The sequence below is a fragment of the Megalops cyprinoides genome, chromosome 11 (assembly GCF_013368585.1).
Source record: "Megalops cyprinoides isolate fMegCyp1 chromosome 11, fMegCyp1.pri, whole genome shotgun sequence".
In the NCBI taxonomy this organism is placed as follows: domain Eukaryota; kingdom Metazoa; phylum Chordata; class Actinopteri; order Elopiformes; family Megalopidae; genus Megalops; species Megalops cyprinoides.
Window position 1 is genome coordinate 18,234,184 of NC_050593.1, and position 125,981 is coordinate 18,360,164.

The window sequence follows — 125,981 nt, forward strand, 5'->3', positions numbered from 1 at the left end:
GCTACACTGCTGCCCCCTTAAAAAAACCTTGAAAAAATGGAACAAGAAACCATCATTTTCCTGGCTCTAATTAATCTCATTTCTCTCCACAGATTAACCGGCCTGATGTCGGACCACCCAGGTGCCTGCCTTTAAAAATGCCACTGGTGTCCATAGAAGGGGGTCCACCGTGTGCCGGCTCACAGCTTGCCTGTCAGAATCACAGCCCCAGCAGCTGAGGTATGGCTGCCGAGGCTGGAGACCAGCGAGGACATGGGTCCGTTCATCATCATAGGAGCGGTTCGCTTCCAGAACAGTTTGAGGAGACGATGATGAAAAAACTAAACATTACGAAATGAGTTTTTTTTTAGTTTTGTACAGTTTTGATTTTTTTTCCCGAAACATTTATCTGAATCCTGTTTCTGAGAGCTGTAATGTGAATATGCGGAATAGAGAATGACACTGTAGACATGTAAAGAATGGGAGCTGAGGTGTTATAGTGCTGAGCTCATCTGCAGCAGATGTCAAAATCAATAGATAACATTGAGGGGAGGAGAAACTGCATGGTAATCTACACAGGCTGGGGCTGAACGGCCAAGAGCCGTAATACAGCCATCAAAATAGATAACCCTGCAGCTGTGTGAATGCAAATGATTCCAATATTTTCACCTAATTAAAAGAATTGCTCCACTGAAATACTATAACAGAAAATTTGTGCGTTGATCTTTTTTATAACAATGTTATAATGCCATTATAATTTGCAGTTACATAGTTGTAACATGTATTACCTTATACTGTGATAAAATCGTTAATCATAAAATTGAGGAGGAAAAAGCTGAAATTCTGTCATGCTGCAATCTATTAATCTCTACCTGGGGTGAGTCTTTCTGCATACAGCCCACTCTGATCCAGCCTTTCTTCAGTTCACACTGGATTAGAAGTCATTCAGTTTAATCTGATTTGTCTCATTTCCAGAATCTTGCAGACCTTGCACCATAAAACAGACTGTATATTCAGTGCCATTAGAATCTTTTTTCCTGTGAAGTATATATATATACATTTGAACATACACACAAAAAGGTTAAAGGATTTTATCATTCTCTGAAGGAGGAAAAATGTTTGTCTTTTCTGCTTGCTTTTTTTTTACGATAAGGCTGAATGCCGAGGACATTTGGCCATAAAAAAGTAACAGGGAAACAAAGTCATTCGTTTTTCTGTCTAATTGATCTCATTTCCCCCATAAACTAAAATGGCTGGAAAATGACAGAAATGACACAAATGCTGTTGTGGTGCGATAAAAAGGGATAAAAAACAGTCAGCGAGCAGTGGCCAGTTTGGCCGGAGGCCCCAGCCTCACTGTGACCTGCAGAGAGGGATCAGTCTGTGGCGCCTGTCTCCTTTCCTGCAGAGCGGAGTCAATTTCCCCTCTTCCTGTCTTTGAGCAACAAATCATGTCCCTGGTCCAGGTGTTGGGGGATGGGAGGGAAGGTGGGGCCAATACTCAGGCCCTTTGCACAAATGCTAATTTAATCAATCTGCTGTAAATCCAGCTGCATGCTGACTAATGCACTGCTGCCCATGGGACCTGGAACACAAGCTCACACACACCCAATAAACACACATGCACACACACGCACACACACACACACACACTGAAAGCACAACACACGCATGCACACACACACCCAATAAACACACATGCACACACACACACACACACACACACACACACACACACTGAAAGCACAACACACGCATGCACACACACATCCAATAAACACGCACGCAGACATATACACATACACACACACAAAATGCACACTTAAACACATGCTAAGGTGTACCTACACATGGACAAACACATAATAAACACACACTCATGCACTTACACATGTTCACACACACATACACACACTCACACACACTGTACAACTCAGTTCTTTCTATTGCTATGATACACAACACATGCTAAGTGTTCAAAACATTTAAACGGCCATTAAATGGAGGAATGGTAACCCCATAAGACATAAATACAATCAAAGCTACTACTAACCATTACAGTAAGAGAACATTTTGAGAAAAAAATAAAGGAGAAGAAACAAAAAATAAAATGCATTGCATTTATCTCTCTCTTCTGCTCTCTTCTCTTTCTTTTTCATCCTCTTTTTCTCTGTCCATTTCCCTCCTTTCCTCCCTTCCTCCCTCCCTCTCTCTCGCACTCTCTTGTTGTGTGGAGGTTCCTAAGTAGCCAAGGAGTCTCAAACTGCTCTCTCTTCACACCAACCTGTCAGCTCCCTCTGTTGCCGTGGCGACGGACCATTGTCATGGCAACCCTGGCAGATGGGGGAGGAAAGAAAACAAGACTGAAGAGAGAGGAAAAAAAACTAGAGGGAAAGAAAGTCAATGTCTTTCCTCATTAAGCGATAAAGGAACCACAGTGCTAATCTGTGTTCCACCACTACCTGTATCAGTACAAAAATCAGCCTATTTCCCTGTGGAGTAAACAGCAAAGAATCAGAGTCCGTTAGGCGTGATAATGATGGCTATTTATAAATAATGATGCCAGTTTATAATTTCTCCAGTTTCTAGAGCTTCAGTGACACTTACAAAAGGCTTTTAATTAATCACACGTTCTATGAGCCACTGTCCATGTTATTTTTACAGTAGGCTTTGGTTTGCTTTTTATTTCCAAAAATTTGGAAGTTTAAAACACCCCTAACAAGACAGCAGAAAGCAGGTCACTTAGGTAGCCTCATTTCCAGTGGTGTGAGCGTGATTATACCTGGTCTGATTTAATCAGTGCTCCCAGGTGGGGGGAGGGGAAGCCTGCTCTCGCACCCCAATAAACTGACAAAGAAGAAAAAAATGTATCTGAATAAATGAAACTTTATTGATACATATCTGATAGCATGGGCAGCATCTTCATTCAACCTTTCTGTTTTCAAAGCAGACGGTGTGAATTACCTTTAATAGGATACAATGAGTGTGCACTAAAATGAGAATTTGAAATCAAGAATTCAAAGAGCAGGACACCTGTTATGAAGAGTAAGAAGTACAGGGAATACTATAGCTGTTTTTACAATTTAGAAATCATTCCATCATGTCCTGAACATAGGATATACTCTCTCTTTTTCAGTTCCTTTTACTTTTTATTAAGGTCCATGACTGCTGCATGTATGTCCTGGTGTCACTCAGGTTTATTGTTTTGTGATTGTCATTCCACAAGTTCATAAACTCAACAGAGTCCCTAATGTGTTAACAAGGTCAAATGGGGGAGTCAGGAGGAGGCTCCACCTACTCCGTTTAATTAACATTAAGCTGATCATCATCAGGGTACCTGATTCTCTGATTGGACAGATTGGCATCTGATGGACAGCAGCCATTATTCCAGCCCGCCCACCATTTTAGTGGCTAAATTACATCCCCAGGCAGTGCATTAGGTTAGCAGACTCGCCTTTGATTTAATTTGTATAAAATACATATCCTTGTCATATATAGCCAAAATCTATATTGCTCATGAAAAGGTCAAGACTCTCAAGCTGAACTCTTGGTTTACATATGGCTACATATCATGGTGAGGCTGTTTTAGGAGAGAAGTGGAATATGGCAGAGTGGTTTTAAGACAGAGCCAGGCCAACAAAACAGTCTGGCAGGACAATCTGACTGTTGAACTGACTAAAAACTCATCCTCAGGGTTATTTTTATGGGGTTGTCTTACGCTGGCATGACTGTATTGGTACTGTTTGATGTTCCCTGCTTGAAAGGAGCCCTCTGTTCTCTGGCTGTCCTCAGAGGAAAGTAATTACATTAATATGAACAAAAGGCCCTTTTCAATAAAGTTAAAATGGGGTGAGGAGTACCCTTCTTCCTCTTTCTGCCTCAGTGCCAAGTTACTAAAGGAAACACAACTCACACATGCTATTCCGCTTTGAAAAACTGTTTACCTATTCAAATTATGTGTCTGCTCAGGTTAACATTTCAGCCTTTACGAGAGTCTTCATCAGCAGCCACAAAATCAGACTCAACGTGAAGACCTCACTGGGATAATTTGTTAATGTGTCTTTTTGGTAGCTGTGTGCTGCAATGAGTTGTACTGTATTCTTACTATTTCTCTTACTAATACTGATAATGCCTGTAATTTTGCATGTTGTTGTTGCTTTCTGAGGGTTGGAAAAAGGTAATGCCCCTCATCAGCTAATTAACACTGAGACACAACTCCACCCTGGTATTGTATCCTGCCTTCAGCTGTACTCAGTTAACTAATGTAATAATGTAAGTAATAATTTATATAGTCTGACTCAATAGAGCTCTTTATAATTTTTCATGGTGTGTACAGAGTCAGTTTTATACATCTGGGTGATACAAGCTCTGAAAGGACAGGACATCAGTTTGGCCAAGGAGGCGGGCCAGTCGAGGCTTTCAGTAGAGGATGATGGGAAACAGGTAAGGAAGGAAGCACATCCTGTGGCACTACCCTCTTCTGCTCTGATGGAAACATTTTATGCTCTGTTGGAAGTATTGATGGGTTAAAGGCTCTTGAATGTCTGAAATATTACTGGTGCGGGAGAGGTGAGATATTTCTCCTGTTTGTGCCTCTTTTTCTGCACATTTCTACACACCCAGGAAACTGACTCTACTTTTTTCCGCACCAGGAGAAACTGGTCAGGGAGTGCTTTGCCAGGAGCTATCCTCGCTTCCACGGTACTGTCATTAGAATGCTGTTACAGAGCACGTGTCTGTTTCGTTTGCCTTGGTGCCTGCTTTCCATTGGTCTTGTGGTGTGGAGTAGTTTTGTAATGGTTTTCACTTTGGAGTACCCCGTGACTTCACTTCTAAGCTGTTTCAGAAAGTTTAAACCAACAATAAAGAACATATTACATTCCTCAATTTGTCTGCAGTTTGCCGTATTTGTTGCTGTAACGAATGCAGTGATGAAAAAATAATGCTCAGTTCAGATGATTTGTTCCAATTACATCAATAGCGCAGATATCAGGTGATTGCTTTTTCTCTTTTGTCAGTCCATTACATGTGTGTTACACTGTTCCCTATCAGATATGCTGTGACAGAGACGGATTAGATCAGGAGGAGGGGGCGGGGTTTGGAGTGACATGGAGGTGCAGGCATTAGCATGTGCATTGAAGTGAAGTATTAGAAATCAGGACCATTCATACGGGGCAGCTGGGTAAAAAAAAGGTGTCTAATGGTTCTCATTGATCTGCAGACACTGCCCGGTGACTGATGGGAGAGTAAAAGCCCTTTAATTCCCTGCCCCCACCACCACGGACTCCCTCCACAGCCCAGGAAACTGGCCGTCCAAATGACTGCCCTGCTGAAATTTCATCACAGAACACTTCTGAAGCTGTCACTTCTGGCTCTAATTGCCGGGCAGAAAACTGAGTGAAATGGTGGCACTCCAGCCCTGTGTTTATTGCAGGTCCCAGAGGGAGACCATATGAGAGCAGTGGACTGGATGGAATTGTCCTACAAAGTGGCAAATTTAGAATCAGGGCTGGTATTCCAAAACACATGGAAAAAAAAAAAGAAGTAATTATTCGTGTCAAGTCTTCAAGTTAAGAGGGCCTTAGCCCATTTTAGGCCTTAGACATTTTAATGTCTATCTTCTAATTAATAAGACTTTTAACAAGCAGTCAACATTAAAATAATTTTGTTCAGACAAAGGGGCATGCATCAGTAACCTGGAAACCCTTTTGGTCAAACAGCAACCGATTTTTCACTGATTGGTAATCCAATAAGCAGGGTAACAGCAGCAGTAGCCAGGACTTATAATGGTATGAACTAGCACCCCTATATCTTTCCTGCTCAGACATGGGTAAGTTTTGCAGTATGCCTCAGTTGGGGTTATTAATCTGAAACGGGTGGATAAAAACTCAGTCTGAAGATTTACTCTACAAAGTTCATCACATCAGTAGTTCAATGAAAATTCAATGAAACTGGGTTTCTTTTAACAGCATGTGAGAGAAATGTTGACAGTTTGCTTTTAGATCCAGTAAACAGCATCTCTCTTTCCTAATGGTTTAACTTCAGATGATTTGATTCCATCTGTGGCTTATTTTGTGTTGAACAATTCTACAATTGTAGACGGTGCAAGTTTTAGTTTCAGTTTCAGCCAGGAATGATGTACTGATATGTGTTTCTTCATCGTATAAGTGAAAACTACATATATACCTCCTGATGACACTCCCCAATGGTAACATGTGCACTCTGAGCTGCATTGGGCCCAAAATGGACCCCTGAGGAACACCGAACTGAAGAGCTGTCTTCTAAGAATGTGAAATATAAATGAATGAAATGAAAGTCACAATTTAAACCAGTCCAGGGTCTTCCCAGACAAACCCACATGAGACAGCTATCACTGCAGCATGATCTCATAATCTTAAATGATAGTGATAAGATAATGATCCTTATCTGAAATAACTACCATGTTTTTTTTGGAAATCATCTTCCCATAATCCAGGAATAGCCAAAATCAGATTGCTAAAAATTAAAGGGAAAACTAGGATTAATTATTGAGCTGAAAGGAAAGATTTTCTCAGAACAAGAGCACACATAAGATGTTATGGTGGGTGCTGTTTTTTTTTTTTTTTGTTGTTTTTTGTTTTAGGCTTGATGCGATCAGATTAAGGAATCAGGCTGATTTTAAATGCCTCTCTCTCCCTCAGTCTCCCTCTTCCATTGACCGCTGATGGCTCTCTCTTCAAAATTAAATTAGCAAAGGTCAGCCGCCAGGGCAAGGCAGGCTCTCTTTCTCTTTCTCATTCTCCATCTCTCCGTCTGTCAAATTCAAATTCAAAATCAATTGTGCTTAACTGGCATGACTGTTGCCAAAGCAATGAACACCCAATACATTTACAGTATTCACCTTAATGCTAGAAGTAGCACATTACTTTTGTTGTCATTGATGAGGATAATAATAATAATAAGAATAATATTTTTTTGTCTCTTACTCTCTTTGTTTCTCATACAAAAATTACACAAACTCACACTTTTTCTGTCTCATTATCTCTTTTACCCTCTCTCTCTCTCGCATACATACATACGTACGCTCTTGGACACATTGATGCAAAAGTGCAAACACAGAGACATGAACACTCTCACACATAGTGCATGAACTTTATCTGGTTACATGTTAATCACACATCCTTTTCCCTTTAATAGCTGGTCACCTCCAAAATCAATGAGGAGCCTCGTTTCCACTGATGCTGGGTACAGCAGTGTCTCCTGAAAAAAAGCAGGACTTAGGCTGGTGGGGAAAATCCATTACGGCAAGGAGGGGAGGTCATAGAGGGGGAGAAAGTAGGAGAGAGGAGGGGATACTGATGGACAGCAGGAAGATGATAAAAAGATTGATCAATCTTACATCTGCCATCCAAGGTGGTAACACACATACCCCCTGCCCCCCTCCCCAGATACTTTCCTGGATTAAAAGAGAGGAGGAAATGACCAATACGTACAGTTTAAAGACACAAAACAACTAATATCTAGGTTTCTTTTTCTCTAATAACCATTAAGGGCTCATTTTCACAACATGGTGGTGTAGAGCATCACATTTTGGTGGCTGGTGATCACCTGTACCTTTTTTAGCCACAGGGTATGACAGAAAATCAACATTTAGTCTTCATCTCTGATATTTATTGCCACCAGCTCTTATGGAAAAGTAATTTATGTTCATATATTCCATAACACAAACTAAGGAATCTGTATCAGTTATTACCAACTTCGTAACTGTAATTTTATATGACCCTGTTTAGGAGTGTATTCCAGTTCATCTCAGTTATGACAACAAATAAAATTTGTAATAAATGATAGATTTTGTAGTTAACACACATTAAACAAGTACCCTAACGAACTGGGATTTTTGCTTTTTTGCCAGGGATCTGGGCATACTGTCCCAATGAACTGGTGTGGCAACTGGCCCAGTTTTCTCTAAACTGGAGTTTGTACAATAGCTATTTCATATCCTACCACAAAGAAAGCATCTCTGTGTAGCAATTTAATTTTTACTAAATTACTGTCATTTAGCAGACACTTATATAAACAGATTTATGTTTGTGTATATTTTATAAGTATCAGGAGACACTGATCAGTTCTTTGACTGACTGTTGAATGGGTTCTGCAATCATGGAAGTGCTCTTTTTGCAAGCCTATTGGGATATTCAGCAGTGATTATGATTCTGTTCATTTATTGTCTGCTCATTTTCATGATAGTCACAACTAGCCTTTGATTAACTACATTAATCGTTTCAATTAGAACAGACTCTCTTTCAGTAGCATGTTACTGGCCTTCAAATGATTAAGTCCAACTTAATTGAGCATTTGTATTGGCAAAGGGTAACATTTGTATTAGTAGAACCTCTCCAGCAGATCAATATAACAGTGTATGTTTTAGGGAGGTGCATCTCTCTCATCATATAAGGTATGTCTCTCTAGACTTTCAGGGTCTGAATGATTTGATTTTCTCATTGACCTCTAATATAAATCAAATGATGGGCAAATGGGCAAATTACTTGCAACTCTAATGCTATAAAATATTTTATGAGCAGTAGAATGGGCCAATTGATCTGATCTCAACATGTTTATATGTTGTAGGTCTCAATTCATTTATTAAGAATTACCACTAGATCCACACTGACCACATAGATGGCAATTGAATAGAACACTGATAAAAAAAAAAAAATCACGTAAGACGTGAGTATATAGTATGGTATAAAAACTCAAAATAAATAAGGTAAATTTATTTTGAAAACATATACAATATTTCAAAACCTCTAATTAATCCTCTCAAAAAGGATTAATTAGATTAATTTAGGATTAATTTGCAATGTACAGTATAGTATGAGTGTTAGTGTTACTGTGAGAGTCATGATTACTGGCCATATTTGAGTGTCAAGGTTACAGTGACACTGCACAGTGCTGGCCGTTTTCACCGGTCTGATAGCACATGGCTGGGAGGGATGCTGGCTAATGTGTGTGAGAGCACAAAGGAGATTCTGCTACACCACTAAAAATACCTAATCACTCACAGCAGTGCTGGAACCTCAGACACTCCATACAGGCTCACTCATTGACTCCATTGTTTCCTGATCCAGCTGCTAATAGCAAAGTGATGGAGATGGCTTTGTTAAGAAGTCAATGTGACAAGGCAGCTGGCCTTGAGTTATAAGACGGGTCATACCATTGCGGATGTAACACGGGAGGGTTAGGGAAAAAGAGTTGCAGTATGGATTCAGAGGCGTTAATACAGGTCTCTGTGGTAGGATTTCAGCAATACCGCTACCAGCAGGTAAGAAAAGACTGACCAATCAGGGTCGTCTGAATACAAGAGTAAAAGAGTCAAACTTACCAAACAATTACATACAGTGGGGTTGTGATGGAAATCGTCACTAGGGGGCACACTAGCATATGATCCATGGCCCACATAGAGAGAAATGCAATAGCATATTGAACACCCAAGGTTCAAACTAAGATGACTTTAGCCCCTGTACATTGCAATCAGTACAAATAAAAAAAATATGCTGCAGGTTTACAATGTCAGCCAGACTAAGCATTTTGTTTGCTATAATTCCCTTTTTCATTATAAGAGTGCTACTAATCTATATTGAAGATGGAAGATGATTCCAAATTATTCCAAAATTTCACAAAATCCAGATCCAACAGTGTTTCCCCAGAAAAAAATAGGGAGAGGGTGCTTGTGCGTGCGTGTGTGCGTGCATGCGTGCACGCGTGTGCATGTGCATGTGATGACCGAGGTAGTATCAATTGAATGCAAAGATGCAGGTGCATCTTGCCTGCATTGTTTGACAGAGGACAGCAGTCCACAATAGCTGCTGTGGCTGTGCAGCTGCTGTCGCTGGTCTCATGGTTGCCAGCTTCTCGACTGAGGAGGCCAGAGGAGTGCGAAGCAGACCATGTGTCGGCCTTGGCATTCTTTGCTTTTCAGCCTCCTCACTGCTCCTTTGAAATGCTTCCAGAGAGACTGATTTTTTAAGGAATGAGGACAAGCGTTTTGTTCTTTAGCCTGCTTTTCTGTAAGAAAAGTGCCACAAAGAATGCATCTCCCTAAGAATGCATCCATTTTGAAAGACCTTGGTGTCATACAATGGCTCCCGCATGCACTCGTGCGGTGCGCTCACACACACAGCTGTACACAAAGCAGGACAGACCTTGAGGATCTGAAAAGGACGATTCTACACATGTCAATCAATACAGACTCTCATAACAGCAGAAAAAGAAGGTGGAGCTGTATTTAACATTTTTCAGAAAATTCTGTTAGGATTTGGAATGCATTTTATAGTTGCTGTTCACAGCCAGGTCATATGGGACAACAGAAAGATAAGAGTTTCAAAGAAATGTATGGTACAATGCTGGTGCAGCTCAATGTTGCCACCTGCTGGTCACATAAAACAATCCCCAGCACGTGAGAAATTCGTTTGGCTTTAATTCATCATCACTGTTTCATAGTTTTTAGTTTAGCTTATTTTGAAATCAATAAATAAAATAAGAAAATAAATTATGAATACAATGAAAAAGATAGCAAACTGAATTAAAAAGTGCACATCCCAGATTCATAACTGGTTTGCTGCATGGAGTTTCATAGAAAAAAATACTTCTTATTTATACCTGGAAGCACTTATCTATTTAAAAGTAATGAAAGCCCCCAACAATAGGAAATAAGGCAGATTTGTTAAGTTTTTTCCCTATAAATGTTGTGTCTTTTATCCGGGTGGGGAACACTGTAGGTCTCATGTCACATTGAGGCTTGAATAGACCACTGTATCTGATTGTTGTTTCTGTAGAAGAAGAGAAACACACAACAGTAATAGTAACACACAACAGTAACAATATGTGCTTAAGCAGTGCTTCAGTTGAAACAGCTAAACCACCAATTTTATATCTTTTCCACTTTAAAGCTGAAACCAGGTTGACTCACTATACCTCTTTGACACTGTAGTGCTGGGAACAGTCTGTCAAACTGGAACCAGTCTGGCTATTTAGACTCTTTTTACAATGAGAGCCAACACCAGCCTGGCTCATTACACCTCATTTCTGCTGTAGAGATAGAACCTGGCTGACCTAGTATAGTGTTGTGAAGCTAAAGCCAAGGTTGGCTGACCTGATACAGCCATATGAACAGATACTAAAACTTATTTGACTGAATTATTTTTGTCTAAATTATTTTTGTACTGTTTTACTGTATATTACTTACAAGACACTCATTTGTAGAGTCAGGTCTGTAATTGTTCTGTTTCCTCACTGCACCTGTGAGGTTTAAACATCAGGAAAGAAATCAAACAAATACAAAATGAAACATTAGAAATGATTAAAAATGACTTCCTAGCAACTTGACAGAGTGAGAAAACTGCAGGCAGTTAGTTGTAATACAGTCCCACTTGTGCTGCTTTCAACACTAAAATTCAGCAAGACAGAAAACTGTGACTGACAAAGGACTGTGAATTTTTGTAGCTTAACTGTTGTAAACACGCCCTCTATTGATTGTAATTGCTTGACCTGTGTGTTGGTAATTTTTGTTGTAAAAAAGGTTACCTGTTGTTACAGTGCCTCATGATCATGCAATCATTCACCGACATCAAATTATGTGACCTGAAGATTCTGATTTTGCACCACTACATACTATGAATAGATAGCTTAGTAAACATGAGAGAAATTCACTAACCGTGAGAAGGTTAAAAGTAAGTATAGTAGGTTTAAACTGATGCCATTACCTGGACTTGTATTTCCCAGAGAAAATGATGAATAATGGATTTCATATTTGTCTTCTTCTGCTGGGGTCTCCAGGGCTTCTTCATGTGGGCAGAATAAAAATCATAGAGTTGGCAAATTTCTTAATCAAACCTGTAGTTCTGTCATGGCTATGCCTTTTAATTGCATAAATGAAAATTATTGTGCTGGGTATGATTTATCATATCTGTTATATATTCTTAAATCACAGTACAACTGTACTGCTTATATTTTGTAGTACATATTTGATTATAGTGAGATGCTAGGTTTTTTTTTTTTGAAATTGTCCACAAACTCCACACCCTGGATGCCGTCATTTTGCTTTGGAAAATAAATGTAACATGTAACGTAAAAAACGTGTTACCTATGTAAGTCGCTCTGGATAAGAGAGTCTGCTAAATGCCAATAATGTCATGTAATGTAATGTGCTCTCAGCCATTGTGATGATAGCACCCATTTGTAATACAATTAGCCTTCCACTAATAAAGTTAACATTTTCCCACAGGATCCGTACAGCTGTTCATCAGAGAGCAGGAGAAGGTACTCACTTTCGTCTTCACACGGTTGCATTATGTTACCGTAGATGACATCAGACTGCCCCTTCTTGTCATATCCTGTGCTTGGTGATGTAACTGGAGCTGTGGGAGACCAGGGGAACATGAGTTAACTCTCAAATCTACATTGGTAGCATTGTAGTGTGGCTTAGTCTTTTAGGAGCTGGCCTTGTGATCTGGAAGTTATGAATCAAATATGGGGGTTCCTTTGAGTACTTAACCTAAATTGCTTTACTAAATATTAATCTGCAATCTTTTAGCTGCATTTGCACTGCAGTAAGTATGTGTACGTTGCAACACCACTGTTTCCTGCTGTCGGCCTGGAGTCAAGTGTGATACACTATACCAGTGGTGTCGTTAGGTCTGATCATTCTGGGCTCTAGCCCTGAATATTTTAAGCCCAGCCCCGAATATTTTCACCCTGAAAAAGGAGGTGTTTATAGCAAAACAATAGATAGGCTATGTAACAGAGCGAAACTTGACTTGCAGCGTCCGAAGGTGTGATAATATTTATTTATACATATAACCTCCCTACATATAACCTCCCCAACCTACTGATGCTGATCTCCCTTCAAAAAAAAAAAAAAAAAAAAAAAAGACAAGCCCCAGGCAAACATCACTTAGCCCCTGATCTTTTTAATAGCTAGAAACGCCCCTGCACTACACCACATGCTAGGAACAGCTAGGCGGACTCAGTGTGGGTGTCCTTACCTGCTACTGGTCTCCTCTTGTAGTAAAAAACCATTCCCACCAGCATCAGCATGCCAACCAACACAACTGCCACACAGGGCATTATAATCAGTGTCAACTGCCTGTTTTCTGGGGGACACACAAAAAGAAAGAGAAATTTATGAGAAGGTTCAACTTACACTGTGTTCAGAGCTCTGATCCCATAGGCCAGAGCAGCCACGCACTTTGAGGATGTGAATCTGCTCTCCAGCATAACAAAATGAAGCATACCTCACTCTCTTCTATCATCAGCAATTTAAAGTTATTCAAGTCATGTCAGACATTTTGGTTTTCTGGAAAGACCAAATTCGACCAAACTTACCAAACTGCATGCGAAAGCAAATATTTCAGTGTTTAGTTGTGTATACCAAGCACATGTCTAGGCATTGGTCAAGAAGGGGGATAATGTCCTGCTTTGTCTCCAGTTTGGTCAAAACTCAAATTAGATAGTAAGCGTGTTGTGTCTTGCTACTGTTGGTTTAGCACTGTAGACCATGACAAGGCGAAACTCTTGGATTTCATTCTTAAATTTCTAATTACCCTCTATCCTAGAACTGGTCTCAGAATGGAACGCAGGAGAAACAGCTCACAGCCAATGAGAGGAACAAGGTTAGATGGCATTATTCAACAGTCTAGGCAGTGGTAGAGGATGAGGGATTAGACATGTGCCAGCTATGGAGGGTGGAGCCTAATTGTAACAGGAGCCTGTGTGTGGTTGTGATGGAGAGCTGGGGCTTATTGTAGAAAGTACCTGTGTGGTGGTGGTGACTGAGGGCAGGGCCTGTTTGTGAGGAGGCTGCCAGAATGTGGCCCTGGTGGAATGTCTGTGCGGACGGGACCGTGCAACTCTAGTGGAGCCAGTATCGGTGTTACCTGACGGAGTAGGTGGAGTGAGGTGCAAAGGGAGCCGAACTCTGAGCATGCTCTCTGTGAAGACCACACACTCCCACTGCAGCTGCTCTCTGCTGAGGCTGTGGAGGGTCAGATTCAGCTTCCTGTCGGGCTGACCCTCTGTCAGGACGGTCTGTTTGACAAAAAAACCCCTGCGCCCCTCCATCCTCATCCAGGCTAGGGTCAGTGAGCCAGTTACCTTAGACACCTCACAGGTCAGCACAACTGGCTCATTACTGGACACACTGCCAGGGGGCTCCACTGATACTGAGAATGGAAGAAAAGAAGCATCAGCTGCCAATGAATATAGTCATGGCCCTGTCGGGTGTAATAATATTTAACAATGTAATTAATCTGTGTTAGTTCTTAAGTGTCCTTTGTACTATATTCGGTGTGAGTATGTATCTGTTTACCTACTGGTGCACTTATATTTAAAAAGAACACCAAACTGTGTTTAAAAATAGCTGTTTATGTTATGAGTTTTGCATTCATGAAAATGATTATGTATGATTACCTTGAGGATTTAATTCTGAGAGAAATCTTACCCTGAACGTTTACCATGGTTATAGAGCCAAACGCGACCTTATCAAGGATGCACTCATACGTTCCGCTGTCCCCAAACTGGACTGGTGTGACGCGGAGGGGAAACTCTTTCCCATTGAAACCAGCAGCTGAAAATCTCTCTTTGTCTTTCTCTATCAGAATTTTATCAGGTCTCTCCGCTGAAGCCACTCTAATTTTCCTTGTCCCGGAGGCGGGTGTCCAGTGCCACGTGGCTGTCTTGTACCTCCCAGAACTACTTCTGCAGGTCAGTATCACCTCACTGCTGTTGGAGCTCTGTCTGTACACAGTGTGGGAGGCGCCATATGTAACTGAAGAAACAAAAGGAAGAAAGAACATTTCAGCTAGGGGAGTGACACAGGTTGAACACAACAGAATAAAGCAGAATAGAATAAGCTTTCCTTGCAGTTCTAAGAAAATTGGCTGTTTTCAAATCTGTCCTTCACAATGTGTACAGAAACAGAAACTGAATTGTATCAAATCTCAAAAGATTTATGAGTGAAATATCTGTTATTTCCATACTCCAATACATACTAAATATTGACAGCTATGTGCCAGTTATGTGCCAATAATGGAGATTACTGTAGCAGTGCTGATGCTCTGGTGGGTGTATCAGTGGTGTCAATGTGCTTTTGCCTGACATCCCTGCCGACAGGTCCCCAGCTCTGCCCACAAAGTCATGACTGACTCTTACCTTCAGCGACATTTACTTCATTGTAAACACGGAACAAGCGCTCTCCATTTTTTTTCCTTATGGCACAAAAGTATTTCCCCTGGTTGTTTGGACCCACGTTGTGGATGATGAGGTGAGCTGTGTTGTTGTATTGCAGTGTGGTGTTGTAGGTAGGTTCTCCTTCTTTTTCCCACTGTAGCATGGCAGACTCTGGCAGGTGGGACATCTCACAGGTCCTGCTCACATCAGAGCCCAGGGGGACCACAGGCCACCGGAAGGGTGTGACTGCAGTGATACAGAGCGACAGCCCAAAAAAAAAAAAAAAAACAGGAAATGCAACACTAAATTAAATCTATGGCATCCATGATTTGGAATCCTTGGCAAAATACAAACCCATTTTTACAACAATAGCTCCAAATTAAACATTTGCCTTTTGACTTTTCACTTAATCTCTGAAGTAATGCTTCTCACAATGGCAAATATGTGGCAACTGCTACAGGAAACTGAAAAAAACTCAGGAGGAAACATGATATAGTTATAAACATTCAGACTTTCAGGAATCACCAAGCAAAGTCTTGCTACTTGATGTGATTTGAAAATGTTTTTCTTTCATAAGAAAAAAATGTCAGTCTGAATAATTTGGAGTCATAAAAATGGATTACAGATAAACCAATACATTTATACAGGCTTACTTTAAAGCAAAACATGACTCAGGTAGGACATTCTTTTTGCAGGAAATGAGGGTTATACTTTTTTTCATTCTTACCCAGAGCGATTTACATGGGTTATACTTTTTTTTTTTTAACAATGTTATCCATTTATACGGCTGGATATTTACTGAGGCAATTGTGAGTTAAGTACCTTGCCCAAGAGTACAACAGCAGTGCCCCAGTGAGGAAGTTGAACCCGCAACCTTCCGGTCACGAGTCCTGTTCCTTAACCACTATGCTACATTGCTGCCTGCAGTGAAATATGCACATTTTTAAAAACTGTATTAAAATGGCACAAATAAATACTATCTCCTTATAAGGTAATTCTATGATACTTCTATGAAAGCATTATAGTTCACCTTGCAATATTCATCACATATTCATCACTTGATGCATGCAGTTTTACATCTATTAATAATAATAATAATTTCATAATTTCATAATAATAATAAAAATAATTTCATTTGTCTATAGATGTTACATTATTGCTATCAAGCAAACTAATGATAATTTATGCAGAGAATAGGCATACAGTAGATGTACTTTATTTTAACGGTTAACTTACGTTTAAAAGCAAAGACCTCAAACTGTGCAAGCAGGAGGGATACTGGCTTTATTTGTTTAAAAGAAAAAACTCCTGCATTCTCAAAATGTTGGTCCATGGAAATGTCAAAGTTGTTTTTTTTCCTAAAAGAAGGATTGGTGATAATCATTGAGAGCTGTCCATCAGACCACTCTAGAGCTGCTATTTGGGTCACGTTCCGGTTGCTGTCATGTGGTGTCCACTCCCAGATGAATTCCCTTCCGCTTCCAAGTGGGGGCGCTAGCAGGGTCAGTGTTTCTTGTTCCCCAGCGATAAAATATTTTTTTTTACTCCAAACTGTGGAGAGAAAAAAACAGAGCTTAAAAAGAGAGTCCTGCTCATGGTGTGTGACAGGCTGGATTTATATCAGATCCATCCATTCATAGTAACCTCTTCTCTCTCTCTCTCTCTACATATATATATATATATATATATATATATATATATATATATATATATATATATACTGTACATATATTGAAAAAGTATTCATCCCCCAACCCTTTTTTTTATTTGTGAATCACTCAGCTCTGCAGCACAAAAAGTACAGCACAAAAAAGAAATAAAATTATCATTACAGAATAAAAAACGAAAGAATGGAAATATCAAAAATTAATAAATATTCATCTCCCTTCTTTAGTAGTTGCAGTAATTTTCCACAATGTGAAGGAGCAATGTTAACCCATTCCTCCTTGCAAAATTGCTCAAGCTGTACCAGGTTAGTTGCGGCATGGTGGTGGACAGCAATTTTGAGGTCTTTCCACAGATGTTCGATGGGGTTAAGGTCAGGCCTCTGACTGGGCCATTCAAGGATGTCAATTTTCTTCATGTTCAGCCAATCCACTATTGTTCTGGCGGTGTGCTTTGGGTAATTGTCCTGCTGAACCTCCTCCCTAGTTTACACGTTCTGGCAGAGGGGAGTAGGAATTATCCAGAATCTCCATGTATTGTACAGCATACATCTTCCCATCAATCTTGACCAGATTGCCAGTCCCTGCTGCTGAAAAGCATCCTCATAGCACTATGTTACCACCAGCGTATTTCACTGTGGGGATGGTGTTTCACACATACTGCTTGGTGTTTGAGCTAAAATGTTCCACTTTAGTCGCTTCAGGCCACAAGACCTTCTGCCATATCTTTGTAGTATCTTCCAAGTGACATGTTGCAAAGTCTTTATGGGCAAGCATGGGTTTTTTTTCAGCAAGGGCTTCTTCCCTGCCACTCTTCCATCAAGGCCCTTTTTGTGCAATAGTTTGGAGACTGTTGACCCATGGACATCATTTTCAGTTGCAGGCACTGACTTCTGTAGCTAAGTTGGAGTGACAGTTGGCATCACAGTAGCCTCTCTGACAAGAACCATTCTTGTTTGGCAACTGTGTTTAGGGGGTGGCCCTAGTTTTAATTTTTTTCTAAATTTTTGAAAGGTTTTGCACATCTCTTTTGTCATGATGTACAATACTGTGTAGATCAGCTGGAAAAAAATCGTGAAAAAAATGTGAAAACAGTATTGGGGGCTGAATACTTTTTCAAGCCACTGTATATTTAAAATCTTATTTCCACACAGCAGTTCTACTATTCAAAAATAATTATTTTTATCCACTCCCCTGTAGTTAGTATTTTGTAAATGCTCTTACTTATAATTTATGTCTTTCAGATCTTTTGGCTTTTGTTTGTCAGCTGCTTTTAAAATTTTAAACCACAAATGTATGACTGGGGTTTTTGTTTATTACAAAATTCACCTTTTCTATGCCAAACATAAAGTTGATGTGTGTGTCCAAGAAGCACTATTTTTGAATTATCTGACAATAACGCATGCTGTTTTTTTGTGTGTAATGTAATGTAATGTGTAATAAAAAGGGTTTAAGTACTACAACTCAACCATAGCAGCCCCTCTGTGTTCTTGACTTGACTGCTAGCTCATGCCCTAGATTGGTATTTGCAGTCAACTGATTTACAGTTGCTTGCCTTGCATCTCAAACTAATGCTTGGACATCAGGGTCAAGGAGTATGCATCACAGTTGCTTCTAGCTGATTATGTCTTTCCCTCACACTTCCAGACCGACATCACCTTAGCCACCGTTCCCTATGAAACATCAGCAAGCTGAGCAGTCTTCATAACTGAAGCCGCTGCCAAACGTACCCCAACAGTGACGTACCCCAACACATCACTGGGATCTCTACCTCTGGCCATAGTAACCAATGTAGGGGGCTTGCCCAACATTTTTATACGTGACCCTAAGCATGATGGGATGATAATTGTTTAATTAACTGCGGAATCACACCTATGTGGAAGCATCTGCTCTCAATATTCTCACAAACACACACACACACACGCACACACACACACACACACACACACACACACACACACCCATACATATTACGTGACTTTCATATTTTCTGCAATAATAAAATTCATTATTTATGAAATATATGACTTAACATGAGATGCTCTTTGCCTTGGTATTACAACTGAAGTGTACCATACACTAACACACAGCACTTGAGCAACTAGTCAGTGGCCTATTAATTTAATTTGTCACCCCAATTACTAACTATTGCTCATTCCTTTTTTTGACTAACTTCAATGTATAAATGTATCAATGTAAACTTCCTTTTCTTGGATCTGATGCATAAAATGATGCACACTGTGTATTTCAAAATACCTGCAATTTAAATAGTTTTGTACCCTAAACTTGTCTCAGACTGAAAATACCCAAAAGAATTATCTGCATGTATAATTTGATATGAGGTAATGTTACCACTGCAGATAGCTCCTGCAACAACGACAATTACTGTTGGATATTTTAGTAGTAGCTTACTTCTGATTTACAGATTTATCATTCTGTTTGAGTCTAGCTGTATGATTTGCCACATGTTTAATAAAATGGAAACATTTCAAAACAATCCAGAGCATCTGAACCTCAGCTCAAAAGCCTCTCAGTGCACACAGAGCCTTGATGTAGAAATGTTTACGGACAGCACGATGTCAAAAGTTATTATAAGTTGTGTGGTGACGGATTGCCTACTGGAGAGCGAGACTCACCCTCAGCTGAGAGCCTGTGACATAACAGGAATATCCAGAGTAGGGTCTGCCACTGCAGCTTTCCCAGAGAGCTGTAGTTCTTCAGCATGGTGTCCAACACTGAACTGACTGCCTTACTACACTTTTACTAAGACCTGGCATACAGGAAATGGCACAACAGAGCAGAAGTGAGCGGACACTGCCTGTGTGACGTGACGTCTGATGTAAGACAACGGGGGCATGCACGTGGCTCTATTGCAGCGGTCTGAAGAGTAACAAGTACAGAATGTTGAACACGTGAAACAAATGTTGAGGTGACATTGACATTGTAACTGGTTTTGAGGACCTCGGCCTTCCATTCATCTTCTTCTTTTTTTTTACGTTTGTCAAATTGTTTGGTGCTCTCTGTGTCACCATTTATACTGTACACGTACGTGTATCGATGATTTACAATATACAATATACAATATACATGTACAATTTAATAATTCACCTATTCACCCATTCATCAATTATGTATAACAATAATTAAGTAAATCAGTTGTTTACAGTGCTCTGAAGTCACTAAACAGAGATCTGAAATGCACTTAATTACATTTCTTCATCAGAAACATATCTGTGCATTGGTTATGTATAGTTGCGCTCCTTTACAACAGAGAAGAGTTGACATATTTGCTGTCTGAAATATTTCATTACACCAAATGTGTAATATCATGGCTTTTCAAGGGGTGTAAATATAAAGACATGGGGTCAGAATGAAGAAACGTCTTTCGTGACAAGGACATCATAACCAGAAAAAAAGAGGAAACACAATTTTTGACGCCAATAAGTTGCGTGTAACTGCTTTACAGACAAATGAAAAGGGAGAAAAAAAACATTTCCATTTTGCTTCATAGCTGGGGAAGACAGGGGGGAGGATTCATAGTTTGAAGTCTCATGGTCTCGTGGTCTTGTGGTCTCATTGCAAAATGGGACATGTTTTCACAACTGTATCAAAGCTCTGAAAGGAGGCCTCGTTGGCTTTACATGACTTCCATTTAGAAGCTTGAATGCATTGCTGCCAGATTTGGTCCTACTGCTGGCATTTCAAACCCCCCCAAACACCCCTTCCCTACTTTGTTGCCCTTGCAAATAAACCAAAGTTGTATCTTTTACCTGCCTAGACTGGGATCTTTGAGATGCATTGAACAACAGTCAGTTGTCTGCACTGGGGTTATTCAAAGTAGACACACACCTAGAGCTTTACCTAGAAATAGAGCTTTAGAACAATAAACTGCTGTAATGACTGCTATTTCCACTGATTCAGTAAGTACGTTTTTCAGCAGCTAATGAACAGATATATAGGCCTAGTGATAAAATAATAAGATGCATGTAACTCAAGAATTGCCAGTTTTATTCCCAGGAAGGGCACTGCTGTCATGCCCTTAGGCAGGGTACTTAATCAAATTTGCCTTAGTAAATATCCAGCAGTAGTAATCAACAATCTACAAAAATTGTAAGTAATGTAAGTTGCTCTGGACAAGAGCATCTGCTAAGCAACTGTGATACTCATTGTTTAACTGTAATTCTGAGCCAGTTTGAGCCTGATATCAAATTAATTCAATAAATCTGAAAATTCTTTGGGAAAATTTTTACAGCAATGATCTTTGAATAATTTTGCACCCAAAATTTTAAAGTTTATCACTAATTGAATAAGTGGTGCTGTTAAACTGCATTGAAAAGTGAATTGTATCTAATGAATTGGCAGCGCTGCATTTATAAGACACATTTCGCCTGACAACACAAAGCAAGAGAAAGTGGGTCTTTCTTCATGTCATGAATTTCAACAGAGTTACGAAACAGGAATCTGCAGTGACATGGTATCATGACGGTGTGGAATTATGGATGAGGAAGTGGGGAAAAAAAAATCCTCTATTGTTTAAACCACCAAGCACCAAGAAACAGAACAAAACAAGATGGGGAATGTGGACCTCAAAGAGTGGCAAATATTATTGATTGCTTATTATTTGGTAACAATCACTGCCTATTGGTTCTGTATTTGTTTGGCATAGCAAACTGACGTCTGTCATCCCAACGCCTACTACCTACTATATTTATTGGGCATTGATGAGGTGGGAATGTATGAATAATATATCTGATTGCACTGGCTGTATCTTTAGTCTTGTAGCATGTATCTGTAGTAATGTTTAACTGAGTTATATATCTGAGGAGAGTCAGCTCTGGAAGAGCTGGAACCGGAAGAAAATTATTAATTTTAAGTTTCCCACTGAATTAATATTGAGTTATTTCCGCAGAAATTAATCTCAGAACAGTAATTTTAGAACATGAATTGTCTCATTTTGTGTTATCATGAGTCAGTGAGGAATTGGCGATCTGCTTCATTATTCTAAATCATGACATGAACAATATTTCCTCATCCATCAGGATCTGGTCAGCATTCTTATCATTCATAGTACTCATCATTTAAAATTAATTATTTGGTTTCATGGAAGTATTGTCCAGTTTTTTCATTTATTTATTTATTCATTCAGTTTTATGACAAGGCTTTGTCCAAAATGGAATTTTTGCTCAGTTATCTGAAGCACTTCCCCTCAAAAATGGCATCAAGTCACAAGGTCAAGGGTGTCCCAAATAAGAAATGTAACTGGTTTATCCAAATCCAAGTGAACGGGGGTAATTGAATGAGTGCATACACATGAAGTTGATGTTTCTTATCTACATGTTTGAGGACAGAGGGGAAGGGCATTATTTAGTAGCATATGTGGGACACACTCATCGTTCTAGTAACATGAAACCATGAAACCACAGAAACAGCAGAAGTGGTGGAAATCATATCTGAATCATAATGCCCACAATGCTGTTGCAGTTAAACACAAAACTGGAAGTGGGTTTTAAGGCAATTCACAAATTACAATTCAAAAAACAACTATTTAAAAAACAGTGTCCTGTCCCTGCACTGATTTTTCATAATATCCAAAAGCACTGTTTGTGATGGAAGGACTGCATAGAGGTAATGTGAGGAAGGAACATTAGATGTGAAAAACCTGTCAATACTATTGACAGAGCAAAGCATTATTTCAGTCACAGACTGCCACTCCCATTAATCCTTCAGTTTTATTATGAAGTCTAATGATTGAAATGTTCTGGTTTTCAAACACTGAGAAAATGCTGCTTCATAGGTAGAGAAATATCATAGTGATTCAGATTTATCTGAGCCTTGAAATCCAACCTCAAAGGCATTTGTCATAGTTTCCTTTCATTTATCATTAAAACGCAACAGATCACTTGGCCCAAGGTAACTAGACCTTTGTCAATGTATGTGAGAGATGGTTATCTGTCTGCTTGACATGAACACAATGGCCACAGTTTATAATGTTAAATAAAAATAAGGTATTAAACGAAATCAAAACACTGTCTAAATATTAAGTCACTTTTTACACTTGACAACACATTGATATTTTCTTTTTTCATTTGGATTGCTATCATTTGACCACCTTCAGTTGAAGGTGCATTTTATTTTTTTTTACCATTAGGTGGCAGCGTTTGATCAGACTATGTTCACTAAATGTACTTGTACTGCGTTTCCCAAACCTCTCCTGGAGGACCCCTTGTCCTGCATGTTTTAGATCTCTCCCTGCTCTAACACAGCTGATTTAAATGATCAGTTTGTTATTAAGCAGCTTCAGGAGTTCATAGCGAGTGGATCATTTGAATCAGCTGTGTCAGAGAGATCTAAAACATGCAGGACAAGGGGCCCTCCAGGAGAGGTTTGGGAAACGCTGTACTAGTAGACAGCTACTGCATCGTCTCTATTCTGACACACTGGACTCTCGTGCCTTCCTCTGCACCTCAACTCAAATAACCGCAGCAGGTTGTGAATGGAGAGAGATCCTGCCATCAAGTGTTGATCCAGAATCCACTGTTTGCAAAAGTTGTGTGGTCATTATTAATGGCGGGTATGCAAAGCCTGAATCAGTCAGAGACAGGATTGTGCTCAGCAAACATCACTGATTATGCTTGAGTAGTAAAATATAATGCATTTAAGGCCTCTCCATCTCACTGCGAGAGTTGTAACACTGCCAGCAGTCTTTGAGGACAGACATGCTGCTGAAGCACCGTCTCTAACCCTGGGACACTGTGTGTGTGTGTGAGAGTGTGTGTGTATGTATGTGTGAGTAGCCTTGGGGGCCCTGAGGTTTCTGGGTGGATTACATGTGTCTCCTTCCTCCGAAGGGTGGCCCCACCCTCTAAAAGAAGCCTTACATTCACTAGTAAGAAGCAGAAGGAGCTGTGCTTCAACACAAGGGGCCCTGACGCTCACGCATCCCTGTCTGATGGTATTCCGCTTGAACAGAATTTTCACGCCAGTATCCTGTCCTCTGTTCAGTCATTGTCAATCTAGTGATGATTAAGTGTTTATATATGTATATCATTGGTCATACGTCCATATGTCACAAGACATTCCTCAAAAGTTGTGTATTAATATGTCATGCAAAATTAAATGAAGTTCCGCTGGGAATGGTAGAATTTATCTTCTGTTCAAGGTCATGAAGTAGATTGTTTGGCCAAAAAAAAAAAAGATAGCAAAAGTCATGCAGCAGAATTGACAACTCTGATTTCGCATTCATGTGCTCTATGAGTTATTGGGAATTCTTAGATAACAAAAGTCAATTTGGCTGTTACCAAGAGTTCTTTCTTATCAAGATTTCTACTTGGAGCTGCTGGTTATTCTGACAGTGGAGATTATCCTGACAGAGCGGAGAAATAGGGTTGGGAATGAATGAATGATTGATGCCACTCAGACAGTCACGTTCTCCATGCAAAAAAGGCAAAGCAGCAGTGAATGGGTGAGATAGAGGTCTTCGATTATAAATACCATCCTCCCACACATTGATTTGAACAACTAAGTTGAAAAAGAAAAAAAAAATCTTTTTTCAGGTTCAAAACTGTACTTGTTGATCAACAATAAATAAGTAATGAATACAGAGGTGGTCCTGGAGTTCCAGACAGAGTTCTGGTTTTTGTTCCATCTGAGGCTTTAACTACTTCATTGGATTGCCTGTTTTACTAAGTTAATGCAGATGATTCCATCTGAATGGTGAAATACTGAGTACTGTGAGTACATGATCACCTGTATTATCGTACCAGAATAATTCATCTAATTTTGCGACTAATCGGATAAAATAAAAACCAGTAATATTTATGACAAGAAACTGTCTGGACCAGGCATGCCTAACCATGGGTAACACTATCATAGTGTTCTGTCTGGAGATTTTTTAACAGATGGTTTGTATGCAGTGTATATGATAAACTGTTAATCTAATATCTGATCTTGAGAAAACCATTATAATGTGATTTGAATGTGTAGACCGTGCTCCACGAATTGTAATACAGTCTTCTCCCTATTTTATCCAATTAAATGTGGTCAATTTACCTTAATGTTCTCTTCATGAAGCGTATTTGTACCTACAGGCTCTACCAGACAGCAGATGAACACAGTATACTGTGTCTGATTCCCTAACAAATTGCCCGTAATGCTAAGCTTTCTGTATTCCTTTGGATTAAACATATTGTATCTTTCAAAGGGTGCTGTTCTAATGTGTGGAAATACAATTTTCCTGACAGTGTGGGCTTTGGTTTGTCTGCCTAACATACAGTGAAACCTGTCCTATGGTTGCCATGGTGTTTCAGTGCATTTCAGTGCAACTGTTTATGTTGTGCGTTTGATCATCCAAGTGTTGCACTGTGTTTGATCACCATAGTGTAACTGTGAGCATACCTGATATTGGCAGCAATTACCAAGTTTTGTATAGGCTATATACTATGATGAAAATTAAATGCTTAACATGTCTTGTATTTTACTGAAGTAGCCTTTGCCAACACGGTTTTGTGTTGTGGACTGCTGAAGACAGACAGGATGGCAGGTATGGTTCAAACTCATACAGGTGCCATCAATCATTCAGTTATTGTAAGCCCTGTTTCTCTGCTCTGTCAGGATAAGCTCCGCAGTCAAAACATCCAGCAGCTCCAAACAGACATCTTGATAAGAAAGACACAGTGACAGCCAGGCTGACTTCCATTAGCAAATAATTCCCCAAAACACGTTGCGCAAATGAATGCAAAGTTAGTGTTGACAACTTTATTACAGCCATACATAGTTTAATTCTAGGCAAAGTGTAGGACGAAAAGTGTAGGGGAAAACCTGCACAATGCATGAGTTTTTTTTTTTATGTATTTGTATTTGATTCGTACAAATCAACACTGTCTTGCTTGCTTCGTCTGCAAATGAGCAACATGATTTAAGAATACATGTCCTAAACAGTAACATGAATAAATACATGGTGGGTTTGACTTTGTGCGAAAACACATTTGAATGTCGTCTCTTACACCAGTAAGATGTAGCCGTAAAAGCAGTATCACTGACAGATATGGAGAGGATAAATTTATAACACTAATGTGTCCAGTGGCAAATACACTCTATGACTGCGGATTGCGGAATTATATAATGCCTTTTACAGTACATCAAAAATAGTGGATACAAAGAGTGGGAATGCGTGATTTATTGCAGAGGAACTATATCAGGTCTGTGGTCTGTGACTGGACGGAAACAAAATCTCCGCTGGAACGGGCGTTGATACTGTGTTTCCGTTCCTACTCGCCCAGACAAATGAAAGATGTAGTCGGATAACTTTACTTAGATTAACTATTATTACTTTCTTAGTTAAAGGGTTGATGTAATATTTTATTGAAAACCGAATCCTGAACAGCAGGGTCAGCTTACCAACGTCAGCTCTATAGGTGCATCATACCAAATTTTATCAAAAACGAACAAAACGTGCGTATGTACGCCGAAAACTTGCAACACGTGGAAAACCTAATGCATATTACATTTTCTATGAAAGAATATTTATTTAAGAATGCTAATATATTTTGTCCCTTCGTGCTAGCAAGCTAGATAACTTCTGTAGTTGGGAAGCTAGCTATTAGCTAATGGTTGAAATTTTTGTAGTGTGCATCAGCTGTCTGTAAAATATAGCTGAGATATGTAAATCATTCAAATGATGCTTTGTATGTTTATACTTCTTCGTGAGGTTTTCTGTTACTCTATGATATCACCAGCCATGTAGTTTACTTAAAAACATGAAACAACTTTACTGTGAGGTTCTTGATTGACATCGAGATATTTTCTACTGAGTAAAGTAGTGACTCCATCTAAAATTGATGTGGGTATCTCATTCCGTATCTAACACACAAGTTGTCATGAGCTGAAATGTTTTAAATTGGCAGTTTTGTCATAAAGCACACTCTTCTAGGACATGACTTTTCTTCTCAGCTGTAACACATATCTCACCAAGTGAAGGGAATGTGGTTTCACCTGCTCTAAATCAGTTTTCTGCGGGAGTTGTCTGAAACTGTGACCCTTTCGTTCTGTTGCGTCTGGTAATGCGGGCTGTATTACAATGAATGCTCCCCAACCATGGCACATTTCCACGCTTTAGTTGTGCAGTTGTGGGCGTTTGCGTGTTTTTGCATGCTTTTCTCTACAGCATTGGTGAGAGGGCGGGGAAGCCATGCTGACGTTAGCGAGTAAGCTGAAACGAGCAGAGCGGGTGAAGGCCGGCCACATCTCTGACTCCTCCCGCCGAACTTCTATCCGAGACCGGCTACTGATCAGAGGTAGAGGCCCCGCACACCCGTCATTGCTTTCTCTTCATCTTCTGTCTGTTTTTTGCTTAATTTACCCTCAGCAAACAGTCATCCATCTTGGGCTGCACAGCAACTCACACAAATAGTCAGGGTCGTCTTAAAACAAGAGCTGTTGAGGCTTAGCAGTATTTACAGTATGATAAAGTATTTGCTCGCATATTCTCTCATAGCCTGCTCTATTTTGTATAGCTGGATATGATACATTTCACTGCAGAATTCAGTCAGTGTAAAACTGCAGTTCACTGTAGAATTCACTCTGTTAGTCAACACTTCACTGCAGAATTTATTCCCTCATTTCGGTAGGTGTGGCATAGCCCAGTGTTTCTCAGTCCTTCTCCTGGAGGCCCACTGTCCTGCATATCTTCTATCCTTGCTGCTTGATTAAATCAGGTGTGCTCAGCGAATCAAAAGTGCCACCGACGAGTTCAGTCAGGTAGGTAGAGCAAGGATAGATGGAAGATATGCAGGACAGTGAGCCTCCAGGAGTAGGATGGAGAAACACTGACACATAGCCCGATTGTGTGTATTTGTTTGAAACAGAATGTAGTTTCTGCCTCCTTACCGGCCACATTCAGTTTAAGGCAGAGAGCTGGTGAGGTGTTTTAAGGTTTGTATTTCTGTTGACTTTTTTCCACTCACCTCACCTGGGACCCAGCCCAGCAAGGTCACGGTTCGGCTGCCCTAGTCCTAGAGTACAGGCCAGCTGTTACTATGATGCTATACAGAGTACTACCACAGGACATGAGTGGGATGGGGGTTTGTGGCTTTTTTAAGCAGAGGCCTTTAAGAAGCTATTCCACTGCTGGTCTTCAGTGAATATCAGCCATTTCTCTCAGAGGAAACATTGTCTGTTCATGTCACACTTCGAATAATCCTTTCTTAAGCAAATGCAGATCTTTGAATGGAAAGTACAGTGAGAAAAAAAAAAAATCCAGACTCAAACGACATTGAAACCATTTTTTTCTGTCCAGTTCATAAGAGGTATTTTATGCATGCTCAGCAATCTGTTACTCCATGTAAAAAGAGAAAAGTTGCCTTTCTAACACACTGAATGCGGCTGAGATTGAAGAATTTCTTGCAGAAACGGTGCTCGTTAAAGCCAGGCTGTCGTGGGAACTCAGCACTGTATGGAGAGAAAGCTGACGCTACATATTCTCGACAGAGTCCTGCGCTGCTTTCGCCTGGGCACATTGGGGTTGTCACCTCTTTTATTCAAATCGATAATTTGATATTTGAAGGGATGAATGAGGTCCCTGCACCAAGTCAGAGCATGGCACTGCGTTACACACACATCTGTGTGAGAGGAAGAAGACTCAGGTAGCATCTGCATGGCTGATTGACATTGTGTTGTGCCCTGTGAACTGATTTAAAGGGCATCACGGGGTATGAATCATTAGATCATCTGAATCATGTTTCTGTCATTATGTAAAGGTGTCAACAATTAAATGAATATATATTACTGAAAGGTTCTGTAAGCTTTAACATTTACACCAAGGAAGGTGTTTAGTTGGATACACAAAGCACACTGTCTGCGGCCTTCTAAACTTGATTTGTATATTTGTCATGTAGTAGGCAGTACGCTGTCTCTGAGTTTTACATTTTCCCAGAGAACAACTTCACCCTTCTTTTAGAGTATTGTATAAAGTGAGTGTGTGCAGTGTGATGAACTTGTTGTAGATGCTCTACATCCTTGCGGTAGGTCTAAGTAACAGAGGTGGGGGTGTGCTGTTCCAATTGGCTATGATGAACCAGTGTGAGAACTGTGTTTAACATGAGTTATGAGACCCTGTAAGCATTAGTGTGGTGAGTAACAGGGGTATGAGTTATATATTGTGCTGGGCTCATTAAATAAGGTGAAACTATTTGCATTTATTCCCAGTGCCTTTGTGTTTTTAATCCTAACAAAGCTCTTGTCACTTCGTTCCACGTTATTTTTTTGCAGAAGTTGCAGAACTTGAAGCCAGCCTTCCCAGTAAGTATGCTCATATTACATTACCAACCCCATACAGAAAATAGCTGACTTAAGTGAAGTTAGTCTACTTACAGTTGTCTGTACTTTATTACAGCTCTCTGAGGGTGCTTTACTGTGATTGGACACATTTTCGAGTCCTCTGATTTTTAAGTGCAGTACACCAGTGTGAACACTAGGTGGAGGCAGAATCAGTCATGTTTATTTTACAGCATTATTTTTTGAATATATTTCCCATTTATCCGTGCTTTCATGGTCCCTTGCTAAAGCATGAAGATGAATGAACAATCCACACCTTTTTCAGTGTTGTGCACATCCCAAATAATTAACAGATTAACAAAGAAATCCACTGAAAATAGAAGGCTGTGTACCAAAGGCAAATGGAACCATTTAGCTCTGTTCATGTCCAGTGGTGTAAATCTAATTTGTCTATTCGGAATTAAGTGTGGTTTATATAATTGCATATGTCTGCGTTCTCCATCTTCCACCTAACCTGAAGTATTCATTACACGCCCTGATGCCCGCTGATTGGTCATTAAAGGAGTATTTCACCATCTCTGCCTGTTAGCCATGGAGTTTTGTGAAATTATGACCGCTTCTCTCATTAATGGTCCTGATGATGATTCATACGGGCGAAAATACCTTCATCCCTCCTCCTGCATTGAGCCCATCATTTTAAGAGTTTGGGATTTTAAATTGTCAGAGACCTCATAGTGACGATCTTAAAATCTCTGAAAAACAGTGGTTGCTTGGCTATATTAGTGTATCTGTATGTATATGCATGTATGTAATGTGAAAATTATTTAATGGCCCGTTATGGCATATATATGCATATGAACTTATGCAGCGTAGCTCACATAGTTTCTGTGTGAGTCATATTATCCGTGAAGGTGAAATGTCTTGCTGTAGGCCACAACAGCAGTGCGCTTGTTAGGATTGGAACCTTCAGATTCCTGGTTACAGGCCCTATTACCAAACCACACCACACTGTTGCCCCAGTGCTCTGACATTGTGTTAATTCTCATGTCATTCCCTGTCAGGACTAGCCAGCCCTTGTCTTGTGCTCATTATGCCACAAGGTACTTGTAAAGTCATCTTCCTTGATAAGAACAAGCTCCACTCCTTTCAACTTGATGTCTCCCCAGGTAAATCCTCATCTCTATCTGTGTTGCCCTCTGCCTATCACCTTGCTTCAGGTAGTGCCTTCCTCTCTCTGGGTAGATCCCTTGCTCTCTACCCTCTCTCATCGCCCCTCCTTCCCAGGTAACTCCCCATATCTACAAGTAAATCTCCCACCAGGTACCAGGTAACAAATCTCTGCCCCCCCATACAAACACAAACATACTCTTTGCTCAGTGTTTTAGTATTGCGCTGATTTTCTTAAGTAGCTAGGAACTGCACATTTAAAGACCTAAAAAGGCTGAGCACTTTTAAAGAAAATGGTATTTGAAAGACTCAGGTGAAGTTCTGCTGCATGGAAGATCTCTTTTTGAGACAGTGTCAGGCCTCTCTGACGAGTTACCCTGATCAAAGCCCAAATGACCCACTTGCCAGAGAATCTCTTGCAAATACAAATGTAACCTTTCCCCTGCTCTCATGTCCTGAACTCTGTTCTAAATGAAATGAAAATGGTCACTTATGTGAGTTAGTGTGAAATATTGAAGCAAGTGGTCTTATTAATAGCAGTTTAATCCCACTGAGATAAGCACATCTCCAGACTTTGATGTAAATGTGGCAGGATGAAGATGGTAAGAATGAAGAAGGGCTGTTGAGCAGACAAGGCTCCCTGCCTGCATCCGGTCAGCTTGTCATAACTACGCAGTCTCTCTCAGACTTTCTCTGACAGACTGCTTTGACTGTGCAGTCAGTCGGTCTCTGACAGCTGGGTTTGACTCTGATGTTGGACTCTCCCTCCCTCTCTCAGTCTGGGCAGGAGGAGCCATGTGGAAAGCCTGGATGACAGTCCCTGCTACTTCATGAGAGTTCATGACAGTCACAGCATCCACCCCCCCCTTACACCCCAGGTCACTTCTCTGGTTCAGGTCCGGGGAAGTTCCGGTTCATATATGCATGTGAGGATCCTGTGTACAGAACCGGATTTTGGTGCTGAATTTTTTTTTCCCCTGCTCAGCCAGTCTGCCCAGGAGTATCCCGGTTTTCTGTGACTCAGTCTGATCTGCCTCTAAGATAAATAAAACAGTACTGCCACTGCGTGCCATTTCAGATCAGGCTCTACAGGCTTTTCCACAGCCTCGCTTCTCTTCGCTCAAGCCCCGGAGGCCACAAATCGATTTCCATCTGCCTCGCTCATTAAATAATTAGCAAATCTGCGCTAGGGAGACACGGCGAGGAACATTATGCTCTTTGTTTTCTGCGGGGGAGGAAGTCACAGAGAGGCGCTGGAGTGAAGAGGGAAATTTGAGGTCTAGGAGATTGTTTCCTTCTTCTGCAGAATTCTGAGGCTCCAGACAGTAAATAATGGGGTGCTGATAATTGCATATCCCTGATAGGTGCAGATTTCAGCTTGGAAAGCCAAAGCAGGCAGCAGGCTAACCTGGTGAGACAGAGAGAGTTTGATGGGGCATTGAGCGTAGAGCAGGGATTTTCCAATGTTCTGACCTGACACATTTAAGACGAGTGCCTCATGTCTCTAAAGTGCCATCGGCCCAGGCTTGAGTCCTTGGCATTACCTTTTTAAAACAGTGTTCTGATGGCCTGGTGTGCCTCTGGGTCTGAGCTCTGACCTCCCATTCTTTACCATTCACCATACAGTATTTGCCTCTGTGTGTAAAAAAAAAAAAAAAGAAGCTATGTCTGTGCCTGATGTCATGATCCCAGTTTGGTGATTCCTTAATTATGTATTTGAACCCGTGAACCCACTTAGCATTCACTGTTCCTACTTGCTGGCGTGGGGCCCGGCTGACATCTGCTTGTGTTTCAGGGCGATCCCCTGTTTGGGGAGATTTTGATCAGTGCTGTAGGTCTCTGTAGTTCTGCCCATTATGGAGGTGCCAGACCGGGAGGACAGTGTTGCTGCCCTCCAGTCGATCCTTTGGAGTCCATTAAAAGGGTGTTTTCACGCTTGAGGGGGAATACAGTGACAGTGAGTGAGGGAGAGAGCGTCGCAGGAACAGAGATGCCCTCATAGCCAGTGTCATTTGTGCTGATGAGACTTTTGATTTAAATTAAAAATGTCATTTAATTAGAGGTCGTTACATTTTTAAATTAAAAATGTCATTACTGTCCAGAAGTGGGAGGCTACAGGGCCCTTGTGTATATGGGGAACACATATACAACTGCAAATCCTCCCCTTTTACATGGTTTTACATGGTACAGATTTTTTTTTATATAGTAACTTACATAGCTCACATTGGACATTTATCCATTTGTACAGCTGGATACTGAGTAGAGCTATTCAGGTCAAGTACTTTGCTCAAGCATACAATTGCAGTGCTTTTCCCAGAAATAGAATCAGCAGATGAAGTTTTTAGTCAGTAATAACATGCATGTTAATGTGTGTGTGTGTGTGTATATGGAGGGGGGGGGGGGGGGGGGTCATAGGAGCCAAGCACATCCACTCACAGACGTGCCAGGCCTGTCAAGTGTCACACAAGGTCATGTCATATCACAAGGGAATAAGCTGTCTCGACTCTTATAGTTTCACCACTGTCCTGTTTGCAGTGCCGAGCTCCCAAGCAGATTTTCATTGGAGTGTTTCCGATTTGTGTGTAAAGATTGTGTGCAAGATAATGTTTTGGCAGTAGGGACTGAGGTAGTGGGGTTTCAGTGCCGCGCCTCCCCTTTTAACAGCTTGACACACCCTCCCTTTAGGTTAGCATGAAAAGCTTGTATCCCATCTTTGATACACCTTAGATGAGAAGATTTCCCACAAGCTGCTGATTGAAAATCTTGGCCATACGCCATTGGCTAAAAGGGTCTCCATGGATGTCATTCATTGGAAGGGAACTGTCTGCATACTTGGCTCAACCTTTGTTTTCTTTTCAAGAGATCAAAAATTTCAGTCGCTGGTCACTCATGACATGCTATCATGGATCTTGTTTACCTTATTGAGTCTAGTATCCAGGAAAACAATGCAAGGAGAATAAATGTCCCAAACAGTTTTGAAATACAGAAAAAAAGTGGTTTTGGAAACATTCTGAATTCACAGACATGCCTAATTTACAGTCCACTGTTGCAGCTACTTGTGTCCCTCAACTGGCCTTAGGAGGGGCCAGCAGGCAATTAAGTATACACCGTTTAACATGGATATGCTGTGTAGGCAGAGGCTGCTCTCTGGAGCATATGATATTCAGGCAGACAAAGACTGATTTAAGCACTTACTCGCAACAGTGGAGACGCGCGGGACAAAGTGTTCATGAGCTCAGGGCGAGGAGAAGAATCTCAAGCTCTTAAACGCTTCCTCGTGGAATGTACAAAGGGCTTAGGCCTGTGCTCCGATCACATCCTGTGGAGCGTTACTGTACGTTATTCGTCTCATCAGCAGGTCCCCTTGTAAGCTTCTGTCTTTGCATTTGGCATGTTCTGGAGCATACATATGTACAACTGTGCTTCTACCTGATAAACTTTAGTCAAGCTCCCAGTAGTGGGATTGTCTCCAAGGCTAGAATCCACACCCCACAATTCCCGAGTCCACATGCACCTTTTGTGTCTTCGTTTGGATCCTTTTCCAGTTTGTGGTTTAATAAAAGTTAATCCGCAGTAGTAATAAGCCTCTTTCTTGCAGCCTGGACCTCCGACGCGAGCCTGGAAATGCACCTCATTATTTATTCATTCATCTTAACTGGAGTCACTTACCAAGAGGATGTGTTCCATGTGTCGACATGTTAATAATGGATCATGCCCTTTGTAGTCTTGTGTGTGGCGTTTAATCACCAGGCTGCTCATTGTATCCCACAGGCAGTGACTGATGACTGTGCTGTGAGGAGGTGATGTTGTGTAGTGTAGTGCCAGTGTTGTAGTGTAGTATAGTGCCAGTGTAGCATAGTGGTTAAGGAGCAGGACTTATAACCGAAAGGCTGCCGGCTCAGTTCCCCCCAGGGCACTGCTGCTGTACCCTTGGGCAAGGTACTTAACTCCGAATTGCTTCAGTAAATATCCAGCTGTATAAATGGATAACATGTACATGCAACCGGTGTAAGTTGCTCTGGATAAGAGCATTTGCTAAATGACAATAATGTAATGTAATGCTGATTGTGGTGACCACAGCAGTTTATGGTCATGGTGTTGTGTTTTGTTGTGGCAGTCTGACAGCTGTTAAAAACAATCAAGAAGTGTTATGCGACAATCAAACTCAACCTGCGAATAATTGTCCTTTTCCCGCACTGCCTTCTCTGTTGAAGGTCAGCATTTCCAGTTTAATTGCATTGCTGTGTGATGTTATACATGACAGTAATGATAATAATACCTCTGTAATTGGAATGTCCTGCAGTTTACAGAGGACTCTAGGGTTTGCTTTTGTTTCTCTGTCACATACTCACGCTGCCTTGCACCATGTTTTTGGGATGTGCAGTATGCGGGTGTCTCTCCCGCCTCAGGGCCCCCATTCGAATCACACACCTGTCTGACGTTAAATTACATTGTGGAAAAAGATGTGTAGACATGGCGCACTGCCCTTAACGAGGGTGTGTTCCACATGGATTGAAAGTGAAATGTCAGTATCCCGTCCTGCCACTGCCAGTGCAGTGTGTTAGCTGATGAACAGGGGACAGGTAGAAAGCTGCTTACAGGTTCTGCTGTGGCCTAATGAGGTGAAGTGTAGCGGTTATGGCAGGAGATCATGCTGTTTTCATTACCGGCTACAAAGGGCACTGGCACTGGGTGGTACAGTTAGAGGGTGAGATCTCTACAGGGTACAGAGGGCTGCAGCTCTGTTTTTAGCAATTAGAGGGCGAGATCATCCTGTCATCATTACACAGTGTAGTGAATGCAGGGTCTGGTTGTTATAGCCAGGGAGCAAGTTGTTAATGTGTGCATATGCTGCACGCTACAGCTTTCAGCTGTTGAAAGAGGAATGCTCCTGTTAAGCCGTTGCTTCTCTGTCTGCAGATGAAGGCTACTACCAGAGCGGCATGTTCCAGTTTGAGATAAATGTCCCCGAAGTATACAACATGGTGGTAAGTGGTCCGGCTGTGTCACTGTAATCAAAATGGAGACGTCAAAACACTGAGGGGGTGTTTACACGTGGTGGGGGGGGATTCGTTTTTGGGAGTTACTCTTGGCTGGATTAGGACAGCCTACGCAGAAGAAATGAGTAAGTGGGCTCATGAAGGCATGGCCAGCCCGGCTCCAGTAAGGTGCTGTCAGTGTGCAAGAGTGGTCCTAAAGGTAAAGGCAAATGTATTATCTTGGCTTGGACACTGTGAGCAGGATACACAATAGCTACAGTAAAAATACAGCTGCAGAAAGGCTTGAAGGTATAAGATGTCAAAGTGTAACTATCCTGTCACCTGGGATAAAAGTACCAGCCAGACAGAACAATCATGTGACATAAGGAGGGATGAACAGAGTTGAGATCTCCTCTCCTTTTGGGGAGGATATCCTTCTTATTCTCTTGTCCTTTCCCTTTTGCTCAGCCCTCCATGTTTCAATGGCATGACTAAAGACGTCCATGGATGAAACAATTGATTTAACTATTTAATAAAGTTTTCACTTAGGAGCATTACAGCGGTGTGTAAGCATATTCATTTCTACAGCACGCTGGTTCCTGCTGCCTAGCTCCTGTGGAAGTCTATGGATGTGCACATACTCTCCTTTTAGTCAGGCCTGATTGGATAAAACAAACTAAAGGATCTTTGTATTTGTTTGAATGTTACAAAACACATCAGAATGGAGATGCTTTACTTCCGGACCCTCTCCTTGAAATTTGAAGTCTTTGTACGCCAGAAGCCTGTAGCATTAAGAGCACCCGAATCAATAAGGTGTTCAGTCATTAGAAGGTGTTTGGAGCAGCTCTGAAAGGCGCTGGCGAGGCAGATGTAACTGAAATGGCCTTGTTTCGTGCTCGGGGATCTGTGACACGATTTACAGGCGCTGTGAACGCCGGTTCACAGCCTGAGTAAACAGTGGCGCTGCGTGCTACGGGGTGATGAGTCCTCTGTCAGACCCTGCATTTGCTCCTCTTTATTTGTGATGGCGCCCATTGATCCGAGGCGGCACGCTTCCCCGCTCCAGGCTGGCTGGGCCCAAGTCGTGGGTGTGCAGCTTTTAACCAAGCACTGATCCGGCTGTGTGCTTTACATTGGCACTATAATATGCTGTTTTCTCCATCCCTGTGCTAATTCTTCAGCCTGGTTCACCACACTTGAAACAGGCAATAAAAAGATCACTGTTTAATAATTCTTTTTTTCTTATAAACCATCTGCATTTTTCAGTTAATTATGTCCTAATTATCTTTTGAAACATAATAGTAGTAATAATAATAATAATTCAGTAAGCAATAATACATTCAATAGCATTTTACTATTTGCACTTATGTATGACAGCTGGAGCAGTCACTGATTGCTTCAATTATGAAGGACAAATGTCACTACATCACTTATGCCGTACGGGATTCAAACCCGTCTCCCTCTGAGCCTAGTCCATTGAAATGACTCTACCTTCACAGAGACTTACATAGCTGACAAAGCCTCACAGAGTCCAGCAAATTACATATGATTCTCCCCGACCATAATTTTAAACAGAGCTATTTCAGCAGACTGCCGTTTCCCATTTTGGGCTGAATTAGCATTTTGGGGAAAATAATAAACAGAAAGGGAAAGAAAAATCCGCGTTGCTGGATCACATGAAGGCACTCCCCAGCGTTTCGCTTGCTAAGCAAATCTCCAGGGCCGGCTGAAACACTCCCCTTTGATCAGATGCTGACTGAAGTTTGTTTTCCTCTCTCCCTCTCCCACTCCATGCTTTATTATTTGTGCAGCGGCTCCTTCCCGCATTGCTGTGCCTGCAACGCATTAACACAAACAGCAGGGATGACGTGTGAAATGAGCGGGCCGCGGCCGGGCGGGGAACGGGAGGGGAAATATTAAACTTGGTGGCAACGTTGTTTTTGCTTAGTTTGGGAATGTCAGTTTTTCAGTAAACAGAAAGCATATTAAAATAAACACTGGTGCGCTGGATTGTCTCGGGAGACCACATGAGTCACTTCCACCGAACTGTTCACCCTACTTGCAGTGTTGCAAAAAGTTCTGACCCCCTGTTTTGAGTTGCAGCCTCCCAAAGGTGAATGCCTGACCCGAATGAATATGGCATCCTAATATCACAGAGGTGGGAGGCATCTGTCTGAGGTGACCAATCACAGATCTTTCAGAATGTCACATTCATATGTGTAGATGCATGTGTTGGTTCAGATATGAATTCTGAACACAAGTGCTGGTCCAAAATGCTTTAGTACCTTTAATTGAATTCAAAGTGCAGTACAGCTAGGGAGGAGAGGAATGAGGTCCCGCTGACTTCAAGCCTGGTCATCTGTGGTCCACCCTCCCACCCCACATGACACGCACCACACATCAGGTGAGGTGGTGAGGGTGGAAATTATATAGCCAATGAAACTGGGCTTCAGTTAGGTTGCCAGATTGAGAGAAAGACTGTGAATTTGGGAAGTTCTCTGGCAATCCCCTTTCTCACAGCATCTGTGCCATAACTGCCGTAATCTCATCTACTGCAATGTGGCCACTTCAGGATGGGATCCTAGGGGGGTAGCATGAGCATGGCAACTGTGTGGTTTTGATGCATTGCTAACTTCTCAACCTTGAGTTTACCTCATGGAAATGGCTGCATGGAAACCAACGGCCCACCATGATCCAGTCGGAGAGGACACACGGAAGAATTTCAACCTGCAACCTGTTGGGTCTTTCATGAAAAAAAGAGAAATGATAATATTCCTGCTGACAATCCATACTTGCATTGGTTCATAACTGACTCATCTTGCAGCATGAGTGAACAAATCTTGAGCTGCACAGTCCCCTCAGACAACCAGTCAAGTGATTTTATTTGATACACAAACCAAAGTAGAGTAAAGTAAAGAAGGAGAGACATTTTTCCAGTGTTGAATATACCTAAGGCCAGGAAAAAGTTTAATGAATTTAGAATTTTTCCGCAGAGTGTCTCATTAATCAAATTTATGCCCCAAATCAGTTTCATTTTTATAAAAACATGCATTCATAAAATAGAGTGATGTGTTGTTTTGATGTTCAGTGTATACAAGAGTGTCTGTTAGTGATATATTACTTTTCTCCCCTCACATTTGTATATGCAGCAGATGGTGTATCCAGGGTGTTTCATAACATTAAATCTTTCACATTCTGTAAGCCATTTTCTACAGCTGTATTTAGACTGGAGAAGCTGAACTGAAATGCTGTACCCTGCCCAAGGACTCAAGCCTACAACAGTCAAACTCTAAGCACTTCTCCACACTGCTTTTAACACTGCCGCTGGGATCTATAATTCGTACACCATGTTATAGAGGTTCCACTATACAGATCCACTCTTACTGGTGTCTAATGGACAAGATGGTTGAGGGTTACCACGTCTTAGGATTGCATGCTGCAGTTTCCATGGTGCATCACTATAAAGCTATACACAGAGACAGGCATCACTTTGGTTTAGGTAACATCCACTATTAATATCTTTCATGTTGGTGTGTTTATTTCAGTCGTCTCCATTTTATTTTTATTTACCCTCAGCTTGAAAGCACTCTGAGTACCTTGTGCAAAAGTGCTTTATAAATCCAGTTTATTGGCATTATTATTATTAGTAGTAGTTGTTGTTTTTGTAATAGCAGTAGCAGTCTATATTTGATATTGATCATGTATGAAAGGTGTTCAAAATTAGTTTAGGAAACACATTTTAACTTTGAGCACAGAATGTGAAGAACCCTGATTTTCACCCCTTTCCCTTGAGGGTGGAGTGTGGTTTAGAGTCTGTCCTTGAGACGGAAAACAGCCCTCTCTGTTCAGGTCATTTTGTTTTATTTCTGTAGTACTTGTGAATGTGTTCATCACTGACAAGTGTGGAGGCAGCAGGAGAAGCAGCACCTCCCTTAGAGAAACACTATTTATAGGGACAGTCTAAACACACCTGCAATACCTTCGGACATAATTAAAAGACAGGAAGGAAGAAAGAGTTCACTGGACCGAACCAGATGGGCCCCCAAACACAGCAGACAGAAGGGATAAGATGTTCACTTCCTTCCCTCTCTGTTCTCCTTATTGATCTGTCTTCCCTCAGGTCTACAGATGGGTGTCTGACTCTGGCAGGCTGTTTATGGGCAGGCGTGTGGAAAAATGTGGCAAAATTTCATTCCGTTTATCTCTTCTCTTCATGGTACACTGAGTGTCCTACTCACAGGGCCCTGACTGTCTCTCCTGGTCACAGTTTACTGATGCATGCTCTTGTTCACAGTGCACCGGCTATCTCCTGTTCAAAGTGTACTGACTCACTGGTCAGTGTGCAGAGTCTTTCTTGCTCAGAGAGCTCTGGCTGTCTCCTGTGTGCTGTGCACTGACTTTATCCTTTCCGCAAATCTGCCTCCTTCCTGCCCACAGGTCAGTGACTCTTTCCTACCCACAGTGCACTAACACTCTCCCACTCATAGCACACTGATTCCTGCTCCTAGTGTGCTGAATCCTTGTCTTGTGTTCACGGTATACTGAGGGAGCACTCGATTGATGGCACAGGTTGGGCCCCAACCAGGACACTGAAGGTGAGTCTCCCATATCTGGGCCTTTTTCTGGTTCTGTGTCAGGAACCGGTTCTGGTTCTGCTCCTGGGCTTGTTTCAGTTCCCCAGGATGAGACATCTTTTAGCATCACTCATAGTGTCACAGTGTTCTAGAATGCACAGCACATAATCTGTTCTGCAGGCCTGAAGATGGCCTGTTTTGCTGAATTAGTGACTGCAGAGAGAATTCTGATGAAGTTGGTGGCGCTCATCTCTTTGTTTTGGTTCATTAGCAGGTCCCACCACAGCATCCACTCCAGCTGTTCCAAAAGGCAATAAAATTGTCAACCGTGTTTAAGCACAATAACTGTGCACAGATGAATGGTGGTGGATCTACTTTGGATTGAGAGGAGAGGACTTTTTCCATGGGTGGCAAATTGCTCCTCCACATGCCATCCACACTTTACTCCAGTGCAGTGTTACCAACGCTCTCCACTTCCTGTTTCTCGTTTCCTGCAGTAGTATAGGAACTGTCTCTCTTATTTCCATTCATGGCTCCAATGGAGTGACTGACTAAAGTTTCGTTATCATCAGAGGCGATGAATGTTTATTGGGATTAAATTCTGGGTTTATTGATTACAGAGCAAGTTCATTTGTAGATAAAAACTCACAGTGATTGTTTTGTTGGCAACCACCATCAGTATTTAAATGAAAAGTAATATGGCTAAAGTGGATGACCAGGCCTGCAGGCTGGACATTGGCATGCAACAAGAACTGTTCCTGCTAATGGAGAATGGAGTTTATCACACTGTGGAAATTGGCTCAGGCCACTATCATTATGCTAACACTAATGAGCAAGTCCCATGGCTGACATTCCTAGGAAGTTACTATGGCACCCTCGCCTTACAGAGGGGGCTACTCTAAATATCTTGCTGTGATGTTGAATGAATCTCTGTTTAAACTTCATTCACTCTGACACAACAGGCAGAATGAGGTCACAGTGATTATACCAGGGTAATGTAAAGTATTGACCTGACTGTTTAATGTGTCCATTTAAAAACTTGTTTGGAGTTTGCAGTGTGTACAAAAAAAATGCATCCGCAGGTATTCGCCGTGCATCTTAATGAGTCTGATTAAATGCTCCCTATGGGTTCCCAGCTTCCCAGGAACCAGAGTATCAAAGCGGGGTTTGGCTGTGCCTGGGTACGACTGATGTCTGAGTGAATATGCAATGTAAAAATGTTTACAAATATTTGGATCCAGAATTCGGGAAAATCCAGTTACAGGAGCTGAGAGTGAAAGCCTCTTCAGACAAATAGATGTGATTATGCATTGCTTGGCCTGGATGTTTGTGCGATACCAAGCACTGCACCCACCTCACTGCAAGGGGATGGTATCGTCACCAGAGTTCAGACAAACTGCTGACGAAGCACTCAGCCGTTTAGTGTCGGTGATGCATGCGTGCGCGTCCCACGCCTGCCTCTTCAAAGTTTCATCATGTAGGTGTCAGCACGTCTGTCAGCCTCAGATGACGTCCTATTTCATGCGCTGCTGCTCCTCGATGGTGAGCCAATTTATAACCAGAGCCTGTGCATGTGGCTCTCACGTTTTTATAGGTGTGATTCTTGTTCCTCATAGGTTATGTTTTTGTAATGGGAAAAATACCAATATCCCTATACGGGTAGAGGAAATCAGATGTTCAGCTTTGCACAGCCATTTTGACAGCCAGCTGCTATTGGTTCAATGCATCGTTGAATTCAGTGTTGGTATTACGACCCAGCTCTTCCAGTGGATGTCTCCTGTCAGAAGGAACAGATTGCTTTATGTCCCGTTTCCATCAGCTGGGCGCAGGCCAAGAAACACACCTCAGGGGCAGCAGTTTGTGTTACCCCACCTTCAATTAATCACAATATTGACAAGCCACTTGATCAATGAGCCATTAGACAGTGGAATATAATGTGCATTTGTTTCAACAGAAGCAGAAAGCGGTCAGGAAAAGAGGTGTAAATCTCTCCAAAAACGCAGGTGGTGGGCGTCAGAGCCAGAACTAATCAACACCTAGCCATTGTGGAAGTGTATAGATGTTCCATCATGTGTTTATTTTTCTAGGCTTCATGTTTCCTTCACATAACAAAGACTTCAGTGTAAGATATCTAATTTGTGGACGAGTGATGAGTAGGCAGTAAGGTGGGAGAGCTTCATGTCCTAATGCTAATTACAATGTGGGGATTCACTCCACTTGATACAGTCACACCATTGAATTGATTTGTAGTGTTCTTTGATGGTTGATGAATGTATCTGAAATGCTGAGTTCTTAGGGGAGGTCCTTTTTAGGTCCCATTTTTCACTCAGCGAGGTGGTCTGACCTGAATGTTGCATCACAGACTAGATTTAATTGTCTCTAGCTGTTGAACCCAAATATACAACCTCATGTTTGAATTCCAACCATGAAAGTTGTTTCTCATGCTATATGTCACAAACAACCATCTCCTTCTCAAACTCCATGTTTGTTCCTCAGAAATACTCTTGGGGTGGCCCGGAAACTTAATTTGTGTACCCCATCTCCCCCAAAACTAACCCCACCTTAACCCCCTTCCACTGGTCTCGCCCTGTGCTAATATAGTGGTAACCTCTGATTTGTTGGTCATGGTGACGTCCTGCAAGAAGAAACATTGAAGGTGGGTTTGGTTCAGGTCTGCTTTGGTAGGTCATCAGTCTCATTCAGGCCTATTTTACACAGCAGCTAAATACAGCTGCCAGTCTTCCATTCTGAGTGAGGACTGCAGATGTCAGTTCTGCTGGAAGCAGGTAGTGATACCGTTTGTGAGTCAGCTGTGTGACAGAGAATTGCAGTGAATAAAAGGCGGTGGTACAGCCATGGTTAGATGTTAACATAGGTATGCATAGCAAAATGCTGTGAAAAGAGACAATCCTCTGATAGTTGCACAGACCAAGTTCTGGCTGCAGTCACACACATGCATGTAATCAAGCACATGGCAGCAAAAAGTGCAGTGTGGTTATTGAGCCGAAAGAGCTGTGCGTGAGGTCTCAGAAGCACATTTTGAGCAGACCCCAGGGAACCCTGGGATACATACCAGAGGCAGAGCATGAGGCAGCGGATGTAGTTCTAGTTAGATCTCTGTAATCAGGAGTGACATGGGTTCAAGTCCCAGATGGGTCTCTGCTGGTGTTCTCCTACCTCATGCCTTGGACAAAATCCAGCTACTTAAAAAGAACAAAATGGATTAGTGATATACTGATAGATATGTAAGTGATATACAGGACTCTGTCTGTGAGTCCTTCACCCACAAATCAGTCAGACAGCAGTACTTCACCTGCTTTCTGTCTGTCTGTCCATCTCTCAATCCACACACTCCTCTCCGCTCTTAGTGCTATGTCAGTGATCCTCTGTCTCCCGCACAAAGAAGAATCGCTGCCCATCCAAGCTTAATTCCCTCTGACAATGGAGCTCATTCTGAACATTTCTCCAATCCTTTTTATGAGCGCTTCTTCCTCTCCCTCACCCCTACTGTGTCTTCCACCTGCCTGTCCTGACGCAATGTCTCAAGCACGGCCATTATTGGATGCATCTTTCTTTTTGTAGACACTTTGTGCTTTGCACAGCCCTCAGATGTAAACTACAGATCTGACTAGTGCTGGGAAGGGAAAAGAGTGACAGGCGGATGTGACTGTAAAACTCTAGATGGGATGATAGTGATCTGAAATGACGGGATGCTTCGGAAGTGTGGAACACAAGACCCCATGTCTTTAGCTGCGCTTGTGGTCAGAGAAGTGGGTGGAGGTGTTCTGTCTGTGTACTGCTGGTGCTCACTAAGATCTCATTTTCAGTCCTTAATTTCATTAAAGCACCTTAAGACTCATGTAAACACATTATGTCTGTAGCTGGTTACTTGAGTACACATGCACCAAAGATGACGCAAATCTATCATCTTTGTTAGTTTTATAAGGAAGCCAAAGCACCCATTGTATAAGGCAGCCTTACAGTTTTTAACAGGCTGAGCACTTAGCCAAATGTGTCTGTAATGTTTTTAGTTATATGTAAGCATGGTCCTTATGAGCCATTTAATGTGACACTTTTGAGCGGTTAATAAAGATACAGCATGCAGCGCTTAAATGGCATTCCCTGTTTGACTGCTTGAGGTATTCGTCTGACACTTTCACTGATTCGTTTTTGCAGGCCATTTTTTTGCTGTGATTTTTTTAAATAATATTTTTGGTAGTTAGTATTTTTGTCTTTTTAGGCATTTGTAGGTCTTTACGGACCTGTTCGTGTAGTTCAGATTGTTCCTGCAGTGGCATTTTGAAATCACTTAAAAATCTCTCTTGATCTAAGCAGTTAAATTCAGTTATATTGTACAGAACCGTCAGACGTTTTGTTAGATCATTTATTGTGGCTCTAGGTCATATAATATGGTCACTATTTCCTTATGGTGCATGCCCAGCATAATCATTTCTTATAGCTATATTCTTGTTTGTGTTGTTGTTTGTGGTTTTTATTGTTATGGTGATGATAATGATGTTTATCATTATTGTTATTACTATAATTACAGCTATGTTTTTTCCTCCTCTTTCAAAAGGAAAGTGATCATGTTTCCAGGAGGGAACTGAATTACATATGCATCATTTGTATGCAAGTTTTAAATGTGCATAATTATACATAATTCAAGGTGAATCATTCTTTTTCATTAGAAGAATTGAGGACTGAATGTCACCAGCCAGAAGAGAAATAATTTCAGAGGAAGACAAGGGTTAAAAAAGAGACTGTGTGAGGGACTGATTTCTTTAAAGTGCAAATCTAGGCAGCCGGGTGAAAGGTTATGACAGCTCTCGGAGGACCAGTCCACTCTAGCTACAGCAGCAATGTCAGAATGAATCTTAGCAGTTTATGTAAGAGGAGCTGAATTGGATTACTGTAATTTCTGTTATGGCACATACAAAGCCAGGATTCTAACAGTACTTGAAAATATTTTTTCAGGGACTAAAATACATGCTCCCCTCTTACAAACTCACTGACTCTGTCTTGCTAACTCTCTAATCAGCTCATTAAGTCACTAGCTTATGTTTTTAGCAACATTTATAACAATTTCAGTGTCCTGATTTTGGTAGCAAATTGGCTAGCTTGCTGGTTTTTACCTCAAGCCCACTGCCAAAAGTGATTAGTGACTGGTATTTGCATCTCAAAAGGTATTTCCTGTTATTTGCGGTTCCATATTTAGAATACCCTGATTTCACGGGAACTGGACCACAGCAGCAATGAAAAAAAATCCCTGAAGTCTTACAGATCTTCTCTTTGAAATGTCACTGAAAAGTCATGGAAATCGTAAGTCCGAACTGAGTGGGAGCTTTGAAAACAACAGATGGAAAAGTAAGAGCCGGCCTTCATCGTGAGAGTTTCTGTGCTGTGCTTCCCAAGGAGGGGGCTTTGAGGGGAGTGCCCGTTGCATTAATCACACAGATCCGTCCTCCAGCAAGGCACTACGTAAAGGCAGAAACATTCAGCCCGTTCCCTCCTTGGCCCAGCCACGGAGAACGCGTCCACATTTCATCTCTCTCCAACTCACCCTTTACGATGTCTTTTTAAGGCTTGTTTCTGGTCTTTGGAGGGAGTGACATGCAGGTGACCTGAAAGTTGTAGCTTTTATTTAGTCTCTGTGAATTGAGAGGTGTTAGAGTCTGAGTCAGGCCCTGCGCTTGACTTTTGACCCCATGGTTAGTGATCACAACAGCGTCTGTCCAGGCTCACCAGGTTCATCGGCACATCCAGTCAAAAGATAGGAAGTACTAAAGGCATAAGTTGGTCTTGCCTATCCCCTTAAATTATTTCCCTTGAATGTGTTGTCATTCCTGTAACCTGGCTAAGAGCAGCATATGTTGAATGATAAAGAGAGAAAACGGGAGAGAGCCAGAGAGTACCATCACTTCTTTCTCATCTCTGCTTACATTACAGGAGTTATTTGTGGAGAAACCACCCTTATTTAAGGGCAGCTTGCATACTTACATAGTACTGTATGTGGTATGTTGTGTGCCTAAATGGCTGGATACTTTCAGAGGCGATGTACGGTAAGCCCATTTCGGAGTGCCAGTCCCCTGCTGGAGAATAAAATGTGCAGCCTGATGGTTTCCCACTTAATCTGCTAGTTGAACCTGAGAATCAAAGTACTGAGGGGCTACAGTATATCGTCAGTGGTCATCAGTATATACAGCAGTGCCTTTTTCCATTTGTGTTGCCTAGTCCTTTTCCCCTCTGTACTGACGACAGTGCTGGAATCAAATGTCATCTCATTCCACTGGTCAGGCAGGGAGTTTATTTCTCAGTGATCACTGTGTTTCAAGAATTTTCCAGAGAGACTATTAGGAGAGGAAGAAAGGTCCAATGAGATGAAAATTAATGTGATTTTCTATGTTTTCTTTCAGGATGTTGTGTGGGGGCTGAACTCTTTATTCACTGTGAGTGCAGCACCTTTGCTCACTTTGAATGCTGCACCTTTATTTGCTGAGCACTCCGTCTGTGCACTGTGACTGTTTATCTTTGCTTATCTTGTACTGGGTCTGTTAGTAGACCACCGTTTGCAAAAGGGATGCATGTATGATGATGTGGTTGTGTTGGTATGATAGGATCTTGTCCAATCTGGTCCCGACTGCTTCAGAACCACATGTCTGGGACATGAACCGTGAGGCCTTTTACGGTGACCGTGCAGCACCCTCATGCTGTGACACATTCCCCTGTAGGATCTAATGAACCTCGACGACCCATTGAACATCGACGCAGTGGAGCATCACCTACGGAACAAGTTAACATCGGCGAAGACAGGGGTGTCATGGTGAGGACCATTTCGCCACTGTTGCTGCTAAGATAAGGCTATGATAAGGTGGCATTGTCCTGCCCTGGATATTATCCTTAGTCTAATCATGGGGAGGCCTTTAGAGTCTGTGAAGTGCTCGCTACAAACCATCAGTCACCACTCAATCTCCCTTGTAATTTATACACATGCTACTCAAACAATTAGCAAAATGTATGATCAGCAAAATCTATCCCATACGTGCTGCTCAAGTTCTCTGATAAGCTCATGCTGAAGCATGATAGTGCACCTCTTTGGCCATAGGAGCATGTTCTCGTTTTTCTAGTACAGTGTCTGATCCATGCCTTGTTTGTTTTTGCTGTTTGCATCAGTCTGGGTTTTTAATGTGATGTTCCTGACACTCCTGTAAAGAGGGTAAACAGGTAGGGAAATGTAAATAATGTTATCTGTGCACCAGGCTGCTGCTGTTGTAGGATAATTTACTTCTGTTAGGCAGTTTGTATGTATGTATGTGTGTGTGTGTGTGTGTGTGTGTGTGTGTGTGTGTGTGTGAGAGAGAGAGAGAGAGGGTGCTCATTCAGAGCTATAAAAGGATTTGGTATAATTGAACTTGTCAGATTTCCCAAAGGAATGACTTTTATTCCCAGTATAAACATGAATAAAACAGAGGCTTTTTTGTATGCATGCATTATTTTATTCTTACACTTCAGAGTCCTGGGGGAAGGTACTGCTTCCATGGGCAGTAAGCCATCATCAGTACAGCCATGCACTTATAAGTCACGCACTTACCAACGCTGTTTTTGTAGTCTAGCCTGCAAACCGTCTTACACTCAACTTGACGTATTGTTGGAGCCATTCAGGAATTACTTGAATACTTTAAAATTCCCAAAAATCAGGAAACAATTGAAAGAGAATAGGGAAAGCATGGCCCAGACCACAGATCTCTGGGGGTAGGTGTACAAAAGAGTGTCTGTTTGCAATTTTGAAGGTTAAATTTAGTCAACTTTACAATACCTTATAAATATATTCAACTGTCATCACTCTAAAAGCCTACCATGGAGGTGTTGAGGTCTTGAGGGTAAACAGTAATGTTACTAAATAGCACACATATAGGTGCTGTAACCTCATTTGCACATTTCCACATTTCAAACACTGAGGATGTGCCCGTTTTTTGTAAAGGGATTCATTACATTTTGTTACACACCACAGAGCACAGCTGATGCGGGAATCTGCTCAGAAAACAGATTGGAGGCCTCAGTGTCTCCATTGAGGCAGTGGGCTTGTGGGTTTCGGATGAACTGGAGTGTGAACCGATTACCACACCACTGTTCATAAAAACAGAACAAACGCTGGAGGCGGTTCTTTCATTGAGCACTTACAGTTTATCAATCAAAAGATTTCAGTGTCAGTCTTCCCATAAATCCCTCCATGTCTTAGCTGCCTCTTTCAGACATGGCTGCCTCATGGTGTGCACTTGGGTAGTCATACGTAGTTGAAAGGTTTAATATTGAAACTGTTGTGAGTTTGAGTAAAAGTTCTAAAAACACATACACACACCTGTTCAGTAATGTGAAATAGTATCAAGTAATTTGGTGCTTTAAGAAAGAATAAATCGACTTGTAATAAGTTGCACAGTTATGAAAAATTATGCCTTGCAGGGTGACTCAACAAGATGCATAAAGAGTTTTGGTAAGCCACAATGTTGTAAGAATATTATAATAAAAAAAGTTGGCCCAATGTTATGTCCCTGTGATGGTGTTGTCCTCACACATGATACTTTTAAAAGACAGGCTATTATCTTGAATAACTACCACAGTCTCTCAATCCATACGTGTTTGGATTTCAGCATCTTAGAAAAGCCTCTGGAAAAACAATTTATTATCACTAAAATTCAGCAATTTGGCAGTGCGTGGATGTTATGTACACAGAATTCACCACCTAGTCTTGTGTATTGTAAAGGCAATTAAATAGATTGATATTATACGCTCCATTGGGATTTTCTTGCAAGAATTAATCTCATGCTCCAAATTGATACATTGCCCACAGTATATTCATAGGCTATTGTAAGTAGCTAATTATTTTTTGGCCAGCCATATTTTAAAGCAAGTTGAATCTCTCTGTGGTGCAGTTTTTGCCTGGGGAACAGTGTCTGTTGTTCCAGAAGATTCAAAAGGTGATTAATGTTCTCATGGACTGCATTCTCATCATCTCACACAAGTGTTCCGTCATTTTGATGCAGGGAAGATTTATCATTTTACATTTTTTAACAGGTGAGATCAAACAGCAAGGCCCATTTAGTGTTCTACCACACGCTGTGCGTGGAGCCCCTCTGTTGTATGTGACTGCAGATCAATCAGCTGGGAGCAGGCAGGAGCCCCGGCAAGCAATGTTTTTCTTGATTGGAATGGATCTCGTGCTCTGTAACTGTAAAGCAGTAGCTGCCGTATGGCTGTCTCTCCCTGAGAGGGAGGCTTTAAGCCCCAAAATTTGGCTCAGGATCACCTTTCGGGGGGGTTGGGTCCTCATCTGTCCGTTATCTTTCTGTTGCTTTATGAAATGAACCATTTCAACAACCTCTGACATGTTTACTAAATTCTGTTGTTGAATTGTGAAACCTGCAGTGGTAGCACTAATCTTTAATGTAATGAATAAGTATTCTGATGACTTTTGTTAGAACATTTATAGCAAGATCTATAGGATTTTGGAGTTACTACTTCTTTTTGAAGTGGTGCTTACTTTTATCATCATTTTTATTATCCACAGTCATTTTTTAAGTAGTTGCTGATTGCTAAAACCTAAATGCTAAAGTACGTCAATGTTAAACAAAGCAGGTTCTTTATTTGTGCTAGTCCTGATTTTAAACAGTCCTGAAGCTTGGTCATTTAATGACTGCCAGTGTTGTTAACTTTATTATATAAGTCTGCTTTTAGGAGTGATAGAAATACATATGGCAGAACTCTAAACTTCTAAAAGTAGATTCAGTGTTTTTCCTCTTTTTTTGTTGTGAAATATATTTTAGCCAATGTAAGTGAAGCATCAGTAGTGAAACTGGTTTAACATCATTTGCTCTTTCTCTCCTTAAAAGCTGTGGGTTTCGTGGAGCAGCTGATGAGCTCCATTTTGCTCTGGTCATCACTGGTCAGCTCAGGTCACCATGTGAGCTCCTGTCTTTTGTGGTCATGTGGCCAGATCCAGCCAGAGCCAGGCAAAGGACAGTACCTTAACAGCTGTTTCTGAATCAGATTCCATATTTTCAACTAAAGGATTGGTGTTAGGATTGGGGGTATGCGTGTTTCATATTTCCCTTTCCTCTCCAGCCATAAGTTTCTGCTTTTTTGTAAAATCGTGGGGTCCTGCGATACAATTGGAGGGTGCAGCGTTGTAGTGATATAAGAGCTGTCTATAAGGCCTGTTGCTGTCAGGTGCTGTCATGGCACTGGACAGGCACTAGCTGAGCAGACACCTCAGTGTCCCCCATCTCCACCATTTATGATTGTTTGGAGACTGAAGCTTCCTTTTTGCAGTGTTCTGGTCTCGAGGGTTCACATTCACTGTGACAGGCGCACTCACCCTCGGAGAACACGCTCAACGCTTACAGTTGATGCTTTCTAGGGTCCATCTCGAACCTTCCAGAAACATCCACCATCCCCATTCCATCTCTGCCAGTTAAACCAATATCCACGGGAGCACGGCTGTTAAAACCAGTTCATTACAACCCCGTCCTCTGTTACGGTGCTTAGGAAAGCCCCCTTCGGAAAGCCAAGCACAGGGGAATGAAAGAAAAATACAATCCATTTTTTCCACCCGACAGAGATGTCTCACATTGTAATGAGGCAGTTTAATGAGTTGAGCTACAGGTCTATTTAGAGCCATGCTCCCCAATTTGTGTCCCCTGAGTTATGATGTGCAATAGTGGGGGAAGCTGCAGAGTGCAAAGGCCCACTCTGTGTAATGTGAGAAGCACCACGAGTACCCAGGCCATCAGTCACTGCACCGGTAGGCAGCTTTTCTTATTTCCTCACAGTTGGTAATAACGACATGCCTTATGATGTTGCCTCATTTTTATCTGCAGTAGATCAAAAAGAAGACAGCAGCACAGAGTACAGCATTCACGATTGTGGCATTTCACAGCAGGGAAATAACCCAAAACAAGGCATTGGGAGGCATAAAGACTGTTCAAAACGGAGATTTCTAATCACACACCGAAGCAGTGGGCTTTGAGCTTGCTCTCTGTAGAGGTCATCTGCAGTTTGGACGTTGCCTTTAAAGTTCTGTGGATTGAGAGAAACTGCTCATTTCAGAATCACATTTATACCAGAATTGAGAGGCTGGGTGCTATGTGTCGGGTGACTGAGATGTGTGCTGTGTAAGGGCCTGGTCAGTCTTTGGTGATTATTTTAAGGCCACCTCCCTGCATGTTCTTTACAGTATGCAGCAGGAGACCACAGAATCGAACAAGGAGCACAAAGAGGGTAATTAGCTTGCCTGTTTTCCTGTTGTTCCAGAGTCTCCAGAGAACATATCCTGATACAGCCCCCACCCATTTCCCATCTGTAACAACCTTCATTTAATATCGCTTTTAACTCCATAAGAGGGACGACCCAGAACACTGGGTTAAAGTCAGTAAGCCTTAAGGTCACTCAAGGCCTTGCTTTGAGAAAGGTAGAGTGTTATTGGGGCTGTTCCCTTCTGCCACGCATAACCTGCCCCTCCACCAGCCGGCTGCACCGGCACACACCCTTCTCTGAGGAATTCTACACCATGGCTGGTGGGTCTGGTTCATCAGTGTGTAATTAAAAGGGGGCAAATAACATTAACCATCAGCTACCTTAGAGTGTTTGTTCTGTACTGTATATGGGGCATTTTTAGTCTTTGGGCTGGGGGAGTTGACAGCGTTTCTTTGCCTTAGTCATAGAAGAGCTGTAGGATCTACAGTCAAACTGTGACATGGGGCTCCCGCTTTGTAAAACAAGAACAAAAAGTTCTGCTTGTGTTGTTGTTCCAGAAGGATTTCCATGACAAAGTTCAAGATTTCATCAAGCGCTACGCCAGATAATCACTGCGTTGCACCTGCTGCCTGCTCCCCATCTGCGTCTGAGCAGCCAAAGCAATGTCCCATGCTGCACTACAGAAGTCAAACAAGAATATCTGAAACAAGAAGGCTTCAGCACTTCTGTGAAAAGATCACAATGTGCTGTGGCCATTACAGGAAGCCATGTCAAGAGCAGATCGGGGCATCTTTGCTGCAGGTCTTGTGAACAAATCAGGAGCACTGACCACAGGAGGACCAGGTTCAATTTCCTTAACCGCCAATTGAGTGAAAAATGACGGATGACGATTGGAGTCTCAGCGACCACCAAGTGGCTGAACCGTTTTGTCACTGTGCCTCCCCTTGCCGGTGCCTGATGCTTTTGAGTGGCATAAAAAACACACGTGTATATCTACACACTAACTCTTACACACAGCAATAAACCACACGCTCAGAGCAAAGAGAAAGACGTGACTCAGTTCTGGCATGCAGTGGACTCCTTTCACTTGGTGGTGATTGTGCTTGCACTGCTTTGCCTCACCTCGCTGGAATGGAGTAGAACACAGAGGGCAAAGTGTTCTTTTTACAGTTGCCTTACCCTTATGACGTGGGAGATCCTGTCACTCCCTGTGTTCTCGCTTCCTCTGTCCCTCTCCTGACTCGTTGGAGAGAGCACAGAGGTTCTCCTGCAGCTGGCCACATGTGCAACGCCTGGCTCTGCCTCGCGGCACTTGTGTGCGTATGGTGTGTGGTAGGTGGAGATGTGGGTGTGCTCACGATGATACTTTGATGTTGTTATAAATGTGAGAGCGAATTGTGGTGCTTTGGTGTTGCATAGTTGTGTGTGCGTGCATGTGTGTCTGTGCCCGCATTTGAGGGTGTGGATTTTGTCGCTCTGGTGTGTGTGTGTGCGTGTGTGCGTGTGTGCGTGTGTGCTTGGCTGATAGGTGTGCAGGTGAGATTGAGTTTAGCATACACTGACCCCATTCCCAGCTCTGCCTTCAATGTGCAGGAAGGCTGGTGAAGGTCTGTCCCCTTGAACCCTTTCCCTTTTTTCTCAGAGCTGTATATCCATTCTTTACAGTGTATTAAAGAGAAGTCATGATAAGGAGGAAATGCTGTGTGTGCCTTCACTGACTAGAGGACCACCTTAAGTGTCACACAGGAGAGAGAACGAGTATTCCTGTTGGTGCGCTCTTTCCTTATATAGTGCTCTTTCATTTCACCCTCCTGTTTCTATTTACATTCTCCTGGCCCTGTTCACAATCCACTCTTTCTGGTTCACAGTCATCTGCTTCTGTTGAACTTCTCTGGCCTTTTCACATTCTCTAGTTTGTGAGCTATCTCCATTTCATATGGAAGTGAAATGAATGCCCAATTTTATTTCAGGGTAAAAAAAAACCATCAAAACTGAGGGCTGGGGGGATTCTGTAGAGGTTTCCTGATTCCAGACAACTGGCGTGATACCCCCACACCCAGAGTCCCCAAGCTTCCTGCTGTCAGTGTGAGCAGATCTGAGGGCTGTTTTGCATAATGCTTCCTCTGCAGCTCCTCTCAGACTGGCCATGTGGCAAATACAACCTCTTTTCATGTGGTGCCAACGAGTGTTAAGCAAAAAGAAGCTTGTTTAAAATGATAAAAATATGGAATGGGTGAGCACAGCAAGTGCTTCTCTACACTGTTGAACCTCCTGTGACCCAAATGTAGCAAACATAAAATGATAAAATGACAGTGTTGCATACACAAAGGGAACAGAAGCCAAACTCCTCCAAAACATTTATTCTAAACATTGATTTTAAAAGAAACAAACTTTTTTTTCCACCTTAAACATGTGATTCGTTTGGTAATGATTAATTTCATAATACAGTACATTTGTTAGAAATGTTCTGTCATGCTTGAATTTAACATTGCCCATGAAATAAATAGAAAATTCCTGCCTTGGCAGTTTTCCTGCTGTAGGGTTTCAAAAGGCCACTAGGTGAATGAGGAGAGAGGCATTAGACAAGAGAGCTGTCTGTGGTGCTGAATGAACACCACAGAGGAGCTCACTACTGGTCAGCCACGGACCCCCAAATCCTTCAGAACTAATAGCAAGGGAGTGAACATGTAGCTAGTCAGAACAGTTGCCAAAATGGCAGTCATCCAAATGTTGCAAGCCCTCTGGGTGAGCATTCTTACATTTTTCCCCCCCTTTTTTTGCTGCTAGGAGGATGTCAGCTCCTTAGAAATTACTTACCAATCACCACGTACCTTAACACGTTTACAGTTCATCTCCTTGCTCCATATGTTGTACCTCATAATGGAATGGGTCTAGACCTGGTCTATAGTGACTGTTTTAAGGTAATTTCATGTTTCTTTCTTTTGCATTGTTGATCTTGATGCACAGCTGGTGGATGGGCACACAGTCATTGTTTCAGTTAGTGGATGGGTTTGCAGCCACTGATTTGTAAAAAGGCATACAAACGACGGATATAGTTGGTGGACAGGTCTATAGTGAGTGGGTACAGTAGGTTGATAGATGCAACATCTACTGTAAAATTCCTGGAGAATTCATCTCATCGTACCACAATATTATTGTTTAATGTACACACTTTGCCTTGTCAGATGATAATGTGAACAAACTCCCCTTTTGTATAATATCCACACTTGTTAAATTGTGTTTACAGTGCTTTTGTGGTCAATTTTGTGACCAGAAGATGAATTGGGTAGGGAATGGAGATTATACACTATTTGTGATTAAATATTATGCTGTGATTTGTTATGAAACTGCAAGTGATTAAAATGCCGACAAAAAAACCTTGGCAAAGTTAATGCAGACTACTTAAGCAAGATTAAAATTATTGGCCTGTTTGTGCTGAATGAATTGTAAATGAATGTAAACAGTTTGTTTCTCTGAGCAATGAATAATATTTGCATATTTGATGTGTGCAAGTGTTTCTGTGTACATAAGTGTCTGTCTTCTTCATAGCTGTAATGGCAATCAGACACAAAAAATGTTGTATTTTAACACAGAAAATACAAGTATACCAAACTGTCCCTGTCTGGAGTGGATGTTCTAAACTGGGTGCGGTACCTCTTAACCTTAGTACCTATTAGTCATGGATTCCTGGGTGACTTCATCTTGCCTGTTTGTAGACTATTTGTTGCAACAATAACAGCACTTTGGTGGTATCTTAACCCTGTTCACGTCTACATATGAGAGCTGTGATTAACAGAGTACATAGGGTCATGTTCAGTGGCCTTTGTGATATTAGCTTGTACCATTTTTCAACTGAGAATGGAGAAATGTCATCATTAATGGACTCTCGGGTCAGCCATGGTATTTGTTTAACCAGGAACTGAGGAAATCTCTGCCCATGATGATTAACATGACACCTTCAAGATGTCTGGTGTTTACCCACCTTATATTGTGTTTATCCACTTCATATTGTGTTGTCATTTCCCGGGGGTCCCTTCACAGCCAAATTGTTTTATTTGTTTATTTAAGGGATTGATTCTTTTTCTCCCAGGAAACAGAGTAAACTGAAATTCCTATTGCTATTAAGAAGCTGTATGCATGGTGTATGAATGGTCACTGTGTTGCCCGTTAGGAGAATGCACGGTTATTCCTTGTGAAAGCCAGTCTTTTTCCCAGAGCTGATGACCTGCTAGCAAAGCCTAACAGGGGTGAAAGGTCAGTTCAGCTTTTGTCCGTGTGCCTTTTTGTTTAGCTTGGTTTTCTCCACCCCGTGCAGGTTGACTAATAAGCTGGTTTGCTGCACTGATGCCAGGCTTATTGCACGGCTGTCAAGGGCACTCAGTCCGACTGTCACTCAGCTCGGGTCTTTTTTTTTGTTTTTTTTTTTTTTCGGATAGCAGATCTCGCGGTGCAGGGTCGGCCTCCTCCCTCTTCATTGCTGCTAAGATTAGAACATCTCATCCACCTCCTCTCCACTCCATTCACTTTTACAGCACAAAAGCATACCTGGCTGCTTTAGCACTTCAGCTTTTTTGGACTAATGTGCTGTGGGGTTGTGCAATTTGGGAAAAGGGTCTCTCTGTTTTGTTGGATCGCCGTTGGTGCGATGGGCGCTGGAGTGGATGCGGAAGGCTTTTTTTGGCATGTTGCGTGGGCTGGCTCGGAACACTTGAATGAAACATCTGAAAGTGCGGGGGACTGGGTGTGTTTAGGTCAGTTTATTAATAAAAAGAGCTGGTTAGAGGCAAAAACCGTCAATGGCGTTTAATCAGGGAATAAGGGCCAGTGAAGATGTCAGTGGGAGTGGGGGAAAAGGCAACATGATAATCAGAGGTTATGTTGGAGGGGGGGGGGGGGTGGGTTGGGTCAATGGGAGACTTAATGGAATTTAGTGCTCTACAGTTTCATAAATACATGTCTATTGACACATATCAATAGAGGACACTCACCACTCACAGTTGCAATTTCCTGCAAGTATTGTTCAATAAATAATTTGCAACATGCTGTACATATAACAATATATACAATGGCATATTATATATACGTATGGGAGTGGGAATAATGTGCCATTGTATATTTTGATATAATAAATCCAAGATAAGGAATTTATTTTACCATGCTTTTCTCTGGTCTAAAGCAACCCAACACACTTCAACCAGCCAACATAGAAGAACCTATGAAGATTCCTTGCATTTAATAGTCACAGCCAATACTGACTGTATCACAGAATCACCTAAAGTTGTATTAGTAATTACTTTTCTCCTACTTCCATCATTCATTCTTTTACTGTAAGATGTTCTGTGATATAACTGATAGCAGGTGTAATAGCAAGGAGACAAACCCAGTTCTCTTTGTTTCTTGCTAATATTCACCTAAAGTTCAGCTGATCAAAGTCGCCCACCTTCATGTGCTGGAGAACAAGCTCTGTCCTTTTTTTCTGTTTTTCTCTTTTATAAAACCTGCACGCCCACTTTAGAGGTGGGAGGTATCACAGAGAGGAGCTATTTTATGCCAACAACTTTTAATGATAGATATTTTTCACAGAGAACTGAGAGATAAAACCGTGATGCCTTTAAAAGGTGCACGCAAAACTTTCTGCTCTGAGCAGCGTCTGAAATGCGCTGAAGAGGAAGGGTTGGATTCTCCGAATGGAATGGAATCTCATGCACAGCATCGTCAGCACCATTTTATTTTACCCATTCTTAGATGGGTGCAACCTATCAATGTGTTCTTAATCTTAATCAAGAAGCTACCAATAAAATAAGGCACATAAATATTAGTAGCACAATTTCTTGCTGTAATTTACGTTTAAATATTTACATGCAAATTTGTTAAACTGTGTAAAAGCTAATGCTGAAGAGTAAAAAAACGAAACACTAAAATACAGTAGTTGAAAGTGTCTGATCTTACCACCAGGTGATGGGATCAACAGTGGAACCCCTATCCAAAACAATGACTTCAGTTTGCAGTTTTGCTCTGAGGTTGTGTAACCAGTATCTGTGCATGTAAACTACCCAGCAATCCTTTTTCAATCAGCCATTACTTCCCCTTGCAAACAATGGCTCTGAACAGGTCTGTGATGCAGTGCATCTGTGGCTCAGGTTTCTGAGCCCCCCAGGGTCAGAACCAAGCCTTGTTACATGCATGTGTGAAAATTTCCTTTTCCTATTGTATATTACATCCCTTTTATTGCCCATTTACATTAAAAATATTACTGCCATCTTTAATTCCCTAATTTCTCTGAGAACCCTAATAGAGGAGCAAAATCCCCATGTGTATCCCTGTGTTCTGCCTGTGGATCCATACTAGCCTAATAGTCTTGCTACTGTATGTGTCTTTCACAATTAACATTAAAATTAGCTGCAGTGGTGTGACATAAGTGTAGATTTAATGTAATGCTATGGAAACATCAAGACCAGGGTTGTATGTGTTCATGGAAATTATGTTGTTTTTTTGTGATTAGTCATAGAAAATGCATCTATTAATTATTTGAATCATGAGTTTAAGCTGTACTTTGAATGCCTGGTTTAAGGATTTCTGAGGAAATGTTCTACCTTTGTACAGCTTTTCGCTCAGATGATCTTTGTGCCTTGTATATACTTTTCAGTACCTCCCATCAACAAACAGTTTTTTTTTTTTTCAAGCTTATAAGAGGTAAAACAGGACCCATTTTTCTTTCCTGTATTTTTAATTTAAAAAGTCTCTTTCCCACTGTGTCTAAGAGTCTTTAATTATTCTTTTTTAATTTTGCGAGATCATAACACCTTTTCATTGAAAGTAGACCTACACAGTATGCTTAAAAGGTCAGGCTTCATGGAGACCTCGCACGCACAAGTACTAATATGAATTTTTATATGCTCACTCCTTAATTGCCCCTTGGCTTGGCACAGCATTAGTAGTCGTTAGGCTTTATCATTTAGGCTATTATACCTTAAGATTTAAACCCCTGAAAGATACACCACCCTGCGGTTCTGCACTTGGAAGGACCTGAGTCATATTATTGGGTCAGACAAAGTGCATTTTGTTGTTGTTACATACATAGAATGAGACCTGTTGCTATTTACAAGAAACAAATTTTATTTGTTTTTTAATTGTAATGGCATAATGATCATTGCTTTGTCTTAACAAATGGTATGCTGCCAGTTCACACATAAACCACCCGCTGCTGCCAAAGTGCGTAAATTCCAATTGCTGCTGTCAGTGGAAGTGCTGATGATGCAAGAGGCTGCGCTTGCGCCCTCTCCCACAACTCTCACACACAGCGGGCACTAAATAACAATTCTAAACTGAATTAAGCATGCACTCGTCTTGGAGCAGAAGTTCTCAACCACCGATTTTTTTATCCAGTTGTATTTAGCTTCAAATTTTATTTTTAGCTCTAAAAAAGTTAGAGGTCTGGACCTCGGTGATGTCATAGCTGGTTACGGGCATGGTCCTGTCCCCAGAAAGTCAGGTGTGATCTCACCCTCTGATGGACAGTGGAAATGTGCCCCAGAGGCAGAAGTAGGTTGTGATTACTTCCCAGCAATATTGCTGTTCCAGGATACATCTGTCAGGCACTGACAGCCTTATCAACCAGTTCTGATTGTCAGTTTCCAGCCATCAAGAAGTATTTTTAACATTTACAGTTCACATTAACGGAGAGACAGGACTTCATGTTATTTTCCAGTTAAAGACATTTAAAACCGAGGCTGGTAGTTACATCCGCTGGCCTACTTTACCTATAAATATGGAAATGCTGATGTGGACTGAAATATTAAAATAGACATGCAGATGGTCTTATTGTATCTTATGAACATTAAAGAGCTTGGCATTATTCATCTTTAGTTGCTCAACTTTTTGAATATATAACATTTCTCGTTTCACTTCTTCTATTGTACTTTAGTATTGGGAGGGCTAGGGGAGTTTGAGCCCCTGCCTTTTTGGTCCTAAAGTTAAGTGCCTTTTCTTGCTAGATTGAACATTGCTAAGCCATATTCTTTTTAAAATTTGATCCCCTGCCCTACAGAAAGTCATGTCCTGCGCCATGGTTGCATGGAAGAAAGCAAACCACAAAAAGATGCACCATGAATACAACAAAAATGTGCTATTTAATGTTTCATCTCTTACAAATGGACATTCCGACCATTGTGGGTCTCAATAGGATGTATCGCCAATATCTTTATCACTGAAACTTTATCTTAATGACTGGAAATGTATTGTGTGATCAAATTAAATGAAAATAATGAAAACAAGCCCATACCATTAAAAAAAATTTAAAAATGAGCTGAAAAAATGTTTCAATATGTCTTCTGGTATTTCATGATTTGTATTCCATTTTCATTCAGAGGTATGAGTAAATGCGGAGACCGTGGTAGTTTTGTAGGAATTTTGTATCAGGTTGGAGGCTGAACATGTAAAAATGTGTGCTTTTTCCACGTATACAGCACCATGTTTCTTAAATGTCAAGAGCCTTTATTATATCTCTAGAACCTAGAAAATTTTACCTCAAGAGCAAAGTATTTAAAAGGTGGAACCTGAAGATGTGAAATAGCTCTTTAATGAGCTGAGGTCAGTCACGGTTCAGTTATTAAGTGATTCACAGCGCATCAGACCGAGTAATTGCACTCTAATTATGACTGTGTCCTGCTCCACATCTGCTAGACTAATGAGAGTAGTGCCCCGTAAGATTAGATTCCTGCTAATTGCCTGATTGCTGTGTTGATTACTTTTGGATGCTGATACGATGTCTTTTCAAGTTGGTTTAATTGAAAATAACATTTGAATGATCAAGCTTATAGCTGACGTGATCTACCGGATGTGATTAATCATGTAAATTGGCTCCAGATTGATTTTAATGTTGCCTGGCTCAAGTTACCTCAGTGTACAGCCTAGTTAATTCGCATTACCAAATGCAGATCTTATGGCAACTGATTGCTCCATTAATGGATAAAGATGCATTCCCTGCCCAATACACCAACTGTGATCTGTAGTGTTTTTGTAATGATGTTAGTTTGTGCACTATATTTGTGATGTTTGCAGTGTTTTGTGTTATTTCCTCTCAGGTCTCAAGTTCACGCGTTGAAGCATTAATCCCACCAGGCAATGAAGATGGTCCACATCCAGCAGCCGTGTGATGTTTGTTTATGGCATCTGCTATCATGGAATTGCGCCACATGGGCAAATATTAGCACAAGCTGTCTTGCAATGATTGTGCTACTATAAAGAACAGCAAAGCGCAGGAAAAAAAATGAATTTGCATGTAAATGTGTTTGACACAAGGACAGATAGTGGCAATGTGGGCCAGCTTTATTTCTGCTGCCTGCGATAATATTATAACAGTACAACCTTAGGAGAGGGCAAGGATTTTCACAATGTAAGAAAAAACGTCTAAACTTCAGGCAGAAAAATGCATGAGAGATGAATGATTCCAGGATTTATTTTAAGGAATATCCCCCCAAGAGCTTTTCCACAAACACAAACAAGCCAAAGCAAAGGCAGGAGTTTAGTTACATCTTCTTACTAGCTTGACTGTAGGGTTCTTGTACTAGGCAGTGATGCAAGCATGCACGATACAAGTTGTTCCCTATATTGTGATGAATTTCCATAAATGCTCTGTCCTGAGGGGGGTGCAACAGTGTGCTGATCTGATATCAGTTATCATTATGTATGACAGAGGGAGAGGTAAAGAAAAGGGTCTAAGTGAAGGTGAGGCAGTGAGAATAAGGTTCCCCTCCTAAATTCTCCTCTCTTCAGCTTACTGTTTGATTGCTCCCTCCGAAACGAATCAGAGTTCTCTTCAGTGACAGACATGATTCATGTAGCATTCTTTTCATTTGTGCGTTCAGACTGATATAGAGTGATTAGTGGTAGACAGCACCTGTGGAGAGTCCGTCCGTTCCTGGGGGATTTATTCAACAAATACATCAACACACAGGTAACCTTTCTGCCATGTAGAAGCAAAACCATCAATTTTCGAAACACCCCCCATTTCCACTCTGGAAATGTTGAGAGGAGGTTATACACTTATACACACCACCAGAACACCACCTGCGTCAGCTGAAACACCACCTGCGTCAGTGAGATGTTCAGACACACACTATCATACATGCATTTTGTCATATCAAAATTATACTTACTGCAGACATCATTCTCACACACAATTAAACATGACTCCATTCAGGGAAAAATACATTTACATACTAAGATCTTTCCCCTTGTCATTGAAAATGTCAAAACATTTTTCATTCAACCCAAATCATTCTTCTGGACTGAGACTTTGTATTTAATTTCATTACTTAAGTATCTGACAGCATGTGGCACAATGCACAGAAAGTGAACATAACATGTATGTAAATTGGGGGGGTTGTTTTTTTTTCTACATGTGGAATACAACATGTTGAATGCAGAGTTCAGGGGTTTATAGAACAGACACCACACAATGGCTCTTCGTCTCCCAGCTGTGTTGTAGGGGTCTTATTTGAAAAGATCCCACAGTACACTTCCTATCACTTGTGCCATAATCCCTCAGTGCACAGGCCAGGGCATCATGTGATGGTGGATATACAGTCCCTCCAGTGATAGCAGAATAAGAAAAGTGCTGGCATTCATATCCACTGTATGGATGCTGTTCTTTTATGAGGTTTTCTCCCCTCTCTGATAGGAGGATTCTAAAGGTCACAAAGGTCTTTGTCAGATGTGCTCTAGCAGCATGTCTCTTTGAATAGCTCTTTTCCCTCATTGTCTTTCTTTTAAGGGTCCTTTATCTTGCCCATTACCTTCACACAGCAACAGTTTGGTACTGCCGCTGTAGTTGGGTGTAGTTGATGCCCGTCCATCATCAGCTGGCCCAGTCCGGATGAGCCAAGTCAGATCGGGTGAGAGGGAAGGGCCAGTGGAGGTGATGGTGTTCTATACTATACCCTCGCTACGCTTGCTCCTCCAAACAACCAGCGCTGTCATGAGCAAGGTGACCAGCACTGGGACCAGGATAAAGGGCCCCAGGATGCGGTTTGGGGGGTCCTGCAGCAGCCTCCCTGACAGGGAGCAGTTCTTGAAGTAGAGTCGGTGAACCCGGATGAAGAACTCGTCCACCAGCCTGTTGGGCCAGAAGCAGTCCATCTTGACAGCAATTACATAGGTGCAGTTGGTCAGTTCTCCATACAGCCTGCAAAAAACAGAGGTTAGGAGGTTCAGAGGGGATCTTACAATACAGTCGTACTTGATTTGGGGAAAAACAAGAATGCTCTAGCAGAGAAATGAGAATCCCTGCCTCTCAAGCAGCCAAACTGAATCACTCGGACTGCGGTTTTGACCAATTAAAACCCCTGCAGTGGAACCACACAGACTGCATTTGTGATAATGCAATGGAGGCAATGGAGAGTGGTCTGATTGTTTTTGACCTAATCTCACAGCAGCATAATTAGCACTCTCTAATCTAAGAATAAATTTAATTTGTATGTAAATAAAATGTATTTCACATCTTATCAAAATAAGTTTTAAAAGTATTCATCAGAAAATCAGAAAAAAACTAATAGAAGTATAATACAGTGAATGGTGCAGAATATACATTTTTAAGGATATAAGGATATCTTTATTATCCCTGAGGGGCGATTCGTTATAAAGCTTCCATTCATTGATTTATAATTCACAGAAAACACTTAGTCAAATATACAAATGAAATGACCGTTGCTATGTACACACAGTAGATTAGATTAGATTACTTTATTGTCCTCTGGGAAACATACTGACACAGCCAACACAGCAATTCAAGTTAAGTTGCTTGAACAGTAGCAGTAAGTATTTGTAGGGTTTGCAAAATCATAACCAGCTCCCTTTCTGTCAGAGACTTGACAAAATCATGGACAGGTTGTTTTTAATTGTGTATTGTTTCCGTTAGAACAAAGAAAAGGTGGGGTGGAATTGTGTGCTTGTGTGGTTATATGGAGATGGTCAGTGAAGAGCTGCAGTGCTTTGGGCCGTTCTGTGGTAAATTAAGCAAAATCACGGAAAAAAAAATATGAACATAATTAAAATCAACAAACCACAAACTGAACTGTAAGCTTTTCACTGCTCTAGTTAACAGACAGCAAAAACCTGCAGCGTACTGTTTATGTAACGCCTCTCTGTTTTACACTTCAGGGGCTCCAAATCATTCCCTTAATTCAACCTGGTTTCCTCTGACAATCAGGATGTTAACGGGAAGGAAGACCGCCTTCCTTTTGGCATAGATGTGACCAATTAAAATGTAGCGTTTCCCTGTTCTCGTTGGCGTGTGACCCAGGCCACTGTGTTTCATTTCTCAAAATAACACTTTGAATATGGAATAGTTTGTTCTGTGTTGCCAGACAAATCACCCAGTTAATGCTGAAATATGACTTTTAAGAGGGATAACACTGATAACCTGCACCTTCCCGTTTTTCTGCAAATGTCACTTTGCACAGAAATCCCAACAAAACATGAGCTAAAATCTGGCAACAAAAAATAAACAGCATTCTGTGGAGCAGGGAAACATTTTTGTTTTGGCATGAAACAAAAATTACAATAGTACCTATAGTACTTATTATCACACAGAATTATTTACTATAGACTGCTCTGGGTGGGCATGCTGTATCTACACTTATAGCAGCAGAGTACATATTTATGTAGTGTAATAAAGACAATAATAATGACATTCTTAAATCTTGCCAACAGAGTTAAGACACGATGGGGAGCAAACTTAATACCCAGAGTCTGTGAAAACTCTGGTTCCCGCTATGAATTGATTCTGTTGTTTCCAGTGCATCCCAGCCTCCCAGGAAACCTGATGTGTCACCAAATGGAGGTGGAGCTGTCATTCACTTTGATAAATGACCACTCACCGGGACCTTTGGTGCTGTTGTAAGAGACTGTCAGGGGGGAGTTCACACCTTGTCATCTCCCCAGAAGCCTCCCCCAGAAAGAGGCTATTGTTTTTAGAATCGCCCATGACACGGCATCTGCTGCTGAAATGCAGCTAAAAATGTTGCCTTTAAAGTGATCACAGCCCAGTCCTGATGTATCTCAGTTAAAATCTATCACAATGCAGCTCACAAATATATTCAATGGCAGTGTGTTCTACTGATAACAACATGTGCTACCAATTGAGGTGTGTCTTGCTGATAGGAGTGTGTTCTACCAATAGTGATCAAGAGCTCAGTCCTGCTCACAACATAAATATGAGGCACATTTGAACAGGAGATTTAGTTGGGTGATCATATCAATGTTTAAAGGCTAATAAAAGCAAAAATATCTGTGTGAACCAGCAGTCATTGATTTTTGTGAAGTTCAAATAGTGTCTTGCGTAGATATTGAATACTGTATGTAATCAGGAGAAATCTCATTTGTTCTTCTTTGTCTAAGCAGACATTAATGTCGGCTAGTTTGAGGACAAGGCTGATATGAATGAGGAATTTTAATGCCATTGCTCATTTCCTTCAAGGCAGCTTATCTTTTATTAATTTCATTTTACTGTGTTTCCATCTTCCCTCTGCACTGCGAATCAGGAGGAGCAGCTTCGTTGATGAAATACTTTGTCTATCAAACTGATGACAAAGGAGCTCTGTCTTGCTCATTCTTTTCTCTCTGGAAGGAACATCTCCCCTGTGGTTACACACTGATCCCAGAATGCTTTTTACTCACTGCTTTGGAAAAAGTTAACAGTTAAAAAAGGCATTCCAGGGTCATGGTCCTTTTGGTTGTGCCATACACAGAATATCTAGTAACTCTAAACCACTTTACTTATACCTTGTAAAGAAGTACATCAAAAGTCAATGGCAAACACTATAAATGGTGAAAACTGAAGTAGGACACTTTTAATAGAAGTGATGCCTCATATTGAAGGTAATGAAAGTTTTTAAGCCTCTGAAAGGTGGCTCATGTCAGAACAGTATAAACTACTGAGCCGCCAAAAAGAGACAGCTACACAGACGTTCCCAGAGTGGATGAGACTCTGCTTGGTTCCCACCCAGAAGTCATGGCCACAGGATGAGGCAGCAGCGAGATGACCCAGAGTGCTTTGCAGCACTGTTACAGCCAGCAAGCAGCCTTAAATGACAATGGTCTGCCTGCGTGAAGGAGCTGAAGTCAAATGTCACCATCATGTGCTGCTCAGTAGCCCTGACGATGACAGTATCCCTAATCAGGCAGCTAAGGTGGTTAATATTATGGTCTTTAATTAATAAATGCCAAAGGTTAACAACTACTAGTTCTGCAGGGGACCAAATTTTATGACTACATGAGTGGATATATATATTTTTTTACTTATTATTATTCTTTTTGATAACATTCTTTGGATGTAATGAGGGGATCACTAACAACAAGTATGAAATAGTGTCAACAGAAACTTACTGAATATGTGAGCCTTCATGCCAAGCCCAAACAGGGAAAGTATAATTAATCTTGACATCTATGGTTATTAAATCCTGTACTGGGACAGGAGAATGATGGGCTGAAGCCCACAAGGGGTACTATTAATTAAGGAAAACTACTTTGGGGGTATAAAATTGTGAATTACCAAGATCTTCGATTTGGTCAGAGTGGAGTAATGATGTTTACAGAAATGGATACTGGCTTGAGGCACCTATGATGAGAGCCCAAGCTCCACAGGGTAGGCGGACAGACTTGCTTAGCCCTCCTCCGTACCAGCATCAAGCTCCCTCCGAGGCACTTCTGAACAGAACAGAATCCAGGCCCCATCAACACCAGTCACCGTGATGCAAAAATATGAGTGCACACAGCTCTAATGGTGGTAATTATGGGATGTAGGCACCAGTCCCGGGAAACTTGGGAGAGTGGTTACTATAGAGTGCGCTTATTCCCCCTGATGTAGACAGTGTTGAAATTATGCATTTACGTGCCTGAACATTGCTCATACTTCCCCAGTAGTGTGCCAGCCACTGTCCCTGCTGCTAGTCACATAACAGAGAAAACAAACTTCAGCTTACACCCATCTCATTCCATATTAATCTGTTTACACAGCATTGTTGATAAAGAGGTAGAGAAAAGCTGAAAACTAGATTCACGCAAAGCTGTAAAGGATAAGGGTCCTGACATACATTTTCGGTCATACTACATACAATCATGCCCACTTCAGTGAATATGATTCCTGGACCGTTGCTCCACCATCCCCTCGCACCTCACTGGCTATAGAATGGAACTATTCTGAGGAAGCGTTGAGATGAACTGATGCCTTGTGTTACATAAATGCTGTCTTTTTTATTTTTATTTCCAGGAGTTTCTTGACCACCTTTTCTCGGAGTCAGGGAATAATTTTCCAGTTTTTTCCCTGTTAGCCCGGGTCTTCCGGTTTTTGATGACCTCTGGAAAAAGCACTGCGTACAGCAGTTTGTGACAATCCCAACTGTGAAAAATGCATTTTAATAAATGAAAAACTTACTTGATTGATTGACTGTTTGATACTAAACTGCACTCGAGACAGGCCATGCTATCCCTATGATCTCTGATGAGGCAGCAGCATTTGTAATAAGGAAGCAGATAAAGGTCAAGGTTAGCACTCTATCAAATCAAATATTACTCACGGCTATGAGTCACTGCTGTTAGAACAGTAAACACACAGGTTAAACAGACTGCTTCTAATGAAGACACGATGGGGAGCAAGTTTCCGAGGCTCAGTAGCAAGTTGTACAAGTGTCTCCAAAACCGCCTGGAACTGATCTGGGCTGTTAGTTTGATTAGAGCTCCTTTATACTGCAGTGTCACTCCTTCCACACTGCATGAGCAGACATCAGTGACCGTACACATTTACACTGTTACCACAGCAGCTCCTAGTTCATCCTACAGTTGACATTTGATGTGTATATCTAGCTGGAAATTGAAAGGAATTTGATTTCTTTAAAAATACATCACAAAGTATTTGAAGATGAGTACAACAGAGTGTTTACTGGGATCAAGGACATGAGAAGTCATTTAGCTCTACAAAGCAGAGATAAAATTTGAGTTTGTGCAGCCAAACACTGTCCCTTGGTTTAATTTCTCACAGAAGAACCGCTGGAGCCTTGCAAACCCCTTGTAATGGGGCATGTTAGTTGTATAGGGGCTGAGTCTGTCAGGGGGATTTGACTGTGGAGGCATCTGTAGAAGGTGTATATCAGGCAGCAGTACAGACTGGATGATAGACTCAAGTGTAGAAAGCTGTTTGCTCCCATTGCACATTGGCACACAAGATGGTTGTGTGTTCTCATCCCCTTTTGGACACTAGAAGGATGTGTGATCTTGTCCTAAACTGCAGTGTTTGCTGAGGAAAAAATGTGAGTGCTATGTTTTGTCAGTCAGAGACCTGTGGGAACAAAAGGCACCATATGGCAAGGGCCAGAGCACAGAGGCAGCCACTGCATCCAAACTAAACAGGAAGCTTTTCTTTGATGTGGTGACAGTCGCTAAAATGTCACCTCAATCTCATTGTGGAAGCAGGGATTTCAAAGCCGGGTCACAGGGGACAGCAGCACCTCAGCAGAGTGACTGGGCTGTCCCCGTTCAGACAGCTGGTGTTGCATTCACATCCAGACACATCTGGAGTTTACAGATGCAACGAAACAGACCAGTAGTGCAGGGGCAAGTGGGCCTGTAAGGAAAGTAATGCCACTTCCTGGGTAGAACTTTCATCGTCAGGTAGAATAACTTCACTGAGCTGTTCTTTCAGTACTTAGGATGTGCTAATTGCAATGGGAACAGACTGAAATGTGCTGAAATGTGTGTGCAGTAGTTAAAGTGCAAGGTGCACCTAGGAAAAAGGCTCGAGGTCTGCATTTAATGAGAATCTGAATTCTGTGTCCTCGTAACTAAAAAAGTATACGCAAAACTGGCTGGACTTCATAGTTAAGGAGTAATTTCAGTCAACTGCCAAGAGGTGATGAAAGGTCAAGGACAGGTGGAGGGAATGAAAGCTGAAAAAGCGAAAACTATGGATGCCACTTGAACAGGAATCTTACACAAGACTACACTCTTGCCCGAGGAATGTCTGGGTGACACCTGAACCCTGTGTATTTCTGTTCATAAAACTATACCCAGTGCAATAGTGCTTCCCTGGGGCTCCCAAGTGGCTCAGTCTCCAAGCAGCTCATCACAAGTGCAGAGTCCTATGTCCCAATTTTGATCCCAGCTGTGTCTGACAATGACCATAGTCCCACAGTGACCCATAGCAACACGCTGCCGGGGTGGGGGTGGGTAGGTCAGCTGAGGTTTCTTCCTCACACCTTTCAGAAGTGCCCTGTGATTCGCCAAGCCCCTGGGACTTGCTGAGATGACATCAGTGGAGGTGCAACTGCCCTCCAATTGGCACATGCTTTTTTTTGGTGCAGCCTTGGAACTTGCAGTGTGAAAAATTCATTAGCTGTGTACAAATCAGTTGTGTGTAGGAGGGTTGCATTTGTCTCACTTCAGAACTCTGCATGAATGCAGAGATTGTTACAGTGAGACAAGCATAATGTGTACACTAATTGGTGGTTTCTTCATGGGCAAAAAAACATAAAAAAGAAAAGTGCTTGCCAGCATGAGACATGTACCCATGTGAATGTGCCAGATGCTGTTCCAGCTGGGGATCAGTTTAGGTTTCATGAGCTGTTACTTGAATACTGGTCTGCGCTTGATATCTCTTGAAAGTAATTTGATTTTAGACCTTCATGACAGAAATGTGATGTGATGCTACAGAAAAGATCAAAGAAGTAGGTGAAACTTTACATGACCTGCAAAGTTATACGTTAAATCAGTCTATATTTGCTTGTTGCATAGTCTCGTATTGTGCACCGACATGAAATCCAGTCATGACATGTAACATATTTCCAAACTATTTCTTTTGTGCACTACTTTTCAAAAACAAAGCTGAATTAATATCTGTATCAATATCAATTGAATGGACATGTCTTTACTTTCTATTATGAAAAAATAACAATAATTTCAATAATCATATTATAAATGTGTCTGATCATTTTTGTCAAATTGTAGAACACAATGTCCAAAATGTATAAATTTTTCCATTTATATTCAGTGCTATATATTTTACAATACATATAAATTTATGGGACATTCTACCTTAAATGGCAAAAATCATATACTGTATTTAAAAAGCCAATGAATTATATATTTTATGACATATTATCTTGTATTTCTGAAATACAGCAGAAGTTCTTAAGTGTTGTATTTCAGTCAATCTGAACATCAGCTCATGGCACGCTACATCAGTCAAACTTACCCTTCTCTCTGCTACATTTGCTGAATACACTCTATAAACTCCAGCCAAACTTACTCTAGGGTGTCCTCCCAGCTGCACCAGAGGCTCTGGTCCAGGGCCTCCATGTCCATCTGGAACTTGGTCAGGCAGAAGTCGTCGATGGTATGCTCATAGACCGCACCGCAGGCCGTCACCGAGACGAGGTGGTAAGCTGCACAGACGACTGAGGGAGAAAAACAGAGGGGAGGCCCAGCTCAGAGCGCTGCTGTGCGCACACACACACGCACGCACGCACACACACACACACACACACACATACACACACACGCACACACACACGCACACACACACGCGCACGTGCACGCACACGCACACGCACACACACGCACACACACACGCACACACACACACACGCACGCACACACACACATACACACACACACACACACGCACGCACGCACACACACATACACACACACGCACACACGCACGCACGCACGCACACACACACACGCACACACACACACACACACACATACACACACACGCACACACACACGCACACACACACACGCACACACGCACGTACGCACACACACACGCACACACACACACGCACACACACACACACACGCACACACACACACACACACATCGCATCACTGCACGCGGAGGGAGGCAGTCAGCGCATTCAGTCTGCGCGGAGTGTAGACGGGCTGGAATCCCGTGTTCACCTTGCACGAGGCTGCACTTCTGGAAGCGAGTAACCCAGGACGACACGTTCGTGACCGAAGGCCAAAAAGTATTCAATTCCAAATTTCAAACTGAGGCGTGCGTTTCACAAAGAAGGGTGAAAGCCCGAGACGGACAGTGTCAAACGCTGCAGCAGCAGGTGATGCAGCGTGTTTGAAACCTGACAAACTGCTCAGCCACACAACAAACACCTCAACAGAAAAAAGAGGGGCTGCAGTCCTGAGGGGGCTGTACCTCTCAGTGACACGCTCAGTACTCTCCACATTTCCCAATCTATATCAAACCCGAACCACCTTCCCTCATGTATATGTTTTAAAGGAATGGCAAGTCTCCAAGCCTCCACTGGCTTCCCTTACTCATTTTGGCACTGGCTTAGAGGGGTTTTTACGAAGGGCTAGAGTCTACACCATGTGGTCGTACTTTTTGAATGTGCAGACAGCACTGTAGTGGTCTGGCTAAAGGCATGCATAAACAGCTTCTCAGCTCCAGAGAGCATCCAAGAGTGCTAGGACTGTGAAAGAAGTTTTAAAAAAAAATCTTTAAAAAACCAGAGAGGCTTTACTAAGCATGGGATTATGGATCGATGCCGCCAAAATCTCTGGGGTTGAGAGATTTCCCCTTTTCAAACAATATCTGGGCTGTGAGTCAATTTGTTGAGGTTCAAGCTGTCAGGACCAGGGAAAGGATCTGTTGGCTTTTTCAAGGTTTTGAATCCTCGTGATTAAAGTGCAACTGGGTCAATCAGTGAGCAGACAATGGCATGCCTTAGAAGAGGTTCTTGTTCAAGCTTATCGAATGCTGCAGATACACGGGCATTGTCGGGACACCCGAAGGGGGCTTAACACCAGCTGTATTTAAGTCAGATTTCCATTTTTTTTCCTCTGCGGTTTGGCCCCTGCAGATTCCAGCATTAACCTGTGCTTCTTGTCTCAAAGATCAGCATCTGGCTTTTGCAATAAAAATCCCTTTCCTTACCTTAAAGAAATATTGACATGCACCCAAGAGTAGAGATGGTTTGAATAATAAAGACTGCACTACATTAAAAAAACAGAGAGGGAGTGAAGACTGAAAACTTAAAAAAAAAATTGAAAACTTGAAAAATTAATTTTGGCAGGACAGATGTCTCCAGAAACACTTTGGAAACAGATGTCTGTTCTCAACAGCTGTCTACAGTTATTCCCTTCTCCTGTATGTCTCTATTGTGTTTCTGACAGCTGTTCAGCAGGCTTAAGCTGAAAACTGAAAGTATGAACACTGTTGGAGGAGACCCCTCCCGTGCATCAGTGATCTTCAGTCCTTCAATTAATTCAGATTGAGTGAAACTTCTACCTATCTACCTTATTATTACTGTTGTAGTTGATATGGCTATCCTCAGAGAGACATCATTTAAAGTAGCAAATATACTATTTCTCTTATGAATGTAAATTGTCAGTTGTGAATTATCAGGGCACCATCATAGGAATTTCACCTAAACATTTATTCAGAGTCTGTAGTGGTGAACTCACTACCAGTCATTTCAGTGACTGTCACCACACGAATCAAGACAACACGTTTCATAAATGCAAACAACATTTACTAACAAACACAATGTTTGCAGAATATAATGTAAGTGGTTGAGGGGTGACTAGGTGTTGTTATAGATGAACCTGCATTTAGCCTACTTTGCACACAAGCTTAATTCTCACTACAATGCCGCACTGCAGACGTAAAAAGTTTGACCTACCTAACCTATGAGGTGACAGGGAAACCTTTGGCATGTGTGGTCCTACACAATTTAAGACCAAAAAGCGCTTGCACTGTAGCAAACAGAGAAAAAATTGTCTATTTGTTTCCATATTCAGAGAGAGAGAGAGAGACATAAAACAACGCGCATTTGGGAAGGACACAGAACACACTGAAGAAGAAGAAAAAAAAAACACAACAGCCTTTTGGAGCCGCAGCTCTGATAACCCTTGTGAATGGTTGCGTTGTATGGACATCATTAGTACTGTGGCTGCGAACACGGCTGTGGAGGATTAATGATGTGATCATTACATTTGCAGTTGAAAACACCGCTCTTCCCCTGAGGCTAAAATAACACCAGTAATCAGCACTGCTACTTTTAATTGTGCATACATCTTCTGTTTTTGTTTGTTTTTGTGTATTCCCTGTGCATCGACCCCGCTCTGACAATAATTACCAGAACCAGTGAGAATCAAGAGATGCTAATGTTACTATGTTTTTTTTTCCTCACAGTTATTATTATCTTGTAGCCTTCAACCTCTTTATCATTCTCGACTGCTGAAGGAAGAGCCAAAAACAAATGCCAGTTCAAGAGGGACCACTGCAGTCCCTGGGAAAACCCCTAACTCAAAAGGAGTCATTTAAATTGAATGTACTAAAAGAGTGTAGCTTGGCTTCGGCTAGAGTCGCTAAGGATTACTCATGGAAAAACAAACAACAGTCTCCTACTTCACGGCAACCTCTGGCATAACCATTTCTCTCGAAAGCATGGGGAGTCAGAAGGATTGCATTTACCTGTCAGGAACAGTGCTACAATTGCAGCTAAGTCATAAACACACACACTGCAATGGAAGAGGTTTCAAGCTGAAAAAAAAACATGCTTCTCTGCATTGTCTCAAAATATTTTGCCATCTTTAAACTTGGTTCCTTGGTTCAAAGTGGCTCTTTCATCCAATGCACTGTACACAGGTTTGAAGGGAAAGCAGGAGCCAAACATTGATCTCAGATCTCAGTTCTGTTGATTGGTGTGGACTTTTCTGTTGCCTATCAGTGGAAGTGAACCTTTCAGCTAAAATGATGATGCAGTAGTAGCTAGACCTCATAGTTAATGACGCAACCTAGCATGGTGATTGCGTGACGTCAAATGGAACATCACGCTTGGAGGAGAATACAGACAATCTGTACTCAAGGGGAGTATGAGAGCCGCCCGCAGTGCTCAGGCTGGAAGAAAGCAAGAAGGAAAAAAGACAGTATGCAAATTGCATGTCACCTTAAACGGTTTTTAGGAAAAAAAAGATGTTTTTTATCATCGGAGCCAATTATTTTTGATTCAAGATGGAGAGGCAAAGAGCTAATTATTAGACACTGTGAAAAATGCTTCTATAGAAGGTTCATTTTCACATTTTATTTATCATGGGTATTTGAATTATTCACTGCAGGAATACTAATATTTGCACTACCGGTGTTAGGGATGGAGCTGTGTAATTTATATACATCTCCACAAACTGACAGGAGCCAGGTTGTGGACCTAGGTTTGGAAGGAGTCTTAATAGTACAGAATGCAGTCTATCCCCAAAAGTGGAGTGCTGCTATATCCCCACTCAAATCACCAGGGGTCAAAAGACTTGGCTGAGTGTGAATCACAAGAAACAGAAGAGTAAGAGTTTTCATTTTCAGCAGTTGAAAATGAGACATCCTCTTTGCCCCGCTGTCTGTTTGATACATCACAAGAACTTTTGCTGCTGTACCGTTGGGCAAGGTACTTATCCCAGAAATATCCAGCTGTATAAATAGATAACATTTAAAAACTGTAACCTGTGAAAGTCACTCTGGATAAGAGCATCTGCTAAATGCCAATAATGTAATGTAATGTAATGATTGTACATGCATAGGCATGTGTGTGCATACATAAGTGTGTGGCTATGTAAGTGATCATGCATATAAGTGTACGTGTGTGTGTTTGTGTGTTTATCGGTTCATGAGTGTGCATGCATGAGTATCAAAATGTTTGTTTGCATATTCAAATCTAAAGGCCTAGATCTACAGTAAGGGCTGTCACATTCTCATGCCTCACTGCTCATGTGATATGGACTGTGAAGAGGGCACGAACCATACACATACACACAGTCACCCTGGATGACAAATTTATAGCAGTTAAATAAGATGCAAAACAGTGTGTATTTATGTCTGAGTAAAGCAGGTGGACAGGTATAACCCTAGTTTGGAATGTCACAAAGTATACTTGCTTAAAATGAGTTGAAGGTGTGGGAGTGTGTTATGCAGTATACTTCCTCTGAGTTCATTACCAGTTTCTGAGGCACCTGTAGCTGCTAGACTGCACATAGCTTGTCTTGACCTCAAATAATAAATATTTTATTCATTATTTAAATATTTCATTTTATTTTTCCTAAGTGACCTAAGTGATTAAAAAAAAACCTAACACAATGCATCGTCAACCTACTAACAGAGCATGTTATCCTTCTGCTTACAACTGTGACAAACTTGACTGCGATTGGCCCAATCCTGTCACCGTAGTTATAACCAATCAGATGAGCATGCTCATTATGTGTGAGGAGAAAAGCAACACGCCCACACACTGAAGTCAGAGAGGTTTTCCAGCGTGGTTGTGGCAGGAGGGATGAACACCAGAGTAATGAAGTTGTAGAGGGAGTGGTAGGACAGGGGGACCTTGGTTCGTTGTCACCTTTAATTAGCAGTTTAGTAAAATACCAAGCTTATGCTGTTGATACACTAAGGCATAATTATATCCCCCCTGCTACTGCTCTGTTTTTAGTCAGGACCACCAATAGAAAGAATTGTATTTGGCCAAAAATACAATTTTTGTTTCTCCAAAGTATTTCTCAGTAACTGAAAGTTCTGGCTGGAAGTGAGGCTAGCTTGCTTAATTGGCAAGAAGAGAACAGTGGGCTGTAGGTTTAACACTTGTTTGGAATACAAAATTGCAAAGAGGTTTTACATTATAATATCATTAAACATAACAAATGGCTTCTTTTTTCCCAGACTTCCCAGATGCAACATTAAGATCAATCTGTAAGTGTAATGGTTTAATAGATATAGATCTGCTTAGTAAAAAAAATCCTCCCTGCAGCATCCTTCCTTTCCACAGCCACCTCTGATGGCTGTGATAATGTCCATTAGCCCATCATTTCCTTATGTTAGAGACTAATAATGCTCTTTGAATGAGTGTCTTGAACCCAGTGGCCAAGGTCATGGTCTGGAGCGGACTCACAAACTCAGCAACAGCAGCCAGCTGACAGGGTACACACCTGAAGGGCCTGAGCCAGGGAGCCAATGTAGCAAGTGCAGCTGGAATGGGGTTCTCTCCTACAACTTGGTTCATCTTGCAACCCTGCAACACCCAGGTCTGTAACTTTTCCCTCAACACTATTACTTATGTAACAGGCAATGTTTCAGATAGGACTTCACTTTTCCTCTCTATGCAACATATTTATGCAGTTTGTTTCTGTGGCTGCAGACAGGAAATCCTATGAACAAATCGGGGAGAATTAAAGGCTTATAAAGCTATGATCCATAGGCAATGCTTTAAAGACATACAGCTACTTTGACACTTATTCAAGGTGTTGTAGAAGAGAAAGAGTAGGAAATTCCTGTAGGAATTAAAGGCTTTGAATAATTTTACATTCTAAAATGGGATTTCTGTTAGGGCACACTCTGTAATATAATCATCACATGTACATCTTGATCTATGTTCCAAGTCCTTTTTAGTTGTTCTTTTAAATTAAATGTATTACTATATTATTTCCTATTTATCTTTTCTAACCTTGCGAATGTCTATGCAGATGTGTCTGTATGCATATATCTGTGTTTGAAATTGTTCCTTATAATTACTTATCCACTTTGATTCCATATTGTCCTTGACTCCTTTGGCTGAAGTGGTTTGATTTATCCTCAGCTGAATTGAATTGAACTAAAATGAAGAACAAGCAAAAAAAAAAAAAAAAAATGAAAATGAGGATGAACAAAGGAGAGAAAGCTGCCTTACATTCACGCTGGACATTTAATTTCCACATTAATTGCATTACAGCTGTATGTCTACCATTTCAAGTTGCCCCCTGGGATGGTAGAATATGTCTTTTCAGGCTTTCAAAAACTGGCACTTTGCTGTTCTTTTATTAATAGAGTAAACTGGATGCTTTATAAACATGTCTGATTTCTTGAAGTAGAGTTGCATAATTCACATAGATAAGATCACACACTTTCTGCTGCGTGACTTTTACAAACAGAAATTTAAGCACATTCAACTGATTGAGAATGAAGAGATTTTCCGTAACATCCTGGGATCTGGGGTTGTTTGTGCAAATCCTGGATCCCCTTGACTGTTGGGCATGAAACAGAATTTGTGCTGGTGTGAATGAGACACTCAGACCACTAAATGCCAGCAGTGACTCTAAAACATTTATCCTGTTACTGAACATGAGATACGCTTAAGTTTCTGTTTTAACCACCTACAGAGGTTCTGTGGCTTTAAGAAAAGATAGGCACATACATGCATGAAGCATATGTTAACATTTTTAAATATATAAATTAGCCTTTGGACAAGCTTTTCCCTTTATTAGACCTTGTATCAAGTAAAACTGAGCAAGTAAACACTGAGAATCAATGCTTACTTAATATTGAACATAACACCCCTTGATTCTTTCGCCAAACTTTCTATAGACTCAGCTGCATTCACCTTTCTCTCCTCTCTGTCATCTTCCCTCGATTCTCTCCGTCCTCTTACTTCCAGGCCTCCATGACCCACTCTGCCTTATCCTCGGCTGGCTTCAGGGCTGGTCATTCCACAGAGACTGCCCTCTCTTCCATCAGTGGAGCTCTCCAATCAGCCAGAGCATCCTCCCCCTCCACAGTCTTAATTCCTCTGGACCTTTCTGCGGCCTTTGATACAGTGAACTCCACCTTACTTTTGTCCACCCAGGCTATGTTGGGGATTGCTGATGCCGCTCTTCTTTTGGTTCTATCCTACCTCTTTTGACGCTCTTTCAGGGTGTCCTATAACAGTGGTTTGTCCAGACCCCGCAGCCTGCCTACAGGTATCCCTCTGTACTTGGCACCCTCCTCTTCTCTCTTGACATGCAACATCTTGGCTCTGTCATCTCCTCCTATGGATTTTCAGACCACTTCTGTGTTGAGGACACTAAACCATTCCTGTCTTTTCCACCTCTGCACACATCTCACTTTGCCTGAAGGATATTTCACAGTGGATGGTGGACCGCCATCTAAAGCGTAACCTGGCTAAGACTGAGATGCTTTACATCCCCTCCAGGTCCTCCTTGTATCAGCACCTTTCCCTCAGCCTAGACTCTACAAGCTTTTTCACGAATAGCATTGTTACTGTAAAAAGCCTTGGTGTAATGCATGATAACCGACTGTCCTTCTCCTCTCAGGTTGCAGTGGTGAGTTGGGTGTGCAGATTCTTTTAGTTCAACATTTGAAGGATCTGCCCCTACCTCACTAGATATTCTAACTAGCTCTTAGTTCAGGCCCCAGTGCTCTCACGCCTGGACAACTGTAACTCCGTCTTTCATTGTTATCCTGCCTGTGTCAAACCCCTGCAACTAATCCATACATGATTTAGGTCTGCAACCTCCCTAAATGTAGTCAAGTCCCACTCCTCGTCACCTCACTTCATTGGCTTCCTGTTATTGCTTGCATCAAGTTCAAAACCTTGGTGCTGGTATATAGGACAGTGAAGGGGACAGCCCCCTCATAATTACAATCAGTCTTCAAACCATATGTACCACCCAGATCACTACGCTCTGCAACCATGCAGCAACTGAATGTCCCATCTTGACAGGGTCGCTCCTCATTTGTGCCGGAAATCACTCTGGATAAAAGAATCTACTAAATGAATGTAATGTAATGTAAATGTTTTCGTTTCTATGGACATATGTATTTCTTCAATTTCACCAACATTCTCTGGAAATACTGAATTGTCATGGAATGTCTGACATGATCTGAAGGGAAATAGAATAAATTTAGTCCCAGAATAAATGCAAGTGTTGTTGTGATCCAGGCAAACAGAAAAGCAAATTGATTTGTTCTGTTAGAAAGGAAATACAGCGCCGACCTATACAGCTTATATGACATTAACCAGCGGAAATGTCTCTGTTACAGAAAGCGTAGGAGCTTTGAGCACTGAAAATGGTCCTAAAATGGTCTTTGATATCCCAAATTCATTTGAAGCCGAGTATCTTTGATATAGGAGGGATGACAATTATCTTTTCAAACCAACACACAGATGTACACAGGATAAATTTATTCCATGACCCAGCTGGTAAGGGGATAAAAAACAATGGGAGGAAGATGACTACACCACTGTCAGTGGGAAAGCTCTGCCCACTCATGGGCTTTGGACATTGGCCTTGGAGAAAAATCTCACTGGGCTGTGCCTCTGTACTGATTAAACTGTGACTTCAGAAGACATTCTGTCTTTGCTCCAAACCAGACATGGACTTAAGTGCGAACTTAATGGCACAGCCTTGCAAACTTAATGGTTACAGCCTGAATGGACCTCCACCACTGTTCAGCTTAATCGCTATAAATCAATAATAAAAAAACCTAAATGTTTTGTCCCAGAACAGGCTGTTGTCCAGGCCTGAGTTGAACAAAGCCTTCAGCCAGGATCCCCTTCTGCTCTGTATGTAAGCAGATTCAAGGTCAAAAGTCAAAGTGGTGTTTCTCTCAAAATAACCGCTGCATCATCTACTGCCAGTATGTCACCTACCAGTAGGGTGTCCACATTATTACATTCACGTTCCCTGGAGCTGTTTGATAACTAATTAAGGGGTTTATTCACTTGCCTCCATGACTATATTTTTTCCATGAGGGATGCCTGATTGGGGTCTCGACCCCAGGGTTGGAGAGTAATGACAGGTCTGAAATACTCAAAGTCTGTCATACATTGAGTGTGTATGATTAGCCTCTATTTCACCCATCACTCTCTCAGGGAGAAAAGTATTATAGCTGACACTGTGAGAGGGTCCCGCCTATATTATTTATCTTGAAGTAAATAAACTCTTTAGTATCTAAAAACCACAAATGTTTCTTTTACATGAATGGTATGAAAAACAGAATGATTAGGATGATTTCCCTTGCTGAGATGCCATGATTACAGTCAGGGCTGAAGGTTGGGTCCCAATGTATATGGCGCAAGGAAATGATGACACCAGTTCTGATGAAACATATATAAAAATGGCTAGCAGGAAAATTACTGCACTACTCATTGCTTCTCAATTTAAACCCTGCAGGGAACAAACAAGACTATTAGTGAGCTTAGCCAAGCATGCACATGCTCCACATCAGTTTGCTGGACTCTTAACTGCCTGTAGAGGAGGTGCATCTATCAGGACAATTTCATTCATTGTGCCAAGCATTATGTGCTTACACCATAATGCAGAAGCAAAACAACAACATCATGCTGTACAACCTGCAGATTTACATTAATTTTGGTACCATTCAGCATATTAATACAAATAATTTTGCAATAGGACCAAATGTCAGATTAAGAAAATAAAATGAATACATCCATTATATTGGGAGATGAGCACATTACGAAATGCATTAATAGATACACAAACAAAGATACCCATTCTCATGGCTCGAATGTAGGTCAAAGCATTTCAATCACAAAGACAATGTGATAGGCAGTAGCAGTAAATTTCCATATTTTATATAAGGCAGATCACAGTTCCAGTAAGAGATGCGTTTTGTGTATGAACATGAACAATACAGTATCTTTCACTTCTTCACAGCTATGCATATATGCACAATCATACACACATACTACTTTATCTCCACTACTTACCTGCACAATGGCATATACATTTAGACCTATACACAGATACACACACTACTTTGTCACTCACAAATACACGTACAGACACACACACACACCCCAAAGCTAACATATTGCAGTTTTTCATTCATAACCTAGCTCAAAGCTCACTTTGTAGTTTAAATGAAAACTCTCAGTGGCACTGACCTTCTGAAAGACTGATTTGCTGTGTGACTGAAATTCTGATTCGCTGCGTCACAGATTCTCTCTATATTGTCTCGTTAGTGTTAAGCCCTTCACTCCCTGTACTTTGCTGGCTAAATTACATTCCGTGCCAGAAGTCAGAATACCTGAATGCTACCCCTCTCTAAACTCTAGCACTCATCAGCTGTGAAAATTGGAATCTCTTAGCATCCCTGGTCACTTTCACTGCTCAATAACACTCACTGTGGAGGCCAGAAAATCACACAAAATAGGATGAGAAAACTGAGATTTGACAGCTTTGAGATGTTCTTAGAAAAACCGTTCCTTTATAAAGGCTCCACTTTACATTTCCCATCACCAGTTCTGTTACAGCCTATCATAGTTGCTCCTAGTATCATAGTCCAGTCAGATTTAAAAGTGGGAAGACCTTGTAAAAGTCTGCTTAAAGTAGGAAGAAGTTAAAGTGTGCTTAATTCTGACTGCCGGTTCCATTTACATTTATGTAAGGTCTATATATGCAAATGTGATTAGTCACAATATAAGGAGTATATATTTGAAAGAATATATGTCAGGAATATATGTGTTATTATGTGGTTATATGTAACAAACTACACTGCATATATTACAAAATATTATAAAATAGTGCCACATTCATATATGGACATTCAAATATGTTATGCATGTACTATGAAATATTGAGAAATGTATTCTACTATTTGAGCGGGGAATTGCACATTCAGAAGTGGCAATAAGTACTCGCAGTAACGTATCCGGCGTATTTTCATATAAAATAGGGTCTCACATAACATCTAAATTATAATGGATATCTCTCTATTATGACATATATACCTTACAAGGTTCACCAAAACATGGTTAAGCAGCTTGCTGACTTTGATCATAGGTCACTGGTAAAAAGGCTGAGCAGACGCGGGTCAAAATGACAAAAAAAAAAAAAAAACTACACCCACAACCTGACCTAAGCAAACCAGCCTGGTTCCAATTCTACCGTGGAAAAGGATGCAAGATCATTCAGAGACAATGACTGTCATACTGGCATCACTTACTGAGTGTTGGGATATGATTTTTTGGCTCACTGTTTGATGCTTGATTGCGTCAGTTTTACAACACAAAGCGCATGTGGAAGATTAACAGTAGTAAAACTATATTACTCCAGAATAACAACTTTGAGACCGAGAAATTTCGATTGTGAAATGAAAATTTTACTTAAGACTTTTCGTAAATCTATAAAAAAAAATGAACTGCATAATCTGTTACGAGACATCCTCCAAGGGATATGCAAATAGCATGTATTTCCATGTTATCAGTTTACACAAATGGACATTAATTTAAAATACTGTAACGTTTCGTATACTAGTACTGTATGTCTCTATGCTTGTCATTGACTGAAGACAACTAAGTCTTGCAAGGCTGTGTAAGAAACTCGAGCTACCTTTATGATGACAACGACACACAATGATATGCTTCTAATAATAGTGTTACTGAAGCCTCTTTTATATGCGTTGATATTTATGCCCGACGACGCCGAAACAGTTCGGCTCTCTTCAAAGAGACTTCAGAGAGCTTGCTCGTGTGCGAGGCTGTCTTATAACTCGGATATTAAGTACGATTTCACCCGTAGTTACGCACGACCAAAAAAGAAGACTAGAAAAGACAGTCATAACTCCAGTACTTACCAATCACAAACCAAACAGTCAGATGTTTCGATGTCACCGACGCGCAGTCCAACGCCATGGTCTTTAAAGGAATGTTCTCGGACAAAATTTTAAAAGCGTAACGTAATGCTGATCAGGAGCAGAACTCATGGAGTATCCAATTTGAAAGTAAAGGCTGTCCTTACGGCATCTGTAAGTGACCCCATGTAAAAATAAATTAATGAATAAATAAGTTTGGTAAGTATGCACGTTAACACTCTTTCCCTCCAAATAATTCTCGATGGCTGCGCAAGAGTGCTGACAGTTATTTCACCGAGCGCAAAACTCGCGGTGATACAGGGCACAGATGTTCCTTTCTTCAGTTCTCCCTTATTGCTCCATAAAAACAGTAGCTACCGAATAATTTTGGCATTACCCTTTCACCGCTTACTTTAGCTATGTAAAGGGTAGAACTCGAATCCAAGAGTTGCTTCAGATCCGCGTTGATATGCGATTTCATGCAACTCCACCTGTGCGCGCTGTGCGCTCGTGCCTGTGAGCCCTAGGAACTGCTGGCAAGATATCACTACCTAACATCTGGAACGGGGTCTGTCCTCTTGGGGTGTGGTGGGAGTGGATGAGGGGGTTTAGAGGAGAAACCAGGGATTAGTAAAGGCATATGCAGGTACTCTGACATCATAATTGCTTTCTACGCACAATCAGTGAAAAAAAAGTTATGGCCATTCATAACCTGTATGTCGACGCATGCACCTTTTAAGAGTCCCGGTTTAACATCAATCGCATACATCTATCTGTGAAGGATAAATAAAAAGATAAGTCTTTGTGACTAGAACTGATAAATGTATTATTTGCTGCCGGGCAACTTGATTTATTCAGGTTCTTGAATTAACTTGCCACTGAAAATGCATTTACTCTTGAAAAGTCACATAGGACCTCTGCGCTCCTAAAGCATATGATATCATACTTGGATGCGGGTTGATCGCTAGCGATTAGCATTACAACTGAAATAGAACTTATATTAAATTTGCCTTCGGAGCAGACATGTATTTAACTTTCTTCTTGCCCGCGTATGACACATACTTCTTGAAGGCCCACAGATTATTGTATCATCCTGTCATGTCATTTTCGGTGACATCAGACGCACAGAACCTCAGGCTGCTGTTGGACTTGTGAACTACATATTCATTCGATGCTAACACGGACCCTCATAACCGTCACCTAGAACGGTAGCTAATTTTATGCCCTTGGAACACAAAGGTTTTTCTTTTAATATGATAACATTGATTTTCCATTGTCACCTCTATTTTGGCAGCAGCTATAGGTAGTAGTGAGATTAAAATATGAATTTATCACATCACAAATGTGATCATTTACAAGTGGTTACATTAATTGATCACTTTGGTTAAAATCTAACATTCTTTTATTAATTTCACGTCGACATTCTCTTGGATTCTGTTGGTGACATGGGTTGTTGAATATATAAAATTATTCGACAACTTGTAGTCAGACTGCATTTCTGTTCGTGCGCAAATGAAATTTTGCATATGCTTTCTGCCATCTAGCGTTTGGATAAGGTAGTACAAAATGTTAATTGACACAAAATACTGTTTCTCCGGAAATCTGTGGGTTACAAGGCCTGTTTTAACATAATACGCTATGCTGCCTTCCGAATGCATCTAAAGCAATATCTCCATGCCCCCGGTGTACTACCGACCATGACTGCAAGTTGAAATTAGGCTGTACATTTGCTCCCCCTGATAAAAGTGGTAAAAATCCTGCTCCCATTTATTAGCTCACAACCCCAGGAGAGTAAGATCACTTGCTTGAAGTCATAGCTACACAACAGTTCATTTTCTTTGCTTTTCGCACCACAACAGCTTGAAAATACACCAATGATCATTTTTTATTTCCGATATAAATAATTTATATTTATTTTAATATATCCAAGTGATGCGCTTTAATAATCTTCAATAAAATTGAATTAGCATTAATCAGAAGAAAAATACAATATCGGAGATTAATACTGCCCTCTTGTGGCCATCAACTAGAACGCAACCTTTTTGTGTGACCAGCCAACTGGTCTCCCACCCAGTGTCAAATGCATGACGTACAGATAAGCAATCATATCTGCAATCATAGTAACCATTAATGCCATTAAATTAATTTAAAAATAAACGATGTACTTCAAATCTGTCACACTTCTGACATCACTGAACCTTCATTGTTCATTCAACCGCCAATGAAATGAATTCAAAAAGCATGGTAATTAAAATGTTAAGGTAACAATAAAGGGAAGAGTAAAAATTGGTGAAAAGGAATGATGAACTTAAAATACTTGAATAAAAAAAAATAATAATAAAATAATTTAAAGGGGGAATTGAGGACAGGTGCAGGCTTTACATATATTTTTTTTCTTAATTGCATGCCTATTTCTCAATCCTTTTTGGTTTTTGTGCGCTTTTTGTTTTTATTAATCCTTTTTTTATTTCTTCAATCCCCTTTGTATAGTCTCTTTTTAATGTCCCTTTTCAATTTCATTGTCCTTTTTCAATTTCATGGTTCGGTTATTAAAATCTGTCAGTCACTCATCAGAGGGTTAGTATGTCATTTTAGGATACTGACTCCATGCAGGTGAGGGGAAGTGACTCTTTTCAAAGAGGGTGAGGTATACACTAAGCAACAAGATGTTTGAGATGCTGCCAAGCAGGTATGCCTTCATTATCAAAGGAAACATAAGAGGCTGGTATTATGCAGCAAGCGGACAATGCACCAATTTTCAGAGGTCCTTTGTAAGATGTGAAAAGGCCTGGGCAAGCAAGATGGTGTCATGTCTAATAATTTATAATGGGTATGGGCTATCTCTTCTGCTTCTATGACCCCTGATAGAAGGGGAGTGCTAAATACAGAGTAGTCTAACCTCAGCTTAATTTTGAGTGCACTCATTGAATGTTCCTGTCTAGAGTGAAATTAATGATGAGCTGGGAAGGTTGTTGACAATATGTTCAAATGCGGTTTTCCTAAAGCAGGTTTTTAGATGATTGTCTGGGTATCACTTCTTATGAATACCCTTTTTGCAAAACTATTGTGAAACATTTTCATGACATGACCTAACAGGCTTCCTCTCAGCACTGGCCCATGTATTAATTCAGTTAGAAGCTTGACGTGCTTGATCAATAAACAGAGAAGGAGGTACAATGGTGCATGGAACATGCTAGAATGGTGTCTGCTTAATAGCTAAAAGGGACGTAAAAACAACTAAACACAGCAGAATACTGCACTGCCTCAAATCCTTGAAATGTACATACAAATTCATTGGTCTCAGGTCCTCCAATATTATTTTCAATAAGGAACATAGTCTGAACAGAATGTGAATTGGTGAAATTATATCAGAATTGTCTACATATTGTACACCCCCTACTGAAAAAACGAGATAGACGAGTGTATAGAATGTTTTATTTACATAATAAAGAATATACCAGGTATGACATATTTTGTTTGATATAGTTGACACGTTTTCAGTCACTTAGACTGCTGTAATGCACATTTTGTGTTGCTAAAGAAGGCCATCGACAGATTCCAACTTGTTGAGAATGTTGCTGGTAAAATCTTAACCGGAATCAGAAAGAGAGAGCACATTACTCCAGTTCTGGCTGCACTTCTTTGGCTCCCAGTCTCCTTTATAATTGGTTTTAAGGTTGTTTTAACATGTTTTTAAAGCTCTTAATGTTCTAGCACCTGCATACATACCCTTAAATTTTATAATGGTGCCCTACTTAATATCCCAAAGGTTGAAAAAAGAAAAGGTGGTGAGGGAGCTTTCTGCTTTGAGCTGCAATTGCTGTATGAAAAGTGCTACATAAATAAAGTTTATTATTATTATTGTAATTATTGTCATTGTAATTATTGTCATGAACAGTGACATAGTGTTTTATATCCATCTTCTTGGCAAGTGTGGAATTACAATGGCAATTTACTGACATAACAGAAGCATCCACTTGGGATGAACTGCAGATTGCCTAATTGAAACCTGTGGTCAGTGAGGGTCAATTGGGGGTGATGTGAAAGTGACCACAATGCCAGGGGTGAATTTATGCGATACTACAGTAGTCACACATTGATAATTTTTTTTTATCTCCAGGCAATATTTTGCACAGTAGAAGTGCATTTTTAAATGGTGTCAAACAAAACTGCACCACTCCCTTTTCGCCCATGTACTTCAGAAATCACTTACTTAAACATAAGGAAATCACTACATTAGTTATGAAAACTGTGCTAACATAGAATACCTGATAGAGGAACTCTGAAAGAGATGGACAAACCACTTTGTCACAATCACCAGGAGGCCATTCTGGGAAACAATGTGAAATTTTATTAACAGATATAATTAAATAACATTTAGTTCATAAAAAAGAAAATTAAAAAAGTGGGTTGGTCGGACTGTTTCCAGGAGTGGCCCCTGCAACACACACATACACGTGTGTGCGTGCGCACACACACACACCAAACATACAATAACTTAATGATAAAAGAAGGCAGAGATACAGTAAGGAAGAGAGAGACAGACAGATAAAAGGCTAGGCCACAGTAGGGACATGATTTTAGGGGGTGGAATATATACAGAGGGGTTGGGTATGTACAGGGGGGGTGGGGTATATACAGGGGGTCAAGTATGTACAACAGGTCAGTTTGTGCGATGTTGCGTACGGCTCAGGCCTCGCTCTCCCCTGTGGGGGCGTTCTGCACCTCGTCCTCCAAGATGGGAACGATCAGGTTGTCCTTGGACATCAGGCTGTACTTCATCACAAACCGTGTGAAGCGGAAACACAGGCAGGTCTCATTCTGCAGGGGGGAGAGAGAGAGATTGGGGGTAAAGATACAGGGGGACGAGTGGAGAGGGGAAGGCCCTGTTCTGCTGCTCTGATCCCCTAGCCCCCACACCCTTGCTGACTCACCTCATACTTGTCGAATATCTGGCGGTGGTGGAAATAGGCGTGGGAAAATATCCTGTAGATCCGCCGACACACCGAACCCAACTTGGCTACGGAGGACTCTTTGATGCTCACGCTGCAAGGAGAGTGGGAGTTACAATCCACAGTTAGCACTCACAAAGGAACTGCTCAGATCAGCGTCTACAAAGGTGCGGGTTCGATAAGTGTGTGTTACATTACATCACATTCATTTAGCAGACGCTCTTATCCAGAGCGACTTCCAGCACAATAGAACTTAAGCGTATCCGTTCAAGTTGTTGTGTTAACAGGTGGAGGCACACATTGGATTAGGGGCTGTTAACAGGTGGAGACGTGTGTTGGATGAGTGTGTGTGGATTGGATGGATGTGCTCACCGGCTGGGAAAATACTTGTTGCTGTTGAGAAGGCAGGCAGCTCCATCCAGTGTGTGCCTTGTGTAGTCAATGGCAGGACACTACAAGCGGTAACACACCACATAGGCATGAGTCACACCATACACCACAGGGAACAACTGCTGCTTAAGACATTAAAAAGATGATACCAGGACAGGAGCACTGGACACTCACCTCTTTGGGGGTCTTGTGTGCAGCACACAGGAAGATCCACTGCTCTGTGGCTGTCATTTGGGTGCAGGTGTCTGGGTGACACTCACTCTACGGGTACACATCACATCACTGCATTTCTCATCAAAGCACACCACTTTACATCAGATCACGCATACTACAGCATATCACAGCACATTTTGCTGATAAAATGAAGCCCAAACAATTATGTAATTATTACTGCAAATCCAAAACAGTATTCAATTACTGATTCCACTATGTGCATATGTAAAAAATAACTTGCCCTAGCAATGATATTCCTATTAGCTGTCAGGAGGCAGCATCTGGCATCAACCAACAGCAACTAGGAGTCCACCAGAACACATGCCTTAACAGTACTTGAACACAGTACACATTGAGCGGTGCAGTTATCAGAAAGAGTACCTGCAATTTGACAGCCAGTCCATTGAGCTCCAGGCAGAACTGTCTGTGAGTGACAGAAGGAGAACACACTGAACACTTATGAAATGCTGAGCACATAAGCATTGTGTAGAACAGTGTTGGGTGTGTGAGCATTGTGTAGAACAGTGTTGGGTGTGTAAGCATTGTGTAGAACAGTGTTGGGTGTGTGAGCATTGTGTAGAATAGTGTTGGGTGTGTGAGCATCATGTAGAACAGTGCTGGATGAGTACCTGAGGTGCTCGTATTTCCACACCCCCTCATCCTGTCCCTCAGGGGGCTCGAGGATCTTGTCAATGTTGGAGCAGTCTGAGCGAATGTTCTGCTGGATGTACTGTAAAGGATAACTGGGTCGTTAAAACTGGAACAGTGGACATGATTCTACAAACTTCCCACTGCAACTGTTCAACAGGCCACTTCAGACTCTAACCAACTTCTCACATGCTACATCACACTCTAACCAACGTGATGGGTCAAAATGAAAGATTTATTTAATCAAACCAAGTTACATGCAGTAATGACTGCATACACATAGCATGTATTATTACTGCTACACAACACATTTTATAGTAATACAGCATACAGCAAGCAAAATGTTTGTGGATCTTGCAAACCAATACTGTACAAACAGGCAAATCATGTGACCCATCTTTGTACACTAATGGGATACTGAACAAAATCAGTTGCTTGGAATTGCATGTTAACTGCATGTAAACTCATTCATGTAATGTCAGCTGAGGATGACCGAGATGGCTGGAAAGGATGGCCCCTTTGGTGACAGTCATAATTGGGATACCTACATCTTTATTTGAAGTCCAGCTTTTAAGGCTTATTAACTAAATCTGCAAGACTACTTTACTTAAGGATTGGGTTGTGTATGTTCCAAAAAATTAGTGATTTTTCACTTGTCCAATAACACAAATGACACTAAAACTGTCCTCTTCCCTGTGCATCTCCACCACAGGACTGAGGACCAAACATGTACATGTCTGTGTTGAAGAAAGCTTAAGAGTGCACACTGAGGTTTGGAAGCAACTACCATTTTACCACAAAAGAATGAATACAGGGTTTGCTTTCTTTTCTGTTGTTAACATATTTTTTACTAGCAGGAGAAATTTACAAACACCACAACATGCATCAAATGTATCCATAATCAGTAAGTCCTACTTTCTGCAGTAGGTCTTTTGCTAACTCTGCCCACTCTTGGTACCCGTGAAACAGCAGAATTTCTACGATTGGTTCAAGAGCCAAGGTTTTTTTTTCAGAATCACAAAGCACTCCATACTAGCAGAAAAGCAGCTCTAGTGACTTGCACTGTCAGCTAAATCCCACTCCCACACCTGCTCAAAATAAAAATGCTTTTGTGAGGATGCCCTACCTGCTGAACGGCCAGCGTGCTGTCCATCTCATCAAAGGACTCATCCGGCCAGTTATAGAAGTCCTGCAGGTACAGACAATGTGATCAGTCTCATGACAGACATTTCAGAGGTTTATCTGTGAACAGTAGGCGACTGCTCACAGAGGTGAAAAGAACAGCATGTACAGCCTTATCTTTAAATGTCCCAAACTAATGAGTAACCTTAGACAGCAAGTTCTGTTCAACTTTGGAAGAACAAATCTTATTATGTAAACACATCAATAAAAACTTTATTCAAAATTTATTCAGCGAAAATTGTGAAATGAAAACGCAGTTTCAATATAGAGTTTTAACTGCATTTTGTCTAAGTGAACTTTTTTTACAACTGACTATACCGGAGTATAGTCCAGTGTTTTTTTAATATACCGGGAACCGGCATGCCCCTGTCTTAAATCTGAGGAATGCTCAAGCAATGAACTTCCAGTATATATGGAAAGAGGTACCTAACGTTAGTTAGCTGGCTATCTACCTGACCCAGTTCAGACTGAACTTTGTCCCATATGAACTAAGCTGTCCGAGAAGCTGCATTGTCATGACAACCAGTGTAACACCGCTTGCGATGCTGCTTGTCAATCACAAACTTAAGTCACGTTTGCTTGATTTATAAAATTACCGTACCAGCTTACATTAGCTACCGTTCGCTTATTTGCTAATTAACGTTAGGTAGAACTGTTACATACTTAGTGAGGCGCACTGACAGACTGGCCAGCAACTTCCCACGGACCGCTATCTACTGAAACACTGGTCGAATTTCGTCGACAGCTTCAAACAGTCGAGAGATCTGGTTGATTCAGTTAGTTAAATCCATAAAGTCTTCTAAAACACAAAGTGTTTGGATAACAGGGCGAAATCAGCTAATGACTAAAGGGAAATCAGCCTAAGGAAATTTCACTGATAATATTGTGAAAGAGCTACCGTAAATGTTCGCTAATCAGATCTGGTAACTAGAGTCAAGCAGTCTATTTATTTACATTTTACATTTCATTTCTCATTTCTATAACTATGGTTAGCTATCTTGCATTTTTCCCTCGAAAACAAGTTTTGCTCTTTGTCGCTTGCGTGCACTATGAAGAAAGTCATAACAAGATTGGTGATCCACAAAACTGGCAGACCAGAAACGAATGACACCAAGCGACCATTTAACGTTGTGAATATCATATTATAGCCATCTTATAACTTCACGTTAACCGGCGTTAGATGTACTATACAGTTTACAAATAGTTCATTTGCTGGCTGGCTAGACAGTGTTGATAGCTAATGTTACAAACTGCACTGGATTCGACCGTGGTCGCTAACTAAAACCACCTAATCTTTTTAAACGTGAATCGTTTAATTGCTTGTTAACTAATAATGCTTCCTTCTGAAAGCTACCGTTGGCTAGCTTGTAGTCATTTTCAAAATGATCCAAAGAATAAATATAACAGGACGGCAAACAGCTAAGTGCTAGCTAGACTGTTCAGGCCCAGCCCTTCCTGTACAGCGTAGACGGCCTCTCCAAACAGATCGCAAAAAACACCAAGATAGATGCATTTATCCATTCTTCTTGGACCCCTTCTGTTAAGGATAGCTACTACGTCCAGTACCATTCAGTTCCGAGATTAAACAGCATACCTGAGCCTTACATCCCGGCCGATTCCTCCTCAGAACTGCAGTACCCTCCGCCATGACCATCTCGCCACTACTCCCGGATACAACCAAGATGCATTGCTGCAATATCACTTCGCACCACAAGAGGAGCTGTAGTGCAGTTACGGGCAGAGCCGTGTATTAAGAGAGTTTGGACAACTCGAGTGTCAACTGTTCCGCGCTATGATTGGTTCAGGGACTATCACGTGACTCATGGGTACCATGTTGTAACCTATGTGTCATCCCAGTGCCCTTTCACGATAACAGGTTGCTCAGGTGCATTAAGTGTGTAAAACAAATTTTAAAATGCCATGCTGTTCAGCGTATGGCTGCAGCACACAGCCAAACAGGGGGAAACGAATGCACCGTTTCCACTCACCATAGAGAAATGGGTCACTGAAGTAATGCGTTCTGTAAAGAAGACCTCACCATCATGTGGTCTGGGAGGGGTACTGTGTGTGTGCGTGTGTGTGTGTGTGTGTGTGTGTGTGTGTGTGTGTGTGTGTGTAAACTCTACCAAAAGAATGGCTGTTCTGGATCCAATAGTTCATTTTATTATAGTATGAAAACAGAATTATTATTTACAAATGAATGACATAGAAAAAAAAACAAAAAACAGGGTCACTCTTCTCTTCCAAGACTTCAGTCCACATATTTTCCCAGGATATCCCCATCACGGAACAGAAAATACTCCTGAAAAATAAAATTTTGAAATTTATAAACTCAAAACTGCAATACAAGATACTCATGGTAAAAGTCAGTTTCAGCTTCTTGATCAGAACCAGGTATATGATTTTGCTTTTTGAGTTCTGGTTGAAATCAGCCCCCCTGGACCCTTAACCCTAGGGGTCCAGAACCTCTCAGATGTCTGAGGTCAAAACCATGACTGGTGTCTGTGGTGCAGATGGAAATCAGGATTGAATAGGAACTATGGGTAAGTTCCACTGGCGAGGTGTGGTAGTGAGGATACACACTGTACCTTGTCTTCCAGGATAACTTTTGTTCCTCCATACTCCGGCAGCAAGACTTTCTCCCCAACTTTTACACTGACAGGCAGTAGATTTCCATTCTGAAAGAGACAGTAAACACAGAAGACTTTAAAATGACTGCGCCACCAGCCGCATACATCTTCTGCTCATTTCTAAAGAGCTGTACTTCAGGGATGTCAGTTATCACCTTGTTTACAGACCCTGGCCCCACGGCCATCACAGTGGCCTGCAGGACCTTGCCCTGGGACTTCTCTGGAAGCATGATGCCGCCTTTTGTCACCATCTCAGCAGCTAGCCTCTCCACCAACACGCGGTCGAACAAGGGGAGAAATTTCCTAAATGCCTGCACAGGTAGAAAGATGGAAAGCTGAAGCATCAGACCCACAACCGGATTCCTGTGCATGTATCACAAAGATGTTGTGACTTTCCCTAAGAAATGCTGTGTTGTTCAGTATTGTCACCAAGGCAATACTGAGGTATTCACAATCTACTTTCCACTCTGAAATCTTTTTTTTTTTTTTTGCTAAAATGTGATAGAGCATCCCTCCATTTTCAGATTAGCTTCAGAAAACCTGTGTGCACAAAAATCTGGTTAAAGTATCTTCACAGCAGACATAGTTGTTACTTAATAGGCTGTGACATGTCACAAAGGCCATCTCTGGAACACAAGGATTACAGACTGACACATCCCAAGATGAAATAAATAAAGTGGCTTTTGACTTCAAGGACTAGAGAATATTAAATGGCCAAGTCTACATTTTCTACTAAATGATCATGAATTGTTAAAGAAAAGCTTAATTATTAACTGCAGACTTTTTTATGGAAGCTACTAGATCAGTAGTGAGGGTGAAGATCAACACTAGCTGTATGTCTAACCTGAATTTAACCTTGAGTGAAGGTCACTTTCTACAGGGAATGTGTGGTTTGGGTGGGGCTCAGCCAGTTATTGGGAGTGGGGTGTCTAAACCATGTCTGTGAAGGACAATGCCACCCTGTGTCCTATGAGACAGATAAAGCAGGGGACTGATCCAAACAGGATTTCTCTACGAATTCTACTATAAATATTTAATTTGCATGAAATTCTGCCTCTGCTATACATATAATAAATGGCAACGACAAAATAACAATAATGTAATAATCTATACCCGTATCCAACATGATATTGTGAGGCTGTCAAGGATTCATGTCACATTCAGTAATACTTTTAAAATGTGGGTAAAAATCCAAACTTCATCCCACACAATTAATTTTTATTCAATAAGCCAGCCAACCAAATGTGATAGAACTGCCATTAGTCATCCAACATCAAAGGAAGATCTGACCTTCTTGTAACTGGTCATTCAGTTTCATTCAGACTGCCCACCCAAATATTACACAGAAAACGTGTAATCGCTGGGAAACATTATCGCTGAATTTCAACATCAATCACATGTTAGGATCAACTATGGCGCCATTGCCAGCGCTCAATAATACCGCCCCGGATATTACGAAATAAACCGGCAGCAAGACCTCTTCCGTAACGCAAGGGCAAAAGTAGGTTCAACATGCCGTGTGCCTGCTTAGCACCTGCAGTACCATGCTGCAACCAAGAACGAAAAGCAGAGAATGCCCATAGTGTCACGGAGAACATTTTGTCAAAACAAATGAACAAAAATACCGTAACGAAACCCAACGTTTCAGATAGCAACCAATACCATGGCAATTGATATCTGCGTATATTAAAGCATTCGTAGGTTCTGCGATAACATCCAGTTTAGTGTTGAGACAACTTTGTTCGCCAGCTAGACTGGCTAGCTGGCTAGTTATATCACACACTGTGTGTCCTTCTGTATCACTTAAGTTTTCACAACATTCATAAATTTTCATTTCTTTCGCGATGGCACTCAATACAGCATTATGTGATGGATTGGGATAAATGGTGCTCTGTATGCAGAGTTGTTCCCGTGTTTTTGTAAGATGCACTTTAATACTCTTGTTTAGTAAATCGTTCTCCATAAAAGCATCTGCTAGGTTGCAACATGTAAATGAAGTTCAAGTCCACACTCGAGAAAATTCTCTGATCGCACACTATCCTTTTCATGTTACAACTCGATAGCAATAAAGCAAGTAAGGGTGAGACACGAAAATAGCATCAAATCCATGCTCCAGTGTAAAGTAATCTACGTATAATGAATACACACAGTTGTGTAAAAAAATGGCAATTTGGTTGTCTTACCATGTCTCCGTGTGCGTAAGATCTGGACACACTTGTGATCTTTCAGAGACAGTCTGCAGCCGTATCCCACGTGAAAAAATGAGCCACAATCATTGGGCGCGTGCGCGACCTCCACAAGGAACTCCTTCACCAGCAAATCTTGCGTATTTCCCTCATACTGTGCGGCAGGCGTTACAAATAAAAGGGTCCCCATGCAATTAAAACAGTTATGTCGAAAATACACACTATTAACCACAGATATCCGGCAGAAATTTATCTATTCATTATAAATCTATTATTTATAATAGATTTATTTATCCATACCATTGCATCAATATTACAAAATATCAACCTTTGACCCTTTCCAAAAATGTTTTCCTCCAATAGCGGGTGCGAAGTTTCTCGAATTCTAAACCCAGGAACGAGAATTGCTCTGAGGGCGGGGGAATCCCGAGCAATCTGAGAAACATTTCAAAATAACGCTGTTGCAAAATCTAACACTTAGCTAGCGTGATAGAGTTGTTTCAGTGTCCTCATTATGTTAATAAGGGCTGGGGTGATTAATTGGTCCTTTGTATTACATGTTACACACTGCATATTATGGCATGCTTGTTGCGGGGCCGCCCGGCGTTTTACCCGGATGCAAAAGGCCATGTGCGCTCACTGGCGATTTGCACTGCTCATGCACTTGCAGAATCCCACAGCTTGACTCTGCCAAAGCGGACACACGATTGGCATTCCTGCGGACCCTTTCCCTATTAGCCAAACAGTGAGTACTAGACAGCTTGGAGTATCTAAGAATTGTTACATAGATGCAGTTACCCGGAAAGCGAATTCGATCTGTGGTGTTTGTGCCAATGTCAAAAGTGACACGAAATTATGCAACCTGATAGTGTTAGCTAGCCATCTTTTTTAGCCAGCTGTGTATCGATGTGGCGAGCTGTCTAGCTAGCCAACAAGCTATGCCTTCTTTGTAAGTGTTCATGCCAATGCGTGATTTGCTAGACAATAAGATCACATTTCGCTAGAAACAATTCGTCTTATCTAACTGATGTGCATGCTACACGTGGTAGTGACAGAACCCCCACCCACACACCCCTGTAACTCAATGAGACTTTTAATGAATTTACCTACATACAATTCAGTTCACTGCCGCGGAACTCACGAATGCAGTAGTATTGAAAAATACAAGTATTTACAGTTTGATTACGATAGATGAATAACTGTCTAGCTACATAGAGAATAATTAGCTAAATGTGTTCACTGGATTGCTACCTGAAGTGTGTAACATTAGCTAGAATGTTCTGTCTGTGTAGGCTGTGTATCTAGTTAATAATGCAATAGGCTGCATGGAATGTAGTGTTATTTTGTACACCAGTATGATCTCGTTCCAGAATATTCGGTGCTGCAGTGATTTTGGGGTGTGTGTTGAAGAGCGTGGTCTTTGGACAAACTTGAGTTTGTTGTCATTTCGGTGCACTGTACGATTTTGACCTTGTGACGCATGACCCTAGGCGTAACAGTGTGATGCCAGGGAACATTTCCAAATTAGTATTGGTACTAGACTAACTTTGTGGCAATGTGCTTCATCAGCCGAATGGACACAGGTTGCAGTTTCACATCTTCTAAATTTTAATGAAGATGATTTCGCAAGTATTAAGCAACGCAAACGTTGGGAATCACGGCACATGTTGATCGTCGTATTGCGAGTGTTGAAACATTGAATCGAAAGAGTGATTTTAGGACATTTCAGCCCCTAAAAACTAAGCTACTTTCAGTTTATGTCTAAACCATAAATATAGATACTGAGTGTAAACTAATGGGAGACACCTCTTCTACTTTTTTAAACCCAGACCTGGATCACAGTTTATGCAGATTGGAATCGGCAGAATTGACCTTGGTCCCGCAATAGACTGTCTTTAAATCACTGCATTGTCAAGGATGTGTAAAAGTCTAAAATAAAACGGTATACATGTAATATTAGGCAGACTGGATACCAGTGTGATGCTGGCCTTTGAATCATATAATTAATTTTAATTTGGGAGGCTTGTGTATAATTGTTGTCAAATCAGATCTCTGAGTCCCTGGAGAATTTTTACTTCTGTTTGGACTCTGACTTCAGTTTGGCATCAGCTTCTTTCACATTTTCCCGGGGACCGAAAGTGCAAAAGCTTCAAACTGTTAGGGGGGGTGCAGTGTGTCTTATATAATGCTGTGTTCTCCTCCACAGTAATGCTGCGTTTAATTGCTGCGATGAGGCAGATGCGCCCTGCCTGCAGGACTCTCGCCCCACACATCACCCGTGCGTACGCCAAGGATGTCAAGTTTGGAGCTGACGCCCGTGCCCTCATGCTGCAGGGTGTCGACCTGCTGGCTGATGCTGTTGCTGTCACCATGGGCCCCAAGGTACGGGGCTGAGGGAAGCAGGGAAAGGATGAGATATGACTCAAGGTGTAGCTCATAGGTCATTGGGGGTGCACTGTGTCTTACGGTGTTATTTCCAGTCTGATTTTGATTATAATTTGGTATTGATCTGGATTTCATATCCCTTAACAAGTAATTGTCAGTTTTTTTTCATTTGTTACAGATGTGGGTTGTTGCATCATTCTGTTAGAAGCAATGATAACAAGTAAGAGTAGGATCTCCAGGTTATCCCTGTGTGAAAGCTGGGAGACAGTGTACTTCATTTTGAAAAGGGATGTACTGTAACATTATGGACACCACAGCAAGCTAAAGGAGATCATTACAAATACATATATGTTTACACCTCTTGTTCTGTACCAGTGATTTTCCAGAGAATCCCTTGCTGCTGTGTAGGGTCTGTGCCATTTCTTCTTCCTGTCAGAGTTAGGTCTTTTTCTCTGTTGAAATCTGTTCCTGCCCCCTACCACAGGGTCGCACGGTCATCATCGAGCAGAGCTGGGGCAGTCCCAAGGTGACCAAGGATGGCGTCACGGTGGCCAAGAGCATCGACCTTAAAGACAAGTACAAGAACATCGGGGCCAAGCTGGTGCAGGACGTGGCGAACAACACCAATGAGGAGGCTGGGGACGGCACCACCACTGCCACCGTGCTGGCACGCGCCATCGCCAAGGAGGGCTTCGACACTATCAGCAAGGGTGCCAACCCCGTCGAGATCCGCCGTGGCGTCATGCTGGCTGTGGAGACGGTCATCGGGGAACTGAAGAAGCTGTCCAAACCTGTCACCACTCCCGAGGAGATCGCCCAGGTACACCCTGCACCTGGCTCTGAAGTGGAGGAACATACACAGACACACATAGGCAACTCACAGGCAAACGCAGGCAAATACACCTGGAGCTATTGGCCAAACACAAAAGCACAGTTATCTATTGAGATTGTTCAGCTTGCAGTGGGAAGATCTTGTTTTAATAAATAAATTAGTAAGGCATATTATGTAAACAGAAGAGCTGTATCTGAAGAGCTGAAAATGGAATGTCTTGCATTGCTGTGGTAACTGAAATTAACGTAAGTGCTTCCTTTTTTAGAGTATTATGGGGTTTCACTGTTAATACACGAATCTCACCATTGACCACTTAGGAGTCATAAATCTTGTTTAATGTGTTTGATTGGAGGGAATTCCTTGTTCTCACTTTAGGTGGCCACTATCTCTGCTAATGGAGACAGCGAGGTTGGTGCCATCATCTCTAATGCTATGAAGAAAGTGGGGCGCAGGGGAGTCATCACAGTGAAGGTAGCCATCCTCCGCACTTCTACAGAAATATTGTCCCATTTTCTAAGGGCTGAACTTTCATTACAAGCTCAAGTGGCTTTCAAAGAGCTTCAAAGAACAAATCATATCAGGAGGCGATAACGCTAATGGTTACTGATGTCGTGTCCTATTTCTCAGGATGGTAAGACCCTGCATGATGAGTTGGACATCATTGAGGGCCTGAAGTTTGAGCGCGGTTACATTTCACCTTATTTCATCAACACTGCCAAAGGTGAGCTTCCTTCCAATCTTCATACTCAGTTCTGAGGTTGAACTGGACTGCAGTGTCAGATAACGCTTGACCTCTGACTTCTGCCTGCTCCCTAGGTCAGAAGTGTGAATTCCAGGATGCCTACCTCCTCCTGAGTGAAAAGAAGATCTCCAGTGTCCAGAGCATTGTCCCTGCACTAGAGATCGCCAACCAACACCGCAGGCCACTGGTCATTGTGGCTGAGGACGTGGATGGAGAGGCCCTCAGCACACTTGTCCTTAATAGGTCTGCTCATTCTCTTCCATCCTGTCCATTTCTCTCCTTGTGTGTTTGCCCATGCTGGCTGCCTGAATCGCACACACAAATCAACAGATAAATATTATGACCCAAACATATGTGTCTCACTGTCACTGTCTCTTGTCCCCAGGCTGAAGGTGGGCCTACAGGTGGTGGCAGTGAAGGCCCCAGGGTTTGGAGACAACAGGAAAAACCAGCTGAGGGACATGGCTATTGCTACCGGAGGCACTGTGAGTACATCTGCTATTGCCTGCAATGGCAAACATATCCTGTTGTTGTTACAATGTAATGGCTATTGACACAGCAAAACTTTGTGAAACCTCAATGGATGGAGTTGTCTTAAGTCAATTACTGGACAGATCTGAACCGATCAAAACTCTATGCTCTCCACAGCAAAGCCAGGGATTGACTGATAGTGACTCATTGTTGGCTCTTGGTAACTCACATTTGTCATTGAGTTTATAAAGACACACAGGACTTTTTCCAAAAGACAGTGAAAAGTAAAAGCCCCAGGCACTATTCCTCCTACATCTGATCCACACTCAGCTAACCCAAGACACCTTGGAATCTCAGCCACTATTTAACTGACCCAAGATCAGTTATGTGTTTATGCCTGCAAACATCAGCTTCTAAGCTCTCCTCCTCTCTACTTTGAAGGTGTTTGGTGATGAAGCGATGGGCCTTGCCCTGGAGGACATCCAGGCGCATGACTTTGGGAAGGTTGGTGAAGTGGTGGTCACTAAGGATGACACCATGCTGCTGAAGGGGCATGGCAACCCAGCTGACGTGGAGAAGCGCGTGGCCGAAATTGCTGAGCAGCTAGAGGCCACCACCAGTGACTATGAGAAGGAGAAACTGAACGAACGCCTGGCCAAGCTGTCAGATGGGGTGGCCGTGATAAAGGTGAGGTTAGGTTTCACAGCATTTACTGACAATTTGTCTCCAAAATGCCTTTTTCTGTCAGCTGCTGTACTCCCTGTGTGTGTGTGTGTGTGTGTGTGTGTGTGTGTGTGTGTGTGTGTGTGTGTGTGTGTGTGTGTGTGTGTGTGTGTGTGTGTGTGTGTGTGGGGGTTGTGTCTAATGGCTAGCATGTGGCTAAGTATTCACATATACCAATGATACCAGATGCAGTGTGGAATTTGTATGTTGTAGCAATATGCCGTGGAGTCAGAATTTTCACATTGTCAAGTATACACCACAAAGTTTGATGGTGTGGATCATGGCAGAGAGATGAAGGATTGATAGTTTGCACTATATCAGAGAGATTCGGGAGTTGACAGTATGGTCTATGCCAGAGCGACCTAAGGCTCCCATGCAAGATGGTGACCATCTGTGATTCTCAGGTGGGGGGAACTAGTGACGTGGAGGTGAATGAGAAGAAGGACCGTGTGACAGACGCCCTGAATGCCACCCGGGCAGCTGTGGAGGAAGGCATTGTGCCAGGTGGGGGCTGTGCCCTCCTGCGCTGCATCCCTGTCCTGGACACCATCACACCTGCCAATTCTGACCAGAGTACTGGTATGTATGCATGAGGACTCCACCCATTAATAAGGATTCAGGATTATTATTTTGATAGAATCTCCTCTGTTTTAGCTCTATCCAGGCCTTTTTTTAATTTAGAGCCTTTTAGAGATGTTGGGTAGATTTATGAATGTGCCATGCCTGTATGATGAAAATCTTATGCAAATGCTCAGCTTGTCTTTCTTGTACTCCCTTTTTCGTTGCTGGACCAGCCTGGCCCCTTTTCTACTTTAGAGCTGGAACTCTGCTAGTTTGCTTAGTTCAGGATACTGGTAGTTTCCCATTACTTTTGGTGATGTTGGCCCCTGTGATAAAAAAATCACCCTCCCAGCCTGAGAGCACATCTTTCCTGCATAGCATTATTCTGAATGCTGCTGTTTTTGGACACCCTCCCCTTCCCACATACAGGCATCGAAATCATCCGCCGAGCTCTGCGAATCCCAGCCATGACCATCGCAAAGAACGCAGGTGTGGAGGGCTCTCTGGTGGTGGAAAAAATCCTGCAGAGTGGGGCAGAGATGGGCTATGATGCCCTGCAGGGCGAGTATGTCAACATGGTGGAGAAGGGCATTATCGACCCAACCAAGGTATGCCCAGAAGAGAAGGAGATAAATGTGTCTATGATGACATACAGCAGACATTCCTTACGCTTACGAACACAGTGTCAGATCTAAGCCTAATTTTTTTTCAGCTTATGTTGATTTTTTTTTTTTTTTTTAGCAGGATTGTCACTATTGTCTTCCTTTCTGCTAAACAAAAAAAGCTACTATGTCTAATACTTACGATGATGACCATCATCTGAGTGCTTAGGTTTGAGCAGTGTATCAGCATTGCACTGTTTTTTTTTTTTTTTTTGCTTTAATTTTAAAACTTATATTCTCCTGTTTTCAGTATAATTCTAGACCATTCCCCTGATAATTCTTTTAAAGGTAAAAGTTTGAAAGGATGGGACTTGAACCCAATATAATTATTCTCTTATTGTGATTGATGCACCCCTTCCATCTCCTCCCGCTTCCTTTAGAGATGGTTATTGCCATGATTGCCAAGTCATTCATTTCTTTCCCCCCTGCAGGTTGTGCGGACAGCGCTGCTGGATGCAGCCGGTGTTGCGTCCTTACTTTCTACTGCCGAGGCTGTGGTCACAGAGCTGCCCAAGGAGGAGAAGGAAGGTGGCATGCCAGGGGGCATGGGTGGCATGGGTGGCATGGGAGGAATGGGAGGAATGGGTGGGGGCATGTTCTAATCCCGCCCCACTCCCGAGTACTCTGACTCAGTGCAGGGGGCGGGGGCCACGGGGACAGGTTGCCTTCTCCCCCTCTACCTGCTGAACTCATTGATCACTGGAGTTTGTGGAACTGCAAAGGGAGGCCACCCCTCCAACATCCCACATTTTGCCGCCCAGGAAGCCGCCATGACTGTGGACTTGATGCTGGCTGCAGCTGCAGCCCCTCTGTCCAGCCCCAATCTTGACCAATTCCACCCCGTGGAGGCTTCACACAGTGTAGAACGACAGCACTCGCTCTCGTTAAATGCTGGAAACTTTACTTTAATCCCTCTCAAACTAACAGAAGTTGTAAATGCTGTTTACATGGTTTTCTTATTTGTGTCAATCTGAAGTGCTGGTGAGTCCAGGAAGGTCCTTACTGTGTAATGCTGAATAACAGTAAAAATACCGCACTGCCCTCCTATTCTGTTATCCCTGATGGGCCGAGGGAGGGAAGCATACATCGGACCAAGAAGGTCGGGACACAGCAAGGCATGGCAATTGGAGAATCGCGGCTATAGCAAGACTGCTCCAAGGCCCTGTCACCTGTTTGTCACTTGTCATTAACCACTTAACTGTTCTTTCTTTTATCCATGTTATATGTTCTTGGTACATGCTTCTTTTGGTACTTAACTTGCCAATGAAGACTTGATTAAATATCTGCACTTACTGTCATTGAGTGTGTTTCATACACCTGCACTTTTTCAGCAGTTGGGTCAGAATTACTGATGAACAGTTGATGTCCTCAGAAGTTTAGGGTTATGGTTAGGGTTAGGGTTACTCAGAAGTTTTTCTTCTGTTCACCTGAGAAACTAAAGCCTGAAAATCACTGTGATGTTTGAGTATCTGCCTACTGATGTTATCACTAACTGTTTTTATCATGTCAGTCATCCAAAGGATTAAAGATTAAGAACCAATTTGCATGCAGATTGCAGAGAAAGGTCAGTTTTCCTGATAAACAGAACATGCTTACTTTGGGGTGGCACTTGCAGAACAGTGGAATTGTAGATCACTGTATAATGAATTGCATTTAATGGTGAAATGTTCTCATTCTGTAACCCTGGTAGCAGGTGAGTGTCAATATTTTTGTGGGGTGGGACAGAGGGCAGGTTTTGTGTGCTTGAATGATAGTGGGATGTGGGCCGAATTCTTGTACAGTAGTATCAATTGTCAAGTATTCCACCATTAGATGCAAAAGCCTGTTGTCGAGCCTTGACTGGTGCAAGATGTAACAAGCCTACTTTTTTGCTGTTGATGTCAGTAAATGAATGCGTTTGCCTTCCCATAGGCTGGCATTGCTTTGTAATGGAAAATCATTTGAACTGTGTTGCTCAATAGGACATTGCACAACAAAGGCAAATGGCCCAATTTTATCCAGTTTTTCCTTTGCTGAAGAAATAGCTGTGGTTACAAAACTGTTTTGTACAATGTGGTCAGTGATACCACACTTTTAATTTGAATAAATTCAATAATCTAAACAAACAAGTCTTTTTAAAAAGTTCCCAAAACTTGTGGTGTAAATTTTCATAAATATGGTACAGTACTTTAATATTGTTTGGCTGCCAAGATAGAATTTTCCAATAGCTATTCAAATAATAATCCTGTTTCTGCCTTCTCAAGCACTGTATGGAACTCCAGTATGTCAACTCAATTCAAAGAGATGCATTCTTCTTATACCCACTGAAACATCTGTTAGGTCTGCTATGTCACTACATGCCTTATGAATTGCAGTTTGAAACATGAAATGTCAGTGAAGTGTGATGTCATCTTTAATGTGACGTGCAATTTATCCACAGAGAGAGAGTTGGTTTTTACACAACAATATGTGCTGTCCTTCAGAAAGTTTATCATGGTCATTATTGCGATTCAGTCACTCACTAGTTACAACTACACAGCAACAGAAGACAGAGCCAGTTTGAAACTTCTATTTTAAATGGTCACACCACTTCAATGACAACAAACAAAACATATTTTTCCCCACACAAAAAGCTGTACAGGGTGCCAGGTTCCCCATTTTCCAAGGTACAGGTTGGCAACCTATACTCTTACCTATACAGCACATAAGCTCTTTTCAGGGTTTCCTACAGAAATAACTATGGCCCCGAGATCTGACTCAATGCATTTAGCTCTTTACCATTCATCCTTCCTTGAACAACTTTGATACCTCATAAAGCGAAGCAGTAAAAGGTGAGAATTGGAACCATTTTACTCTTTATTCCTTATTTCTGCTTCTCTATCCTTTTCTCTTCCCATTTCATTATCTTGCAGTAACCTGAACGTCTGTCATTAGTGATCAGTGTTTGCAGCTGAGTTTTTGAACACTTGTTTTATTTCTGCCTGAGTACAATAAGTAGACTTTGTATCTACTGATAGATTGATAGGCACTATTTTGTTTTGCTACTGTTTATGTTGCCTAATTATGAATCTGAATCTCACATGGATGACATTAGATTGTTTTGGGGTGCATACAGATTTCCATTAGAATACTGTTGCTCTAATGAAGACGACATGGTCATGCAGCTAACTGTAGATATGAGGTGGATAAGCTATACAATTTTCTTGCTTAGTGTCTCATACATACTTTCATATTTATGCTCAGAGGAACAGATGTCTGGTTTACACTGAAAATGTAATTATGCACATAAAAGCATAACTAAGAAATTCTTTTTCAACTTGATGTAATTATTTTTGCATCATTGAATAAAATTATTGTCGTATTCTTTGGGTGTACCCCTTCTGACCATCCAGCTTTCAGTAGGGTAGTATTTGGTGTGAAACACTGTTGCTTAATACAGGAAACCATATGCTCTGGATTGTATAATGATTGAACTAATGACATAATTATGAGCTTGGATGGGAAACCTCTCTTATACTCTAGGACCAGACTCCAACTCTTGTGTTTGATCTTATTAGTTAATGACTTATTTTAGTCATGTCAAATGCTATGTAGTGATAAATGCTTCAATTGAAAATTTTCCGTAGAGTATAATGGCTTAACAAACACACTTTTATGTTCAACCAATGAGCAAAGGAGGGGCTGAACACTGGATGGGATACTCTTTGTCATGTAGGCAACTGTACTACAGCAGGTGTAGTAAATTCTCACAGGAAGACGGGACAGTGTTGGAATATTGTGGGTGGGGTCAAGCTTTTAAAGCCAGCCCCCTGTCCCTCCCATGCTCTTATATGTCCCCTTTACATATGCCCGTCACGCTTCACATCACCGCTTTCCAGAATAAATGGTAAGGCCTGGCATTGTGATGACTTTGACCATTCCAAACTGTAAACATTAATCCCTTTATTGTGGATTAGTGGATAAAACGTAATTTGCCAGGACGTATAAAGAGGGACGAGAGTGAGCAATCTGCCTTGCTAGGACTTTTAACCCTGATGAATCAGGGCTTTTAGCACTATGGGCTGGATCAAGACTTTGGCAGCACTGACGGGGAGCCAAATCCTGCGTCATTAAAATAACAAAACGTATGATCCGCTGTTGTTTGATTGAGGTTTATAAAACTGGCATCAGCCTCACTCCCCTTACCCATACGCATTTTATTCCATCGAAGCATTACCCTCTGGACCTCTACCCAAAATGAGTAAGGTAAGACAGGAGCTGGAGTGCCTGAGCTTTCTCAGTGAGACTGGAAAATAACAGGCAGGAGGCTGAAGGACTGCTTGGGCGAGAAAGACAGACTGAAGGATTATGCTGTAAGTGAGAGGTGGACACAGACCAGCTCCCTGCCTTCTGCTACTTGGGGGTCATATATAGCTAACCATTCACTTCAAGGATCTTATTTTTGGACTGTAGAGAGCATCAATATTCTTTAATTTATGTTCCAGTTCCAGTTCCAGTTATTTTACCACCATTTATGATTTTGAACAGCAGAGAAACCTTTTAACTAAGACATTAAGTTATTTCTGTATCATAATGTTGTTATTTAACTAGATACTCCCAGTAAAAGGCAAGAGAAAAATGGTCAGGAAATATATGTCTCCAAATTACAAAGCAACACTGCTTGGAACTTTCATGAAAAGGAACCCAAATTTGATCCTTGCTAAGAATTTCCTGTTATTCTGCTGTTCTTCATCTGGGCTCCTAACCTAAGAGTGGAAAACTTGAGGCAGCTTTAATTGTGACTGGAGTTAACTGGAGTTAGAATAACATAAGAACAGAAGAAAAACACAATAATATACATATTATATTGTAGTGTTGAACAGCACTCGCTTAAATAAAAAATTCTTTGATGTGTGCTTGCATTGTGGTGTGGGGAAAAAATGGTGTGAAAACATTCAAATGCAATTTAAGTGGAGCAGTCAGAATACCACAGATTCAGACTTTGTGTAACATTTTGTATTATGTTCATCCGCATGTAAAAGTTATTGGATATCTGCATACTGTATGTGTGCAATATGCTGGACTTGGCCACTGTATAGTAAAAACACTGCAGTACTTATTTATAGGTTGCATAATTTACAGTGGCTGAACATTTGGTAAACATAAGTGGTATTGCCCCGCCGCCTTATTTTTTATGAGTGGAGACATGGATATGAAAAAGTATGGCATATGCAGTTATTTATATATCCCTTTGCTCTTCTTTTATAACTCATTAACCACATTAAAAGTTGAAGTTTAAGGAGCAAAAAACAGTGATAGTCTTCTTAATGCCATGTTCATTCTCTGCTCAGAATCTAACTAGAGTGATATGTATATGTCTTGAAAAGTCTGGGAACGTGAATAGAAAGAATTCATGCACAGTCAAATTCTGACTGGGTGTTCAGCGTCACTTATGTGCTTGATGGAGACAGACAGAGAGCTGTCTGTAACCACTGTAACTGCTGCTCTTGTTAACTCTGGCTGCAGATCATCTTCTACGAGGACAAGAACTTCCAGGGCCGCTCCTATGAGTGCAACACTGATTGTGCTGACATGCAGTCACACTTCAGCCGCTGTAACTCCATCCGGGTGGAGAGCGGCTGCTGGGTGTTATACGAGCGCCCCAACTACATGGGGTACCAGTATGTGCTGACCCGCGGCGAATACCCAGAGTACCAGCGCTGGATGGGCTACAATGACTGCATCTGCTCCTGCCGCACCTTTTCCTATGTGAGTAGCCTGGGAGGTCAGGTGCTCTCTCTGCGATGCCATTATTTTTAAGTCATCACTATTATGATGTAATCACATTCAGACCTGTGTGTGATTATGTCATAACAGTGACAGACTACATCAAAATCAAGGATGAAATGTTTCCATTCATGTGCTCTGCCGTATCAGGTTTTGGAGCAATGAGACATACTTTAATGTCTGCTGATTTGCTTTGGTCGAGCTTTTCTCTGAAGGTGTCTGAAGAGACAAGAAAACAAGAGTAACGTGGAAGTAGAGGGACAGGTGCAGCTTTGTTGCTGTTTTCTGTATCTTAGTGTCAGTGGCAATAAGCGTATCTAACCACTACTCCCCTTCCAAGGTGGATGTTGAATATTGAGTGCCTAGAGTTCTACTGATAAACAGTGCTCTCTATTTCTTTACCACACAAAACAGAGAGTTCTTTAGTATCCTAAAAGTTCTTTGATGGGAAAAAGAAAAAAACAATAGATGGATCAATGTTCTGGCAGAAGACTTGTGGTTTAGTTACGTTATTTTTTTATTTTCCTGTTATATCAGATGTGCCCCACGCTGTAGTAGCTCCAAAATGGCTTTTTATTGTTTTAGATAGAACAAGCAGGCAAACACAAACTTTCGACAAAGTGAAATAAGGCGACTTAATAAATGTGCTTGTCATTTTGATTAGTCCAGCTTAAATGGAACATAGGAAGTGCTGTATGTGAAAAAAACCTTTTTATTCATTATTATTTTTAATTAATATTTAAAGAAATTAATTGATTTGATTCAAAACTGACCTGGTGTAGCATTGTGTCAGCCTACCCATCAATTCATGTTACCAGACAGAATGATGTGTGCTCACTCCAAATCAATTACTATCACTGTAAACTGTTAGTTTTTCATTATGTTCTCTTCATTATTTAGTTATGAAATCAGTAATATGAACTAATACAGTGTATTTTTCATAAAGAAATATAAGTGCACATGTAGTTTTCCAGTTATCACTGATGAAGAAGCCCACACATACAGTGAAGAAAACGAATGGAGCAGGTATTTGCTCCACCTTCCCCCCTTCCCCATAGCCATTATGTCCCCTATTGTTTGCACTTGTTATTGCAGACTACCGACGGGGCCTACCGCATACGCATCTATGAGCGTCCGGACTTCCAGGGACAGATGATGGAGTTCAGTGATGACTGTGAGTCTGTCCACGACCGCTTCCGCTACCGAGACATCCACTCCTGCAACATAATCGATGGCTACTGGACCTTCTACGAACACCCCAACTACCGGGGGCGGCAATACTTCATGAGGCCTGGAGAGTACAGGAAGTTCAGTGACTGGGGCGCTACCTGTGCCACCATCGGCTCCTTCCGCAGGGTCACAGAGTTCTAAACACACACACACACAACCCACACAAGAAACCTATTAGCCATTGGCTTGTCAATAAAAGAATATTCTGGAAAAAAATTATGCCTGTTTCTTTGGTCAAATTTCACGGTGTCCACAGGAAAGAACGTTCCTTGAATGTTAGTCTGATGGAAAAGAACAAAAACAGAACCATAAAACCAGTGACAGATTGAAGTCAAAGGTTTCAAATGGTGGTATCTGCATTCACTTTTGGCTAATGATTTGGTGGTCAGTTATTAACATGTGAGGAACATGTCAGTCACTGTCCTACATCATGATACATTTTTCTTCATAGTTTTCATAAGAGGAGTCAGAGCTCAGTTTATTTTATTATTATTATTCTCCTTTTCATTCTTTCTTCCCTGCACTGTGTGTGTCCACTTCTCTAGTAGTGCTGTCAAATACCCGCTTCTCTTCACCACACAAACCGAATTGCTCCATCTCCCTGGCAACCAGTCATTTGTAGTGATTACAAAAATAAACAGAGCCATTCAACCGTGTTCAAGAAACATGCCAAAGTGCTTTGACTGAAAGTGCTTCAAAGAATGCAGCAAGCCTGTACAGAGTCAAGGTGCAATTCTAGTACTGTCCAGTAGATGGGGAAAGTGGTAAAAAAAAAAAAAAGGATCACACAGCACCAAATTGATGCTATATACCTGATCACCAGACCACAAAAGATGCTTTCAGGCAACAGAAATGCTAAGCTGCTCACACATATTAAATAAGCCTATGTATTCTCTCTAAGTCAAATGAAAACCTCAGTCAAATGAAAACCTCATTTGATATCAGCCATTAAAACGAGTGATATCAAAATGAAGCCAAGTTATTCTTAACCATCAGGGTTAAGAGGAACTACCCCACTATAATTCTTTTAAACCCTAAACAAACATGCAAATTGATCAGAGTGATGATTTTGTAATAAGGCAGGTTTTAAAATGACATAATTCTGCCTTACATGGTTATGCTATGGTAAAATTCCGTCAAACTGTCTTGAGAGACTCTCCCTCAAAATCCTATCTGTAAAAGGAAGGTACCACATTTGCCACAGGGCATGGTTTTTAAAGAAATACACTGTACTACAGCTACAGTTTCAAGATGCTTTCAAGTAGCAGCTTGTGTAGTTTTGCTCAAGGCACAAAGAGTGTAGAACTGTGAACCTGTCACCTCTGGGAAATGTATTATATTTGAGAACTGTAAGTAGTGCTCCCGGCGTGTATGTTGCAGTACAGTGGACATGTTGACCAGGAATATATTATTGTTCCTCTTGATTCCTGCACCTTGCAGTGTTGAGTTCTGTCTCACCATATATCTCCATTCACAAAGCACACATATATAATTTCACAGATCACTCAGGATTTTGATTCATTCTGTCTGCTGTCGCTCCCTGCACTCGGGTGAGGACATATTGACATGACATGGATGGACTTTGTAGGTTTGTTTTGACACAGGATCCACTTACCATACAGTGAGCTGAGTCAGTCTGGCTGAGCCAATCCAGGCCATGCTGGAACGCACGGGGTCAAACAGGGCCATGCATCGTCACACAGAGGAAACATGCCTTGTTGGCATATTTTTCAACCAGAAGAAAGGTCAAAATGGCTGCCAGGTAACAATGCCACAAAACCAATCTGTCAGTCAATTTTAGAATGGAGACACAATATGTGACTATATTTACTCATGTCTATGACATTAAATGAGTTGAATGGGAGTTAACAGTTTTTACATATCCTTGGAGTGAACTCATAACTTGTTTTTAACCTTGTGTGTAGCTCACACACACAAGAAAACCAGCTGAATACACTAGTACACACAATATACTCATATATATATATATATATATATATATATATATATATATATATATATATATATATATATGTGTGTGTGTGTAGAGTATATATTCATTCATCATCCAGTGGGGCCAGTCATCACATTATTTTATTATGTTATACAGTACCTTTTGTATTTACTTATACCCCTGATTAAGCAGAATAATAAAAAAAATGTTTATGACTCAATGTACAATGCTCTTATTTTTAAAGCATTTAGGGCAGTTTTAAGATGTAAAATCATCCAGTAGGTACATTTTTTTCTGTCGTATCATGTTCTCTGTTCCAATGAGTGTGAAAACATATACAGGGAATATTTATTGCCATTTCTTAAGGGTACCTTAAGGTAGCTTAAGGATAATGGATTTACCCTTTGCATAAAAAATGGTCACTGTCAAAAAAGCCAGTCAATCTCTCCCACAGCGTCTTGAACTGACACATGTGGATGCTTCATAAAAATGCATATGCATCATTTATATACAACTATCAAATATGACTGAAAATTAACTGAAATTAAAACTATGAATAAAAACTGGTAAAACTACCAATATTAATGCCATTCCAATTCTGTGTAAGTGTACATGGTACCGTTCTGTCATAAATTGGACACAGAGGATGGCAGCCAATATGGCTGTGTGCTCTGTGTGGAAGTGGGCCCCTGAAGGGAGCAGGTGGAGTGCTTTCCAGCCTGCTCTCAGTGACTGAAGCAAGGAGTCAATGAGCTTCAATGAGCATTGTGAGAGGCTCACAATGCTGCAGTTTTTGCTGGAAACAGTGGCAGCAGGCACAGAGGCCATAGAATTGAGCCTTTTTTCAATGGTTACGGCTGTAAGACACCTGTAAAGTTTGTGCTGAGTCTGATCCATGGTGATTTACATGACAAAACTGGCAGTAGGACCTTTTCCTTGGCCGGGGTGTATATAAAGGTGATCACAGCACAACCATGCAAGCACAGCGAGGGAGTCCACCTGCAGCAAACATGGGAAAGGTACCTGCCTCGTGTCTTAACACACACACACACACACACACATACACACAGACATACAAACACACATGCAGATACAGACACACACACACACAAATTCATCACCTGTGTACATTCCTGCTAATGAGTGATGACTGTTTCAATCCCCTCAGATCATCTTCTACGAGGACAGGAACTTCGGTGGCCGCTATTATGAGTGCATGAGCGACTGCTCTGATCTGCACTCCTACTTCAGCCGCTGCAACTCCTGCAGGGTGGAAAGTGGATGCTGGATGATTTACGAGCGCCCCAACTACATGGGGTACCAGTACTACCTGAGGAGGGGAGATTATCCTGACTACCATCGCTGGATGGGCATGGGCGACTGCATCAGGTCCTGCCGTATGATCCCCATGGTAATGGCAACTTTAAAACCAAGAGCTCTTAATCCATTAGCAAGAACAGAAAATACCTGTGCAAGCAATATGCACCCATGATGATAAATACACAACCTGTGCATTGTTCATACCAGCTGCTGACTATAGAGTAGTTTTGATCTGTTATGATCTACAGTCATACAACAACAGTTTTTTGGTTTATTTTTCAAAAACAGCCATTGGCCATTATTCACAGCTACTGCAAGCAAGGCTTAAAGGTGTGAATCAATATTTAACCATAAAATATCAAAGGTCAGCATGGAGTATTCTCTGAGATACGACCAATAGGATTACTATCAGTAAAGGACACCAGCATTTGTGGTCTGCACTAAAACGTGTATGACTGTGTCTTATTTGGAATTAACTATGACTTGTAAGGCTGTTTTTTACGTAAATGAGCCTGGGGATTTAGTTTGAACAAAAACTAGCTCAAACCCATCCCCTCCAGGAGCTGAGTCTGACAACCCGGTATCATGGGATTGACGGAGACTCAATTGCCTCACTCTAAAAAGAGTCCCTTATTGAGCTGCTCACAGGTCTCAGTGAGCAGCAGCTGTGAGTAATTTTTCCTCCTTCCCTCTCTCCCTCTAGTACCAAGGATCCTACAGGATAAGGCTGTATGACCGCTATGAAATGGGAGGCCAGATGATGGAGATGATGGACGACTGTCCCAACATGATGGACCGTTTCCGCTGGTCTGACTGCCACTCCTGCCATGTGATGGATGGCCACTGGCTGTTCTACGAGCAGCCCAACTACAGGGGCCGGATGTACTACATGAGGCCTGGGCAGTACATGAGATACAGCGACTGGGGTTCCATGAGCTCCAGGATCGGCTCCATCAGGCGCATCATGGATTACTGAAAAGGGCCAACTAGTGAGGGAACACTCCTTGTACGATGCCTGCTGTATGCCTTTTTTCACACGCTGAATAAAATGGTGTCCGTCCTCAAGTGTTTTCAATGTGGTTATTGCTCTTGGAAGGGCGTCTTGTGTGCTGATGGTCAGGATATGCTGGAGGTTGTCAGTTTTCACTCTATTCTAAGCGCTGAACAAAGCTGTTGAGGACCACATACTAAGCAGACAGTAGTCAAGTATCCATGTAGGTTATATTCATTATTACAGAATGTACAACATCTCACAAGGGGAAAAACAGCCAGACCACACAGCATCTCACAAAGAGGACACTGAAACTCCCATCACCCTGCATCTCACAAGGGAAGTCACCTGCCAACACTAAACAACATATCAGAAGGGGAGTCTACAGATCGTATGAGAGGACATCTCACAAGGACAGACTACTACCCAAACTAAACAATGTGTTTCAAAGGGGAAACTAAAGCTCATATTACACAACAGTTCACAAGTGGACACCACTGCCCACACTACACAACATTGAACCAGGAATGACTACTATACACATGACACAACATCTCTCAAGTTAAAGCAAATATTTTGTGTTGGTAAATCTCACCTTGATCTGTCAGCCTTAATCTCCTAAAGTAATTCCTTATAAAATATAATTTACTATTCCAACAGCCTGACACTGGGAACAATCAGTCAGTCAGTCAGCCAGCAAGGCAGGCAGATAGTCAGTCAACGTAAATGGCTGAGGTCCAATTTTTCCATTCATTTTGTTTCTCCAAACAAAATGAAGGTGACAGGACTCCTAATAGGCATTTTAAGCACATATGCATTTGAATAAATGTAAATGTAAATGTAAATGTAGAGTCCTCTTGTTTGGACTGTTAGTACAGATCAAAGGTCTTAGCAGATAGCAATAGCTGCAGAGTCAGAGCCATTTCAGATGAGTTAGAAAGCATTTGTGCCACACAACACTTCTTCCACAGATCACGTCCCAAATGTCAGGAACGTGCCCTGAAGAGTTACTACTAGAACACCCTCATCCCTCTACCAATCATCGAAAATTAGCATGGATCCAGTGGGGCCAGTGGTTAAGTTTGTATGTGGACATCAGTACATCCTTGTGATTGTTGACTATGGGACCAGTTACCCTTAGGTGATACCCCTGCAGATAATGAGCTCCAAGAACATAACCAAAGAACTACCTATGATGATAATGAAGGTTGTTACTACTGCTAAGATTCTAGAGACTGGGATCAGTCGCCCCCCGACCTACTGTTTGTCCTCTATGAGGTGCCACAGGAGTGCACTGAATTTTCTCCTTTTTTTGATCTTTCATACGCTCACCAACCTAGTGGACTTCACCACTTAGCGAGGTAGACCAGGAAGAGCTACCCAGTCCGCAGCAGTGCTTTAGTGAGCATGTGGAAGGTATGAAGGAAACAAGAGAGAAGCAACAAAACACATCTGTCATATCAGCCAGTTGCCTTCAGAATTCACACAATTTGCTGGATAGTATCCACCTGTGTGTAACCAAAGTGGTCAGCAGTTTAGTTTGAACACACCTGTCTTGAATGTCCTAGAGCAGCCAGAGTCAAAGTCTGGAGTTACACCCAATAGAAAGTCTACGGGAGGAGCTGAAGATTGTCATCCACTGCCGGTCTCCACATTATGTGCAACAACTAGAACAGTTTTGCATTGAAGAGTATGCAAAATTAAACCCCCAGAGAGACTGTAATTGCGGCAAAAGGAGGAGCAACTAATTACTAAATGTAAAATAACTTGGTTGGGGTGAAAACATATCCAAGCCGGATTTTCCTGTTTTCTATTTTTAATTCAATTTTCATGTTCAATAAACATGATTTCAATCCAACTAAAGAATTGAGTATGTTTATTGTAGGGGAAAAAATTGTTCAAATGCTTTAAACATTCAGGCTGTAACGCAACAGAATGTGCTAAAACTCCAAGGGGGTGAATCTAGCCACATTATTTATTTAAAAAAAAAAAAGACCAGGAAGCAAGATGTGTGGAAATGGCTGTGTGTTCCACAGAATGACCCAGTGTATGAGAGAAAATTACACAGGTCCCCAGGATCTATTTGGGCTGTTTGGGCAAAAAAGGGAATTGTTCTCCAGAAAATATCTTGCACAAGTAAGATTCAGATTAGCCCCAGGCAAAGAGTGCACCTCTGGCTGTATTGAGTCATGTTCATCACGACTTTGGATTTGAAAACCTACATTACAAGTAATAGCCATTGTGAACACCAACAGCAAACAGCAAGTGTAGAACTGCTTAAAACCGAAATTAATTCACTATGGAAAAATACAAAATGGAATTGAATTACATCGTCAATATCAGTTGCTAAAGAGCACCCCTCTTTTACATATAGTGAGAAAAAAACAACAATGAAACAATTGAATATTGCAATATACACTATATGGCCAAAAGTATGTGGACACGTGACCATCACACCTATATGAGCTTATAGGACATCCCATACCAAAAACATGGCCATTAATATGGAGTGCCCTCTCCCCCCCCTTTGCAACTATTACAGCCTCCACTCTTCTGGGAAGGCTTTCCACAAGACTTTGTGTGTCTGTGGGAATTCTCGCGTTCTAATTCATCCCAAAGGTGTTCAATGGGGTTGAGATCAGGGCTCTGTGCAGGCCACTGGAGTTCCTCCACACTAAACTCGTCAAACTATGTCTTTACGGACGTTGTTTTGTGCACAGGGGCACACTCATGCTGGAACAGGAAAAGGCCTTCCCCAAACTGTTGCCACAAAGTTGTAAGCATACAATTGTTTAAAATGTCTTTGTATGCCGTAGCATTAATGTTACACTGGAACTAAGGGGCCTAGCCCAAACCCTGAAAAACAGCCCCAGACCATTATCCCTCCTCCACCAAACTTTACAGTAGGCACTGTGCATTCCGGTAGGTAGCGCTCTCCTGGCTTCCGCCAAATAAAGATTTGTACATCAGACTGCCAGATAGTGAAGCATGATTCATCACTCCAGCTAACGTGTTTCCACTGCTCCAGAGTCCAGTGCCAGCGTGATTTGCACCACTCCAGCCATCGCTTGGCATTGTGCATAGTGATGTTGGGCTTGTATGCAGCTGCTCAGCCATGGAAACCCATTTCATGAAGCTCCTCAGTTCTTGTGCTGATGTTGCAGCCAGAGACAGTTTGGAACTCTGTAGTGAGTGATTCAACAGAGGATAGGCGGTTTCTACGTGCTATGCGCTTCAGCACCTGGCGGCCCAGCTCCGTACGTTTGTGTGGTCTACTGCTTTGAGGCTGAGCTGTTGTTGCTCCTAGACACTTCCACTTGAAAATAACAGCACTTACAGTTGACCGGGGCAGTATAGCAGGGCAGAAATTTTGCAAACTAATTTGTGGTAAAGATGGCATCCTATGACAGTGCCACGTTTAAAGTCACTGAGTTCTCCAGTATGAGCCATTCTACTTCCAAGGTTTGTCTATGGAGATTGCATGGCTATGTGCTTGATCTTATGCACCTGTTAACAATCGGTGTGGCTGAAACACCTGAACTCAATAATTAGGAGGAGTGTCCACATACTTTTGGCCATATAGTGTATGAGTGACAATTTCTTTCCAGAGTGAGACTGCCCATTCAGAAATAAAAGCCATCTTTGCAAGAGAGGATCTGGTTTCCTAAAAGTGAGCAAAGTTAAATTTAAGGACAAATGTCAGGTTCCTCAGGGTTAGGTGTCAAAATTTTCACCTCTGTGAAATAAGTAACAAATCCCAACGCATTTAAAACATTGCCATGAACAATTAGTGATTTTATGTGGTAATATTATTTAAAAACAAATGGATTATTCACACAAAATGTATACTGGACTACTGAACAGCAATAAACAGTCATGATGATGATGATGATGATGATGATGATGACATAATTATGGCTATGAATTTTCTCCTGCAATCATGGCAGACAGCCAAAAAGTGAAACACAGAGACAGTTTTTTTTCACAACAGAACAAGCTAACCCATTTGCTGGGAATCTTGTGGTTGTGAGTCTTTGTGAAAAAGTGCAAACGTGCCAAAGGCTTTGTGTTTACAGTGGCACAACAAAGCTTCTCCACCCACTGAAAGCCCAGAACATTTCTCTTTCTCCTTTTTTGGGCACTTCACAAAAAATTATCTCTTTAGGACAACACAATGACACTAGGATAATGAACGCCAGGGAATTAGAATATGAATGCTCCATGCACAGTCTGCACTTCTTGTGTGCTATATATACTCCAAGTGGAGTTCTCAAACTACAGCGCAAACGCAAGACAGCCAGAAAGACCCAACCAAACCTATCAGGCCAAAATGGGAAAGGTAAAGTCATTACAAACATATTAAACAAATTTTCCACATGGCCTTGAGGATAACTAGCGGAAACTGTGATTTGCTTTCTATTTAAATATTTCTACATTACTCAAGGTTGTTTATTTTCTGTCTGCTTACTGATGTGAACTCATTTATACCCTGTCAACTTGAATGTGATTTCTCCTGTTTCTTTTGTCACTCTGCCAGATCATCTTCTACGAGGACAGGAACTTCGGCGGCCGCTATTATGAGTGCATGAGCGACTGCTCCGACCTGCACTCCTACTTCAGCCGCTGCAACTCCTGCAGGGTGGAAAGTGGATGCTGGATGATTTACGAGCGCCCCAACTACATGGGGTACCAGTACTACCTGAACCGTGGGGAATACCCCGACTACCACCGCTGGATGGGTTTCAATGACTGCATTCGCTCCTGCCGAATGATCCCCATGGTGAGTGTCAGAGAGCACGCGCTAACTGTGTGTTCCTGGCTCTTTCAGAAAGGGAAGATGAAGCTATCTGTGGAAAAATTCTCATTAGCACCTCGTTAAAATGGTCAGGGTGATCACATGGTCACAAACCAGTCATCAGGGAACCTCCTCTAGCACTTGGAGTCAGCTGACCAGCAAGACAGAATGTTACCAATACATCTCTAACTCACTGCAGAAAATAATAATAAATTACGTAACTAGAATCAGCGATGATGTACACTCATCACTCTGCTGTGAGTGATTTCACATATCTTTCTAGTGGATGGAGATGCAAAAGAATAGGCTAATATTTTCTCTTTTCTGTTTTCACCACTCACAGATGCGTGGGTCACACAGAATGCGCATCTATCAGAGGATGGACTTTGGAGGCCAGATGATGGAGCTGATGGATGACTGCCCCAACATGATGGACCGCTTCCACTGGTCTGACTGCCACTCCTGCCATGTGATGGATGGCCACTGGCTGTTCTACGAGCACCCCCACTACAGGGGCCGGATGTACTACATGAGGCCTGGGCAGTACATGAGATACAGCGACTGGGGTGCCATGAACTCCAGGATCGGCTCCATCAGGCGCATCATGGATTACTGAAAAGGAACGTCTTTTCCCTCCTCACACATGGAATTCTGAAGTCCCATTTGTCATGGATCCGTTCTTCAAGCTGAAATTTGACCTGAATTCAGACGAAATGCACTGCGCCATTCAACAATTCAAATAAGGCAATAAATAATGATCATCAAAAATATGCTTTACTTTGACTTTGTTGTTTGATTTGGACTTATTTAAATTTAAATTTTTATCTTTTCACCTTTTCATCTCGCATATTATGATCACACAACAGGTTCAGTTTAACATTCACATTTGCTGCTACACACAACTGTTGAGGTCTAGGTCCACTTCTTATCCAAGGCTTTCAACAGAATGAGCACTAAATGAACACAAAATAAAAAAATGATGGATTTCCATAGACAAAAATTACATTCAATATAGCCACCAGCTGAAGCTGAGCTACAGGTGGGCCTACTTATTATGACATAAATATAAAAAGGAAAAATATGCATTCACTCACCCACTTAGTCCTTTGCAAATACTATGGATACAGTAATACTATACCTATAGCTGATTCTTTAAGACATCATAAGGACATGATCCATTTCTCCTCTTTGTCAGATAAATGTTCCCAATTCTTGACCTGATGGACCAGCTGGACATTCTACTTGAACTTTCAAAAGCCAGATTTAATTGCACTCTTTTGGAAGACAAATTCAAGCTTCCAATAAACAGCCAATACAGCCATTCAGTATATTTTCAATCAGTGCTGGTATTGACTGCCTTGTTGGTAATTTTGGATGCCTACTTGTTTTCAAATTGTGATGATATACAATCAAACTCAATAAACTATCAAATATTTTCATTACAATGAATACAGCACTCTGAGTAGTGGAATGTATCCCTTAAGATACTTTGTGTCAGAACATCTGCAAGGATATACATAATGAAATACAAGAAAGTACACTAAGTTTGTTTAGTATGGAGCTCATACCTAGCCAAGCTGACCTGAGAAAAAATGCCTCAAAAAAAGTGGCCAGTGAATGTACAGGTAGCTTTGGTGACCATGTAAAGGTCACTTTACACAGCATTTTTACACAAATTAAAGGCTGGATTATTTGATCAACAAATGTATAACAATAATAATAATAATAAAAATGTTCCACACATATATCTTGAATTCAGACTTGACATTACTAATGGTAAAGGATTGCAACATTTGCAAGCATTTAAGTGCTTTTCAATTAAGTATCGAAAAGCAAAATCTATAAAAATTTATAAAATTTGTACGCAATCTGAATAAAAGATAAGTGAGAGGGCAACAATATCTAAGGTAAATCTCAACAGAGATACATACATACATACATACACACATACACACATAATCATTTATTAAAATCCTTTGTTTGAACATTTTGACAATGTCACATTTATTCTCACTAGTTTTTTTTTTTTTTAGTGCCAAATATCCCCTACATCCCTTTAACAAAACAAACATCTGTGTAATAGAACTCCAGATATGAAATATGCATGGAATTTGTATGTCAGTACATACCAAATATCATTCGGTTCAGAGTTCAGTAAGTTTATCCCCAGCTGTTTGAGTCAACCATGTGGTCTCCTGTCGCACGGTGGGTCCTACAGAATGAGGACGTGTGGGTGCTATGACAAGGGCGGCCAGATGATGGAGCTGATGGACACCTGCCCCAGTGTCATGGACCACTTCCATTGGTCCAACGGTCATTCCTGCAATGTGACAGATGGCCAATTGCTGTTCTGTGATCAGCTCCACAACAGGAGCCAGCTGTATGGCATGAGGCCTGGGGAGTACAGGAGAGACCAGGGTGAGCTCAAGAGTTCAGGAGTTCAACTGGCTCCCGCATTCACTACTTCTATGTGTTTAAGTTGATCAAAGCACCTGAAAAAAAATCCAGTTTCAGCCCACATTTTTCTTTGCGTGTAGTATGTCAGTCTGTTTCGGATGAAGGAGATACAGAATTGTAGCCCTTATAATAAATAGAACTGATTGTTTTAAGAAAGGATATGTCATGATTGTCTAGGAAACTAGCTAAGAGAAAGTTACTCATCTGTTAAAGGGAAGCATCTGTTAAAAGAAGGACCACTGTTGTGTATCAATGCATAAAACTGCTCTTTTCTCATCAAGAAAAAGGTAAGACTGTTGTAATCCAGTAAATATTTATTGCCTACTTAGTATTTGTTCAGTATAGGTCAACTTTATTTTGGTTTGTGATTCCCCTTATTCCCTCTATGAATGTATTAACAACAATTCACATTCAAAATTATACATGTGTTATAACAATAGCATTGTTTCACATTACACATGTATGAAATGTATAATATATTTTACATGAAAATTATTTTAGTCAGTAATGGAATCCCTCAATTTTTTATGGCTATGTACCTCCAAGTTGACTGTCTTCAAAGATTTGAAGAGCACGCACTTGCACTTTATGTAACTGTATTGAGCAATGCAACATGCGACTCAGGGGGAGAGAAAACATGGTCCCAGATCAATGCTGTTTATCCGTTATGTCTGCTCTTCAGCCTGCGAAACAAACGTGCTGAGTTTTCCAGCCAGAGCCCCTGGCCAGGATTATCCCACTGCATTGTGGCTGAATGTGTCCATACCATGATAAGAACACCAGTGTACAATAATGCTGACTGGGAAACACATTGAACTCAGCAAACAATGACCAGTGCACCACAAACCCTCTGACACCTAGAGAGAGGGAGAGAGAGAGAGAGAGAGAGAGAGAGATTCTCTGGTCTACTGCATCCTGAATAACTACTATTTTGCATAGATAGGCTTAGAAAATAGAATTTGAATGACACTTTGGATATGTTTCTTGTGCTGGAGCACAGACTTAGAATTGCATGATCTATTGTCTGTGACAGACATACATTCCTACTGCAGGACCAGTTTTCTGTGAAGGAAGGAGCTCAGAGTGTCCTTAGTGTTTGGGGTGTATACACATTAATATCAGAGCTGGTAGCCCTCCAGTGGACAAACTCTTCATTTTGCCCTCCAAAAGTTGATTTGTGTAGACAGAATAATGTTGTGGATTTATATATACTCTTCTGAGTATAACCACCCCCCACCTCAGGGTCCTTTATTCCACCAGTTGCATAAGCATCTCTCTGGTATAATGAAATCAGAAACTGCAAGCTATTTTTTAGATAACGTCTGGTAACTTATGTGTAAAAATTACACTGCTGAACAAGTGTCTTTTGATCTGGTGGCATAATTACCCTCTCATAATCTAATCTGAGGTTGGTGCCTTACTTGTTTAACACACATTTAAGCAAGTGAATTTGATCCTTAATCTGTCAGTTACTGACAGAAGGGTGCAAAAACTGAATACAATTAACTGCACTTAAAACAATAAGCCCCAGATGATTTGATTCTTCTGAATGGCTGATTCCTAAAAGCAGAGATCTAAATAAATGGATTCGGTGTTTTTCATATTTGTGTCTCACATTTGTTTTTTTTTTTTGTTTTTTACCATATAGTATATGCTGAAATCATTTACATATCATCTACATTTTTTAGGTGTAAAGAATATTTATAATATTGTGGTGGAATAATAATAATGTAATGAATCTTAACCAAAAAATATTGTTTGGTTGTACTCTGTATAAAGTTATAAGCAATTAAGATTAAATTCCATGAATTTGAAGTATGACCCAAATTATTTCTTTTCCTGACCACTGCACTGTGGGAAAAAGGTGGAATTTAAAGTATGGCAAACTGTAAAACATTTGTGGATACTGCTGCTGAGTGAGGCTCTGTTGTGAAGGGGGCTCTGCTGACATTCTTTCAGTTGAATAGAACTGACCTGAGGTCCCTGATCAGCATGCATCCCCACAGGTCTCTCGTGCAGCAATACAGCGGTCTCACTGCAAGAGAAATAACATCACATCATGCAACTTTTTATTACCCTCATAAACTCATAAAAATTTTCAATAAAGCTGTATAAAACATTAAGTGCCCCTGTAATTTCTAACTCTCCAACCATGTAGCATAATGTACTTTATTAAAATCATTTATTAAAAGTGTCACAGTAGGTGGAAATAGGGCTGTTCCATGAAGGGATTAGGGGACAGGAAATTTTATTGTTACTTTCACTATTACTTTTACTATTTTATCTATCTTATGTTTACATTTACATTTACATTTATTCATTTGGCAGACGCTTTTATCCAAAGCGACTTACATAGGTTACAGTTCTTTACAATGTTATCCATTTATACAGCTGGATATTTACTGAGGCAATTGTGGGTTAAGTACCTTGCCCAAGGGTACAGCAGCAATGTCCCAGCGGGGATTGAACCGGCAACCTTTCGGTTACGAGTCCTGCTCCTTAACCACCATGCTACACTGCTGCCCCTTATGTCTCATAAACCACTCATGAAACTAAATTCTAGAAATGATAGAACAGATCTCTCTATAGAATGGATCTCGACTTGTAAGCCTTTTTTCCATTTACTTTCTGTTCATTTTCTCTCACACATGTCCAGGTGCACTTGAGGGTAACCATGCTAAAAATGTTGTCTCCATTCATGGTCAGTGGTGAGCAATGTGAGGTTAACCCTTTAAATCCCAGAAAATATTCTATTAAGTATAATTTTTCAAAGCAAAAATACATGAAAAACAAATGAACGGTGACATGTGTCATATCAGCTGCCATGTTGTGGAATGTTATGTGGTGTTTGCATCGATACATGTATTCCTATTATACAACCACAAACCTGCTCTGATTGACAGAATTGCTAAAGCCTGCAGCAGCTGTTATTTGCCTCTCCAGAGAAGCCACTCACTAGTGCTCTAGGTCCTAGAGAGAGAGATATTCAGAAGGTGCGAGCAACTAACCAACAGAAGCATATGAATAGCATTCTTAGTTTATTGGTGCAGCAGGCTCGTGATCAGTGTTTTATGCACACAAGAGGTATTCTAAAATAGACTATGTTAAAATTGCACATTGAGAGGTAATTGCTAACCTATACCTCTTTTACCTAATCTTTAACATTTTGTGAATGGAATGGGTACACACACATACAACCTATGCAGGAATTGATCACCAAAAAAGAGGTGCACAGGGCGCAAGCTACTGTTTGCATTTAAGCATTCATTACGACCGTGTTTCCCAACCCTGCTCCTGGAGGCACACTGTCCTGCATATCTTCTATGTATCCTTCCTGCTTGACTAAATCAGGTGTGCTCAGCTAATCAAAAGTGCCACTGATGAGTTCAGTCAGGTAGGTAGAGCAGGGATAGATAGAAGATATGCAGGACGGTGTGCCTTCAGGAGCAGGGTTGGGAAACGCTGCATTACGACACTGAATGCTGTATACAGTGCAGCTGCAAGCATACACCATTACCTGGTTTCCAGGCCAACAAGAATGAAAAGAAGTGAAATTTAATGCACCCATCACCAAATATGTATTACCTTTCTACATGACTTGCTGATATCTTGACCATGTAGTTGCAAGTGAGCTGCTGAGTTTCCATGCAAAGTCCATATAGACAGCTCATCACTTGGTCACTGGGGTGCAGTTTTCCTGAAAATATGTGCCAAAACACAACATACATGGAGTCAATTAATTAATCCTATATACAAATTTCAGTATCAATCAGATGAAATGGAGGGACCTGCCTGAATAAAACAACATAATGTTGTTATGAGTGAACAGATTGGAGACAGCTGTTTAGCTACTTCGCAATTTATATTGCTCACTTGACGTACATTGTGAAATTCCATTTTTCTTTTGTCTAGTAACAGGTTACTGAAGTTTTCTTTTTTCAAGAAAAACATTTCTCTCACAACAAATCACCACATTTGAGTTATTGCCGCCCAGTAGATAGCATGGTACTACAATTGCTGTTTGAGTTACAAAATCTAGAGTGCATTCCCTGATATGTGTTGCTGAGGTGTTGTGTCCCTGTTGGATTTGCATGATTAGGTGGCAACACATTTGCATTGGCATGAAAGGTAATGTTGCAGTGACATCCCTGCAAATAGATTTATACATATAAAACCTGATTTATAAAAAAGAAAAAGGGGGTGCATCATGAAAAAGGAACATAATGAATGGTGTATTAGCATAGTGAGCATAGGGATGCAGGCAACGTTATACTTGCTGGAAAACACTGTAGGTAAGGATGTGTGTGGGAATTTAAATTGGAATTTAAACTGAAAATGGACACAATTAGTGCTTTCTTGCTGAATATAGTACAATGCAAGAAGAAATCTTGATATTGATGTCAGAATGTCAGTATATCTTCAAGGCACAGCAGCACTGTAGACTTCCTTTTTTAGTATATACATAAATGAAATCAATACAGCCTTTATTTTTAGAGTTGTAAAAAATTAAAATTTAGGTTGTTCTTATACAAATGAGATTACCAGACTGGGATTGCTGGAAGTGGATTGGACATTAGCCTCTGCTGTTTCGCATCGATCCTGCATGACACAGCTGTTCTCTTTGAGAGTCCCTGCATTTGGGCCTGCAGCTCAGCCGGGGTGTCAGCCACATCGGCCTGCATGGCAAAGTGTCTGCTGTGCTTCCATCTCCCACTACCTACTGTACATGCTGCACTATGGTGGCACGCAGCGGCCGTGCTTTACAGCCACTGCTAATCTGCATAAATGGGTTGAACATTCAGATGAGCGGAGAGAATGAACTGTAACCCTTTCCGTTGTGCAACATATTTAATGAAAAAGAGAGGTTCCATACTGTTCTGAGTCCATTGTGCCGAGGACGTGTGGATACCATACTAGTCTTTTCCTTTGTCTGTGCATGTCAAAACACCAAACCTGTAATTATACACACTTTTTTCAAATACAGATCTGTATATTTCTGCACGAATATTGTCTGCTGCAACAAAAACATCAACATGTGTCCCTGCCCTGACTTATAACCGAGCATGCATTTGAATAACAATGCTTTGTTTGTCAAAACGTTGTATAAAAAGCTTTGAAAACATGAGGAATCTCTCCAGCAGAGGCCATGGGGAAGGTAGGATTTTTGCAATTCTGTTCCTTAACATCTAACTGCACATTTACAAGTGTCTTCTTTTCAGCTTAGAGATAGCCTGTACCGGCATGTAGCTTCAGCATGTACTTTACTATCTCTGCGATAGCCTCACAGTGCAGAGCTCAGATGTGTGTATTTTGCTCCTGCAGATCATTTTCTACGAGGACAGGAACTTCCAGGGTCGCAGCTACGAGTGCAGCAATGACTGCTCCGACCTGCACTCCTACTTCAGCCGCTGCAACTCCATCCGGGTGGAGAGCGGCTGCTTCATGGTCTACGAGCGCCCCAACTACATGGGTCACCAGTACTTCCTCAGGAGGGGAGAGTACCCTGACTACCAGCGTTGGATGGGCTTCAGCAGCTCTGTCAGATCCTGCAGAATGATCCCGATGGTAAGATGCCCTTTTTTGCATCCCCCTTTTTTGTATCATCTCACAGGGTTGTCTTTACAATCAGCAGAAGGGAGGCCATGCTTGCACAGTCTATATCTCTAAACACAGAGGCTCATTGTCGGGGAAGGGGTCAGGGGGTGAGGGGTGGGTGGCGATAGTTCCAGCTTCAAAGAAATGAGTACATTGATGAAAATAAAACACATGAAAACAAATATTTGAATCACTTTAATGTTTTTCCTGACTTGTTAACTCTCTAGTGTAAATAATTTGTATGATTAATATTGAAGTTCTGACAAAATATTATGCTAAGATGTAATGATGAATGAATATGTGTGATTAACCCAATATTTTCTCATCAGATATTTTTGGGTTTATTATTACGAACAATTGAAAGTATAACATATGTAGACACATATTTTCACCATGCAATACATGCACACATACATGCAAGAATACATATTCTTCATATCTCTCTCCAACAGTACAGAGGCTCTTACCGGCTGAGGATCTATGAAAAGGCAGACTTCGGCGGTCACATGATGGAGTTTATGGATGACTGTCCCTGTGTCTCAGATCGTTTCCACCATCGCCACGTCTACTCCTGTAATGTAATGAATGGCTTCTGGATCTTCTACGAGTACCCCAACTACAGGGGACGCCAGTATTTCCTCAGGCCCGGGGAGTACAGGAGGTATCGCGAATGGTGCGCCACGTGTGCGATTGTGGGCTCTTTCAGACGAGTGACCGATTTTTAGCGGTTCAGGATGCATGTACTATGACTAAGTTGCCATTAAAGATCTTTGACTTTTTACCCCGCTGTGTGCAAATCTTTTCAAAACATGGGTGTTGATGTTCTGTCAACTGAATGCAATGTGCATTCTTACGGTCACTATATATATATATATATATCCTGTAAATGTTTACACATAGTAACGGGTACAGTAACAAATGTAAGAATCACAACATAGATGGTTGGATCCATTCATTAGTATAAAAGAAGATCCTGAGGGCACCCCATGAACATACTATACTAAAAGGGGGTATTTCTATCATTAATTCAAAAGCATTTTGATCTGCATGAACACATGCATGCAATATTCTCAATACTTTAGAATATGATAATATTGAATGGATATTGTGAATACTGTGAATATTCATAATAATTTTAATTTTTAAATATTCAAACTAATAATGACATATTAGGATGTGTGAATTTTTACTTTTGACACCACGAACGTAAATGATCAGACAGATGATCAGCAATCATGGTACATTGCCAATTCTAATATAATGCTGTCAGGGCATCATACGTTAGGATGCCTGAAGGAAAGCTGCAGACTTTCATGAACTAATTGAACCACAAAAAGCTAGTGTGTTGATGTGAGCAAACTCCTGGGGTCAGGAAAAACACCTCTAAGGCAGGCATATGTAGTTTATTCCTCTGCTTCATCACAACTGATTGAGTGTGCTAGAAGTCTGTGGCACACACTCTATGGCACACACTTTGACACATTCTTCCAGTGCAGTAGTTGCTAAGCCTTGCCTCCATTGCTACCAATAACTAAATTCTGCTGCTTAATCTGAAGGAGTGTGCTAATTTCCTCACGCGCTATCCTTTATCCTTGTCATCCCAATTCCCAGGACCTAAAGACACCTGGAACCAGACTTCATGTTCAGATATCACAGCCTAATACCCTAAGTGGCGTTCAGCACTAGGGCCATGTCTGGCTGTGTTTTCCATCTACATCAAAATATTTGCCCATCGTTCTCAAAACCCAGGCGCTCAAAAGCCAGCTAATTCGCGAACATTGTCACACAATCTCTGTTAACATCTACTGGCTAGCAGTCTAAACA

General features: G+C 41.4%; 8 protein-coding genes and 2 long non-coding RNA genes across 14 annotated transcripts; 6 read left to right on the plus strand and 4 right to left on the minus strand.

Moving 5' to 3' along the window:
• Positions 1-10,711: 10,711 nt before the first annotated feature.
• LOC118785449 lies at positions 10,712-11,794 on the minus strand. The gene is made up of 3 exons (XR_005005295.1): positions 11,721-11,794; positions 11,204-11,256; positions 10,712-10,787 (listed from the first exon to the last, which is right to left on the minus strand). It is a non-coding gene; the product is annotated as an uncharacterized LOC118785449 (long non-coding RNA).
• Positions 11,795-14,671: 2,877 nt separating this feature from the next.
• LOC118785358 lies at positions 14,672-19,567 on the minus strand. Its single transcript, XR_005005287.1, has 4 exons — positions 19,484-19,567; positions 16,420-16,734; positions 15,166-15,429; positions 14,672-14,782 (listed from the first exon to the last, which is right to left on the minus strand). It is a non-coding gene; the product is annotated as an uncharacterized LOC118785358 (long non-coding RNA).
• Positions 19,568-27,033: 7,466 nt separating this feature from the next.
• Positions 27,034-51,692, plus strand: LOC118785331 (NEDD8-conjugating enzyme UBE2F-like). Its single transcript, XM_036539918.1, is given in 11 exon segments — positions 27,034-27,139; positions 29,112-29,141; positions 30,218-30,283; positions 35,205-35,272; positions 37,367-37,393; positions 37,395-37,440; positions 39,800-39,858; positions 46,251-46,283; positions 46,566-46,627; positions 50,448-50,451; positions 51,645-51,692. Coding segments are annotated over 11 exon segments (549 nt in total).
• Positions 51,693-61,467: 9,775 nt separating this feature from the next.
• On the minus strand, positions 61,468-81,647 carry LOC118786266 (receptor activity-modifying protein 1-like). Its single transcript, XM_036541390.1, has 3 exons — positions 81,497-81,647; positions 69,383-69,530; positions 61,468-62,269 (listed from the first exon to the last, which is right to left on the minus strand). The coding sequence occupies exons 1-3, from the start codon at positions 81,552-81,554 to the stop codon at positions 62,014-62,016; spliced, it is 462 nt and encodes a 153-aa protein (XP_036397283.1). The 5' UTR covers positions 81,555-81,647; the 3' UTR covers positions 61,468-62,013.
• Positions 81,648-84,916: 3,269 nt separating this feature from the next.
• LOC118785586 (MOB-like protein phocein) lies at positions 84,917-93,877 on the minus strand. Of its 3 annotated transcripts, XM_036540377.1 has the most exons (9): positions 93,692-93,877; positions 91,664-91,819; positions 88,823-88,885; positions 87,678-87,778; positions 87,430-87,472; positions 87,010-87,096; positions 86,818-86,897; positions 86,428-86,539; positions 84,917-86,314 (listed from the first exon to the last, which is right to left on the minus strand). In XM_036540377.1, exons 1-9 carry the CDS (start codon positions 93,692-93,694, stop codon positions 86,183-86,185), a joined length of 777 nt encoding a protein of 258 aa, XP_036396270.1. In that variant the 5' UTR covers positions 93,695-93,877; the 3' UTR covers positions 84,917-86,182. The 3 variants fall into 3 exon arrangements, with proteins under 3 accessions (XP_036396270.1, XP_036396268.1, XP_036396269.1); XM_036540375.1 differs by lacking the exons at positions 91,664-91,819; positions 93,692-93,877 and adding an exon at positions 90,473-90,544; XM_036540376.1 differs by lacking the exons at positions 84,917-86,314; positions 86,428-86,539; positions 86,818-86,897; ... (2 more) ...; positions 87,678-87,778; positions 88,823-88,885 and adding exons at positions 91,094-91,180; positions 91,467-91,556 and having other exon boundaries at positions 93,692-93,862.
• Positions 93,878-94,337: 460 nt separating this feature from the next.
• LOC118786070 (60 kDa heat shock protein, mitochondrial-like) lies at positions 94,338-102,368 on the plus strand. Its single transcript, XM_036541105.1, has 11 exons — positions 94,338-94,439; positions 95,901-96,076; positions 96,564-96,899; positions 97,287-97,382; positions 97,539-97,632; positions 97,728-97,896; positions 98,039-98,138; positions 98,566-98,811; positions 99,252-99,426; positions 99,838-100,016; positions 100,502-102,368. Exons 2-11 carry the CDS (start codon positions 95,903-95,905, stop codon positions 100,670-100,672), a joined length of 1,740 nt encoding a protein of 579 aa, XP_036396998.1. The 5' UTR covers positions 94,338-94,439; positions 95,901-95,902; the 3' UTR covers positions 100,673-102,368.
• Positions 102,369-104,285: 1,917 nt separating this feature from the next.
• On the plus strand, positions 104,286-107,186 carry LOC118785681 (gamma-crystallin M2-like). The gene is made up of 3 exons (XM_036540532.1): positions 104,286-104,294; positions 105,555-105,797; positions 106,911-107,186. The coding sequence occupies exons 1-3, from the start codon at positions 104,286-104,288 to the stop codon at positions 107,184-107,186; spliced, it is 528 nt and encodes a 175-aa protein (XP_036396425.1).
• Positions 107,187-110,009: 2,823 nt separating this feature from the next.
• On the plus strand, positions 110,010-111,295 carry LOC118785502 (gamma-crystallin S-1-like). Its single transcript, XM_036540195.1, has 3 exons — positions 110,010-110,018; positions 110,168-110,410; positions 111,023-111,295. The coding sequence occupies exons 1-3, from the start codon at positions 110,010-110,012 to the stop codon at positions 111,293-111,295; spliced, it is 525 nt and encodes a 174-aa protein (XP_036396088.1).
• A 3,456-nt stretch (positions 111,296-114,751) lies between these two features.
• Positions 114,752-116,721, plus strand: LOC118785499 (gamma-crystallin S-1-like). Of its 3 annotated transcripts, none has more exons than XM_036540190.1 (3): positions 114,752-114,772; positions 115,848-116,096; positions 116,449-116,721. In XM_036540190.1, exons 1-3 carry the CDS (start codon positions 114,752-114,754, stop codon positions 116,719-116,721), a joined length of 543 nt encoding a protein of 180 aa, XP_036396083.1. The 3 variants fall into 3 exon arrangements, with proteins under 3 accessions (XP_036396083.1, XP_036396084.1, XP_036396085.1); XM_036540191.1 differs by lacking the exon at positions 114,752-114,772 and adding an exon at positions 115,641-115,649; XM_036540192.1 differs by lacking the exon at positions 114,752-114,772 and adding an exon at positions 115,641-115,649 and having other exon boundaries at positions 115,848-116,090.
• Positions 116,722-123,708: 6,987 nt separating this feature from the next.
• Positions 123,709-124,882, plus strand: LOC118785497 (gamma-crystallin M2-like). The gene is made up of 3 exons (XM_036540188.1): positions 123,709-123,717; positions 123,885-124,127; positions 124,610-124,882. The coding sequence occupies exons 1-3, from the start codon at positions 123,709-123,711 to the stop codon at positions 124,880-124,882; spliced, it is 525 nt and encodes a 174-aa protein (XP_036396081.1).
• Positions 124,883-125,981: the final 1,099 nt, after the last annotated feature.

Excerpts from the sequence above, each read along its gene's own strand:
- LOC118786266 (XM_036541390.1), bottom strand. The coding sequence starts at position 81,554 with ATGGCGTTGGACTGCGCGTCGGTGACATCGAAACATCTGACTGTTTGG. Across the intron at positions 69,531-81,496 it reads GACTGTTTGGTTTGTGATTG|TCGTCTGTGCAGCTTACCAC; the intron begins GTAAGTACTGGA and ends TTTCTCCCTCAG. Across the intron at positions 62,270-69,382 it reads AGCTGGGAGGACACCCTAGA|GCTGTATGGAGAACTGACCA; the intron begins GTAAGTTTGGCT and ends TGTTTTTTGCAG.
- LOC118785586 (XM_036540377.1), bottom strand. Across the intron at positions 88,886-91,663 it reads GGCCAGGGTCTGTAAACAAG|GACTTCTATAACTGGCCGGA; the intron begins GTGATAACTGAC and ends CTGTACCTGCAG. Across the intron at positions 87,097-87,429 it reads GACTGGCTGTCAAATTGCAG|AGTGAGTGTCACCCAGACAC; the intron begins GTACTCTTTCTG and ends GTGTACCCGTAG.
- LOC118786070 (XM_036541105.1), top strand. The coding sequence starts at position 95,903 with ATGCTGCGTTTAATTGCTGCGATGAGGCAGATGCGCCCTGCCTGCAGG. Across the intron at positions 96,077-96,563 it reads CTGTCACCATGGGCCCCAAG|GGTCGCACGGTCATCATCGA; the intron begins GTACGGGGCTGA and ends CCCCTACCACAG. Across the intron at positions 97,897-98,038 it reads AGCACACTTGTCCTTAATAG|GCTGAAGGTGGGCCTACAGG; the intron begins GTCTGCTCATTC and ends TCTTGTCCCCAG.
- LOC118785681 (XM_036540532.1), top strand. Across the intron at positions 105,798-106,910 it reads CCTGCCGCACCTTTTCCTAT|ACTACCGACGGGGCCTACCG; the intron begins GTGAGTAGCCTG and ends TTGTTATTGCAG.
- LOC118785502 (XM_036540195.1), top strand. Across the intron at positions 110,411-111,022 it reads CCTGCCGTATGATCCCCATG|TACCAAGGATCCTACAGGAT; the intron begins GTAATGGCAACT and ends CTCTCCCTCTAG.
- LOC118785499 (XM_036540190.1), top strand. The coding sequence starts at position 114,752 with ATGAGCCATTCTACTTCCAAG. Across the intron at positions 114,773-115,847 it reads TGAGCCATTCTACTTCCAAG|ATCATCTTCTACGAGGACAG; the intron begins GTTTGTCTATGG and ends TCACTCTGCCAG. Across the intron at positions 116,097-116,448 it reads GAATGATCCCCATGGTGAGT|ATGCGTGGGTCACACAGAAT; the intron begins GTCAGAGAGCAC and ends CACCACTCACAG.
- LOC118785497 (XM_036540188.1), top strand. Across the intron at positions 124,128-124,609 it reads CCTGCAGAATGATCCCGATG|TACAGAGGCTCTTACCGGCT; the intron begins GTAAGATGCCCT and ends TCTCTCCAACAG.